The sequence below is a fragment of the Asterias amurensis genome, chromosome 1 (assembly GCF_032118995.1).
Source record: "Asterias amurensis chromosome 1, ASM3211899v1".
In the NCBI taxonomy this organism is placed as follows: domain Eukaryota; kingdom Metazoa; phylum Echinodermata; class Asteroidea; order Forcipulatida; family Asteriidae; genus Asterias; species Asterias amurensis.
In genome coordinates, this window is record NC_092648.1 from 30,018,676 (window position 1) to 30,132,260 (window position 113,585).

The following is a 113,585-nucleotide window of genomic DNA, read 5'->3' on the forward strand; positions in this document are numbered from 1 at the left end:
AGCGTTGCGTCAGAAACGTCGTCACGACGCGTCAGAAACGTCGCTTGGGGAATTATTGAAAGTGGTCAGGGTGGTCAGGTTGTCTCACTATAAAAAGGAAGAGTCGTCAAATCAAAGCCCGGGGGTCAATTTCATAGAGCTGCTTAAGCAGAGCTAAAAATGTTTGTGCTAAGCAGAGAGAGCAGGATACTAGTCCCAATATGTATATGGTAGTTTGGTTGGTAACCTTATTCTGGTGTGCTCGGCTACTTTTTTTTCTGTTACGCAACTCTATGAAAATGGGCCCTGCCAGATGTGGTTGTCATGCGACCTCTCGTGCCCACAGCTCGGTCAGGCCGGGTTCGTACATCAATATTCACGGCATTGTGGCTTTTGCCATTATGGTAGGAGATTCTGTGCCCCTGAGATTCTGTGGTTGCGTTCGTTTAGCTCCCAGGTCAACCCCCCGGTGTGTGGCGTGTTTTTGTTTCCAGGACAAACGTGTGCAGATAATTACCCACGTTCGTCCTGGAAAAAAACCCGCCACACACCGGGGTTGACCTAGGGAAGCTAAACGAACGCACCCTGTGTGTCCCCTATCCAACGAAATAGACATTTCTTCTATAGCGCCCTCTTTTGAATCAAGTTCCTTTTCAGCCCACTAAAGTGCATACAATACCCAACTTCTGTGAAAATTTGACAAAGTCATCGAAGTTGTGCGAAAATAATGAACGAAAAACATCCTCAAGCTTGTTGCATGCACAATGCTGAAGTAGTTTTATTATTTGAGTGAGAAATTACCCCTTATTTCATACTTTCAGAGGGAGACGTTTATCACAATGTTTTATAATACCAAAAGCTCTAGCTCTCCGTAATTAACAAAAACAACAGTGTCAAGTGCCTTTAAATACAAAGCAGTGTGTCTACTACGGTATGATGTCGGCAATGTCAAAACCTGGTATAAAGGCTTGAATAGTAGATGGGACAATAATGTACGGCGCCCCGCCCCCCCCCCCCACACCCCACGGACATGGATCGGTATCTGACTACAGAGGGCGCTGCTTCACAATGAGAGACGAGAAGCTGTCACCCAGCAGCAGGGTGATAATCTAGACGGAAGTACGGACGTTTTCTATAAATAAAGGTAAAGTTACGTAAGCCTAGCTCCTACTTTTCATGACAGAGCTTGGGATGCTACAGGTGTATCTCCTGTAGATTTTTGAGTGTAAATATAAATGTTTGAAAGATTTTACTGAACTGAAGTCATCTGATTCTGAACTCAAACAACAACACCACCAACAAAAAACATACAAACAAAGTCAAAGGGGCGCATTTGACATTTCTTGCCATATTTGATACGGATTTTATTTAGCCATTTGCAACCATCTGCTTTGGTTGTCTGATTGTCCGTGACGTGACCATTCAAAACGCAGGGATTCCCGCCCAACTACAAACCAGCTTTCCCCCTTGTGTCACTGCATGCCCTTTGTTGGGTGCATGTCTTATTTTGTATGTTGTTATTTTTTGGGCCGTGTGAATTGCAGAGATGCCAAGTCCAGAGGCCAGCTATGCGAGAGATTTTTCAAACCCCCCCCCCCCCCCGGAAAAAATTGGCAGTTTTAGAAGGCCTTTCAAAATCGCCGCCCAACTTTTTATTTTATTTTAATAAAATTAAAAATATGTATGCAGAAATGGACAAAAAAGTGTTCCAAAATGCATCAAAAACCTCTTCAGAGTAATTAAAACTCACATGAAGTACACAGGAGATGTTAATGGTTAATGTGGAGGTATGATTGTGTCAGATTATTTCCTTCCAAAATAAAAAAAAATCTACTAAAAATGATGTCCAAAATCCTCCGCTCACTTCTTCTGCCTGTTGTGTAATCGTTAGTGGAGCGCATTTAACGAATTTGCTAAACGAATCAGGAAAAGCTTGTGCGCAATAAGCGTTGTGCGCTCTGCCGAATTTTAGCTGAACCTGCTGGGAGAGCAAAAGCGAATGCAATCTGCAAATTTGCGCTCTGTTTGTACGGCAGCTCAAGTTGATGATTCTGATAAACTGCGTGCAATCTGAAGTTTGTGCAAACATTGTAGATTGCGTTTTTTGTACACACGAGCGCGATTTGGCAATGCATTGTCGTAAATTTTTTATTGTTTTCCCGGTCTGGCCCCAATGCGTGACAAAATGGTTGCTGTGCATGTGAGCGTGAGACAGAGCCCAAATGCGTGAGTCTCACGCCTAATGCGTGAGACTTGGTAGGTCTGGAATTGTGTTGTGCGGCAGGAGATGGAAAATTTTCTGCGCGTCACCACCAATTTATCTGCCCTTAATTAACTCCAAAACCACTGAATTTTTTCTTACCTGAGAAGAAGGGTGACCGCACAATACATCCAGAAAAAAGGTCAGAAATTGGTGGCGAGGTCGTAACATTTTTCCTGACGATCTCTCTAAGAGAGACTAGCGTAGATTGAAATCTGACCTATGAGAACTGTTCCTCTCTTTGTTTTGAGTGGAAGCCATGCTTTATTTTATTGAGGAAACCATCAATCTGTTCTAAAGATCTGTTAACAACTTCTGATTGTACGTCATTCTGTTTTTCTTTCTTTAAGGTGAATGGCAACATTGACAACCAATTGGAACTCTTTTATTGAAAAGAAAACATTCCACCATGGCTTCTTCAGATGATGACAGCCTCCTGAGGGAGTTCTGCGGACCGCCTAACAATGATTCGGTCATCTGGCCACACAGCAAGTATGGCTATTGCAAGGAGCTCCTTGTCTTTGGTTTGACGAGTCACGTAATGCTTGCAGTCACCAGTGGTCTCTACATTGGATACATCCAAAACACTGAACACCAGAACCTAAAGAAATCCCGAGCTCTTAAGTCCAGACAGATTGTGTCTTTTTTAACCAGTCTCATTCCCGTAATACAAATCATATGGAGCTTGTTCAACACACAGAAGTTAACACCGGTGGAGTATTTAACGTACAGTTGCACTTTCTTAGCCTGGGTGGTTCACACAGTGTATCTTGTCAAGCTGCGTAGGGCTGGGATCAAACACATACGCGGCCATGTCCCAGTTCTCTTAATGTGGCCATTGACACTGCTTGCAACAGTTGTTAAGGTGGTTGAAGTTGTTGAGACACTCCAGCATGAAGACACATCAAACTTACAAGAGATAGATAAGATTTTGTCATTTGTAGGAATTGCTCTGCAGTTGCTGTACTTTCTGACAGTTTTACCATCCCCGAGGCATGCCAGGGCCAACTATGAGAAAGGTCAAGGGAGACGCATCTTTCCCAGCATCAACGATGATGATGCAGATGAGGAATCTCCTCTTATTAGGAGAAGCAGGTCATACTCAAGGGATAGGTACGGTGCCCTTGTAGAGCTAGGCGTCGCTGAGGAACATGCAAACATCTTCTCCAAGATGGTTTTGTCGTGGATACAGCCCTTGATGAAACGTGGGGCTCGGGGTGATCTAAGGACGGCTGATGATGTCTTCAGGTTACCCTGGGAATTGCAAACGAGAAATGTTGAAGAATCTTTCAGTGAAGTCTACTTCAAAGGAAGCTCGGCCTACAGTGTCACCGATTACAACACTTCCTACGCTAGCACTCCCCAGGGGAATGTGAACATGCCCCCTGATTCTCTCTTCTCTAATGAGCCGCTTCATGGAGTGAACAGTTACAGCAGTGACTTTGAAGATACAATCACCCATGAAATCAGAAGCCCACAATCATCTACATGTAAGTCTCAGAAAAAGTGTACTCTTCTAGGAGCACTTCTTGGAGTTTTCGGAGTACGCTACTTTGCTCTCGGAGTCGTTAAATTTGTGTATGATCTCTTGAGTTTTTCTGGACCCCTTCTTTTGAATGCTCTTGTTTCTTTCATGGAAAACAAACACAACGAGCCAGTGTTGAATGGTTGGTTGTATGCCGGAGGTCTCTGCTTGTCATCCTTCATTGTGTCTTTCATGTCAATCCACTACAACTACCAGATCTTCAAGATCTTGATTCGTATGCGGGCAGCCATTGTCACGATGACGTACCGTAAAGCATTGGTGGTCAGTAGCACCACGCTATCGAGATTCACGACTGGGGAGATCGTCAACTTTATGAGTGTGGACTCTGAACGAATCATAAACATCTGCCAGAGCTTTCATGAGTTGTGGAGTCTGCCAGTGAAGATTGGTGTGGCGTTGTTTCTCCTGTATCAACAGCTTGGACTGGCCTTCCTTACAGGTAGGTTTAACAATTGAATAAAAACCAAAGATGTGCTACAATGGAGCAGCAGTGTTGGAACTAAAGGCAAAGTCATATTCCCCAATGAAGATTCAGCCATAATACACCAAAAATTAAAGGGAATGTGGCCTTGATGCACCTGTTTGTAATGCATCCTGGTACTGGTGGGGGACATGCTTGGAGATGTAAAATTGGCCTGGCCATGTCCAATACCTGCCCAGGTGCAGGGACTTGCTTTTTTAAATCTGTGGCTAAAATACCCTGGAATCAGAATGCAGGATACTATTTCACAACTCCTGCACATCCCAGACCTCAGCATGCAGAGTATTTATCACAGCCCCAACAAGTGGGGTTTGCATCAATTTGTACAACCTTATGCAAAGTCAACCTTTCACAGTCTTGGCAAAGTCTCTGCTATTGTCTCGGTGTAGCGGTATAAATCTGGATTTTCCTTTTTGCCTGGCTTTGCCTCAAGAAATGGAATAGTCTTGATTGCACTTTGTGATAATATTCTGCGACAATGTACTCGCCTGCATGCATCCAATATTTGTGATTATTATTATTTAAAACTGAGTAAGTTTTAAATATAAAACATGGGGGTCTGTTTGAGGACAAAATTGTGGAATGTCATTAATTGTTGCTTTGTAGTTGAACTTTGTCCTCAACGTGTTTAATATTTCTGTTGTTGTCTTCTTTTCTAAGGTGTTGCTTTTACCCTGCTATTGGTTCTTATGACAAAATGGCTGACGGTTAAAATACAGAAATACTTTGAAGATTTGATGCAGCACAAGGATGGTCGAATAAAGGTAAACAAAATATGAAAAATCTAGGTCTAAATTGAGTGAAGTTCAAGTAATTGGGACCAAAATTAATAGAAATGCTAACAGCATTCGGCAAATGTTTTTGCTAACTTGAGCAGAGAAGTTTACTTTTAAACTGTGTGTATTTAACAAATAAGCAAACAAAGTATGTTGCCATCATGTACTATGGATTTGCATTGTTAAATCAGTCCCTTGCTTTAAAGTAAGAAGTGGAAGGATTAAGCATGCCTTTTTCAGATGCTACGATCGTGACAGCGCTATGAAGCCCAAATTGGGCTGTTAACCAGCTCTTTGAAATAAGGTCTTGACTCTCATCGACTCCCATTACCCAAGTCTTGGGCTTGGGTGCCCCAACTGTCTTCCAAATCTTATGATGGACACGCCCTTTTCTGATGTAATTCCAGACCATGACCAATTTTCATAGAGCTGCTTAAGCAGGAAAAAGTGCTTAAAAGTTTCTGCTGAGCAAAAATGAGTATGATACCATTTGCAGATGGTACATGTGAATGGTAGGCCTACATTAGCTGCCGTCGATTTCACCAAACTCTTCCTAACTTGGGATTAATCTTAGGACTTAGGACGAGTTCAGTTCCGTATCGAAGACATTTGGATGCATTGAACCCATCTTAAGTTAGGACGAGTTACTCGTCCTAATTTCGAGAATGGATTAATCCTAGCGTTTCGTGAAATTCGGCTGCTGGTAACCTTATTCTGGTAAGCATAACTTTGTTGGGCTTAGCTACTTTTTTGTGCCTAAGTAGCTCTATAACATTGGGTCCTGGCCCTAATTTAATGAACTGCTTTAGCAGCAAATATTGCTTAGATATTTTCTGCTGAGCAAAATTAAGCAGAATACCAGTTATAAATGGTACATGAGGAATGCTATTTTGGCTGGTAACCTTATTCTGGTAAGAATATTTTTATTGTGCTTAACTACTTTTGTGCTTAAGCAGCTACAATGTGTCCTGATTGTTTCATTCTACAGGCCATGAATGAGGTCCTGTATGGCATCCGAGTGATCAAATTTTACGCTTGGGAGAAACATTTTACTCGCAAGATCAAACAGCTGAGAGATCTAGAGCTTGGCAGTTTGAAAGGAATCAAGTACCTTGATGCTTTGTGTGTGTACTTCTGGGCCACAACACCGGTACTCATCTCGATCCTATCTTTCACTACATATTCTCTCCTCGGAAACCAGTTGACTGCTGCAAAGGTATGTGTTTTTTTTTCCCAATAGTAAAGCAGTTGCCTGTTTATGTTTACACCACAGCATATGGTGTGTTGGCAAGACATACTTACTGCCAAACATGCAAAGAAACTCAAATGCCAGTTTATAGGACTGCAGATGTGTGTTGCATAAAAGGAAAGGCAAAGCTTGTAAAGGAACCGAGGCCACTGTACTGGAAGAGCTGTGTTTCAAGTTTATGACAAGCACCATGTCTTAAAGACAAGCACCATATGTCTTTAAGACAAGCACCATATCTGTCTTATACAATGTAGACCCCTTGCATAACCTGAAACGCACCAAGGATGCTGAGGTCACTTGTACGTTTTTACACAGACAGAACAGCTATCATCCAATAATTTGCCTTCTTTGGCCACATTTAGGACGCTAAATTTTTGACCTCAGTGAGATGGATTTTTTAGAGTGTGTATGTCACTTGCAAGGGATCGGTTGTAATTGGTTTGTCGCTATTTGGGTTGAAATGGGTGAAGGGAAACAAATAAAAATTTCTCAACACAAATGTATTTGCATTCTTGATACATTTGCAAACTGTTTTCTCCTTCCAGATTTTCACAAGTTTGGCCTTGTTCAACATGCTGATTGGTCCTTTAAACAGCTTTCCATGGGTACTGAATGGTGTCATCCAAGCGTGGGTTTCCCTCAAGAGGGTACAGAGATTTCTGGAACTACAGGAGTTAAACGTTTCAAAGTACTATACCCCAGGTAGGTTCTAGCCCCGGTACATTAGGTCCTAGCCCAGGTAGGTCCTATTCATGGCAGATTCTAGCCCAGGTAGTAGGTCCTACCCCTGGTAGGTTCTAGCCCTGGGAGGTCTTACCTGTGGCAGTTTCTAGTCCAGGTAGGCCCTACCCCGGTAGGTTCTAGGCCAGGTAGGTCCTATCCAAGGCAGATTCTAGCCCAGAAAGTAGTTCCTACCCCTGGTATGTTCTAGCCTGAGGTAGGTCCTACCCCCTGTAGGTTACAGCCCAGGAAGGTCCAACCCCTGGTAGGTTCTAGCCCTGGTAGATCCTACCCCCTGTAGGTTCTAGCCAAGGTAGGTCATACCCCATTTAGGTTCTAGCCCTGGTAGGTCATACCCCATGTAGATTCTAGCCTGAGGTAGGTCCTACCCCCTGTAGGTTCTAGTCCAGGAAGGTCCAACCCCTGGCAGGTTCTAGCCCAGGTAGGTCCTTCCCCCTGTAGGTTCTAGCCCAGGTAGGTAATACCCCCTGTAGGTTCTAGCCTAGGTAGGTCCTACCCCCTGTAGGTTCTAGCCAAGGTAGGTAATACCCTTGGCAGGTTCTAGCCCAGGTAGGTCCTATCCCTGGTAGGTTCTAGCCAGGTAGGTACAGCAAATATTTTGGTGTAAGCTAAAAAATTATAAACTGTGTATGTTTGTACAACCCTTTCAGACGACGCGATGGATCCAAACTGCTACCTTGAAATCAAACATGGCAGCTTTCAGTGGGAGCGGCCATTAAAGAAGAATACATCTAAAGATGGAGGGTCATCTCGGGACGATGAGGAGGAGGATAAACAACGTGGGGAGGATGAGAAAGAGACGGGGACCCTGAGGCTCTCTAATTTGAATCTACGAGTTGGCAGGGTAAGTGTGCTGTAATTTATTGAAGTAGGAGTTTAGTCTATCATTGGTTTTTACCTTTACACTGATGTGTATTAAGCACTGTGTACTCGGTATTTTGTTGAGTTCTACAAAACAAGCCACAGGCAAATCAACCTTTACATTGCTAGAACTTTGTTGTACTACTAGACCACCGAGCTAGCCCGGTGGCCAGAGGAATTTTGAATCTTACTTGTTAACAACAGGTTCTTCAACAATTTAGTAGATGTTTATTCTAAGGTTCACAAGAAATCTGTGTTGACAGTCACATTTGAAGATTTATCCTGAAGACAAGCAGAGTATCCCAGTTGAAATTTTGAGAGCACCATCATGAACCCTGTTATTCTCACAAAAGTCACTTCTTTCTCAAAGAGATACATTTCACACAATTGTTACTTGGTAGCTAGTTGTCTCAAAGTTAAAATTATACGATCTATGTTTGTATACACAACTCCCAAGAGAAATGTGCATGTATTTCTATCATCTTGTCATATAAAAAGCATCTGGAGGCCAATGTTCAAAATCCGGTTCTAGTAAAGTTTTCTTTGCTCAACCTAAAATTGAATTAAAATGTACCAAACCAATTTCCTTTTTGGTTTATTACTTGATATTTGAAATGAATACTCAAATCCCCTTAAGGTGATCCTAGTACTGCTGCTTACCAGGTTGTATGGTAGACTTTGGTGTGAATCCTAGTTGAACGGCAACAAGGGTTAACTGGCACCGCCTAAACAAAATTTTATTGACAAAATAGGAAGACTGTCAACATTAGGGCTAGATGGCTCAGTCCATAGAGCACTGGCTCTATGTTTACCCCAAAAAGCATTTGGAAAATGAAATCTCTCAGTATATTCATTGAATAACCTCCACAGGGTCAGTTGGTTGGAGTCATAGGTTGTGTTGGATCCGGCAAAAGCTCTCTTCTTGCTGCCATCATGGCAGAGATGACCAAGTCTGGTGGCTTCATCAGTGTCTCAAATCTTGGCGATGGTTTTGGTCTGGCGCCTCAAGAGGCTTGGATACAACATGCTACACTGAGGGAGAACATCATGTTTGGGGTGGAGTACATACCAAGACGCTACAGGGCTGTCATGCAAGCATGTGCGCTTCTGGAAGATATCAAGGTGAACAATGAGAATCCAAGATAGTTATCGCTAAATTGCTTAGGAATTTGTTCAGTTAAAAATATTTAAAAAAACTTGAGTTTTTGAATTATGAAACCCATTTATGTGTCACCTTGCAAGGGTGCTGCGGCTCATTCAGCAGCAGCTGCAAGAAACACTGGGGGCAAACCTCTTCTCTTAGTAATAAGCGAACTGGGTTCGTCATCTAGTTTACAAAACACATTGAACCAATGGCTTCATGTTTTATCTGAAGGGTGGGGCAACAACGGTCAAGACAAGGCAAGAGCTGAACTCAAATCCAATTTCTGCCAATTAGGAACGCAAAAGCTTGAGTCCAGTGCGCTTAACCACTCAACCGCGTCACCATATTTGAGAGGCCACATAGTGCAATTAATTTTCAACATTGTGGTTGTGGTTGTCTAAGTATCCCAGCAGGGTGGGGTTGGTAGGGCAAGAATGTTTAAAACTGTTTCTGAATAATGAGATGCATTCTTTTTTCACAGATTTTACCTGCTGGAGACCAAACGGAGATCGGTGAAAATGGAGTGACACTCAGTGGAGGGCAGAAGGCAAGAGTTGCTCTAGCTAGAGCAGTATATCAGGTAAAGGAGTCGAAGCCTATTCATAGGAAATCCCCAAATCCACATTTGAACTGTACTGTCAGAAAACCTTTACTAGAGCTGAAGTTATCAAAAGAAGAATTGAGTTAGTGGCAATTCAATGAGGGGCTCCAAGATCAAATTCACTTTACATTTATAGTTGGGCAGATAACATTTGTGTAATCTTTCTAAGCTCCCTGGGAGTAAACAGCCCCGAGCTGTCGTGGCGCTCAGAAGGTTTTCTCAAACTCAATCTAATCCTCAACCCTCGCAGGTACCCATTTTATATGTGAAGCGAAGCAATTATAGTGAAGTGTTTTGTTCAAGGACACAAGTGTCACGACCGAGATTTAAATCGACACCCCTATGACTAAATCTGACATTCTAATCATTCCAGAAATTCTCCCAAGAGGTTGAGATTGTTTCAGGAAAATCTTGTGACAATGATTAGTATTTTAAGGCCCTTTTAGGGGCCCTGAAAGCTGCATAAAGAATACACATTATTATGATTGCTTTTGATTTCAGGACAAAGATGTCTACCTGATGGATGACCCTCTGGCTGCAGTCGATGCACACGTGGGCGCACACATATTTTCCAAATGTATCATGGGACTGCTTCAAAACAAGACCAGAATCCTTTGCACGCACCACACCAAGTACCTTCAGGAGGCAGACTTGGTTGTGGTGATGGAGCATGGAGAAATAACCAATGCTGGTAAGGATGGGTCGTACCCTGCCTCGGGGCAGTTGGAGTAACAGTAATGATACTAGGGTAATAATAAAGGGGCATAGAATCTCCAATACAATATGTCAGCAATTATGGCGGCCTAACCATCTCTCGTAATCCTTAATTCTGCAGAAAGTACCATGAAAGTAAACATAATTTTTTCCATTAATCTGATGAACAAATTTGAAAATCTCCATGATTATGGAGACTTTGATTATGTGGAATGTGATTTTTAAAATCTCTGTGATTGCAAGCTGTTGGCAAGTGTTGGCAGCTCCAAAAGGCCTGCAACCAGGGATTACATAATAACTACCAGAAAATATGAGATTTTGAGCATGGATTCCATTACCCTCTTTCCCAGTTTGTAAAGAGAAAAGAACAATTTGCATGGTGGGAGATGTGTGTACACCAAGTGGGGTTTACCAAATTTCCGTTTGTTTGGCCATAAAAGTTGTCAAATGCATACATGTTTTTCCACATCAACTTGTTAAAAATATAAACTATTGTTTTTTACTGAGCACTATTGACCCATTTCACCCGACGTCATCATCAGAATAATCTTGGATGCGCCATTTTGGTGGTCAATGTCAATGTGTGTTATTCAGTGAAGTGCGCATTTCTAGGTGACGCGGCGTTTACACTTAAGCCTATTGAACACCAACATGGTGAGCAGGGCATCAGTCGTCGCGCGTGCAAGGGTCAAAATACACAAATAAGCTTGGGCGATATCACGATATTATCGAATATCGCGATATTAATTTGGACACGATTTCGATATCGGATGGATTTGGTTTTAATCGAAATATCGATATATCGCGATATATCGCGATATATCGCGATAATCGCGATATATCGAGATAATCGCGATATATCGATATATCGATTAAATATCGCGATGTATTTGCTAGCTGAGACATGTTGCACCCCATAGGTTTGGAGTAAAACCAGAAGAATAGGTCATTAGAACACCTCTCTTATGCTAGGACTGTCTCTTCTACAACTTTCACTGGGAGTTTGAAGACTGATGATGTCAAATTTCATTAATCGCGATTATATCGAATATCGCGATATATTGTCGGCGATATATCGTGAATAAAATAAATCGATATTGCCCAAGCTTATACACAAACTGACTATACATCTATCTTCATTTATTTGAATGTTCAGGACATCCATCAGTGATCTTAAAGAACAAAGAACTCATGACGACATTACAGTATGAGGATTCCGAGAAAGATGAATCTGCTGAAATAGACCAACCCATGAGAGACAAGAAGGAGGCAGAAGCTCTGGCCGGGGAGGAAGGAGAGGACGGGAAACTGGTGCAAGAGGAAGAGAAGGATGTGGGCGTGGTCAAACTGCATGTGTATAAGGCGTATTGGAATGCCATAGGATGTATACTGGCATCCAGTGTTCTTGTAGCTTTGTTCCTTATGCAAGGTATGAATGCATTCTCATATGTCATCTCATAATCTTAGTATGCAGACAAAGAATTTGATTTTTTTTTTATTTTGTATGTTTTTCAAACCCACAATTGAGATGAAAAGTGAAATCAATTTTCATTGAGTCTTGGGGTTTAGTTTTTTTGACAATGAATTTTTAAAGAAATTTGTCGAACTTTTTTTGGGGTATTCTTGGCTGGGAAGTCTCAGTATTGTTCTCAGAAATGTTTATGATTAATTGCCATCAATGTTAGTAACTCCCAATAAAGCACCGGCACTACAGTTCACTCCGGAGAGGCTGTTTATCCACAGAGCAGTCAACTGAAAAATATCACACTTACAACTCCTTACTGGCACTGGCAGTTTTAGGATCGGTGCTCCCACAAAACACGCAGCAGTTGCTGGGAGTCAACTAAAACTTGTCAACCCTTTGCAATTAACACAGCTGTAAAAACTTCCTGTCCCGGGCACTCTCTATTGAAAATCGTCGGTCTTACAAGGGTTGGCATTTAAGGTTAACAGGGTACAATATCACAAAGAGCTAAGATTGATCTTAAGCTTTGCTTAACTTGAGATTGTTGAGGAAATTGTGATATCACACTACAAGTCATGATAATATTATCGGCAAGTCAACTTAATATAAATCTTGGTTGTTAGTGAAAAGGATCCCAGCTTCATTGATAGCATACTTTTCTTGTAACAACATTTGACAATTTTTTCTTGCTGACCAGCCTCCAGGAATATGACAGACTGGTGGTTATCCTACTGGGTTACTTACTCCCATAGTCAAGTATCCATCAATTCCAGTATGAGCAACAACCTCCTGATAGAAACTCTACAGAGTAGGTGAGCTATAAGACCATGTCACCTTAACAAAAATACATTACACCAGCCCCCGATTTCACGAAGCGCTGCGACGCGTCGCAAGTGCAAGTTGCGACTGGTTACACGTCGTAAGTTGCGAACTCGTCGCAGCCGCTACGTGTCTTAAAGGTCTGCGACGCATCGCAAAACCCTGCGATGCGTCGCTACTTGCGATGAGTTTCGTGAAATCGGGGGCAGGGCAGACAAGATATGAGAAGTGTTGTATATTAGATCATAACTTCCATTTAATATCAATTCATAATATCATTTGGGTTGATCCCTCTGCTGCCCCTTCCCAGGGCCCAATTTGCTTAGCATGAAATTTCATCCTTGATAAAAACAGGATTACCAACCAAAATTTCCATTTCTTTCATGTTGCTTGTTACTGGTATTCAGCTGTTGTTTGCTTGTCCTAAAAATCAAGTGGAAAATTGGTTGGTAATCCTGTATTTATCAAGGGAGAAATTTCATGCTAAGCAAATTATTTTGCTTAGCAGCGCTATGAAATTGGGCCCAGGTTGTATCATAAACTTGGGCATGATCCCTGGCTAAACAGCAGTTACAGGTTAATGTAAGGGGCTTCTGACTGGCACCCCTGAACAAAGATATTGACTGCCAACATTAGGGCTAGATAGCTCAGTTGGTGGAGCGCTGGCGTTAAAGTGCCGCTCATTTAACTTACTTCTTCATTCAACCCAAACTGTTTTAAATTTACCCAGTTAGTTTCCTTTATTTGTTGTTACCAAAATATCAACACAAACAACAGTCAGATGACATGTATTTTTTTGTCTTCTTATCAATGTAAACTTTTGTAACGATGTCTCAGTTCAAAAATAATATTTTTGACATGAGGTTAAATTGAACCAAATTGTTTTATACTGTATTTCATCTTAAAAAATAAAATAAAAATATCTGATTGTTGTTGTTTTTGTTTAGCCGATATACACAAGTGCCCGTAGGAAGTCCATGGTATGTGCGCTGTTTTAAACTAGTGATATTGTGATTCACATTGATCATGAGCAAAGAGTAGTTCTTTTAGTGTTGCATTTTCCTTGTTCATTTTAGAAAATAATTATGAAGTGAGGAGAATTACAACACTCTCCTTGAAAGACGAGGGCAATTGCAAATTGTAACATTTGTGATCATCATTTGGTTGTGAGCACCCTCTGCTCTGCACCCTACCCTCACACACTCCAAAATATCCCTTTTGTACTAATAACTGATTCATATTTTCCATGCAATGATTCTTTTTTTTTGAAACAGAAGCAACAGTGCCGTGTTAGATCCCTCCGTGCCTTCCACCAAGATCAACCTTACAAGCGGTGACAATCTTCGGTTCTATCTTGGAATCTACGGAGGCCTTGTAGGGGCGAACAGTATCTTCACCTTGTTCAGAGCGTTCCTATTTGCTTATGGAGGTTTGTGTGCAGCTAGGACTGTACACAAAAGACTTCTGAGCAGTGTAATGAAGGTATGGTACATATCTCAGGACACTTGTGTCTTAATTCAGATGATCAGGGCCCAATTTCATGGCTCTGCTTTACCCTCCGAATTCTGCTCTTACGATCACTTTGTTCTGCATGTATTCTGTGTAAGCGCCAAATATTTGCGCTAGATGTGTAAGCAAAGACTGCCTAGTAATGTGGAGTACACATGTTCACAAGCGGAAACAATTCCCTGCTAACCCATGAAATAGATACTTGGCATAAACGCTGATTCTTTGTTACGCTAAGCAGTGTTATGAAATTTTAATGTGTTTTTAGTTTGTGTACTGAATCTCCTAATCTAGTAAAGATGGGAGATTTTCAAATGTCATTTTTTCTTACCAATCAACTCTTTGGAAAGGTCATCATAGACACGCACTCATTGGAGCGCTCCTTCTGGTCAGGCTCGGAATTACATCAAGGTAACGGAGACCATGGTCTCTATTGCCCTGGTCCTGGCATTGTTGCCCTTTCAAAAAGTTTCCCAAAGACTTAAAGATCTTTAAGTAGAAGTGCCCTTTGTCCGTAGTATTTGATCAGTTTGTTTTAATTTGCAGTCATTTTAGTATTGAAGGCACTTTTGTTTGTACACAAATATAAAATTTAGGAAAAACTTCTAGGAGCTTATGATTTGGTACTCATGATCATTATTGTTGTGTTTTACTCTACCAGGCGCCTGTTTCCTTCTTTGACGTAACACCCATCGGCCGGATCATTAATCGCTTCTCATCAGACGTGTACACCATCGATGATGGACTCCCGTTTGTCCTGAATATCTTTCTTGCGTCATTGTTCAGCACGGTGGGTGCTCTCATAGTCACCTGCTATGGATTACCATGGTTTGCACTGGTGCTGCTACCTATGGTTCTCATCTACATGTATATACAGGTAGGTCATGGTGTTTATGAAGCGATGTTTTGAGCTTTGCATGGTGTGGAAATATTAGTAATTATATACCTCATGTATAGAATCCTCTAATCTGATTGGTTAAAAATGGAGTCATGGAAATAGCTATGCCCCCTTTTTCTACCAAGATGACGTCATAGTGACTATGCCTGGGGCATAGTCAATTGACTATGCCCGCTCTAAAAAATAACGCAACTTTAATATTTAGAATGTACGACTAGCTTTCCGTGTCACGGAGCGACCTTTCTTCGCAGACGACCTTTCACGGTATAGTTAGAGTGCTGTTGATTAGAAGAATCTTTATTCGGTATATAAAAGAAATATTGACTGCTTAGTAATCGGGGAACAGTTAAAATTATATGCCCTCGGTGATGTCAAAACCAAGGCTATGCCCTCAGCTTCGCTTCAGGCATAATCATGGTTTTGACATCACCTTGGGCCTATAATTTTAACTATGCCCCTCATAGCAGTCAATATTTCCATACTATAAACTACAACCGTTTGTAAATCTCTTTTGAGGCGTGTTGGTTCTGAGAAGTGTGTATTCTGAATATGAGCAGAGTACACTGTTTAAAACGTTGAGATTACACCAGTTCCTTTCAGAGGGCAACAAACCTCCCAAAAGAGATTTGACACATGGTTGTTCCCGCAATTTTACCTTTTGAAGTTGCTTTTTATTGGTCTGTTCCATGGGTGAAGAAAAATATAGCACTTCTGTGTCCTAGATTTAGGGAAAGTATGGTATGCAGACGCAATTTATTTTGCCGCATTCCACGAGTTTGTGTGGGGGATATCTTACTTAACCCTCTCAGCAAGCTTGCAAAATAAAAACAAAAAATGATTCAAAACAGTCTTCTTCGTTTTCTTGTAATTCAGTACGATTGTTTCTTAAGGTTGCACAAACGTTGTAAAACTACTTCAAACAATGTGAATTTCAAAAGATTCTTCAAAAAGTTAAAGTAAATCTTAGGAACTTCTGTGCAATGACATAACTAAGGGGTGGGGCCACTTTCCCCCCTCTCCAAACTGATGTCCGTATCTCATGTTTGACCTTATTGCTTTGACTAAACAGCATGAGTTACAGTATTTTTTTGGATGATAATAGAACTATTACAGAAAGACGTCCCGTGAGCTGAGGAGGATTGAGAGTGTTACTATGTCTCCAATCTATGCCCACTTCTCAGAGACACTGACTGGACTATCAACCATTAGAGCATTGCGCACCGCTAATAGGTAGGAAAAATAACATCATGACTGTAATAATGTTCAGCCTTGTTATAGTAATGATAATAATTTAATGATTTACATTGCACCCATTCCATACACAACCTCATAACAATCCTGAAATAATTAAATAAACATCAACAAAGTAGCGACCTCAAAGTAAGGGCGGGTTAAACTGAAGATGATTGGCTACTCTACTCCTCTTGCATTCAATCTCTTGATGATGGCTAGAGCAAATCAGTCAAATAGTTGATAATGAAGAAAACAAGTATTCTCTAAGCTGGGCCCAATTTCATTGAGCTGCTAAGCACAAAAATTTACTTAGCATGAAATTTCTTTCTTGATAAAAACAGGATTACCAACCAAATTTACATTTGTTGCATATTAATAATAATAATAATAATAATAATAATAACTTTCGATTTATATAGCGCCTAATAACTAACACTTAATTCTCTAAGCGCTTTACATTTGTGCCCTGGTCATAGGGCCACTAACATCCCTTTTTAATGTTTCTCAGCTCCCTTGGGAGTATACAACCTGGGCAACAGTTTATATCGCTCCAAAGGCTTTTTCATTCACAATATCAACCTCTACCCTCATATTGCTTGTTACTGGTATTCAGCTGTTGTTTGCTCATCCTGAAAATCATGTGGATATTTGGTTGGTAATCCTGTTTTTATCGAGGCAGAAATTTCATGCTAAGCAAATTTGTGTGCTTAGCAGCTCTATGAAATTGGGCCCTGCATACTCTTCCTGAAAGAAGACTTACTACGTGATATACAATGTAACTATAAAGAATATGAACAGGAATTGTTGATTTCATACATTTCCTCTTTTAAAGAAGTGGGAAATAGAATGAGCTTTTGTAAACTGCTCACCAACAAAGAGGACCTGTGGTATTAATTAAAAAAATAATGACTAGCCTGACGTTTTGACCCTTGCAGAGTTTTGACCCTTGAAGGCTGAAGAAGTGCCGGATAAATGATCACCTCAATCAGTCAATAATTTCAAGTATCGTTCGTTTTTGTGTGTGACAGATTCCGACTTGAGAATGCCAGCAAGCTGGAGACCAATCAGAGAGCTCGATTCTGCAGTTTTGCTGTGACCTGCTGGTTGTCATTTTGCCTTCAGATGCTGGGTGTAGCAATCATTACAATGGTGGCCATCATAGCAGTCTTAGAACACCGCTTTGATAGCGTTAACCCAGGTATAAAGATTTCTTGTCCCATTCTCTCTCTTCTATTTGCATTGATTTATACATTTTGGTTTTTTTCCCCCGGCAAACCTCCTGATTGAAAGTCTAAGTACTTCTTTGAGTGGGGATTTGATCCCAAGGTGATTTTACCAAGAGCTGTCTCAAATCACTCAAAAACCTTTTTCGATATAACTTTAAACCCATATGTTTGGACTCTTGTAAGATTGGCATACCTGACCTTGTCAATGGTTCTTTTTTTGGCAGGACTGGTTGGGCTTGCTATCTCCTATACGCTCTCAATCAGTGCATTACTTCAGTCTTTGGTGACCACCTTTACGGATACCGAGAAGAACATGGTCAGTATGGAGAGAGCTCAGCAGTATACTGTGGATGTACCATGGGAACAACAAGAAGGAATTCGTAAGGTAAATGAAAATAAAAGTTGTGGCAAATAGCTACGGATCCACAACTGAAACATGGGATTCAAACTGCCTCTAGCTGGTCTAGTGGTGAGACATCTGCTCTAGCAATGCAAAAGTTGTGGGTTTGAATCCAAACCGAATGATTTGCCTTTGTTTTCTGGAGTTCTGAGTATACAGTGCTTTATACACACCAATGAAAGGGTAAAAATAAAGTACACAATAGTGGGGCAGTCAAGGGAAATATTTAGGGGTGCTTTGCATTTGATTATACAAGCATGGAATATGGAACACAGTCAAAATCATGAGAAAGATATTTGGCTATAACAAGCAATTTGTTTTTTTCTACCTTTGGTTTTTCAAAAGACAAATCTGTGATGTACGTTTGGCTAAATATCTTTCTTAAGACCTACTCTGACTCTGTGCCAAATATTATGCTTGTATCATCAAAGTTACAATCCCATCACCTACCTGCCAAACTACAAAACCTTAAAACACTAGCAAATGTTGAATTAGAATCAATGGACAGGAGTGGAGGACTTAATATATTAATCTGATATTTCTTTAGATGAAATGAGTTTCTCCTTATTCTTCTTTTGATTATCTTTAGGCTCCGACATCATGGCCCCAAAATGGCCAAGTATCTTTCCATAACGTCTCCTTTGCCTACCGTGCCAATCTCCCTAACGCACTGAATGGAGTGACCTTTGAACTACACCCTGCAGAGAAGCTTGGCATTGTGGGAAGGACAGGATCAGGAAAGTCATCATTGTTACTTGTGCTGTTTAGGATGGTGGAGATTCAAACCGGCCGTGTGACTATTGATGGGGTTGACACTGCACACCTGTCTTTGGAAGAACTACGGTAATGCAAAGGTTTACGATTCAAGAATGATTGCTGTGATGTACAAAGCTATACAGAAATCAGTGTTTTCACAATGCCTTACAAACAAGTACAGTGCTAAAACTGTTCATCTCATCTCAGGTTCTTCTCTAATAAGAATCACCATTTTAACACTTTAATACTTTGTTGAGCCTAGAATCCATTGGTCTCTTTTGCTGATGGACCATTTTCTGTATACGGACTCAGAGTCTGGAACCAGCTTCCACAATACATCAGAGATACCACATCACTGCATACATTCAAGACATTCCTGAAAGCTCACCTGTTTCAGGAGGTGTATCATCAATAACGTTTCTCATGTTTGTGCCCATACATCAGGACCTTAGAGCAAACGTTTGATTTTGGCGCTTTATAAATGTCTTTTGATTAATTGATTGAGACCCTCACCAAATCTTCTCAAAGATCTTGAGGTAAAATTTTCCTCCAAAAAGTTGAAAATAATCTGCAAATCCCTCTCCTAGATAGTTTGTAAAAAATGAAATCCTTATTCACTTCAACATTGGCTTTGAACTTATTTTTTATACGATCTACCTCAACCTTCTTTTCTCTTCCACCGTTTCTCCGCCAGGTCAAAGCTTGCAATCATTCCACAAGATCCATTCCTATTTTTTGGATCAGTCAGAGAAAACCTGGACCCTACAGGTCAGTTCACAGAGTCCAAGCTGTGGTCAGTCTTAAACAAATGTCATCTTAAATCAGCAGTAGAAGCTCTTGGAGGACTGGAGGCAGAGGCTGGTGAGAAAGGCAGACGTTTCTCAGCTGGCCAGAGGCAGCTAATGTGCTTAGCAAGAGCAATGCTTTCTGGAGCTAAGGTAAGTAATTATGATATACTGGATTTATAGTTTATTACCGTGATCAACATTATCAAAAAATATTGACAATCCGCTGTCATATGTTTAACTTGCTGGAGACCATGCAGGGTACCATCAAATTTTAACAAAATTACACGCAAGAAAATTTTGTGCTTGTGACCAAATAATATAAAATAAACAAGGATAAGTTACAAAGTAGTTGAGTGATTTAATTTTAGTTGATCTTTAAAGGCAGTGGACACTATTGGTAATTACTCAAAATAATTATTAGCATAAACCTTCCGTGGTAACGAGTAACGGGAAGATGTTGATAGTATAAAACATTGTGAGAAACGGCTCCCTCTGAACGTAGTTTTCGAGAAAGAAGTAATTTTCCACGAATTTGGTTTCGAGTCCTCAGATTTAGAATTTGAGGTCTCGAAATCAAGTATCTAAAAGCGCACAACTTTGTGTGACAAGGGTGTTTTTTCTTTCATAATTATCTCGCAACTTCGATGACAGATTGAGCTCAAATTTTCACAGGTTTGTTATTTTATGCCTATGTTGAGATACACCAAGTGAGAAGACTGGTGATTGTCAAATACCAGTAGTGTCCAGTGGCTTTAAAAATGGTATTGTTAATTTTCTTTTGTATTTAGTCATTCTGTTAATTTTCTACTGTAGTCAGAGATAATCTGTAAATTTTCTACTGCAGTCAGTTGTTCTGTTAAATTTGTTACTGTAGTTAGTGTTTTAGTTGATACATAAATGTGTTTTTTGTTGCATGGCACAAAATCAAAATTCACTTTGTATATTTTATCTTTCTAAATGCAGGTTTTGTGCATCGATGAAGCCACTGCTAGTGTTGACATGGAAACAGATCAGTTACTTCAACAAACCATTCGTCAAGAATTTGTAAATAGCACGGTGTTGACCATTGCACATCGTATCAATACTATCTTGGATAGTGACAGGGTGTTGGTCATGAACGGCGGCCAAGTTGCCGAGTTGGCTTCCCCTCAACTACTCCTTGAAGATCAAACTTCAATGTTTTACGGACTTGTCAACAGCGGAGCAACTTCAGCAGTTGTAAACGAGTAAAAGTATGACCCGAGACGTCCCATGCTCCTCGAGAACAGTGAAATTACATTAATTAAGAATATGACTAAAACATCTGCCATGATATTCATGTGATGTGATGCCTTAAACCTCATATTTTATGAACATATTCTTTTTATGTTCTCATTTTGTGTTATTTGCAAACCTCTATTTATCCGTTTGATGAACTAATGGACCCAGTTTTGAGTTTTGGCAGGAAGTGCCCGGGTTAGGCGTGGTGCTTTACAAATAAGTCTCTGTCAGATTTGGTTGTTTGTTGTCAATCCTTCAAAGTTCTGTCTCTGACTTTGAATTCAATCATGCATTCCCAAACCAACCATGCTTTACCATCAGGTGGCAAAGGTTCTGGTTTTCAGCTGTAAGTTTAAGCACTTTGTAGGATTTGGGTAAGGAGGCATAGGAGTGCATGAGAGGCTATTTTTCATGAACTCTTTATCATTTTTGAAAGTCGGTTTATCCAAAGGTATTTGGTGAACACCACGTTTAAGTGGAAAGATTGATTGGGTTTGGGTAGGTTCGGCAATAAATACCAACCAACCAAGTATTATTGTCTGCTATTATGGCACTTTGGCAAAGAATTATGTCTGAAATTTCAGTTCGTTTAAATATTGACAGTCACTTGCCAGTAGTATTGACAAAATAAACACATAAAATAAAAAATATAAAGAGTAAATAAAGTGAATTATAACAGAAACCAACGTGGGTTATAACATGAAGCATATGGTGTACTGTGTACATGTAAACCTTCAATGTCTACACCAAAACATGATGTGAAATGGTGCCCTCCACTTATCATCCATTGTACCTAATGCATGTATGTTTAAACATATATTCATAAATACCTCGGACAGTTTCGCTATTCCTATTGGTGGAGAGCGTCACGTGGGTGTGTATAAACCTTTGTTAATGACCAGTAAAGTGTTAAAAACATGGGCGTGACACGCGAACTTGCACCTGTGCTTATAAGACAGTTTCTTCATTCCTTCATCCACATCACGCAATACGCGCACAGCATTCCCTTATAATGAGTTGTTTGCCCGAGGGCGGCGGAGGGCTTTACTATTTCATAGCTGGAGGGGTGTTGTGTTGAAAGAAATCATTGAACAATTATAGTTTTTGCTTTTATTTTACTTTTTGACCAAAAAGTGTTGATGCTTTTGACCGAAAAGGTATTTATGAATGGGAATCAAAGTGTGTTGAATCGGTTTTCAACTAGTGGTTTAAACCCGCCGAGGCCTGGTTCTTGATAATTTACCTCGATATCGTCTCGGTAAAATTATCAAGAACCAGGCCTCGTTGGGATTAAATCACTAGTTGAAAACCTCTTCACCACACATTGATTCCCTTATTGTGATATTTGGAAATAAACGAACAAACAAACAAACAAACAAACAAACAAACAAACAAACAAACAACCCACCAGACATGGACCTCACATGAACAGTTCAGTTATAGTAGCAGTATAGTCGTACAAGTAGAATCAACCCGAGACGTCCAGCTTTGATTTGAACTTTATTGTACATTCCTGGAACCATTATAAAAATGGTGAGACCAAATTATGCCTTATTACAGTATTTATTGTTCATGTACACATACATTTATGTTTATATGGATCAACATTCCCATGCTTTCAGTTTTTGAACATTTAATGTAATTTACTATCGTATGCGAGAATCTATCAGATTTTATTTTTATTGTACCGGTATATAATAAACACATGCAACTCAATATATAATTCCTTGTTTAGAAAAGGTGAAGACGATTTTTTGACAATTATCAACTGATTTCAAGTGTCAATTATGTATAGAAGACGAGGGGACTAACTTATTTTGTCAGATTAAATAATTTTTAAGAGAATGAACAAGTGTCGACTGGTCCATTTATCTCATAGTTGTGAGGTTCGGGGGGCGAATGTGAAACCGGATGATATTTATTTCATTTCTTTTCTTAATTATTTTGGTTGACATTTACAGGCCGATGGATTGGAAGCTGAAACCAACTCCAAATTCGGCGAAGTTTCGAACACAACATCTACATTAATTTTGCTAAATAATTAGAAGCAGCCCATATCGTTGTGCCGAGTATGACAAAGTTGTTTTTTCCTCTTCCAGTTTGTCTTGGATTCCCCCCCTAAAAAAAATTGCCATCTCAATTTGTGAGGTCTATTTGCCCCCCCCCACCATAGCTCCAATTTTTAATTACTTTAGTTGATTAAGCACAACCAACGCAAAACAAGAAGCCTGATTGGTTACAAGTTTGACCTCTTTTTAGTGCTTTTTACTCCATGATCTACCACAAAGCAAGATCGTCCTCGCTCACAATAAACACTTTACTTTAATTCAACACTCCCTCAAGCTCCGTTGAACCATGGAGCTATTTCTACCCCCATGGTTGAAAATGAAAAATTTGTTTCGTGGAGTTATGCACGAACTGTCTGCTGACAAAGGCATCTTATCAGTTATTATTGGATGATAAAAGGAATTTTATTTCATGACTTATGCCTCAATGCCTTTTGAATTCAATTTGAGGAAGGGCTCATAGTGGCCAGTGTTTTCAGTGAATGGGACCGGAGACATGCTATACTCTCCTGACAAAATCTTTTCCCACCAGATCGAATCAGTTTTAAAATGTTACCGCAGACTTCATTTTGCAACTGAGAAGTTGGAGGGCTAGTGAGAAGATCGTTGAAAGTTGCCACCTTGTTCAAGTTTGTTTGCATACTTCTCCAACAGCACAAGGAAGGTAATTAGGACACCAGTTGACACCAACATTGCGTGTTTACTGCCACCACTTTTTCATTCGCTATGAAATAAATTAGTTTTCAATTTACTCAAGTGGCAAGATATGGAAACTTCTCCTTTATTTGTTCAATTCAATCTCTTTAAAGTTTGACATCATTGGGGAGCCCGACCAGTTCCCCTTTCTGCTTCATCTCGGGTTATATTGCTCTGAATCAAAGACGGGCAGGGTCTTTTTTTCCACAGAAAGTGTTGAACCTACAAAAGGAGCTCTTCCGAATTCCTTCACTTTCCATTAAGCAATATCAGATGGCGTCTGATCTATCCAGTGACAGTCGGCTAGTGTCTCTCTTGTTTAGGGTACGCTTGCACAGGAGCATCTCCACCTGAACAAAACATCGGCTGAGGCACTTGTAGCATATCTTTATTGCTCAAAGTGGAGACCAATCGGCTGACATGGTTGGCTGGTTTTCAGTTCGTTCACCAAGACCAACTCTCGAGTAAGGACCTTCAGTCAATTTTCCTCAAAGGCGTCTACTTCCATCACACTACCCTCATTTTCCTAACTTTCTCTTCTTGACAATGGGCACTTTCATACCACCAGAGAAAAAGGCGCCTGAATTTGGGGCGGCAACAGCACCTGCAGGTTGGCCGGTGTTGCTGTTGACTTGCTGCAGTTGTTGTGGTTGCTGTCCTGGTTCATCTTTAGGCTCTTCCTTAATGATGACGGTATTACTGACGTTCTGCTCGGTTTCCACCGGTACAGGTTTGTCACCAGGTTTGGTCTGTTGGAAAGGCAATATTCTCATTAGTTACTTCAATTAGATCACAAGGAAACTATCTTAACACCACTTCATGTCAGATGACTTTTTCTATGCCAAATTTTTTTTCTGGCCTAGCCATCTGTGGACTTTTTTTAACGGCCACAAATAATTTTGGAGCGTCTTCTGGGAAAACGATCACTCCAGAAGCTCAAAAATAGCAGAAGAATATAACTGCGCATGGAAAAGTAATTTTTTACCTTACAGAAGTGAAGTGGTTATCACTGGTTTTGTTCAAGTTACCACACGTCAACTTCACTAAGCCAACAGAATTCAAGACTCTTTAGAATTTGTACATGTGTTGAAGTCCTTGTCCACAATTGTACCACTTTCTGTTTGTTCTCATTCAGTGATAGGGACTTCCCCCCTTTAAAAGCACTCAACAAATAACAAAAACAAAAATGAAGATGCGAAATTCATGATCTCAGTAAATTGAACATCCATATAAAAGCTCTAGGCCCAATTTCATAAAGCTATTTAGCAGAAAATCAGCTTAGCAAACTTCTTGGTGCAAACAAAATGAGTAGTTACCAAACAACGGTTTTTACCAAATAAACAAGTTTTTGTGCTTACAGACATAACGAAAATTAAAAAGAGCCCTGATTATTTTGTACAGTTTTTCAGTTAAAATTTTGTTTTTCCACACACAATATGTGGTGATCAGAGCTACCAATGTTTGAAAGCAGACATTTTTAGTGCAAAATAAAAACAGAGAGGCAAGAACAACCTGGATGACTTTTGGAGGGAATTTCCGAGCCAGCTCCAGGAGAAGGTCATCCACTCTCTGCCTCTGGAACATCGAGCTAGGAGCATCATCCTTCTTCTTCTTCTTCTTATTCTCTTCTGAAAAAGGCAGAAATGAAATCAACTCTCAGAGTAATTGCAAAGGTTCTTTTAGGGTTGAGCTACATTACAATAAAATATCATTTGATTTTAACCTCACATCAATATGTATTATTACAGGGGTCGAAATTAAGTGTATTTTCATGGTAGTCAGCAGGGCTAGTAACCAAGACTTTTTAGAAGCCCTGATGAGGATTATGGTAGCCCGAACAACACATTATGTCTTGAGTCACGGCACAAACTTTACAATACACCATAGCACAGTTCTTTATTGTTTGTGATGATGATTTTTGCATTATTTTTCCACTGGCCCGCCGGGCTATCAAACTGGAAAAATCAGCAGCCCAGCTATAAATCTGGTAGTCGCGGGCTAGCTGGCTCGTGGCAATTTCGACCCCTGATAAGCACTGCATATAACAGTACTTTCCAGAGTTCTGTGAAAAACGAATCCTCAACCCACAACCTTTGCATTGGTAGAGCAGATTCCTAAACACATGACTGGCTAGAGGCAATTTGAATTCTAAGTTCACATAAAAATGTCGTGGGTTCAAATCCCACCCGAGTGATTTGCCTATGGATTTGTTTTTCACAGAACTCAGGAAAGTACATTGGTGTATAGGTAAAAACAAACCATATTCTTTATCCCTGAACTGAACATCTATTAAATACATTACAATAAATCTCCAGTCTATGTGGGGGAAATGCTATTTTGATAAGGACACTTCAAGTATCATCAGACACTAATCAGAGCAGACACTGTAAGCAACTCTTCACTTCAATGTCTGAAATCTGTTTAAGGGACATGGGCTCCCAGTATTACGTAGTTGCTAAGCAGAAATTATCACAAATTAATTCATTTACTGATCAAATTTGGTTGGAAACCATTCAGAAAATATATATAACAAGCCAGATTGTATCAAAACAGGTGCAGATAGATTAGTTCCTTACCGGATTGTTCTTGGTCTTTATTGTTGAACTCCCACCAGTATCCCTTACTGGGATTATAACGAGAGAATGATTGAGCTTCTTCAAACGCTGACTCAATGTGGTGCACGCCTGTCAACTGAATGATAATTTAGTACTTATAGAAGGAGATTTATGAAGTTGACAATTAGAAGTAAGTTTAGAGTTTTGGAAAACATTTCTTAAGAAAATAAATTTCAAAAAGTTGTAAACTGCTGTGAATTACTCATTAGATGTCTGACATGATACCACTATGACAAATCAAAGCTGACAACTGTGGTGAGACACATTTAACCGAGACTTGGTAAAGACTTATTACCTTCCCCAGTTGTTAAGAATCAATTGCATTAAGTTATAAAAATTACCAATTAGAAGTAATTTGTGATTGAAGTTCCTTACCATTCTAGAGTTGAGCACAGAGCACAGGTCTGGCGCTTGGTAGACTGTGCCTGCAATAATGTAAAAGTTGGCAAGTGGTGTGGTGTGTTCCACCGTGTGACGATGTTGTTTTCGTATGACATAGAGGATGGGTTCTTGCACATGAAGTAACTCATACTCAAGACCGGTCATTGACCTTCAGATTAAAGGAAAAATGCATGGAAGAGTATCAGGATGAGTACATATTATTTAATATTCCCGGTTTTTAAGAATCATATCTTAAGATTGCTTGTGTTTTTGAGAAAAACTACTATTACTATTCTATTATATATTCCTGGTAATGAAACCAAGGATGCCTCATAAGTGAACTTAAAGGCAGTGGACACTATTGGTAATTACTCAAAATAATTATTAACATTAAACCTTACTTGGAATGAGTAATGAGGAGCTGTTACAAAATTAAACACTGTGAGAAACAGCTCCCTCTGAAGTACCGTAGTTTTTGAGAAATAAGTAATTTTCCACAAAAATTTGCTTTTGAGACCTCAGAATTAGATTTTGAAGTCTCAAAATCAAGCATCTGAAAGCACACAACTTCGAGTGACAAGGGTGTTTTTCCTTTCATTATTATCTCGCAACTTCGACGAACAATTGAGCTCAAATTTTCACAGGTTTGTTATTTTATGCATATCTTGAGAAATACCAAGTGAGAAGACTGTTCTTTGACAACTACCAATAGTGTCCAGTGTCTTTAAGTTATTCACTGTAGCTCTCAAGCCTGAGGAAACCAGAAAACTGGGGTGCTTGCTATGTGAACCAGAAACACCACATGCAGTGAAAGTTTTTGTATTATATGATATTGACAGCTTTTCTTCCAAGAGAAATGAGAATACCCCCAAACAGTTTCCTTTGAGATTGTGCTTCAGCCAGAAATATAAATAATGTAACTTTCCAAAAATAGAATTGAGAAGGAGAAATTATTGCAATATAAGACAGACAAAGTGGAGTTGATTTATTTCTTACTTGAGTTGTTCCGGATTGACTCTCTGCATCTTAATAATCTCATTGTTACAGGTGCGGTCATAGAATGGGTTGCTCCGATCTGCGAAGTAGTCCATAATATTGGCTCGATTCAGATGAGGAATCCAGGCACTGTTGTACCATGACATAAACAGGGGATTATCTGCAAACAAATAATAGAGCAACAAATGAACAAAGTTAGCCGCCTCTTCGCATATTTAAAACATACGTGTACCCCTTGACCTCCTGACGATTGTAGAAATTAAAACAGTTCCACTTCAAGAGTAGACCTGCTTCTTGACATTCTTCCCAAGATTTTAAACAAAAGTAGCCTATCACTTCAGAATGAAGTTAAAGGGATCCAGCAGAACACTAAATTCAAACTCTAATTAACCCTTTTCAATGCTTCCTTTTTAACCTCTGCTCCGGACGTAATTTCTGTCAATTTATTTATGTTATGAAAAGTGGTTGGAATTATGGTTTAACGACAAAGTTTGCCCCCCAAGCTAACCTACATACATTTTAGATGACTTTCCGTATGTCGCGCCTGGCACCACCACTTTTTCACAAATTTTTCCAAAAAGGGATATCTCATTGAGGTAAATTAGATACATTATTACTGAATATAATATATTTCATATCAAATATCAAAAGAGGTGGCGCCATACAGAAACTTTTCCCAAATTTTAAAATCAGGCAAGGAAACAAAGTTTGCACCGTCACAAAATGGCTAACAACCGCGTGAATTTTAAAAAGTAACAACTCAACTGCGATAAGATTGCGCACAAAACCATTTTATAAAAATGATAACAAATGGATTTGAATGATACCAAAACAGAAAACTACACTAATCAACACAAAAATAGCAAAAACGTGATTCTTATTCTTATTCTTTATTTGGCCATTTAACAATTACAAATACAAGCAGACAGTATGTAAAATAAAGGAATAATATAAATACAAAAGCAAGACAAACAGTAAGAGCACAGGAAATTACAAAACAACCCTAAACAAAAAAATGGCTAGGATCAACAAAAGTATATATTAATTTAAAACACTGTAGCTCGAAAGCCTGTTAGTCCAGTCACATAGGGAGGCAAACACACTATATTAAATAGGTAACATTAGAATTAAAGAATTACAAAGATATGAAATAAGCACTGGCTCCTCTTGTTGGTGTAGAGCCTCTAAAGATCGATCTACAAGTCAAGAGAAAATAAATTTTACCTCTTTCTGGAGCGGCCATCTTTTGCATTTAATGTGAAACAAAAGAGGGCGCTATAACAAATTTAACAAGAGTTCGCAGATGATAGAACCCTGCAGTGAATTGGCATGGGGGAACGAGCGAATGTACAAATTTGGGATTGTGCATCACACACAACGTGTAACCTCCGCTACTTCGTGCTGTGAGGCAAGGGTAAACCCCTTTCAATCCATGCAATATCCTGATAGATGGTCTACCATCCAACATAAGTGCAAGAATTTAATAGGGGTATACTTATAAGTAAGTATTGCTGTATTAGTTATGTATTACCATGTTTATTAATTATGGGTAATGATATTACGAAACTTCAATTCAATCCCCGCGCAAACTTCAGCCCTGGCTGAGCGCGCAAACTTGATGGCCCTTTTGTGCATGCAGGTTAAAGCTTGCGCACCAGATGTTCCACGCAAATTTCAATCCTGCGCAAATTTGGTGCTGTCAAAAAAAAAAGTTTTTCAAAAATCAAACCGGCTTTTGAAGTGTCGAATCGACGAATCATAAGTCATTCCTGCAACTTTATATTCCATATCATACTATCCTTGGCATTTACATCCTGACTGAAGGACTATATGCCAAGTACCAAAGTAGAAGTAGAACTAAGTACTTTTTTCAAAAGAATCCTTTTGAGAATAATTAAAAGGGTTCTTTTCACACCCGCGGGGCCCCTGTTAAGAAGGACCGAAACTAAAGTCCACAAAGAGGCGATGTCCAGGGAACTGGGCAAGCAAGCAAGCGTGCATTACGCGCCACACTATGGGTCATTTTAATTTTATGCAGTTCATGTCGTGCTTGGCGAAATGTAGCGTGCAAACTTCATCAGCAAGTTCAAGTCACTACCAAAAGCTTGAAGTTTGCACGGCCCATCTTGAAGATGGCAGCTACTTTGCGCCCAACATTAACAAATAAAAGTAAAACCACAACAACACTTCTTCTTAGTCCATTAGGGCGTCAGCCGTCCTGTGGTGATCCGAGAAGTGAACTCCTTCCAAGCGTCCCTGTCCAGTGCGGTCTTCCTCAGGCCATACAGTCTGCCCCCATTAAGTGCACAAATGTTATCTGTCCACCTCAATTTTTTTTTAAAGGAATACAGCACCCCAGTATCTGTTTCTAATTAATAACAGGACAATTTTGTTGCTGCATTCCACCAATTTGATTTATCCTCTCAATTAAGGTCAAACTACACCGAGTTATTTTCTTACATTATCAACATGATCAACAATGCATCCAGCCACAAAACTAAAGTGCAAATTTAACTCTTGTGCACTCATGCCCAAAGGAATTGAATATGGAAAAATTGCAGGCCTATATCCACAATAACAAAATAGCTTTTTTACTGATTACATCAAAATCATTGGATCTGCGACTCTATCAAGTACAAACAATTGTAATAAAATTCCAGCTCTTTTTAAGCTATTTTGACCAACAGCAAACAAAATGTTTGGAATTGATTTGTTTTATAAGAAAATCTTAAAATCTTAAAATCTTGGTATAATCCTTCAAACCCCACAGAAGTCAGCTAAATACAGGCATGAGAAACCTGACATAATTATACAGGAAGTCACGATGGACAACCCTGTCAGAAAGAAAGGAGGCCCCAACAAAGGAGGTGGGCGAGGAAATAAAAGCAGAGGAGGTCAAGGTGGCGGAGGTCGTGGTGGAGGTCGTGGTGGAAGTCGTGGCAGAGGTCAGGGTTCAACTGGAGGAGGAGGAGGAAAGAGTCAAAAGCCAGCAGGATTTGCGTCGGAGACTGGAGCGAGGAAGGGAAAATATGATTACTTAGACGATGATGTTTGTTTTATGCCGAGGGAACACTCACGTGGCAGTAACACCAACAGTAACAGGTACTTGTGTTGTTGAAGGATCTGTAGCTTTTAAGAAGAGCATGTAATTAAATTTCTTTTCCCCTTCTCCTCTCAGACCTCCCCCTCTCAGACCTCCCCCTCTCAGACCTTCTCCTCTCAGACCTTCTCCTCTCAGACCTTCTCCTCTCAGACTCTCAGACTCAAATACAAAAAAAACAGTTTAAGCTGCTTAGAGTTGATTTGATTAATTACTATATGCATTATGAGACATTGCATGGCAATAATGTGTATAAATTTGAAAACACTAAAACAAATAAAATAATATTTGTCTTTTAAAATGAATGTTTCTTTTTGCCAAATAAATAAAGCCCAAAATATGCAAAACCAATTTTATGAAATCCATAAAAGCTGCACTAATGACCTTCAGGCCTGAGCAATAGAGTAGTCCAACTCCCATGCCCGAGGAATGTCTCTATTGAGATAGATAATTGTTTTGCAGAGGTGGGGGCTCTTCAAAAGGGGGCTATTCTTCAGGAAAACCACTGAGTTCCTCACAGGGCCCATCTTCATCAGGACGAGGATCGTCATCATCAGGACAAGGGTCTTCATCGTCAGGGCGGGGATCATCTGGAGGACCTGGGAACGATGGATATCGAGGACGGGGTGGTGGCAACGGGTCAAGAGGGCGTGGCAGGGGCGAGTCCAGGAAGGTTCAGATGCAGCAACTTCATATGACTACTGATAATCAAGAATTAGTGCGTGACGTCCTGAGAGAACTGAAGGGGGCAGAGCCCACTGAGTTCAGGTAGGAGTAACTTGCTTTCTAACAGTCTGTCAGACTTCAAACATCTTTGGGCAAGCCTGATTCTTTACAGAGGCAATGGAGGTGATTGCCTCCATGCATCTGTTTATTTCCTTGGTATTTTCAATAGAAATTTAGACTTCCCTCATGGAGGTACCCAGGGTACTTAAATCACACAGTTTTAAAGAATATAGAAGGAGGCCTTTTTTGTAACGCTGTTGCTCTTGGCTTAAAAGCAACTAAAGCCAAGCATCAGCGCGTGAATTGGTTTTTGTCATAATTTTATCTATGGCCACAATCCAGGCCAATATGCTTAGTCCACCCATTCTCAACGTTTCAATAAACATTCCCTGTCCACTTCCCAGAAGACCTCGCAAGCCAACATTGAAAGGGGGCGGAGGGGGGGGGGGTGCAATGAGATATGGCCGGGGTTGGATACACACAGTAGTTTCTGTGGCCAGAGTTGAGCTTTGCATCCCTAAACCCAGTGTTCTGTTCCCTTCCTTTATTATTCCATGCTTTAAAGGCAGTGGACACTATTGGTAATTACTCAAAATAATTAGTAGCATTAACCCTTACTTGGTAACGAGTAATGGGGAGAGGTTGATGGTATAGAACATTGTGAGAAACAGCTCCCTCTGAAGTGACATAGTTTTCGAGAAAGAAGTAATTTTCCATGAATTTGATTTCGAGACCTCAAGTGTAGAATTTGAGGTCTCGAATTCTCAAGCATCTGAAAGCACACAACTTCTTGTGACAAGAGTGTTTTTTCTTTTCAATATTATCTCGCAACTTCCACGACCGATTGAGCTCAAATTTCCTTTAAATGGTCTCTGAGGATTACACAGCCAAAACAAGTCTCTAACCTGGCGTTAAAATTTTGTAAAAAATCACTGTGTTTAATACCCTTTCAAGTGCACTCTAAAAAGACATTTGATTTTCTGTTGTTTTCGACACAGTGAGCAAGGCTACGAGGAATTGGATTATCATAGCGACAATCGCTACTGGACTGAGGATAAAACAATGATGGTTGAGGGCGCTTCTTTCTTCCAAGTGGATGAGGAGGACGATGACCTGCAAGAAAAGCTTGTCAATAAATACGCTGTGCTCAAACTACTTAAGTGAGTGTCCGCCGTTTTGGTCGTTCAAAGTTAAAAGTAAAACTTTTCCTTCTTTTAACAACAATAATAATAATAATGGCTTCTTATACACCACTCATAAATGTCAACCAGTGACACTCAATGCGCTTCAACATTCAGTTTTTTCGTGCGAGGTATGTGGGACTACGTTTGAATTATGAGATCTACTCCTTTAAGAGCACAATGTAACGGTTTACAAGGTGCTTTGGTGCAGTATACTACCAATCAATAAATGATCTTAGAAGGATCTTTTTTTCCACCCCAGTTTAAGGTTGATCACCAGTTTCTTTTTTATAGTTTGTCAAATTTGAATTCAGTTTTAATGCATTCTAAGAGGAAATAGTCATATTCTCTTTAAGTGGCTGATAAATGAAACAATAAGGTTTGTGTTAGCACTGTAGAAATGTCTCCTAAGATTTTTGTTGCTAACTAATTTACTCTGATGGGTTCCTAAGTTCCCCGAGGGTTTGCCCTTAACTTTTTCAGTGACTAGCCATCCAGACCTGTATTGGTCCGCCAGCCCTTTCGATTGTTTAAATTTCAAATTAATATGGCTTTTTTTCAACACTGAACTAACCAGCCACACCACTTTGATTTAAATTTGACTGGTTCCTTAAGTATTTAGCATTTGGCCAGCAGACCATTGTTAGGAGAGAATGCAGGTTCTTACTGTGGACTTTAGTTTCTAGATTTTATTTAAACCGTGCAAAGTTTCAAACTCTTTTGTAAAATTTTATGTCAGATATGGCTTCCATCGTGACCACTGCAAGGAAGCCTTGGAAGAGACAGACGGCGATGTCGGCAAGGCAGTAGAACATCTTCTCAAAACTTGCTTTGAGACTTCTTCAAAGAAGAGCAAAAAGAAACGGACTAAGAGTCAGGGAGAGCAGGACAACGAGGCGCTGATGAAGGAGGCCTTTCTCCAGAGGGAAGAGGAAGCTCTGGCCCTCAGCTCCATCTACAGAGACGACTTTGAGGAAAGAATACCCAACCAAATATGGGTCATGACCTTTGACCTGCCTCATGTCACAGATCATTTTCAGGTTAAGGCGAGGCAACTGCACGACAGAAAACAGCAGATGGTTGAACAATCCCTCTCAAATGTCAATATCTGCAGATTCTACCAGCAGGGTCATTGTCGATTTGGCTCGTCGTGCAAGTTCCGGCATAAAGTAACCCCTGGAAAGACATACCAGGAGATCTGTGATAACTCCAACGCACAGGTTTATCAGTTAGAGATCCGGTTCCCGAAGGGAAACTTGTATCCCATGGAACCTCCACTTGTTGCCTTCCTGACGGCCAGTCCAGAATTTCCAATCGTTAAATGCCTCAATGTCTCTAAACTGCTGTTTGATGAAGCGAAGGTTGTCGCCGAAAGTGCCTCTCCTGTTGTGTTCTCCCTGGTCGCCCTTCTGGAAGATCCTGACCAGATGATTACGGCCCTTGAAGAGAAACCTTTGCCAATGGGTCTTGCGCCTTCCTTAAAAAAGGACGATTCTGCAACGAAGCATGGTGCCGGACGTGGTAGACCTCAGAGTGCTTCTGCTGGCATACCTCGAGGCACAAGAACTAAAAGTTCTGTGAATTCATCAAAAACAAATTTGAAGAAGGAGGATCTTGATGAAAGCAGTGAGAGTGAATATGATGATGAAGAGGAGGAGGAGGAGGAAGTCGAACAGCTTCCAGTTAGAACTAATAAGAACATACCTCCAAGAAGAGACAAGAGAGAAATTGAACGGCTTAACAGAACCCTCAAAGAGACCTTTAAGAGGCAACAGCATTCTCATGCATACAAGAACTTCTTGGCTGACAGACGGAAGCTGCCTGCATGGAAGGAGCAAGAGACCATCTTGGAAGCTCTTGATAAAAACCAAGTTGTGGTTGTGAGTGGCATGACTGGGTAAGATTCCTCAAAACAATTTTAAGTGACGCAGGAATAAATTAACAAATCTTTGAATTTTAAACATGCCTGATTCAATCAAAAGTTCCCTGACCAATCTTTCCGTGTTCTAACAAACAAAATTGAAAAATGTCCCTGATTATGGAAACAGTTTCCCTATGTTGAATGTAATTTAAAATATCACCCTGAGGTTTTTAAAAAATCTCTTTGATTGCAAGATGCAGATGTTGGCAGCTCTGCTGTATAACAACTACTTAAACTGATATTTTAAATTCTTTAAGAGCTGTTTTCATAAGTAAGGGGGGGAAAGTCTGAATTCTTCTTTTTAGAGCGGTGTGTTCAGCCAATGAAGTTATGGCTAAAGCCTGGTTCATACTGCCTGCGAATGCGAAGCAAATTTGACATCACAACCCTCCTGTCGCACCGATAATCGCAAGTGAGTTGAGCAGAGTTGAACTGCTGCAAATTATTCGTTGCGAATTTGTGACGTCAACATTCGTATTCGCAGGAAGTATGAACCGGGCTTAAGTTGTCCCCAGATCTCCATGTCCCTCATGCATTTAGATATTTCTCCAGCTGTCACAAACCCAGTGTCCTAGTAGATCAACATAAGACATGTGATCTCGACCTCTTTGAGCTCGACCTTGAGTAATCCTTAAATTGTATCGCTGTTTTGTTGTCAGGTGCGGAAAGACAACCCAAGTTCCTCAGTTCATCCTAGATGCTTCCCTTGCAAACCATGGGCCTTCATTGTGTAACATCATCTGCACCCAGCCAAGGCGTATTTCAGCTACAGCGGTGGCAGAGAGAGTTGCTAATGAGAGAGCTACAAGGCTGGGAGGTGTGGTTGGGTACCAGATTAGACTGGAGAACAAGCAGGTACGGAATAAAGTCATTGTGATTTAGCTATCAGCCTCAAGGGCTCAACACTAGCTGGGCGTAAATTGTCTATTAAAAAGTGCTACGGGCTAGTAAACACCACTTCTCAACTTGCCCTGTGGACTGATAACAACTGCCACCTACTTGTTTAAAATGCTCATATCTATTCCTTTTTAGATGTGAGTAATAAATTGTTTACATGTGTTAATTTATTAGTGAACATAACTGGTTGTGACCACTACCATTAATACATTAGAAAGGGCTACTTAAAGTACCTGGGGGCATGTAAATTTACAGGTTACTAGCCTGGGGGTGTAATTTACAAAGAGCTTAAGCGCAAGGTCTGGCGTCATTGCAGTTTGACGTTGTCTTCATTATTTTCATCAAATATTGATTTAGTGTGTGTACAACATTGGTAAGAGTGATAACATTGTTAACAGCATTGCACACAAAGCACATGGTCAAAAAAAAGGTCATAGTTTTTTTTACTTCATAGTAGCCTTCGAAAAAAAACTCTGCCAGAGTCGAAACGTTAGGCCACTAACTATTTTTTTCATATTTTGTTTACTGTAAAAAAAATACGCTCAAAAATCCTATCCAAATAACTAAGATCTTTTTTTCTGTTTGCATCTCACCCACACAGTCGTCCTCTACAAGACTTCTCTTTTGCACAACTGGTATCCTTCTGCGTAGATTGGAAGGAGATTTTAACCTTGATGGAGTCAGTCATGTCATTGTTGATGAAGTACATGAGAGAAGTGATGAAAGGTATGGAAGCTGGGCTTGGAGGATGATGGTGATCAGAGGTCATTCAATAATAATAATATTGAACACTTCTAGTGTGCCATGTCAGTCAATGATGACACTATAGTGGTACAAAAACCGAGAACTCTGTTATATACACAAAAGACAACCAAAGTTCGAAATGAAAAGATGAACACAATAAATGTTAAATTTGCATTGGGGATAAAGAATAATATTTGGTTTTACCAATACACTGATGTGTTGTTATATGGTCACTGTTTGTACCTTTAAACCTATAGCCAGAAAGAAACGATGCCAAGTACTTTCCAGAGTCCTGTGAATTTTTGTTAAATATCTAGTAAAGTTTTTGGGTACCCACAGCTAAAATATAGGATTCAAAACTTATGGAGACTGAGAAAAAAAAAAGAGGGGAAACGAAATGTCTCTGTAAGGGAATTCTAAAGACTGGGGTGCTTCAGAAGGTATTTTGTGTACAAAGTCTTAGGGAGGTTCTTATTAACTACTGGGAAAAGGGAAAGAACAAAAGATGTCTCCATAGGGATGCAAACAAAAAATAGAATATGTGTTTGGGTGTGTTTCCACTGGAACTTGATGCTACTTTTTGTAACACAAGACACAACTTCCACAGATTTACACTAAACTTACACCGTTTGAAGATAATGATGGTAGAAAGCGTACCTTAAAATATTAGTTACTGAGTTGCTGTAGTTTTTTTAAGAAATGAGTAAAACAATGTAATGAAAATACGTTTTTACATGCCAAAATAATTTTTGTCTCGTGATCACTGAGACGAAAATTATTTTCATGACATTGTTTTACTCATTTTTCAAAAACTACAGCACCTAAGCAAGTAATACTTTCAGGGAAGCTTTCTACCATCATTATCTTCAAACTGTGTAAGTTTAATGTAAATCTGTTGACATTGTGTTTTTTGTCCTACAAAAAGTACATAGACCCTTTAACATTATAACTGTATGAAACAAAATTTCCTTTTTTTGTGTTCTCATGTTTGCTTGAAGTGATTTTCTGATGATGGTCCTGCGTGATATTCTACCAAAGAGGAAAGATCTTAAGATCATACTGATGAGTGCAACACTCAATGCTGAATTGTTCTCCTCTTACTTCAAAGGCTGTCCAGTCATCCACATCCCAGGTAATGGTTGACTTTCATATGTATCAGTGTGTTGTGTTCATGGATATTGTAATAGCGCCATAATGCGACGGCTGGCTTACACAATGCCATGTTGAGAAGTGTTGAAAGGTGATGAATAAAGAAGTGTTGTGTTGCGTTCAAGGAATGTACTTTCTCCAATACAACACAGTGTTGTTGACGCGAGTTGGTGACTTTGACTTGAGCCAGAGTCGGTTCACCAATTTTATTGACATGTATGTGACTTGACTTGACTTGACTTGGGGAAAAACGACTTGTGACTTGACTTGACTGAGCAAATATAACTTAATAGTTGAGAATTGACTAGATTTTACGACTTTGCAATTATTGTTATAAATAAATGTGGCAAAATCAAGTCTTTGGTGACAACTCCGCTGCCGACGATCAAGATGTTTTCGAGTGCACTTTTCAGAAGGCAGAAATGTTAAATCTGCCAGGATAACACGTTTTTTTATTATTTAAGTTTGTCACAACGCCATGGGTGTTGGCTTATTTTGGGACATTATGTGACTTACGATCTGACTTGCAAAATTTGATTTATTTTGCATCTGGTCAAGTTACTGAGTTTGTTCCTAATCATCTTTACTTACAGGAAAAACCTTCGCTGTTGAACAGTACTTTTTGGAGGATGCCATTGAATGTACAAAGTGAGTACTTTGTTGATCAGTCTTTATTGGTTGATTGATTGATTTGTTCATTCAATACCCTGATGACTGGAAGAGTTGTGCCCATCTGTATGTATATTAGCCATAGAAAACCACATTACAAACTTTTGCTATGCATGGCACTTTCCTCATGATTGTTAAACCACAGTTGCATGCCTGAATTATCTATGTGTAACTGGTCTTTTTGTTGGGAAAAAGAGTTAAATTCTTCGTTCTAACAACAAAAAAATTGTTTGGTATTCCACCAGTGGTGACCAAGTCATATGGTGAACGCAGCTTCGCTCGCACTGCCCAACTTTATGGAACAATCTCCCGGAACATTTAAAAAACATTGACTTCAAAGATGCATTTATTTAACATTTAATTCTTCCAGTTTTGTTTGTTACCCAGTACATCTTGTCTTTGTATTCTGTTGTGTTTTTCTTTAGAGCACTTGGGGACATGTTTAATTACTATTTGTTAAGCGCTATACAGGAATGGTTAATTATTATTATTAAATTGAAATCCATGAAATTTGTACATTTAACACTATCTATGAAATTGTCTCTTCAATGCAAGTTGGGAAGGTAGTGGATGATAGCTATGCCTACTATTTACGGGCTTTGAATGGGGTAACCCTGTTTAGCCCCAGGAGCAGGTGGCAATGTGTTCCTGGTGACGGTTCATTTGGGTCGATATCCCAAATCAGTTAAGTGTAGCTCTTACTCTGAAGTGGCCATCCGGCGATACTTTTATATTTTTAAAAATTAAGATCTAACTATCTAAAGTTCTGAAAATCCAACTCTACCAACTTATCAACAAAATTGTCCATGCAAAAGAATGAACTAATACTATTACTGCAAACAATGTTATAACTGTTGCTGCAAAATAATATTTATACACACCTTTCAGGGATGAGATTGTTCAGACTTTTGTCTGAATTCAGACTGATTATGTCGGTCTGGTGAAGAAAATCAGACAATATTTGTTTCCACAAAAAAATAAATCCTGCTCATTGGTCTACTTCTCTTGTGCTTTGGATACTGTTTCCAAAAGCTCCTTGGAATCTATAACCCCAGGGGTTGCCAAATGGTAGAAATGGCATTATTTCAACATACCTTTGAATGTGTATATAAGTTTCAGACTTTTTCGCTAGTAATGACTCTCTCTCACCCCTGACCTTTTCAAACAGCTATGTGCTTGAGGAGAATTCAACCTATTCCAGACCAATCAAGCGCAGCAATGCTGTACAATCAGAGAGTACGGCCAAACAGTTGAGGGGCTTTACACACGACGGTGGGATAGAGGATGATATAGCGGAAGCGTTATCCTCGTTGAATGTCAGCCCCCCTAAAGATAACGTCAAAGATTGGAATCTAACAATCCCACAGCTAGCTCTCAGATACAGCGGTAAGAAAGTCCTTATTGTATAACACAGATGTTCCTTTTTATTTCAAATAATCATAAAATTTGTGCCTTTATTCGGTACCCAAAAAAACAGAATCACAATCACACGATGCAATAATAATCAATAGCAATGTGAGAAGACAATAGGGCAAGGAAACATTAAAAAAAAAATTAGGTATAAAAAAGGTAAAATCATGATAACAAACATAGACCATCAGTTGTCTGGTCAACCCTCCTACTTAGAGTTTAAATATCATCCACTGCTAAACTTTATTGAGATGAGGAGGATTAAGTGACAAAATGTTTTGACTGATTTCTGACTGTTACCCCTTAATAAAGATATTGTCAAAAAAGGGAAATCTGAAGGTCACAGGTTCAATTCTCGCTCTAGTCTCTTTCGTTGTTCAATGCAAAATTATTTAAAACTTACCTAGTCTGTTTTCCTTGTGGTTTACTTCTTGTTTGACATTCAGTACTTAATCACAAACCTGTTTACTTGTTTCAAACCAACTGATGCCTTGATTCGTGTTCGTCTTCCATAGATTACAGCAAAAGTACCATAAAAACTCTGGGTACAATGGACCCAGATAAGATCAACAATGACCTGATTGAAACACTGGTGTCATGGATCGTATTCGGTGATCATGAGGTAAGAGGGACATCTAGTGACCAAAAACCCCTTCCTTGTATATCGTGCACCTCCCTCCTTCAGATAGTTTGGACCGGGATCAAATTACTCAAAGCGGCGTGTCCTGGCCAAGCAGTCTAGGGCAGTGCACTCAAGTTTTGAAAGTATACACTAATCCGGGCATGCAAGTGCTGGGCGCCGCTCGCGCCACTGCTGCGGTGTACCTGTGCCTAGTTTTGTGCACAAAAGTATGAGGAAATCGAAAGTCTTCCTCGACAATCTATGCAAGTTCCCTGACATGGCTGCATGATATAACGATTAACTACATTCTTGATAAATTTTTTAAATTATAAGCAGAAAGCAAAATACTGAAATTTGAACAAAATACCTTGTCGATGCAAATAACATGTTGTTTCCGTGTCTTTGACCGATAAACTCACCTACATGTAAGACTGCACCGTTTTAAAGATGATTTGATTTAAGTTTGGTTGCAAATATTTGTGGTCGGTGATCTACATTGGTATATCATGATATCATGTCAAAGAAAGTGTGTAAGTTGTAAGGAAAACATCTTATTTCCATAGAGAGTGAAAAGGAACATGATTTTCTCGTGTCTTTGTGCACAAAACTAGGCACAGGTACACCGCAGCAGTGGCGCGCGTTGCTCGGATTGGTGTATAGAATGTGAGTTTGGAATTTGAGCCTGGTCGGTTGTGAGCAAGTTATACTGTTCACTAGTGCTGGGTGAATAGTGAAATTTTGTTATTCGGATACCGTTGGCCAACTATCCGAAATTAACCGGATATTCGAATAGTTTTTTCGCCGCTAGAGGGCGCTACTTTAAAAAAAAAATTAAAAAAAATTAAAAATATTTTTTGTTTGCCGCTAGAGGGCGCTGTTCGTTTGTGAATGAGATCTTATGGGCGGATTGATATTAGTTTTAGACAGTGTCACTCGGTTCATTCATAAAAATGACCGGATCTAATTTAAAGATGGCGATTTGCTTTTTCTTTTGATCGTGATTGACTCTACGTGAAGGAAAACTTTTGTAATCTTTGAACAAATTACGTCAGAAATGTCATTGTTTTAACTCTTCATGGAGGTGAGCATAGTTAAATACTTAATATATGCTGTTTTATGCTGTCTTAATAGAAGTTTCATAAGGATTCAGACAAAACATTCATATCAGTTGTCGCCCGACGTCCGCGGATATTCGGATATTAAAGAATATCCGGTTACTCGGTTGTAATTACAGAATTATCCGGTTTGTAAATAGGTATTCGGGCCCTATGCGGATATCCGGTTAAGAAAAAAAAGGCATTCGCGGTTACGGATAGGAAAACCTATTCGCCATTAACCGGATATTCGAATAATTCGCCCAGGCCTACTGTTCACCCAAATGACAGCAGGGGAGTAACCTGCAATGGACTGGCTCCCTGTGTTTATAGCCACAATCTCACTTACCCCACTTAAGGACCTTACCCAAGGAATATTACTGACTAGCAACTGTAAGTTTTCTACATCTTAAAGGCAGTGGACACTGTTGGTAATTACTCAAAAAAATTATTAGCATAAAACCTTACTTGGTAACGAGTAATGGGGAGAGGTTGATAGTATTAAACATTGTGAGAAACGGCTCCCTGTGAAGTAATGTTGTTTTCGAGAAAGAAGTAATTTTCCATGAATTTGATTTGGAGACCTCAGATTTAGAATTTGAGGTCTCGAAATCAAGCATCTGAAAGCACACAACTTCGTGTGACAAGGGTGTTTTTTTCTTTCCATATTATCTTGCAACTTTGACGACCGATTGAGCTAAAATTTTCACAGGTTTGTTATTTTATGCATATGTTGAGATACACCATCTGTAACGGCTAGTCTTTGACAATCACAAGTAGTGTCTACTGTCTTTAAACAATTTGTTTTATTTTTATTCCCAACAGTACCCTAAAGACGGAGCCATTCTTATCTTCTTGCCAGGGTTAGCGGAGATAATGTCTTGTTATGAACAACTACAGAGCTCTCTTTGTGGACCAAGGGCTAATAAAAAGTAAGGCACCTAGAAACACTCCTAGAATAGAGAAATGGTCTGCTCTGTTACAATCTCTTCAACTGAGTGCTGTGTGTTCTTGTTTGTTATTACTGCTGCATATTATGTATTATTATTATTGGTTTATTAAGAAGATTCAAACTTGGCAGCCAGAGGCTGAATTGCGCTTAAAATTACAGAGCATAAGAAAATATATATTCTTTACTGTACTTTAAAATTACAGAAAAACATTATGAAATATAAAAATAATAATTTAAGTACAATTTCAAAATACAAGATATCCAAAGACTAAAATACAAAAATACTTTCCACTGGGAAGGCATAACATACTTCTTGCTACCTAAACTCTGATAAGTGCTACTATTAATTAACGATTTTAAAAAGATCACGAATACAGGCACGATAAAGATGTAGAACATCTGAAAATTATTTTAAAAAAATTATCTCAAGTGAAGAGATGCCCACGAGAATAACCTGTGATTATAGTATGCATATTTTATAAGTATACGTAGAGGATAGCTTCTAGACCGAAATGTTGTTTCTTTTAGGCAATCCTTCAGGCTCCAGCTGGTTCTCTTTCTGACGCTTTTTGTCCCCCAAAATTGTCATAGATCAAACACATGAATCTAACACAATTGTATGGAGATGACAGCATTTAAAAAAACTATTTCTCTTGTGAACTTTGTTCCAAATGTATTAAAACTTATACTGATTTTTAGGGTTGAACAAAGAGTTGACTAGAGTGGGATTCGAACCAACGACCTCCGGATTAACGTGCCGGGGCTCTACCAACTGAGCTTTCTTGCCCTTTATTGTGCAGTCTCCCTATTTTGTCAACATCTTTACATTGTTCTGTTTATCACTAAATGCCTTCAGTTTTCTGGGCCCAATTTCATAGCGCTGCTTAACGGTAAACAAATTTGCGTGCTTACTGTAGCAGAAAAATTTGCTTAAGCCTTGGCTTATTTCGTAGATTAGCAGAAAAATTGGGCGGCCACATTGTGTGTTTACCGCGGATTTGCATTGTGACGTCATTTATTTTCGTGCGGTAAGCACCGGAAGGTTAGCATGCGTTTTTGTGTGCTTACAGTTAGCAGTGCTATGAAATAGAAATTGCAAAGTAAGCACAAAATCGGCCGCTAAGCAGCGCTATGAAATTGGGCCCTGCTATCTGTGTCTTCCCAGTCATTGAATTGGATTTTTAAAAACCTTTTCCCCAAGGTTCAAGCTTGTCCCTCTGCACTCTTCACTTTCAAGTGAGGAGCAAAACTCTGCTTTCATCAAGCCCAAGGAGGGGGTGACTAAAGTAGTCATTGCGACCAACATCGCCGAGACCTCCATCACAATCGATGATGTTGTGTTTGTTATTGATGTTGGCAAAATGAAGGAGAAAAGGTATGTCCCTTTTGTTTTTGTTTTTGTTTTGTTTTTCTGTCGATGGAGCAAAACCTACCTTGTGCAGTTTCTGGAGCAAAACCTACCTTGTGCAGTTTCTGCTGTTTTGAAATTTTCAAATTGTTAAGCTAATGTACAGTACTGGAAAGGATAAAAAACATCATTTTTTAATTTAGTCTGAAAGCGTACTGACTAAAATATTCAGGGTAGAAACAATGTGTCTGTGAAATATTTTCTTCTGAAATTAAGTGAGATTAAAAAAAAATGTATCTGAAAATAAAGGATAAAAAACAAATTAAGGAAAATGTGTTAAGGTGCTAAAAACTGTGCTTGGGTTTTAACTATTTTCTACTGACTCACATAACGGATTAAGCCCAACTTTGCACAAGTTTGCTATTACATGTACATTTATGTGATTGACACACAAAACATGAACACTGCGACTATTTTGTCAGCTTTTCAAATCCTGTAAAATACCTTTAAAGACTTTTAGAGCTTTTATAATCAGTTTCCTGTGCTGTTTTTAGATATGATTCGTCAAAGGGAATGGAGAGCCTGGAAACGACCTGGGTGTCGAGGGCCAATGCTTTACAGCGCAAAGGAAGGGCGGGGCGTGTCACCCAAGGGGTGTGTTTTCATCTCTACAGTAAACACACCTATGATGAACACCTGAGAGAGCAGCCTATTCCAGGTATCTGTTATTAGCACTGACGCACGTTTCAAGATATTTATTCTAGTCATTGTGAAATCAGCGGGTAGCTTTGGGGATTCGAACCCACAACCTTGTGGTTGCAAGTCATGCAGACTAACCACTTGACCACAGTGACATGGTTTTGTTTATTACCCATGCAACTGCTTCTTTGAACAACATTCACTATTAGACAAATTTGATTTTTTTGGGGGGAGTTTAAATACTATGTCCTGCATTAGTTTTGTCCACCTTTATCAGAACATCACATCCCCTTAAGGTGATCCCAGTCATCAGGGGTAGAACACAAAGCAACTTTTATTTTTATTTTTATGACAACTTTGTAGAGATCCAGAGGATTCCATTGGAGCAGCTGGTACTGAGAATAAAAATTCTGGAGATCTTCAAAAGGCAGTCAGTTCAGGTGAGTTTAAACAGTTATTTGTTAAGTAGGATTTGAAACTTTGCATGGTGGAGATAAGATATAGAAGAGTTTGCGGTAACACCATGTAATAACACAATCTCTAAATGAGTTGGGGGTGGTTCTGAAAAGACGTTTCGATCAGTATGCTCTGATCGTTTTCTGGAGAATGCTGGACTCTGATGCTGCATGCTGCTAAAGTACTAGGCGGTGGATCAAATATGTTCGATTACCCTTGTTTACAGGTTCCCTCAGTCTTTGGGGTTACAGTGATTATGTTTACTTATGAGGCAGGATCCTTGTTTTCATTACCAGAAATATATCATAATCAAAATACTACTACAATGAGCTAAACTGTTTGGAATTTTATTGGTTTGTTATGTCAACAGGATGTGCTATCAAATCTACTGGAACCTCCTCCAGTGTCAAACACTCAAGATTCTATCTTAAGGTTACAGAATCTTGGAGCATTGGACCTTAGTCAGGTAAGATCATCCTAAAAAGAAAATAACATTTTCACATTTCTTATCATCTATTACTCATTCAAAATGAACAAAACAAGATATTCCAAGGCACATTGCAGGGGTCGAAATTAAGTGTATTTCCATGGTAGTCAGCAGGGCTAGTAACCAATAATTTTTAGTAGCCCTGATTAGATTTTGGTAGCCCGAAAGACACATTATGTCTCGCGTCATGGCTCAAACTTTACAATACATCAATAACATAGTTCTTTATTGTTTGTGATAATGATTTTTGCATTATTTTTCCACTAGCCCGTCGGGCTATCAAACTGGAAAAATCAGTAGCCCGGCTGTATATCTGGTAGTCCCGGGCTAGCGGGCTAGTGGCAATTTCGACCCCTGCATTGACTCTGGCATACAGTCCCAATTTATGCACAGAAAAACCTGAAAATGTTTTCAGCTATTTAAGCTAAAAGTGAATGATGTGACACAAGCAAATACCTTACACTCTGTGACTCATGGAAATTCACTTTGCTTTTGCAATTCAAGTATGAACTGGGCTTACTTCTTGTTGATAACAAGTTTTCATTTTGTGTTTTCAGGCCTTAACACCGCTAGGTTTTCACTTAGCCTCCCTACCAGTTGATGTACGCATTGGCAAACTCATGTTGTTTGGTGCAATCTTCCGCTGTTTGGATCCTGTACTTACTATTGCTGCTAGTCTCAGCTTCAAGTCACCATTTGTAAGTGCTTTCAGATTCTCTTTTTATCATCTGGGATTCATTATTAAATTTATTAAATTGCTTCTAGCATGATGATTTTGTTTACCAAAAGTATAGACTATGTGACCTCTGACGTTACTCGAAAACCATAACATGATTCGCGCCCATACCGCCAGGCAAAACCTTTTTGTATTGGCAGCCAGCTAGAAAGTGTATGCGATCTTACCATGACTATGTGTCCTTTTGCGTGGTGAAACATGACTTGTACAGTGATACAGTGTTTTGTCAACAGAGGGCGGTTTGAGTGTAAACATACATGTAGGTCACATGGTCTATACTTTGTTGTATTGATTCTCTGTATCTAGGTTTCTCCATTTGACAAGCGTGATCAAGCAGACAAGAAGAAGTTGGAGTTTGCCATCGGTAACAGCGACCATCTTACACTGCTCAGAGCATACAAGGTACAGCTAAAGTCACGCTTTGATACTGCCATTGCCGCTGGTATGCATAACTGTGATATGTCCAATTATAGGGTTGTAATATATATATCAATATTTGGAAGGTGCTACAAATAGATACGCCAATCTTAAGAATTTTAAGGAATATTTTCTTGTGCGTGTGTGTACTTCATGTTACTAAGCACTTGTTTGCTTGTGAAGCTAGGGTGTAAATTCAGCGCCAACCCAGAAAGTAAAGAAGTTCAGAGCCACTAACTACTGGAGGCCAAACTGAATGAACATTGGTTTTTTTTGTGTATAGGCTAATGATGGCATGACGCATTCATGTTTGTGGGTCTGGCTGTAATCAATTTACCCACCAATAATGTCTGTATGCATGCATGAATGTAATTATCCTTTTTGATGGGAAAGGTTTAATATCAAGAGCTTTAAATTTGGTGTTGTTAATAACTGTCTTTCTTTGCTTTAGGGCTGGACTGCAGTGATAGAGCGCGGCTCGTACAACGGTTATCGTTATTGTCATGAAAACTTCCTCTCGTTCAAAACACTTCAGGTGAGTTTCTCCTTTCTGTAAACAAGAGCAGCTGTTTAAAATTGGCCTAAATCTTCTACAGCAACTTGAATTTCATAAATTTTGTCTTTCATTGAAATTGCTTGTAATGGCCTCTTGTGACGCGGCCCTAATGTTTCCCGATATTATATACATGTCTTGTAGATGATAGCGAGCATGAAGCACCAGTTCGCTGAGCTCTTATCGTCAATCGGTTTTGTCCAAGATGGTCTGAATGCAAAGATGACGGACAGGAAGACGGGAGGGAATGGAGATGCCGTCTTGAAGATGTGTGGACCAGAGGTAAGTGTCTACTCTCCATAGAAGATAACTTTTACCACCATTATCATCATCAAGTTCTGTTGTTATGTACAAGTTAAACTGCAATAAACATCTTTTCTGGACACAAGGCACAGGCCAGTGTAATGCTTGATGTCATTAAATCAATTTGTCACTATTTTGTCCTCATCCTCAGAACAATTCTTTGAGTTTCTGTACCTTTTTAGTGAAAAAATAAATTAGGATTGTTCATAAACTTTCTTTAATTTAAGTTTATTTAAAATGTAGACATACATGAGCAAATGTTGCAATAGTTTGTCACATTCAATTATGCAAATGTTCATAACATGATTTTTTGGTTTTCATTTTGAGTAAATCAAATGGATTTTTTTCTTATCTGAAACACCTTTCATTGATACAGAGCAATGAAGTGATTGTTTGAAAATATATTTTCCTGAGTATACAGTGCTAACACTCATCAGTGTACTGGTAAAAACCAAAATTAATATTCTATATCCCGTTGCAAATTTAACATCTATTATATTTTCCTGATCACTTATCTTCCTTTTAATCTGTAGAGATTTTAAAAAACAATTTAGTAATAATAAAAACAAAGTTTCATGAATTACACAAATCGTCTGCACCAATTGCAGTAAAACTATTTTGTCTTCAAACTTTTCTGTTTCAGGCCAACTCCAACGCAGAAAACTCCCGACTCGTAGTCGCTGTGCTGTGTGCTGCCCTCTACCCTAACGTTGTGCAAGTCATGACACCTGAGTCCAAGTACAGTAAGACGAGCGCAGGGGCAGTCCCTAAGGCTCCAAAACCCACTGATATCAGATTCAAAACAAAGGAAGAGGGATATGTGAGTTTTGTTCATAATATAATATTTGTGAAAATAGTTTGGCACTAGACTCTGCTAGATGTTTATTTTGGTTATTTTACCCATACACCCATGTGTGTTAGCACTGTATACTCGGTACTTTCCCAAGTCCAATGAAACAAATATCACTTGCATGTTACTCGGGTGGGATTCGAACCCACAACCCTTGCAATTCTAGAGCAGTGTCTTACCAACTGGACGACCGAGGTTGCACGGTAGCTAGAGGCAGTTCGAATCCTATGTTTTGGCAGTGGGTACCGCAACGATATAATAGATGTTAAATGCAAATTTAACATCTCTGCTAGATGTGTTTTAAGTTGGATTTGAAACTGGTGGAAATACGATGTAGAAAGGTTTGCGGTAACACCATGTAATGAGTTGGGGTGGTTCTGAAAAGAACCTTGGTTTCAACTCGACTAGATGTGTTTTGCACCATTTTAGGAGCAATCAGATATTGCATATATCTGGTAATGAAACCAAGAATGCTTCGTAAAATGAACTGAATCACTGTAAACAAGGGTGCTTGCTACGTGGACCAGAAACACTGTGGTTAACCCCTACTCTTCCATGATAAGTGTTCTTGGTTCTTTTACGGGCAGTATCAATCCTAGTACATGGGACCTATGGCTTAATGCTCCATCCGAAGGGCAAAGCAATTGTGACCCGCTCTGTGAAAATGAGTCAGATGTTGACAGTTTAAAAAATTTAGTTATATGCATGGCTGGAAAGAACACACTAGCAGCAATTATTTGGGTTATTTCTAAGCAATGGGGTGTATCACGTTGCTGAGTTACTCCCATTTGAAATTAGCCAGTATATCATATTTTGTTAAAAACGAATTACAAGTAAAGTGATGTTTTAAACTACCATTTCGCACAGAAGGATACAAATTCGACTAAAGTAAGATCACAAAATTGTTGTATTCATAGCTTTGTTGTATTCATAGCTTTAAAATAAGTGTTCTAAAGGTTTACCATGCAAATATAAATCTTAAAAAGTAAAACAATAATTAAAAAATTATATTTTCCACATTCAACTGTCCATTAGTCAATAATGCATTGGGCGACATCTTTTGAGAGAGTGGGTCACAATTATGGTAAATTGTCTTGCTCAAGGACACAACACCAGAGGTTGAGTTTGGTGCTCTTAATCGCTCGGCAATGACAAACCACTGTATAATGTATGAAGTTTGTTGTCAATGATGAACAAGAATTTCTCAGAAATGTGAAAGTTCACAACATTACTTGCTCATTTGGATTGATTCAACAGTTAGCAAGGAAGTTACACAACATGTATATAAAAGCCAAAGGTTTTATTAACATTAGAATAAAATGTAGTAATAAATGCAGGGGGCCAATGAAACCAGTTTTAATTTGATCTGCCAGTCAACTCAAATGCTAACAATTATTTTGCTTTCCTTTTCCTAACTAGGTTAACATTCATCCATCATCAGTTAACTTTCAAGTGAGATATTACGAGAGCCCTTATCTGGTGTATCATGAAAAGATCAAAACATCAAAGGTAACCATACATGTATCACTAATAAGTACCTCAATAAGTTGCCATACGCCTCTCAATATTTATGCATGACGTCATAATTCGTACCCAAAATGAGGCTATGGGCGCACGTTCCCCATCACTTGCAGTGGCTGCGCCCATCGCCTCGTTTTGGATTGGCATTGTGACGTACCTCATGCATGAATATTAAGAAAGGCGTATACCTTTTGCAGACCAAGTTTTTGGTCATGACCTGAATCCCTACTTACTGTGAATACATAATTTACCTATAGAGGTTTAAAGGCACTGAAAACGTTTGGTAATTGTCAAAGACCAGTATTCTCACTTGGTGTATCTCAACATAAGCATAAAATAACAAGCCTGTGAAAATTTGGACTTAATTGGTCATTGAAATTGCAAAAAAAAAGATGAAAGAAACAACACCCCTGTTGTAGAAAAAAGTGTGCTTTTAGATAGGAATAAAAGGCTTCTGGTTAGAAGTCTTTTGTTATTTTAGTGAAAAAAAATACCTCTTTATCGAAAACTATGTTACTTTAGAGGAAGCCTTTTCTCACAATGTTTTATACTATTGACAGCTCCCCGTTGCTTGTTACCAAGTAAGATTTTATGCTGATGTATATTTTGAGTAATTACCAAACGTGTACAGTGCCTTTAAGCTTTATTATTGAAATTTCAAATGAATATATATGGTACTCTGTGGCATATGCAATACCAGTGTAAAGTATGCGTTTTAAAGGCAGTGGACACTATTGGTACTTACCCCCAAAAATTGTTAGCATAAAACCTTTCTTGGTGACGAGTAATGGGGAGAGGTTGATGGTATGAAACATTGTGAGAAACGGCTCCCTCTGAAGTGACGTAGTTTTTGAGAAAGAAGTAATTTTCCATGAATTTGATTTCGAGACCTCAAATTTAGAATTTGAGGTCTCAAAATCAACCATCTAAACGCACACAACTTCGTATGACAAGGCTGTTTTTCTTTCATTATTATCTTGTAACTTCGACGACCAATTGAGCTCAAATTTTCACAGGTTTGTTATTTTATGCATATGTTGAAATACACCAAGTGAGAAGAATGGTCGTTGACAATTACCAATAGTGTTCACAGCCTTTAATAACAAAAATTCCCTTGTTATTCATCAGGTGTACATACGTGACTGCAGCATGGTGTCCATATACCCACTGCTGTTGTTTGGTGGCTGTGATCTGTCGATTGATCTCGATAAGGGACGCTTCATCATCTCATTGGATGAGGGTTGGATTCGATTCAGCGTTGCATCCGTTCAGGTAAATGGGGTCAGGTTACTTTCCTAATACAAGAGCTTGTTTTTTAAGCAACAATTTTGGGAGGCCAAGTGAAAAAGATTGTCAGATATCTTGATTTTTTTAAATGGATGACAAATGGAATAAAAGTGCTGAAAATGTGTGAAGTGCTAGTGAGACCATATTCGTGTAAGGCCTTTCTTTAATTTTCATTATTATTTTTTTATGCAAGTTGCCAGACACACAAGGCCACTTCAAGGTGTGGGCTACAATTTTTTTTTCCAGAGGTTGGTTGCCACCTACTCCTATAGCTGAAACAGGGTTACCCCTTTTATAGTTCATGCGGATGTAGGCTTGGGTATATAAGAACTCAACAAACAAACTCTACTTAAATAGTCTTTGCCGTGTATTTACAGGTAGCCGAGCTTGTGAGAGAGTTAAGGGTGGAGCTAGACCAACTCCTAGAGGACAAGATTCAGCAGCCTAACATGGATCTATGTACATGCCCACGAGGCAGTCGAATCATCACAGCTATTGTACAACTCATAAGTACACAGTAAATTGCAGCCATTACATCATTTGTGTGTGAGCAATATTGAGCTGTTAAAGCCATTGGACCCTTTTGGTACAGAAAAAAAAAAAATCACAGATTTACAAATAACTTACAAGGTTTACAGAAGGTAGTAGTGAAAGACTTCTCTTGAAATATTATTCCATGAAATGCTTTACTTTTTGAGAAAACATTAAAACATAAATTCTTGATAGCGAGAGTTACGGATTTATTTTAAACACATGTCATGACACAGCGAAACGTGCGGAAACAAGGGAGGGTTTTCCTGTTATTTTCTCCTGACTCCGATGACTGACTGAGCCCAAATTTGTACAGGTTTGTTACTTTATATATAAGTTGTGATACACAAGGTGTGGGCCTTGGACAACACTGTTTACCAAAAGTGTCCAATGGCTTTAACACAGTTCTACATTTCACATACTTTGTTTCCAGTCATTGGAAGTGTGTGTCAGCATTAATGAGATTGAAAGCTAAATGTTCCTAAATTTGCACATAAATCAATCATGGGGGAAAATATTTTGCTTGAAAATCTTTAGTTTTTGAGAAATGAGTAAAACAATTAGTTATCATTTTGCAAGTCCAAAACCCCTGATTGAAAACTGTGAAAGCAAAACATGTTTTTTCAATTATTTCGCTTGACTCCAGTGACCGATTGTGCTATGTGTTATGTTGGTTGGGTCACACACAAAGTGTGGCTACTGGTCTTTGACACTAATTGTCATCGACCAGTATCCAATGTTGTTCACTAGCTTTAACCAATTTGAAAAATTGGGAACAGAGTTTATTAAAGATACGAGTCTTCCAAAGAGGTTGTTTGAAACAAACTTTTGTCAGTGTGGAACTTGCTGTACAAAAGTGGACTCAACAGCCAACTCTATGCTATTTAATTATGGTGTGCTACTGAATTATTAGTTTGGTACCCATAGCTGTGCACTTAAATGCTCGCCAATTTGGCAGTCAAAATTAAAGGGAAAACAAATTAAAGAGAAACAAATAATACTTTTAACTTTTGTAATTATCTGTTATTTTTCGGATAAATTACTGCAGTCTGCTGTATTTATTAAATTAATTAAGGTCCCAAGACGAATATTATGAATTATCTTTATATTCCTATAGGCCTATGGGAATCGCACTGTGAGGGGTTTGTTTGGCTGGCATTTTATGGAATAATAGGTTGCAAAATTAATTTGACTCTTCAACGTTGTGTGTGGCTATCATTTTATGGATCATTGAACTTGTGTATTTTGCGAATTTTGAAGAAATAAAATGACAGAGTAATACATCTTTTTAAAAGAACTATTTAATTAATATGATCATTATGGTGATTAATAATGTGCAACTACAATGTATTGCTTTAAATTAGTATTTCTGTGGTGTTTTTGTAAAAGGACACATACAACTGAAAATTAAATATTTAATTAAAGTACAGCCAAGCAGAACAAACTTAATTGTTTCATTGAAGCTTTATTTCTTTGCTCAAATTGTAAAGGCATGTTTTTCTAAACACAAACGCTAACAAACTAAAGAGCGATGTACATAAGGGCTTGAATTTTACACTGGACCGCAGGACCTAGGCAAGTGGGTTTATTAATTTGGGGTTTTTACCCATACACTGATGTGTTTTAGCACTGTATATTCAGTACTTTCCCCGAGTCCTGTGAAAAAATATCACAGGCATGTTACTCGGGTGGGATTCGAACCCACAACCCTTGCGATTCTAGAGCAGTGTCTTACCAACTAGACTACTGAGGTTCAAATCTTATATGTTTTGGCAGCGGGTACCGCAACGATATATAATAGATGTTAAATTTGCATCGGGAATAAAGAATATTAATTTTGGTTTTTACTCATACACCTATGTGTGTTTGCACTGTATACTCGGTACTTTCCCGAGTGGTTTTAGTGATGGGCCCAGAAAAACATGACAAGTTTGACAGTCAATTGAACTCGTTGAACTCAACATTCCTCACTGTGAATATCTTGAACAGAAACAAACTATGTTCAATTGACTTTGAGTCTTAACGAGTAATGAAATACACTTAATAATTATTTCAGTTGTCCTAGTGCATATAAATGCATGTTATTGGAACTCGGGAATTGTTTCTCTCATTTAGATTCTGGTGTTGTACAAACAGTTAAGGGGTGGATTTCACAAAGAGTTAAGACTAGTCTTATCTCTAGTTAGGACGAGTTACTCGTCCTAACTTAGGACTAGCCATACGTTTTTAATATCTCCTAGGACTAGTCCTAACTCTTTGTGAAATTGACCCCTGGTCCAGTAAACATTTTGTACTACAAGCCCTGTGGTCTTTTTGATTTTTCTCCGAAATTCGAGCCCTGTACAAGGTAAACCCTTAATAAAGGTGAGGCGTTGGTTTAATTCCTGCTGGATTTTGTAGATTTCACTATTGTACTAGCTCTTTACCACAAGCAGTTTTTATCAGCATACAGTATTGGTGTCACGATTTTCCCTTGTTGAGTTTGAGAGTCGCTTCCTTTGCATCTAATCTATCTGGTTGGTTCTTCATCAGGGCTTGCACCCCTCCCAGTATGGTCTCATTTTTGACCCAGAAACACATAGGTTAACCCCTACTCTTCCCCGCCAAGTGTTCTGGGTTCTTTTACATGCACTACCAATCCTAAAGTGCATAATTAGTAGACCCTCCAGGTGAGGCTTTGGTTCAATTCCTGCTGGATTTTGTAGATTCCACTATTGTACTCTTCACCACAAGCAGTTTGTAAGCCATTTGTAAATCTCATTTGCAAACCAGAAACACAGGTTAACCCCTTCTCTTCCACACCAAGTGTTCTGGGTTCTTATTATTACTGCAAGGGTAGACCTTCCAGGTGAGGCTTTGTAGATTTGTGGATTTTGTAGATTTCACTATTGTACTCTTTACCACACAAGCAGTTTTTTAAACAGCCATACAGTAATGGAGTCTGCTTGGTGTCATGTTCCTTCCTCATTGAGAGTCACTTCCTTTGTATCTAATCTTTCTGGTTTGTTCTTCATCAGGGCCTGCACCCTACCCAATATAATCTCATTTGCACTGATGCAGTTGTCTAGACCGTAGGGGGGTTCTATGTACAATGCCTCAGCAATATTCAGAAGCTCTCCTTTATCACCCGTGATCGTCACTGGAATATGGTGCTGCTCCAACCACTGTTTCAATTCAGTCTTACGTCTGGCCGTCTCCTCTTCAGATAAATTCTTGTGTGGATCATTTAGTCTAAATAACTGACTCAGTCGATGCTCAGTCTGTGATGTGATTGCTTCAGTTCCTACAGTAATACTTTCGACCGCATGGCCCATGATGATTTTAGTGATCATTGATTGCTCATCTGGGAACTGTACCAGGACTATACTGTAGTGGAAAAACAGAAGAAATCAATCAACAGTTACAAAAATAACCATAGTTAGAAATATATTTTGAAATCACAATGCCCATCACAATCACAGCACCGCAGTGGCTAGTCTAATTTAGCTTATTTTAGTGTCTAGAGTCTAGACTCTAGGCAAGGGAAGAAGTAGCCCTGGCACTTGTGTGGCCAAGGCTAGCTGAATCCTTAGCCACACATCCATACCATTTCCAATGCAGCTAAGAAATAACCAAAATGTCAAAATATTCTGGCGCCTCCCCTACGAGCCACTCAGCAGTATAAACAAGCTGAATGTGCTGAATGTGGTATATTCCAAGATGGCTGCGCCATGTACAAATCGAGGAAATTAGAGTCGGAGAAAGGTAGCAAAGTTATAGTTAAAAATTTCTTTTTAAAATTGTATTTGTTTGAGTTTGACTATTCATTTGGATTCCATTCATTCAATACACACAATCAAAGCAAGGTAAGAGTAATACTAAGACTAGAGTTAGGTGAACACATTCAGCCGGTTTATAAACTGCCGAGTGGCTCGTATCGTAGGGGAGGCGCCAGAATTTGACATGTATGGTTATTTCTTAGCTGCATAACTTAACTTAGGAAATGTCTTATTATTATATTATTATGGTATGGACGTGTGGCTACTATAATAATATTAATAAATAAGGATTCAGCTAGCCTTGGCCACACAAGAACTTGAAGTGGGGCTAGGGGAAGAAGAGACCCACCTTTTTGAAACAGGGTCCACCGTAAATACCAATCCAGCTTGTGTCTTGCCATCAGTACATATTACGACAACCCGCTGGGAAACTAAGAGACGTAAATCGCTGGGAGAAAGACTCAAAAACACCTTGCCTGTCAGGACCTTCGCACAATCTCGATTCACCATGGGCGCAGACATCTTGTTTTCTGAGCGCCTTAAAAGTTTTGGTCGACAGTAGAGGGCGCTGTTCAAAAACATACGGGACGAAACCTTGACGCTTGTATACTGTATTTACTAGTTAGAACAGTAGTCGGTGCTAAGCAAAAACAAAGTTCAGCTGCAGTCAGTCTGCAGTGTGCCATGCAGAGCAGAGGAAGGAATGTGATGTTCGAATGTGTGATAAATGCGTAGAAAGTTAGGTAATAAAAGGCAGCAAAACACATGTTTCAGAGGGGCAACATTCCTTGCTTTGTTGTAACGAATAAACATGAGTCGGGTTACTTCTGAAGTGTCGTTCGAGCACATCGACGACTGGTTCAAAATTGGGTTGAAAAACCCACGCATGCCTGAGACCGTTTTATGCAGTACGGGGGGCCGAGGAGGAACCGGGGGCAGGTGGCCCAACAAGCAGAGGGACGAGACCGAAGAAGCAGACGCCGCACAGGTTCCTACCTATCGTCGGTATGTACTCCTTTGCTCCTTTGAGATACTGTCAGTATCCTGCCACCTATTTTTCACTCGGTTTTACAAAAATAAATACTCCCTCTTTTTTAATCATGTTAATAAGTTTTTATTTATTTCATCACGAATGAAAGTGGTGGCAGGATACTGAAACCTTTCCCTTTCTTCATATTGGGTGCGTTCGTTTAGCTGCCCTGGGTTTACCCCGGTGTGTGGTGTTTTTTTTTCCAGGACGAACGTGGGGAATTATGTGCACACGTCTGTCCTGGAAAGAAAAAACCCCACACGACGGGGTCGACCCAGGGAAGCTAAATGAACGCACTCATTAAAACAAATCTGATACAAATTAGATAACATATCAGAGTTAATGTTTTTAAGCCGTTTTAAGTTTTAATTAATGTGTACAAATTGTGCCTGGCTGAAAGGAAGACCAGGGCCCAATTTCATTGAGCTGCTTAGCACAAAAGTTTGCTTAGCACAAAATTTCTTCCTTGATAAAAACAGGATTACATGTACCAACCAAATTTTCACATGATTTTCAGGATTTAACAGCTAAATATCAGTAACAAGCAATATGCACACATGGAAAGTTGGTTGGTAATCTTATTTTATCAAGGAATAAATTTCATGCTAAGCAAATGTTGATGATGAGCAGCTCTATGAAATTTGGCCCAGGATCTGTTTGCCTCACGAGTCACTTGTGATAATCCGTACTTACTTTTTTTTCAGAATACAAGTATAATAAAACTGACAGAACAAATTATATTTAAATTTCTGGCAAATGAAAACCAGGAAACAATTCAGAACTAGAAAAACAACTATTGAAGTAAATTTTGTTGTAAGGAAAAAATTATACCAAGCTTATTATAGATGGTATTGAAAAAGAAAATGTTTTTTTAAAAAAATCTTTCATGATGTTTAGAGATCCCCAAGATCACCAGCTTCAGTATGCGGAAAAGTACCAGAAGCAATGGGAAGAAGAGAGGCTTCAAGACGCCAGTGAAAGTGATGTTGCAAGAAGCATTCACACAAGTCTCTCTGGTGAGTTCTACAGAGCCTAATTTTATAACGAGAGTTTCAGTTTAGGTTTAGTCCAAGCTCCAGCCTTAACGCTTCAGCCTTAGACTTCACTGAGCTAAGCCCGGCTTATCCAGCTCCTGTTCCCACCTACGCCCATCACCGAGCCAAGCCCAACTACCAGTTAATCTGTTTAGCAGACGATACTGATCAGAAAATTTCTTTGCTCAGCTAACAATGAGTTCAGTACCAGTTGCACTAATGTAAACTTCACAGCATTTTGATTGGTAATATGGTTCAGCTTAGCATTTTTCCTGTCCTTAGCTAGTTTTTTGTTCCAACATGCTTTATGAAATTGTGACATGGGGGGGGGGGAGAGGGTTTACTATAATAACACAGTTGTTATAATGCCACATCATTGTGGCCATTTTGGAATGTGTGACTTTCACTTCCTTTTTTTTTTAATGAAAAGATATTTTGTCAAATTCTTCAAACTAGGGTCCATGAGAAAATTAAGAAACAATCACAGTTTTGAATTATTCTCTTAGATTTGGAGAGTATGACTGAGAGTGATGTCTTCAGTATGCCGTACGATCAGCCAGCAGAACTCGCTGCTCAGGTCTACCATAACTATAACTTTGATCACACATACAACCCAGCTCTGCCAATCACTGAGTATGCTGAACAGGTTGGTGGAGAAGAGAAACAAGATAATATTTTTGCCAAGTGCATTTTTGTATCATGTATACAAGTCTTTCTGCTTTAAATTGATTTCTTTGTTTTTTTTTACCCCTCGAAAAAATCAGCCTGCATTGTTTTGTTGTTTCTTTAATGGCCAGTAAAGACTATGTTTGTTTGTTTGTTTGGGTGTTTGGTTGTTTGTTTGTTTGTTTTTTTGTTTTTTTGTTTATTTGTTGTTTAGATGATCTTCCCTTTGGGAAACACCAAACACCCACAAGGAGATATAAGCACCGAGCTAGCCACAGCCAATCTCTCTCATACAAACACAAACATTGGTTTATTGAAACCAGAAGACAATACTTATTCTAGGTATTCTAAAAGCAGTGATAGGCTTTGTGGTATTTGAACCCACAACATTGTGATTGCAATTCCTGCAGTCTAACCACTGTCATTGTATCAAGGGGCTTTAAAGAACAATTTCAGGTAACATTTTTTTCTGTCATGACAGATTGTCAACACAATCGAGGCCCAACAAGTGGCGATAATCCAGGGTATGACTGGAAGCGGGAAGACAACTCAAGTTCCCCAATTCCTCTTGAACCATTACGCAACGCACAACAAACACTGCAACATCATCGTGACTCAGCCCAGGAGGATTGCCGCCATCAGCATTGCCAAGCGAGTGTGCGAGGAACGGCGCTGGCAACTTGGGAGTCTTGTCGGTTACCAGGTGAGTTCTATTGGGTCAGAAGTACAGGGCCTAGTTTCATGGCTCTGCTTAGTGTAAGCAAAGAATCAGTGCTTACAGAAGCAGGGAATTCCGTGCTTATGTCAGCTTATTTCTGGGGTTACTCCACATTACTAGGCATTCTACGCTTACACAGCTAGCGCAGAAAGCGGTGATCGTAATAAGCTTGGGCGGTCCCTTCGGTTACCCGGTTCTACCCGGTTCCAAATTGAAAACCGGACTTGCGGTTCCACTCTTCTGTGGAACCGGGTACCCGCTTTTGTCGGTTCCGATTTTAAAAGACCGAGTCCCAATTATAAAAGGCTCTGTGGAGCCGATCCTGCGACGAACCGGCTCTAGAAATTGAGGCTTGATGTTGAAAGCGGTGACCGCAGATACAGTGTGCAAAGGCTTCAAGCCGACATGAGTATCAACTATCACATGTGGCTGCATACACAGTGCACACACATAGGCATCTTGTACAACCGCCACATGTATGCATGTACATGTCATGCATATACATGTCATGCATATACATGTACATGTACATGTACGTGTATAGACAGCACGTTGTGATTGGCTGCCGATATATCCATATTCATAAAAGCTTGCCCCATGCACAAAACACACAGTGCTGTATGTATGTATGTATGTATGTATGTATGAACAGGCATTTACAGGCATAGTGCACTGGTATGTACAGAGACGACACACTGCATGCACTACGGATGTACTGCACTACTGATGTACTGCACTACGGATGTACTGCACTACGGATGTACTACACTACGGACATACTGCTAGCTACACAACGATCGTACTGCCGGCTAAATCAAAGACTTGTTTAAATGCAGGGAAAATAGGTGCTCGGTGGCACGATGTCTGATCATTGGGGTGGGTATTCTGGTATTTTCTTTAAAAATAGATCGGCTCCAATTGTGTGTGTGTGAGCTCGGAACCGATGTCTAATTAACTTGGTTATTTTCAGTTAAAATAGATCGGCTCAATTGTGTGTGTGTGAGCTCGGGACGGGCGGCTTATGTTTTATATTGAATTGGAACCGGGTATGTCTCAGAACCGAGCTTTTTTTCGGAACCGGAACCGAGCCCCAAATTTCTGGAACCGCCCAAGCTTAGATCGTAAGCGCAGAATTTGGTGCCGAGGCGGGATGAAAATGAGTTAATTAGTGTTAATGGCGAGCATGCTCTGTGAAAGAGTTGAGTTTCTACATTATAAAGTTGAAGGAGGATTCAACAAGGCACTTAACCACAACTGCTTCATAATAAGTTGTGAAAGTAGTGCATTCTGCTCTACCAGCCAGGCTCCTAGTGGATGATACCCATGCATACATCCTTACGAACTGTGAAGGGGGTAACCCTGTCCAGCCCCATGAGTAGGTGGCATTGTGCCCCTGATGTCATAAGGTCTATTTTAATACTCTGGTCAAAATATCTCCTCCCCATAATGCAGGTTGGTATGGATAATAAAACGTCGGAGGATACACGCCTTACTTTTTGCACTACTGGGATTCTCTTGAATCAACTGATCCGGGATAGAACCATGATCAAGTACACACACATTATTCTAGACGAGGTAAGTAAACAGGTTCATCTTAAAGTCACCTGGAAATATCATTTGTTTTCTTTCAAACATAAGAGTATATGCTTATGAAAGGTAAAACAATTTTTTAAATAATTGTTTGTCACGATTTATATGTTTAAAAACTAGATAAAGTTGTTATGGGGGGTGACTCCGCCTAACCTTTTGTGACGTCAATCGAGACAGATTTTGCCTGCAATGCGTAGAGTAGACACACATAATGATTGTTGATTTCTTCTGATTAAATGCAATTACTTGTTCCAATAGATAATGCTGGTTGTCCTCTTCATTATTGACGTCTTTAGGTTCAGATTTACTAATTTATGTGCGTAATGTGTTCTCTTCAGGTACATGAAAGGGACCAAGATATGGACTTCACCCTTCTAGTAGCCAGGAAGCTACAGAGATCAAACTCAAGACATGTCAAGGTAAATTCCCATTGATTGTAACAGCCAATATCAGCTGTTGCATTTTTTCTATGTTTTCAGATAGAGTTTTCTGGAATATGGAATATGACTTCATTTCAATAAAAGGTGTTTGTTTAGTATTCACCTCCACCTGTGGCCTCATGATATTGTTCCATCCCTCCATTGTTTTGAACGAATGGCTAACTTTTAACAATATCACCTCATTTCTGCAAAATAAACAGGTGCTGGAACAATGTATCATGAACTCACAGGTGGAGGTTAAGTCCAATAATGCCCGCCGTGTACTCGCCATTCGTGGGATACGAATGGCCCTCAGGCAATTCTTACCTTTGAATGGCACGCACCTCGGCATTATCCTATACTTAATTTCATAAGCTTCATAGCTTTCAGGCAACAATTTAAACAGTGATGTTTGTTTTGGATACTTAACCAATCCTGTATTATACCTTTAACTTATTGCAGATCATCCTCATGTCAGCGACCTTTGACACCTCCATGTTTGCCAACTACTTTGCCATGCCCATAGCCGGGAAACTGGAGAACGCTCCTGTTGTGAACATCGAGGGGAAAGTATACGATGTGCAGGAAATCTACGCACCAGATATCAGCCACCTCGGACAGGTAAGAATGCTGTTCCTTTACTTCAACTATTATTGGCTCAGCCTTACAAATAATCAAACTACATTGTATGTTGTGTCCCACTTGCCCGTTTTTAGTTGGTTTAGCACTAGGAGTTAAAAACTCAAATTATCTGACATGTTGCGTCCCACATGCCCCTTTGCAGTTGGTTCAGCACTAAAAGTTCACAACTAAAGTTGTCTAACCATGCTGTGGCCCCTTGCCGATTTTCAGTTGGATTAGCACTATGAGTTCAAAACTCAAATTATCTAACCAGGTTGTGTCCCACATCACCCTTTGCAGTTGGTTCAGCACTACAAGTTCATAATTCAAATTATTCAACCATTATGTGTCCCACTTGCCCATTTGCAGTTCAAGTTCATAACTCCTGTTATCCAACCATACTGTTTTCCACATGGGCCCAATTTCGTAGAGCTGCTAAGCACAACAATTTGCCAAGCATGAAATTTCTTCCTTGATAAAAACAGGAAAACCAGCCAAATTTCCATGTGATTTTCAGGATAAGCAAACAGTAATGTACGTCTTTCTGAGCATGGGATGAAAAAATGCACCTTCTTAAAAATATTGTCTTTTTCTGTCCACAGTTTATAGAAAGTGAAAATGGTGAGCCGACGATCAACCCTGAGACTTATGAACTTGCCAAGAACCTGATCATTCACTTTGACGAACTGGAAGTGGCTGAACAAGGGTGAGAATCCTGACCAATTTCTTCAATCTCATCCTAGGGAAATAAACAAATCTTTGCATGGTAGACTATTCATTGTCTGATTTTTGTTGGCTTAATTGCTGTGTTGTAAGGGAATGACAATAATTATTCACATTTCATGGAACATTCTGGAGTTGGTGATAAATTTTTGATATTGATAACAAGTCCTCAAAGTATTTGTTGGAGCAAACAAAGTCATCACCTCCTGTCTTTTTATTACGTTGACCTACATATGTTTCATTTCCCCCTCCCCCCAACTACAGTAAGTGCCAAAACTGTCTTAATGCTAAACACCTTTGATTTTACACACAGGGACAGTGACAAGAGTGGTCGTGCTAAGCACAGGGGAACAGTCTTGGTGTTTTTGCCAGGTAAGTTGGTTCATGAGAGAAATGGCGTGTGTTGATTTATCATTACTGACAGATTTGTAGTTTCATTTAATGTGCAGCCAAGGACTTTCAAAAAGCAAACTTAGTCACCACACTAGCTAAGAAATGCATGGAGAGAAGACGAGAAAGGAAGTTCCATTTTTAGTTTAGGGAGGAAAACCCCAGAGAAATCAATCTGGGACTGAAATCTCAATCAACATTGTGGCCCCGACGGGATACCAATCGGGGCCCTTAGAGGTTGAAGGCAAGATAACACTATGCCTACCCAACCACCAGGGCCCAGTTTCATAGCGCTGCTTAGCGGTCGATTTTGTGCTTACTGTGCAATTTCTATTTCATAGCGCTGCTAACCATAAGCACACGAAAAGGCATGCTAACCCTCTGGTGCTTACCGCACGCAAATAAAGGACATCACAGTGCAAATCCACGGTAAACACGCAATATGGCCGCCCAATTTTTCTGCTAACCTGTGAAATACGCTAAGGCTCAAGCAAGTTTTTCTGCTACAGTAGGCACACAAATTTTCTTACCGTTAAGCAGAGCTATGAAATTTGGCCCTGGTAGTTACAATATCTTGAAACAGTTCCTTGTAAGATTGGGAGAAGGGGTTAAGAAACCACTTTTCCTACCCCTGAAGCTTGTTTCCCCAATATACCAGACTGACATACAGAGATTGTTGATTTTTTATTTCAGGATTGGCTGAGATTAACAGACTTGATGAAATGCTCGTCAGTGTGGTTGCTTCTCACAGGTAAATCTTCAGTTTTTAACTCTGTATTCAAAGGAAAGCTGCATGATCATGTGTACTTCTGTAGTAGTCAGAAGCTTAACGTGTGTAAAATCGATACAAACACAAATGCTCTCCTTGTATGTATCCTAACTTTTGTAAATAACACAACTCAAGTCCGGCTCATACTTTATAGGAATGCAAAGTGAAATTGAGGTTACAAATTTGCGACAAGCAATTCGCCCAATTCACTCAAGTTGCAATTCCCTACAGTTGTTGCTGTTTTCTCAAAAGCATGAGTGCTAAAAAAATAAACCTTTGCAAAAAATGGTTAGTGGCCTGACGTTTTGACCATAGCAGAGTCTATCTCACAGGCTAAATCTCTAGGGCCTATAATGATAAAAATTTAGGATCGAAACGTCTGGCCTATTACTATTTTTTTGTATTGTACCATAGGTCCTTTTGGTTGGTAAGCAGTTTGCAACAGCTACACCTTTATGAGAAGATAGACTTGTTAAAGGATTCGGGAACTTTTTCAAAATGTCCACAGATTTACATTAAACTTACAGGGTTTGGATAGTGATGGTGGAAAGCTTCCCTTCAAATGTTACAAACTGAGGTTCTGTTTTTTTTTTTAAAAGTCACAAATTAATTTTCGTAAAATCCCATTAACCAGTTATGATATAATACCATAACCATAGCCTATTGTTTAACACGTTTTTACATGCTAAAATTGAGACTAAAATTATTTTGACAAAATAGGGATACCGCCAATATAGGGCTAGATAGCTCAGTTGGTAGAGCGCCGGCACGTTAATCCGGAGGTCGTTGGTTCGAATTCCACTCTAGTCAATTCTTTGTTCAACCACAAAAATAAAATTGTTTTACTCACTTCTCAAAAACTGCAGCACCTCAGTAGGTAAAATTTCAAGGGAAGCTTGCTACTATCATAAACTTCAAACTGTGTAAGTTTAATGTTAACTGGTGGACATTGTATTTTGTGTTAGAAAAAAGTACATAGTTCCTTTAACATTCCTAATCTAATATCTATTTGACCTTGATGTGTTTAGGTTGTGGGTCTTGCCTCTTCATTCTACCATCACATCCCAGGAGCAAGCCAGAGCCTTTACCAAGGCCCAGGATGGCTTCCGGAAAGTCATCCTAGCAACCAACATTGCGGAGAGCTCCATCACGGTTCCTGATATCAAATACGGTAAAGACAGTCTTGGGTTTCTGTAAATCAATTTTGTGTGGTACTCAGTTATTGGGTCAGTACACTATTCTGAGGTTTGGTCATAGAGTTATACATAAGAACTAGAGGGCGCACTGGCCTATATACGCAGCGAGGCATGCGCGCATGTGGCTATTCGTTAAATTGACAACACAGCATTGCACAGCCTGTGTTTGTGTGGCCATTTTGTAAGTTGACAAAACAGCATAAGACAAACGTGTACTTCAAATTCAACGCGCATACAGAATGGCGCAGTTTGCAGTTCCGTCGCGTTTGTGCAACAGCATCACCAGTGCGACCTTTAGTTCTTATATATAACTCTATGGGTTTGTTAGATCTCTTTCCACTGTTTCAGTGCCCGCTTTTTTGCAAGTTTTGAACCCGAAATGCCAACCTTTATGAGGTTTTTTCAAAAAGGAAGGCTTAAACCATTTTGTGAGTCAAGAGAAAATAGTAAAATACCGTGCATAATTTTCAGGATGTAAACACATTGTTCTTAGTTTGAGTCATACCAAAAGGGAAATCAGCTGTTAAAGACACTATGGACACCTTCGGTAATTGTCAAAGACCAGTCTTCTCACTTGGTGTATCTTAACATATACATAAAATAATAAACCTGTGAAAATATGAGCTTAATTGGTTGTCAAAGTTGCGAGATTAAAGAGAAACACCCCGGTCACATGAAGTTGTTTGCTTTCATATGCTTGATTACGGGACCTTCAGATACAGTTCTCTCGAACATAATTTCATTTCAGGGGGAAATCTTTCACAAACAAAAAGTTTCTTGTATGAACTTCATAATCAGTAACAAAAGACTAAAGTTGGTCATTTTTTTCTTCATCTTAACCAATCCTGTATAATACTGTTAACATGGTATTCATAAAATGATTTGGGGGCAGTCTTGGTTTACAGTATGAGTCGCTGATTATGCACAACACACTTTTTATTTCAGTTATTGACTTCATGTTGACTAAGTGCATGATATGTGATCCAGAGACCAACTTTCAGAGTCTTAAAGTGCAGTGGGCATCCAAAGCCAATGCCACCCAAAGAAAAGGTAAGAATCTAGTTTCATCTAGCTTCCCAAAATATCCCTCAAAAACTGACCCAAGAGCTTGGACCTGTGTAGCACAAAAAACAAATGGTGGTCCTAAATTGTGTATTGAAATGTTATTTTATGGTACATTGAAAGGGTAAAAGTCAGTTTTTAAATCAATGTGATTCATTCCTTTTTTAATAGTTATATTGTTTTTTGGGGGAGTGGGGTTCTGATAACGCATTTCAATGGGTCAGATCACGCATTACATTTTGTAAATCTTATACCAGTGTGGTATCTAGAAACAATATTAGTAATGTGTTATTATTGTAGGGTGTCAAGGCCGAGTGGTTAAGAGCATCAAATTCAAGTTCTGGTGCTAATTCACCGGAGTGTGGGTTCAAATCCCGGTCGTGACATTTGTGTCCTTGAGCAAGATACTTTACTAAAATTGCTTCTCTTCACTCAGGGGTATAAATGGGTACCTGCGAGGGTAGAGGTTGATATTGTGAATGAGAAGCTTTCAGAACGCCAAGGCAGCTCGGGGCTGTATACTCCCTAAGGGGAGCTGAGAAAGATTAAAGGGATGTTTGTTGGCCCAATGACCAGGGGACTAATGTAAAGTGCATTGATACAGTTTATTGTGAAATGCGCTATATAAGAATTTATTACTATTATCCAATTTTCAAACCAAGTAGGCCCTTCAAGGTGCCTCTGCAGACCAAAACGCCCTCCAATCCTTAGGAGTATGCAGCACCAGTAGCCAAATGGCTACAAAGGATGGTGGTCGTCATTTGGATCTATAGTTTTTACCCATTTATGCCTGAGTGATGAGAAGCAGTTTATAGTAATGTATCTTGCTGAGTGAGAACAGGTGACAAGACCAGGGGTACGTTTCACTCCGGCGAACAACACAAACATTTGGCATTTTATGTGCACGTTTTCAAACTACAACATGGATGCACTAGAAAGCATACACAACGTGTGCGAAATTTGTCAAATTATTCAAATCCACACTCCGATAATTCATCCATCAAATCTAAAGTTCGATGCACCAGACTGCTCAGCCACAACACGCCAGTAATTGTGGAATTGCTTTTTTTGTAATGATAACTGTGGAGTGGTTTCTGTTTTCTGGCGTTTAAATTTATTTTATTTTTGTAACAGGAAGAGCCGGTCGTGTTTCGTCTGGTCGGGTTTACAGACTTGTCTCAAAAAGGTTCTACGAGGATTACATGAATGATTATGGAATTCCTGAGATGAGGGTTTGTTTTTACTTTCATTATTCTGAATTTTGACATTTTGTGGAAACAGAACATTTATGAAGACTTCAGATCTTACATGTATTTGATCATGAAAGGCAAACAGAAAACTAAAATAATTATAGTGTATTTTTCCACCTAATTTAGCCTCTTAGAAAAACTTTGCTGGGGTCTGATTGTCAGGCCATTTATTGTCTTGCATTCTGTTAATTCAGTGGGCTTCATCTTTACACCAAGAGGGAGCGGATTTTCAGGAATGTTCATACCATCTTACATCTGAGTACTGCTACGAATTGTTTTGTTTTGTGTTCCGAAACCCCATTAATAATTAACAAAAAGTAAATCAGTTGTGAAAGATATGGGATTTAACATAGAACAAGAAACATGAAGTGAATAAAAAGATATATTTCGCAACACTTGATAATAGGTTCATCGGAATGGTCCATCGAAAATCTAAATCTATCGTCCCTACGAAGGAAATCAAATTCTTCATATATAATTAATAAGATCTTACAAAATATATTTGGCAATTTTGCCGAAAAAGGATTTCTAATAATAGAATGTGTCAAACTTTTTATGAAAGGGTTTGGCTACTTTTTTTAACACAAAACACAATGTCCACAGATTAACATTAAACTTACACAGTTTGAATACAATGATGGTAGAAAGCTTCCCCTAAAATATTACTTGCTGAGGTGCTGAAGTTTTTTGAGAAATGAGTAAAACAAGTCACAAATATAATAATAATAATAACCTTACTTATACAGCACTTTTTACAAAGTGACTAAATTTTCATCTCAGGAGAGGCAAATTATTTTAGCATGTAAAAGGTACTTTCGTGACATTGTACCCAGACCCTTTAAAGACACTGGACACTATTGGTAACTGTCAAAGACCAGTGTTCTAACTTGGTCAATCTCAACATATGCATAAAATAACAAACCTGTGAAAATTTGAGCTCAATTGGTCGTCGAAGTTGCAAGATAGTAATGAAATAAAAAACACCCTTGTCACACGAAGTTGTGTGCTTTTAGAAGCTTGATTTTGAGACCTCAAATTCTAAACTTGAGGTCTCAAAACCAAATTCGTGGAAAGTTACTTCTTTCTCAAAAACTAAGTCACTACGGAGGGAGACACTTCTCATAGTGTTTTTTACTATCAACCTCTCCCCATTACTCGTTACCAAGTAAGGTTTTTGTTAATAACTATTTTGAGTAATTACCAATAGTGTCCACTGCCTTTATTAAGAGACATGATTACTGTCAATAATAAATCATATGGCTCTGTCTAATTTCTTCTCCCTCAGCGTTGCCCCTTGGAGCACCTGATTCTCAAAGTCAAGCGCCTAGACCTTGGTGAACCAAAGGCCCTGCTTGCTCTGGCTCTAGAACCACCCAACCTGGATAACATCATGAGGACAGTACTCCTTCTCAAGGAGGTCAGTAAGAATTATAAGAAGAGTGTCTAAGCTGAGCGGTTAAGAGCATCAATGTTCTAGTTCTGGTGATTAAGTCATGGAAATGTGGGTTTGAATCCCGGTACTGCTTAAGTGTCTTGCTTAAGGACACAATTGATGATTAGAAACATCTGAGCTTGAGTCCGATCAACTTATTTGTTTGGCCATGACATGCCACACTAGTAGGTTGCCAATCATTAACTTTTGCCTTATATACAAGGCTGAAAGAAGAATTTTTTTAATGTTTTAAAGGAGTTTGCGCTTTGTCACTGAATTGAATCATTAAGTTTTTATTCTTTACAGGTTGGCGCTTTGTCTACAACCACAGGGGGTGTCATCTCGCCTAATGACAGCGATGGTGATCTAACATTCCTTGGTCAGGTGCTCTCTGAGCTCCCTGTTGACATACGTGTAGGGAAACTCTTGGTACTAGGCCATGTGTTTGACTGTCTCAGGGAATGCCTCATCATTGGTAAGTAGATGTGGACTTCATTTGGAAAGAAATCCTTGAAGTTAGTTTGTAACTGCAGCTCTGTTTACCAAGTTCAAATAATACTACTTGGTTCTTATATAAAGCACGTTTCCAAGTAGCAAGATCAAGGCGCTTTACAACACTATATCCTTGTTCTCCTTGTTCATCAGGAATACTTTAAGACCTTTCCTTCAACTTTCTCAACTCCCTTGGGAGTTTATTTTTGTCTTAATAAACACATTTTTTTAAACTTATATCCTCAGGTGCTGGACTCTCTGTGAAGAGTTTCTTTGCAAGACCATATAAGGATCAACTCAAATCCTATGGGTGAGTTAGACCAAATCCGAATAAGCGGCTACATATAATGGGTGTGGCTGTTGCCTGGTGTCTTGCTAAGGGCATCTTAGACTTCAGTGCATGTAGAAAGTAAGAAATACATGACAATACAAGGTCTGAACAACAGAAAAATATTGTTGCAAAAATTGTTATTAATCCCTGGAATGCTGGATTATATTAAGAATACAAACTTTCACGAAAGACGGAAATATATTGTAATTCACTGCATACATGTACAAGACACAGCTTATTTGACTTTCAAAGGTCGCAAAAATTACTGCGTTTATACAACGATGCTCCTTATCTGATTTTGATTGAGTTCATTGTTTTGATCTCTGTGTGAAATCTTACGTTTATACTGTACCTTAAACAATACCTTTATTTCGTCCAGGGCAATTTTACTCGTTATCATTTTTCTTTAAAACAACATTTGCACCGTTTATGTTGTGTAGTTGGTACAAGCTTGGTGAAACATACAGACCAAAGAAGAAAGCCACTGGCCATGCTGCTGCACGCAATAATAATAAAACCAAATTCTGATGTAGATTGACTGTTCTGATGCTGATTGTTTTGTCATGATTATAGGTCCAAGTTGAAATGGGCAGGCAAGTCCTTCAGCGACTGCATAGCCATCCTGAATGCATACACTGAATGGGAACATCTCAAGGACACAAGTGGATTCCTAAGACCGGGAATGGTGAGTCAAAGTCATTAATGAGAAAATGAGAATTTTTCATTTTTTATTTCTTTTTTTTCTTCTCCAGAAGTCGATCAGAGCATACTGATCGAAACATTGGGTTGAAACCAGCGATTATTTTCATAACCACCCCATTTCATTAAGTGATTATCATTACATGGTGTTAATGCAAACCTTTCTATATCAGGGTTCCATTTTGCAACGTTTCCAATCCTACTTAACTTACCAGCCAAAAGGACCTATAATATCAATGCAAAAAAAGTTAATGACCTGATGTTTCCACCCTAGCGGAGTCTTATTTCAAAGGCTAAATGACAACAAGCATGAATAGTTCACCGCTCGATTTATACGTGTCTCAGATTTTCGATCCATGTTGGGTTTTTTTCTATCTGTTTATCGTGGCATGTTATGCGGTCTAGTTCATCGGACCCAAGCTCTGGTGTTTTCAGCAGCAGAGTGTGGGTTCGAATCATGAAACGTGTGACCTTGAGCAAGGTTATTTAACCATATCTGCTTTGTCAAAAGTTGGTAGTGCATTTCGCTCTACCAGCCATGCTCCTCCTGGTTGATGATACCCACGTCTACATCCTTACATACTGTAAATGGGTAATTTGGTTGCAGCCCAAGTAGTAAGTTGACAAGCGATTTGGTTAGTGGTCAAAATTATTTAAGTGTAGCCCTCCTCTAGCTGCGGGGCAGTCTCGGTAGTCTAGTTGGTAAGACACTGCTCTAGAATTGCAAGGGTCGTGGGTGTTCGAAACCCACCCGAGTAATATACCTGTGGTTTTTTCACAGGACTCGGGGAATGTACTGAGCGCTGACACACATCGGTGTATGGGTTAAAACCAAATTAAAATTAATGTCGCCCTCGCGTTGATTGAGAAGCCGTCCGGCCTTATGATGTTAGGTGATATCTCATAGATTGTACACAAATGTACACGTATGGTTACCTTTTACTGGTTGGCTAAATTTTGTATGTTTTGAATGTGATTTGTTGTTTACAACAGAACGAGAGAAGGTGGGGTGAGAAGAACATGATCCAAATCAACAGAATCCGAGAGGTAAGACATGATTGTTTGAATTGATCAACTTTAAATTCTCCTTACCAAAATTCAAATCCCTGCGGTTTAAATGACTACTCGTACAAAACTTTAAAAAGCTTCAGCGAAATCAGAGCTTCTAACCCTCCCTGATTTTTGTTCAACATCGATAAACCAATTTATCCATGTTCCCTATTACGTTGACTGTAAGAAGATACAATTATATGTTGGTTTGCGGTAACACCATGTGTGTATCTACTTGCCAGATAGAGTTTGTTCTTGGAGAACTGTCTTGCTTAAATTCTACTACCGCGGAGTAGATTGTTCGGGTGCTCGGGAGACTTCTCAGTTCTGAAATGACTAGAGCAAGCTAGTCGAAACGTTGAGACCAATGCAGAACTGACTCCGCGCGGGCAGTACAGTTAATTACGATCCTATAAGCTAAAGTAGTAGTCCCAGCCTATTTCTTTTCAGAACTGAGAAGTCTCCCGAACACCCGAACAATCTACTCAGCGGTAGTAGAATTTAAGCAAGACAGTTCTCTAAGAACAAACTCTACCTGGCAAGTAGATACACACATTGTGTTACCGCAAACTAAATATATGTTGATACCTCACCATGCAATGCCTCAAATCCTTTATAAGATACAATTACTTCTGTAATGGAGTCTGAAGATTGCCGTTCAATTTATTCAGAACGATGTTACCTTTGATCACCCAATTTTACCAGGTGTCTGAAGTGGCCAAGGAGCTGTGTGATCGATTGTTCAAGTTTAATATCAAAGTGCCAAGAGACAGCCACAGGAGGAGACAGCAGGAAGATCACGTACAGGACTTGCTGGTCCTCAAGGTACAGTATGGTTAGACGGGTTTAAATTGTTATTATTTTTATTATTTATTCGTCTAAGATACAAGACAATAACGTTCACAAAAATACAGTACGATACTACAAAGTAAACAGAATCAGGAAAACTAGCAAATACATAATGTACAATACAAAACCCTTAAAGCAAAATAAATAGTTGACGAGGGGAGAAAAACAAAATAGAGACAACAACAATAGGAACAACAACAAGAATAGGGACAACAACAAGAGGGAAAAAAACAGCAACAGGGACAACATCAATAACAACAACCCAAAGAAACAACAAAGGAAAAAAAAATGAAAACAACAACAACAACAACAACCCAAAGATACAACAACGACAACGATCAACGATTTCATTTGATCAACGTGCTGTGACATGGATCAACGTGCTGCGACCTAAGATTTCCATATCTTTGTTTTGATTGGTTCGAGGTGATGAAGTGTCAACTTGTTCACTTCTATAATGTGGTTATTGAAAAAGATCCAAGTTTTCATCCCCAAAAATTTGAATATGAAAAAACGTTACCTTCAGAAACAGTTCTCAGATTTTGTACTTCAGCTTCAAATTATTCTTCCTGCATGGTCTTGTTGTTGTTGCAAAAACGCTACAAACTTTTGAAATAAAAAATTTCAGATGTTAGTTACAGAGTATTCAAACAATTGGACGATTCTAAACACCAAAGGTGTACATTTCCTCTAAGCAGCAGTATGACTGTAGATCCCTTCTTCCTCTTGTCTTTTTAGCTTGTTCTCGCTGGAGCCTTCTACCCTAATTACTTCATGTGTGAGGAACCAAATGAAGCTGATGCTCTGAAACAGCTCTCAGGAAAGGACCCCTGCACTACTGTCATGGTGAGTGGTTATTACACTTCAGGGGCCAATTTCATAGAACTGCTTATGCAAAAAAAATTGCTTAAGCACGAAAATTGCTCGCTTATTTTTCACATATTACTGACACAAATTTCATGCCATATACATTGCTTGTGACTGGTATTTAGCTGTTGTTTACTTAGCATAACACATTAGTGGAGTCTTGGCCGGTAATCTGATTTTACTAAGCAAGGATGTTTTTGCTTAAGTAAAATTTTGTGCTTAAGCAGCTCTATGAAATTGGGCCCAGGTGATTGCATAATTGGTCACAGGTAGCACCCTCTGTATCAACATACTCTGGTAATGATCCTGAAAGGTGTAATTTCTTTCTCAAAAAGCTAACTTGTTAAAATGACGGTAATGGTGTGGACGCTATTGGTAATTACTCAAAATAATTATTAACAAAAAACTTTACTTGGTACGAGTAGTGGGGAGAGGTTGATATTATAAAACACTGTGAGAAGCCGCTCCCTCTGAAGTGACTATATTTTTGAGAAAGAAGTAAGTTTCCATGAATTTGGTTTCGAGACCTCAGATTTAGAATTTGAGGTATCAAAAACAAGCATCTAAAAGCACACAACTTCGTGTGACAAGTGTTTTTGTTTGTTTCATTATTATCTTGCAACTTCAATTACCGACTGAGCTCAAATTTTCATTTGTTATTTTATGCATATGTTGAGATACACTAAGTGAGAAGACTGGTCTTTGACAATTACCAATAGTGTCCATTGTCTTTAAGCATCAATTTTACAAAATTTTGTCTGGAATGCCTCTGTTGATTAAAAATCAAGTATGTAAAAAACAAATCTAAAACTTACCCAAATCATTCATGTCTAAATAAGTTTGAAACTCACCTCAAGGTGAGTTTCAAGGTGAGTTTCTGAGATTCATATTTCATTGGTATCCATTTGTGAAAGCTGCAGTTGGTACCCGATGTCACCTTACTTAACATTATCAATTTTACGTTCATGATGTTTTTTGCTGTTTTATCAACATGTAGACACTGCATCCAGCTGAAACTTTCACATGTGACTTTATCATATATTTCTTGATGCCTTGACCTATAACTCAGCATTACGTTGACAAAAACCAATCTATGACCTTACCGTTAATCAGTCTGCTTGTATCTCTTTTTAAGATATCCAATCTCCCAAGCCACGGCTACCTGTATAAGACGGCCATCGCGAGTCTCTTTGAGCAGTGCGGTAAAGGAAAGCACCTCTACTTTGAACAATCCAAGTAAGTGTTACTCGGTCACAGTTTCAGTCATGGACCCGATGTCCTGGAGCTGCTTAGTTTAAGCACAAAGAGTAGCTGAGCACAACAACATCACGCTTTAGAAGAAGATAACTAACCAAAATACAATTTCAAATGCACAACTTTGTGACGGATTTCCTTTCTTATTTGTGCTTAGTAGGAAAGTGTTTAACAATGTTCTCTGTGGTAGCAGCTCTATCAAATTGGGCCCTGAAAATTTGCCAGGTTCCTGTACAATGATAGATAGATAGATAGATAGACAGATAGATAGATAGATAGATAGATAGATAGATAGATAGATAGATAGATAGATAGATAGATAGATAGATAAAAGATTTATTGACAATAGCCATCACAGCATAAAAAACTGAATTGCAACTATGATACAATGTTTTAAAAAGATTAAAAGGACATCATTAAGAGAACAACAATTTATATATACAAAATGCAAAGATCATATGTTTTTGCCGCAATACTAAACATGAGGACCAGTGCAGCTATTTATATATAACAACAAATAAGTAATAAAAAAACATTCAGAAATGTAAAATTTTGTACAAACCAAGAAATTGCTTTGCGTTACTTTGGAACCTCACCTTAGACCTTGAGTTCAATAGGAAACCTTTTCTTTTCCTTGAAAGAAACTCAGAGTAGATTAGTGAGTTTATTCCATAGAGTTATATATAAGAACTAGAGGGCGCACGAGTGATGCTTCGTGCACAAACGCTATGGGACGGCAAGATGACAAGCGCGTCATTCTGCACGCGCATTGAATATGAAATACACCTTTGAGGTTTTTTTTATTGAACGCTCACGCGATGCTGTTTGTTCAACTTACGAATTGGCCGCACAAACACATGCTGTGAGATGCCAGTTTTGTCAACTTAGAAAATGGCCGCCTGCTCGCATACCGGGGCAAGTATATAGGCCAGTGCACTCTCTAGTTCTTATATATAACTGTATGGTTTATTCAAAATTTTGTGGTGATATTTGTTTCAGAGCACTGATTGAGTTTGAGCGTCCCCACTCCATGGCCGACACAGAGTCTAGCCCCATCCTAACGGCAGTGTACATGGCTGTCAAGATGAGGTAGGTTATAGATCGATCACTGTTGAGCGAGCGTGTGATTGGGGTAACTTGGGTTGATTAAATATTGAGAAATTGATTGGTTGGTTGGTCTGTGGGTTGATTGGTTGGTTGGTTCATTGATTGATTGACTGATTGATTGAACGGTTTACTATGTGATCGATTAAATGATTGAATGATTGAATAATTGATTGTCAATGTAACCTAGTTGTTAGAAGGCTACTGTACAGGCAGTGACAAACAGACGGATGTTGAAGTTCATAGGGTATTTTATTCGTGTTTATTTACACTTGAAGTGTTATGTTCATACATACAAAAAATGATAGTCAGAACGGTTCTGGGATCTTGTTTTTCCTCTCACTCTTGCCTCCAGTAAAGTTGGGGTTATCTACCCAAGGCTCAAGAATATAAAATTGCTTAGCAGCCCGGCGACAATTATAGGTGTGGCACCAATCGTACCAAAATGAGAAAGTGTTGCCGCTAAACCACTTGCTATCCCCCATGTACATTGTTGGCCATTTGTTTTTAGCTTCCAGGCCTAGAAAAGCATGGAGGCAACGGCCTCCGTTGCCCCTGGTCTTGGCCTTGGTACCTTTTGACTTCAAGATTTTCAAATGGAATTGCCTTTTGCAAAAATGAAAATGGCCTTGCCCTTTTTGAAGATTAAATTCCAGGCTTGATCTTCAAGCAAACGTTAATCTCATTTGATATGGGATGCAGAATCGCATTATTTTTTTTGTCTGTATTCCACTCACGCTATTGTGTTTACTTGTGTTGTCGTTCCTCCCAAAACATGTCATGGAAGTAGACAAACTTTGTGCAACATATTTTGACATTTGTTCAAAAGTTTGTTGATTTTTCCCCAACTCTTGAAGTTCACACAGCTATGAGTGTGCCTACCCACTTCTCACACACACATCTTCGTACACAATAGCTTTGTATAGAACCAAACTTTTGGTAAAGTAGCTTTGTGATTGTTGACGTTTACGTTTACGTTGGTTTACTCAGCAGAATCCACAAGTTTGGACGTAAAGCTAAGGGTTGATTACATTCTTTGCCATGATGAATCCATTGATTTGTTATTCTCCAGGTTACTTCGTCTGCCCATGACCATTGACCTTTATGAGGTCAACGAGTCACAGATGAAGTCCCTTGAAGACGATAGGGAGAACTTGTCTCAGAGTGGGAGGCAGCTGAAAACCGAGAGGTAAGTAGCACTGACATGGGCCGAGTTCAAATGGCAATAATAACTAAAGCTTTATTTAAGGGCACTGGATCCTATTGGTAATTGCTCAAATTAGTTGTAGGATAAAAACTGTCTTGTTAGCGAGCGATGTTGATAGTATAAAACATTGTGGGCAACTGCTCCCTCTGAAGTAACGTCGTTTTTAGGAAAGAAGTTCTTTCTCACTAAAATATTTGAATTAATTGTGAGACCTCCCTCAGCTGAGGTATCGAAATCAAGTGTCTGAAGCACACAACTTGTGTGTCAAGAGTGTTTTTTCTTCCATTATTCTCTCGCAGCTTCAACGACCAATTGAGTTCAAATTTTCACAGGTTTGTTATTTTATTCATATGTTGAGATACACCAAGTGATCAGAGAAGACTGGTCCAGGGCCTTTAATCTGAATGATTAGCGTTGATATTCTGGGAGCTCAAGCATATTTTGTACTTGATTATGTAGTTATGGATATTGCTTTATTTTGAAACTGTTTGTAGATTGTCCGTGTCTGTGGACAGTGATGCCCCAAGACAGGTTGCCTTGCCGCCCCCTAACAGGAACTGGGTGGACATTATGGTCACTGAGGTAGGTTCTTGCTTAACTACTTGACTCCTTGTATAAACATGACTATTACATAAGCACACTCTTCTCTTACCTCTTCAGTCTCCTGACGATGACTAGAGCAAGCTAGTCGAAACGTTGAGACCAATTCAGAACTGACTCCGCAGCAGCACAGTTAATTATGATCCTATAAGCTAAGCTAAAGGAGTAGTCTAGTCTATTTTCTGTACCATACGCCCTGGTAAAAGTTAAAAAGCAGGGCAGTTTTTTTTAGAACTGAGAAGTCTCCCGAACCTCCGATTATCTACTTCGCGGCAGTAGAATAAAGCAAGACAGTTCTCTACGAACAAACTCTACCTGGCAAGTAGATACACACATGTTGTTACCGCAAACCAAATATACATTGATACCTCACCATGCAATGCCTCAAATCCTATATGTGACTAATACACCTTTCTATCTCAACGTCACAGCCCGAGATTTTGCCCACCAAGGTTTAAAAACTATGGAAAGCCATAAAAGCAAAACAAAAACAAATGGTGACAGTTTGTAACTATGTTGCACAACTATTAAAAAATAGAGTTGAAATTATTGGAAATAAAGCAACCAATCTTGTGACAATTTTTATTAGAAATTGAACATTCGAAAACATGTCGAATTTGGTCAGAACATCTGTTAACACGATTGGATATTTTGCTAACATTCTGCACTCAATGTCAGTCCATCTATACATCCTCCATCTTACAATCAAATCAAAATGCATCTTGGAGAACCAAGAACGATTGTATAAAAGACAAATCAAGCTGCCAACATGGATGCCTTGCTTTAGTTTACTATGTAACTATTCCAAGTTTTATTGTGGTGTACTGCATAGCGGCAAAATAATTTTTTGAGAAATGTCTGTTGACGCGATGTTGTGTGATTATGTTTCTCCATATCTGTTTTATGTTTTATTGTTTCTCTTTTGTTTCTCTTATTGAATTTGTGGAGAGATATAAAATAATATTGATAATAAGACATTTATAATAATAATTTTGCTAATATTAATGTTGGTTTTTACCCATACACCGATGTGCGTTAGCACTGTGTATTCAGTACTTTCCCCCCGAGTCCTTTTTTCACAGGAATCGGGGGAAAGTACTGGGTATACAGTGCTAACGCACATCAGTGTATGGGTAAAAACCAAAATTAATATTCTTTTTCCCTGATGCAAATTTAACATCTAATATTACTAGCAATGTCTTTTGGAGAAATTTCTTTTCGCATAAAGTTGTGATTTAGCTCTGATGTGCTGATACAGGTTGTTGATGGTAATCGCTTCTGGGCTCATTATGCGGATCCCGAGACCTTCAAACTGCTTTCACACATCATGAGAGAAATCAATTGTCAGAGTGCCTTTGATATGCCAGTAAGTTTTGCCGGACAGATTGTCTGTCTGTCTGTCTGTCTGTCTGTCTGTCTGTCGGTCGGGTTGTCTGTTTGTTTAGGCTAACACATGTAACAAGAGCTACACTGTCAGGTGTGTGTTGTCAAGGGTGTGTGTTGTCAAGAACTTTTTTGTGTGTTTTTGTTTTTGGTTTTACATCTATAGAAATAAATTGGAACATTTCCACATTGACGCTCAAAATTGTTTGTGGTTTGTTTTTTCCTCAGTTTTAATAGAACTGAAACTTGGACTGTAAAGCTTCTTCAGTCTCAGCAATAAAAGATGAAAAAAATGAACTGAATAATTCTTTTCCTAAGCTGTCATTCCATTTGGGCAGAAATTATATTAAAATTTGTTAGAACCCTCTCCCCTGTCTCGCACCTTTCCAAATAAACAATCAAATAAAACCCGCACTTGAAGGCGAGCGCAAAAACAATGTTGTTGCCATTTCACCTGACTGTATGTGAGGGTTATAAAAATTTCCCTAATGTTTGTGTTTTTTTCTGCTTGTAGAAACTTGCTGTAGCGTTACGGCCAGGTGTGTATTGCCTAGCTCCGTTTACTGATCAGGATGAGCGGAACTATTACAGAGCTCGTATTGAAGATGTACATCCAGACAAAAGTCTGGTTCAGGTAAGTTATTTTGTCTGTAGTTAGGTCAATTAAAACCGATATTATTCTGCTGCCTAAAGAAAGATAAAGTGTAGCACAGCTGTGCAAATGACAAACCATAATTGACCGTGCTGTTTTTGAAGGTTTAGGTATTTAATAATGAATGATCCCTGGCTACACAGCAGCTATTGGTTGTACGGCCTCTGACTGGCACTCCTGAAAAAAACAAAGATATTGATAAGATAGGGAGACCACCAGCCGTGGATTTCACCAAACTCTTTCTAACTTTGGATTAATCATAGTGCTTAGGACGAGTTAAGTTCCTTAACGACAGCAATACGACGCGTTGAACCCATCCTAAGTTATGTTGGGCTACTTGTCATAACTCGAGATAGGATTAATCCTAGCGCTTTATGAAATTGGCGGCAGTACCATTGTAGGACTAGATTGCTCAGTTGGTAAAGTGCCGGCACTCCACACCTGAGGTCACTGGTTCAAATCCAGCTCTTGTCAAAATTTCATTTTTGAATCCTAAATCATTTAGTAATAATGACAATAACAATTCTAATGCACCTTTTCCAATGGTTACAAAATGAACCGATACTCATAGTATTCTCCCCAAATATTGGAAAATGAATTTATCACAAATTTAATATTGGAGCCCCTTTGTTTCTACCAAAGCTCTGTAGGCCTCACTTTGCCAACGTATAACAACATCTTTTTGGAACATGCAAAATCTAAGGTTCATATGATTTTATCAGATCCAACACGCCCCCTTTTTTGCCACTTTGTTTTTATCAGATCCGGTCTTAGACTTTGCGTTCCTCGTACAAACCCTACTCGATACCGGCTTTTTTTATATGCCAGTGGAAGTTAAATTTCTGTTTATTCATAGTGCGTACAATAAAACAATCAAATTCAAATAAATTAAAAAAATATTTGTTTCTTGCCAGGTGTTTTTTCTGGACTATGGCAACATGGAGCAGGTTGAGAGACAAGAGTTGAGGCAGATGCCCAGAAGTCTGCTACAGATACCTTTCCAGGTGAGATCAAAAGTTTCCGCAGATCCGCAAAGGAGTATTAAAAAGTCTTGGATTGAACTAATCAAATTTAAGGTCTTTAAGTTTAGTTATTTGAGGTCTTAAAGAAATTGGATGAAGCGTGCAATGAATTTTCTTATCAGCTGGTAAGGAACCAAATTACGCTGTGCGTTAAAGAAAGTATCAAAGTTTGAGTGGGTATAGCTGTTCTCCACTGCTTATTTAACTTACTTTTGGTCTTAAAACCATTATACACTTTCGGAACAGAAAAAAATAAGAAAAGTTCACAGATTTACAAATACAGGGTTTACAGATGGTAATGGTGAAAGACTTCTCTTGAAATATCATTCCATGAAATGATTTACATTTTGAGAAAACAATTATCAATTCTTGATATCGAGAATTTCAGAGTTATTTTAAACACATGTCATGACACAGCGAAGCGTCTGGAAACAAGGACGGGTTTTCCTCCCGTTATTTTCTCGCGACTCCGATGACCAATTGAGCCTAAATTTTCACAGGATTGTAAGTTTACATGAGTTGTGATACACGAAGTGTGGGCCTTTGGACAATGTTGTTACCGAAAGTGTCCAATGGCTTTGTCTTAAATTTTGTGACTGGTCACTTTAAAAATGGTTTTAAAAAGTCTTAAATTTGACTTTTTATATTTTGCAGATACCCTAATATACATATCTAGGCCTGTTATGTTTTCAGGCATGCATGAAATATCCCAGGAATATTTCCTAAGTTGTAAAGATACAAACTTACGTTGCAGACATTTGCCACTTGAAAGATGAAATAATGCTGAATTATTTATCTTTGATTGCAGTCCTTAGAATGTGTTTTGTGTGAGACCAAACCATTATATGCTCTAGCCCACGCCGACTCAAATCCAAGACAACACCTGTCAACACCAAAACAGCGTCTGAATGAGCTGGCTTCCAATAGAATCATGACTGCCAAGGTAAGATGTGATTAATAAATAAGTAATAATAAAGACTTGTAAGGCGCACATATCCACCCTGCTGGGTGTTCAAGGTACGGTAACAAAAAACTTTAAAGATGCTATGTCAGATTGTTGGCCCCGAACATTAAAAAATAGATTTTTTTGAGTGAATGGTATTTCAAAGAGTATCACCCGCTCTCACAAAAAAAAGTTTAACTTTTACTTTTAATGGTCAGGAACCATGACAAAAATTTAAAACATTTCTTATAAAACACATAAGAATTGGTCACTTGATATATTTTCGGGATCCCGACAAAGCACTTTATTTCACTGCTACTAATAATTGGCGGACTTTTTCGAGCAATGGCTCGAATGAAAGCTTGTAACTTTCTTGACCCCTGTCAAAACACCTATCAAATTTGAAATCAAAACTTTGAGGTAAAATCGGCCAAAAATCGGACATAGCATCTTTAAAGGCAGAGGACACTAATTGGCAATTGTTAAAGACTACTCTTCACAGTTGGTGTATCTCAACATATGCATAAAATATCTTACCTCGGTCATCGAAGTTGCAAGATAATAATAAAAGAAAAAAACACCCTTGTCACATGAAGTTGTGTGCGTTTAGATGGTTGATTTCAAGACCTCAAGTTCTAAATCTGAGGTCTCGAAATCAAACTCCTGGAAAATTGCTTCTTTCTCGAAAACTATGGCACTTTAGCGGAAGCCGTTTCTTACAATGTTTTAAACCATCAACCTCTCCAAGAAAGGTTTTATGCTAATAATTATTTTGAGTAATTACCAATAGTGTCCACTGCCATTAAGATAAGAAAAGAAAACAAACATAACAAATTAGTCCCGGAAAACCTGTGACACAAGATAAGTTTTGAGAAGAGATTTGAATTTTGTGGTACAAAGACAAGATCTAAGATTGAGTGGTAGAGAGTTCCAGATGCGTGGCGCTGCTGAAGAAAAAGACCTGTCACCCCATCAGGAGTGGCGAGACTTTGATTCAATGAGGATGAAAACTTGCATGAAACTTGATCGAAGATTTCTTGACGAAGTGTAAACTTGAAGTAGTTAAGTGCTTTTGGTCTCTAACTTTTTTAAATAATACTTCGTGCAAATTTCAAGCATATTCAAACATTTTGGAGACCACTTTGGGCCCTCGTACATTGCTTTAACCTGTGAAGGAAACAAACTGTCGCACTTTAAAGGGACACATTACCTTTGCATTTGGCGCAAATTTTCTTTTCTTTGACTCCCGGTCGTGACACTTGGGTCCTTGAGCAAGACGGTTAAACTATATTTGTTTCTAATAAACCAGGGGTGAATGGGTACCTGTGAGGGTAGAGATTGTTCTTGTGATTGGTTAAGCTTTAGTTCGCTACATACTTGGCATTACAAGCTGTATATTCCCCAGGGAGCTGAGATGGTTTAAAAAATGAGATGGCCCAATTAATTAGTGTTTGAAGTGCAATGATCATTCTCTGGATTTGTCCTAGATATAAGAGTCCATATTATTATTATTATGATTATTATAGAAACTGCCTCTTTGTGAGCTACCAAAGTGTTCCTCATTATACATTGTCATACAGTGCTGTTGGTTGCCTCCAAGTTGCCTGAAAATGTGCCTTCTATGCTAATGCTATTAACTGTCAAATTTTATGATCATTCATGTCAAAGGGAGTTCCCTGTATAGTTACGATCTGATTATGCGCAAATTTATGAGTTTTATGATCATTCCCTTTATAATTATTATCTGACATCTCATTAACATGAGCATATTTATGAGTCTGATAATGATTTGACTTCTCATAAATTTGCGTAGTTGTAATTCCTTGTGTCCTTAAAGTATCAAATACAACAGGGTGTCGGCCGTTTTCTAACAAAAACATGGGTGACTGTTTAGTATGTAGACTAGACTGATTTAACTTATCATGGACTAGAGAGTGAGCTTGAGCCGTCTAACCGGACATACCATACCATACCATACCATACCAGGTGGTTAGTTGTTGGATGTGGCGAGCGATGCGTAAGGATCGTTTTGGGTATCGCTGACTAAGACATAGTGTCCTCATTGATTACCTAGCAGTTCACATCACCTGGTTCCAGGGGTTGAATCAATAAGTTTCCTCTGAAAAGTTGACTCAGGAAGGAGTTCAACGCTCTTAGGTCTATACTTCATCTATTTAGGGAAGATTGCGTTAATGCAGCCTCAATGGCTGGAAACTAGTGTGACATGTTTTGTCTGGATGTGGAAATCAGTGTCGGAAAGGTTGTTGTCTTTATGAGCTGTACATGTAGAGAGCGACCTTTTAGAGGTGATAATCACTGAGATATGGAGTTAAATGCACAGATAGTTTTAGTTTTTTACAATTTACTAGATAGAATTAAACATCAACTAAACTGATCTCTTCTAAGTTCATGTACAAAGCCAAGAAAAGAAAGACATCAACTATGAAATCTTCCATAGAATTTTAAGGAAAAGTTAAAATTAATAATGATGTAAGGTGTTTTTCACCTGCATACTGTACATGCAAATTGATATAAAATTTGTCAAATTTAACTATTAACAATAAAAACAAAACAATAAAATAAAATGGATAATAACAGAAAGTCACTATCATACTACATGTATCACTATCAATGCGCAACATAATTTGTTTCACCTTATATAAAAGATACCAGCTAAAACTGATCGCTTAGAGACTGTCTTTTGAAGGTGCTAGGCTTTATTGACCATATTCACCTGACGTCATGATCAGAATAATCTTGGATGCGCCATTTTGGTGGGCAATGTCACTGTCCGTTATTTAGTGAAGTGTGTACTTTAGGCGATGCGTCCTTTACACGTAAACCTATTGTCCACCAACACGGTGAGCGTGGCACAGTCGCTGGGTGTGACTTGCATGCAAGGGGTCAATAGAAATGCTGTTATTATAAAAAATAAGAAAATGATTTAAAACTTTTGTAATCAGATATACAAAAACTTCATTAAACAGATTATATGGTTTTCCCCATTTTATTTGATTTCTGACTATTTCGTTAAATGGGCTTAAAAAGCCTGTCAAAGCCTGTAGTGTACCAGTATCAACCCTAGTGCTAAATTAAAATTCCCCGTTTTTCTCCAAGGTTTCAATTTTTAACCTGTAAAAACCTGGACCACTCACTAACAGCTTTAATTTAACAACTTCTCTACCATCAGAAAAACTTATCTTATCGCTTGGGTCAACGGACTAGTTTTCTGGGTTTAATTTGCCTGATTAAATCAGAGTGAGGAAATTGTGACAAATTGCCTGGCAAAGGTCTTTCACTTGTGTGGTTCCTTCAATGAACTTTTGGTATCAATTTACTTGGCTGGCATGGTGATCCATTCAACATGTGTGCCTAAAAAAAATAATGCCATGACAACAGTGGTTTCAATGACGAGTAAATTGCGTCTACATTTCAGGTTGCAATTTTGCTTGTTCCCTCTTAGGTTTTCAGAAACGGATTGAAGTACTTGATAGTGACGACGTCTGAGCAACTTCATATAAACAATTTCAGTTTATTAAATTGTTGGGATTTATTGTAAATTATTGTGAGTGTGGGGCTCAAACACGTTCGTTAGTGTATACAAATTCCAATTTTTGTTTTACTTTCTAAGGAATCAAGTTATATAAACTTCAAAGTAGGGTCATAAACGATGGTTGTTTTTAGTTTTTTTTTGCGTTGCTGAATTTGATAAGCCAAATAACATTGAAACCGACACTAATTTGACTAACAGTCATTGGAAAGTCTTAGCTAACTACAGTATCTGCTTGCTACAAAAAAAAAACACACACAAAAAAAAGAGCGTCAAATCCATTCACGTTTAGCAAGCTGACAGCGAGCATCTCTTTCCACTGCAATCTTGAAGAGACAGCAGCCCCGCGAATGAATCGTCTCTCAGAGTCGAATGTTTTGGGTCAAACAAACTTGGAATGGAATCTCTTCTCCAAGGTTTATACTGGCAAGTTTTCCTGCACTCGATCCGTTCTGAAATGAGAGGTGTGCACAACATTGTAAGATTGAAAATATAAATGACAAAGATGATCATCCCTTGAATTGTGTTTACGTGAAATGCTTGAAAGGTGTTTACAGAAATGAATGATAACAATTAGTTTTGTTCTGTTGAGTTAAAAACCTGAAGATTGAAAACTCATTTGTTTATTTCTCTATTTGTTTTGTGACTTCTTAGTTTAAAGCCATTGGACCCTTTCGGTAAACAGTGTTGTCCAATGCCCACACTTTGTGTACCACAACTTCTACATCAAATAACAAACCTGTGAAAATTTAGGCTCAATCGGTCATCGGAGTGGGGGAGAAAACAACACAAAAACCCACCCTTGTTTCCGCGCATTTCGCCGTGTAATGACATGTGTTTAAAATAAAACTGTAATTCTCGTTAACAAGAATTTATATTGATTTGCTGTTTTCTCAAAAAGTAAAGCATTTCATGGAATAATATTTCAAGAGAAGTCTTTCACCATTGCCTTCTGTAAACCCTGTAAGTTATGTGTATATCTGTGAACTTTTATTTTTTTTCTGAACCGAAAGGGTCCAATGGCTTTAAAGCCAGTAGACACTATTGGTAATTGTCAAAGTCTAGCCTTCAAAGTTGGTGTATCTCAACATAAATGCATAAAACAACAAACCTGTAAAAATTTGAGCTCAATCGGTCATCAAACTTGCGAGATAATAATGAAAGGAAAAACACTATTGTCACACGAAGATCTGTGAGTTTAGATGGTTGATTTCAAGACCTCAAGTTCTAAACTTGAGGTCTTGAAATCAAATTCGTGGAAAATTACTTCTTTCCCAAAAACTATGGCACTTCGGAGGGAGCTGTTTCTCACAATGTTTTTTAACATCAACCTCTCCCCATTACTCGTAATCAAGAAAGGTTTTATGCTAATAATTGTTTTGAGTAATTACCAATAGTGTCCACTGCCTTTAAACATTTCACAGGTGTGTTTTATCACGTATATATGCTGGGTCACATACAGTGCAGATAGAAGAAGTGTATTTTGTTAACTACAACCTGAAACCTTGTTTGACTTTTGGTCTTTGGTTGAGCGATTTCGCGTATTCAGGTTGAACTGCGGTGACGAGGCTGTTTCGATCAAACCATAAAAGACTTGTTGGCTCTGTTAGGTTTAAAATACACTGAAGCGTAACATGTTGATAAAATTGCAAAGACTAAGTTCTAATAATCAAACAGTGGAGGCTGTATATTTTAAGAACACAATTTTCATGTAGTATATCTACGTTTTTGGTTTCCAACTCGTTTTTAGTGTAGCTAACAGAATGTTTTTTCGGTCAGTGAATTTTACATTCATTAAACTTGTTTCTGGTCATGGTTACCAAAACACGATGGGTTGGTCTTTAATAATTACCAATGTTGTCTGCATGCTTTAACCACAATGTCTGACATTCCGGTCTTCTGAATCTGCCTTATTGATCTAAGAAATATTGCGTTCACAGAAAAAGTGTTTGGATGAATGACCATGATAGTGGTTGTTATTTTCTGATGTCGGTATCCATGGTGGGGTGACATGTAGTGTTGAGATGGCTATTTCAGGTGACTATTTCTCCCATCGCACAATGGCATGACTCACAATGGGAGGTTACGGAGAAAAGCACTTTAAATATAACATTTCAGTTTTTCAATTCTCCCGAGGCCAATTTTACCGGCAGACTTTTACTGCTTATGGTCCCAAGCATAGTGTCTGTGGTGTGTAACATTGTGGAATGGCCAAGTAGTTAAGAGTACTGGGGTGGATTTCACAAAGAGTTAGGATTAGTCTTATCTCGAGTTAGGACGAGTTACTAGTCCTAACTTAGGACTAGCTGTACGTTTTTGATATCTCTTAGGACTGGTCCTAAGTTAGAACCAGTCCTAACTCTTTGTGATATCGACCCCAGGACTCACTATCTTGTGTTTCTGATCAGCCGAGTGTGATTTCATGACACTTGTGTTCTCGAGCAAGATATTTAATTATTATATTTTTTTCCTCCGGATGGGACATTCATTCAGAGGTCTTGTGTACTCGGATTATTTGCGCACATAAAAGAACCAAGACTTGGGGTTAACCCATAGAGTTTAATATATAAGAACTATAGAGGGCGCACTGATGATGCTTCTGGCACAAACACGACGGGACCGCAAGGAGACACGCACGCGCCATTTGCATTGAATATGAAACACACATTGAAGTTTGTGATTATTGAGCGCTACGCGATGCTGTTTTTTCAACTTACAAAATGGCTGCACAAACACACGCTAAGCAATGCCTGTTTTGTCGACTTAGAAAATGGCCGCCTGCGCTCACACTGTATATAGGCCAGTGTGCCCTCTGTAATAATTCAGGAGGCCGGATGGCTGAAGATTCAACTTGAATTTGCTTTTATTGCTGTATCTCATTTACTAAGACAGTTAAGTGTGTATCCCCTTAAAACATGGCCACCTGCATACAACATTTACTTGTTACACACGGCCTCGTGAGGGCGCTCTTCTAATAACAAGCTGTATTACAACACCCTCTAGTTCTTATATATAACTGTATGAGTTAACCCCAGTGTTTTAGGTTCACATAGCTAGCACCCTTGTTATTAAGTTTCCCAAGCCTTGTGAGCTAGAATGTTTAAGTTCACTTGAGGCATCCTTTGTTTCATTACCAGAAATATATAATACTGAAAACATGAACCGCTGACTGAGTATCATAAGCAAATCAAAATGCATGCTTAGTTGCTCTTGGTTCTGGTATAAGCAGATGAGTGATGCATCATTTCAAAACCCAGTGGCGTTTTCAAGTCATCTCGATGGTTTGTCAAATACACTTAACTCTCATACAAATTTGTTTCTTCTGCCATAGCAAGCTCAAAGAATTGCTTACCGCTAAACAGCTTCCGTAGAATTGGCCCCTGATGTAATTTGCAAAAGATATGATGGACGTGGCTTCGGCCGATGATCCATAGTTTAATAACCCCTGGGCTTTTTGGCTCTGATTTCCGGCCATCAATAATGAAACGTGATGCTGCATTTCTCAGGATTCATCATACTGTTTATGTCATCTCCAGTATCCATGTATTACCTGAACCTCAGCTCAGGAGGATCAGCTTTACGGAATCTCTCAATGAGGAATGATAATATTACAGTGTTTTTTAGATGCCAGGGTGTATGTAGATCACGCAGTTATAACACCTAATCGTGTTAGTTTATGTCTTACACAATTGGTAATTTCTCAAAATATGTATTGGCATAAAACCTTACTTGCAAACGGGCAATGGAAAGCTGTTGATATATCATTGTGAGAAACGACTTCCTCTGAAGTAACACAGTTTTTGAGAAAGAGGTGAACAATAAAATACTTCTGGTCTTGCAGCTTCAATGACCAATTGGGTCCAAATTTTCACAGGCTCGTTATTTTATGCATATGTTGGGACACAAAATGTTAGAACACTGGTCTTTGACAATTACCAAACGTGTTCAGTGCCTTTAAATTAACACAACTGTTACATGTAGTAAACACAACAGTTTTTAGCGTAAAGATGTGTAGTAAGGTACTGTCAAACTGTTTGCCAAAACAGAGACATCAGGGGCCTGATTTTTTAAAAAGGTTGAAATAAAAGCTGAGCATTGATCAGGCATGACATTCTTCCTACTTTAGTCTGGTTTTCCATTTCCTTTTGCCCTGGGAAAATCAGAAAAATTGATGTCTACACAGTGTGCAAATGTAGTCAGCCCATGTAGTAATATTGATAATTGTAACCAAATTTATAAAGCGCCTTTTCCAAAGGATGCAAAGCGCTAGGGATAATGCAACCAAAAACCCCAAAAGAGAATAAAGACTAGTATTAAGCAAAAACACAAAAAGTGACAGAATCAAAAAAACATTAGACAGTACGATTAAACAGACGTGTTTTTAAAAGTCCTTTAAACTGTTGCACTCAATAAAATGTTCCAGACTTTCTCATCAGTAACCTTGAGTACTTAAAATTGCCTTGAGACTTGAGCTCTTGGACTGTCTTTCCTGGAATTCCAAAAGTTTGTGGGTTCAAAATCCATCTACCAGCCAGGCTTTGGACTGATGATACCCAAGGCTACATCCGTGTTGACTGTTAAAGGAGTAACCCTGTTTCAGCCCTTTAAGTAGGTGGCATTGGCCTCTGGAAAAAAACAGCGGGAGACTTTGAGGCGCTAGGTGGCAGCAGACTTACCAGGTAAATTTCCATTGTTGACGTAGTTCTGAGCGTGCACACATGACCGAGAACAATGGATTTTACTTGGTAAGTCTGCTGCCACCAAGCGTCCCAAAAGTCCCCCATTGTAGCCCACACCTTGGAGTGGCCTTCATGCCATGGTATCTGGCGACTTGCATATAATAATAATAATAATAATAATAATAATAATAATAATAATAATAATAATAATAATAATAATAATAATAATAATAATAATAATAATAATAATAATAATAATAATAATAATAATAATAATAATAATAATAATAATAATAATAATAATAATAATAATAATAATAATAATAATAATAATAATAATAATAATAATAATAATAATAATAATAATAATAATAATAATAAATAAAAAACAGTAAGATGCCTTTGGATATTTTGTATTTATTTATAAATAAAAAAATTCACAGGACTCAAGAAAGTATACAGTGTATGGGTCAAACCAAAAAAAAAATAGTTTTATCTAGAATGCATTTTGAAATCTATAAAAATTAGGATTCTTGTTGTACTCGGTAACATCTGGACAATTCCATTTTATGAAGCAAAGCGATTCAAACGGAACAGTCCATGTTATTTTAGGGACAAAGAATACACTCAAAATTGTTTCAAATGACACACAGATTTTTAGGCATTTGTGTGATGAAAAAAAAACACCCTTCATCAGTGCCTTACGCTGTCCCCCAGTTTACTATTAGATTAATATTTAGGTTGATTTTTCTCGCAGTATGCTTGTCCTATCAATAAACTGACTAGGTTCCTGTGCGAGTCGTATTATAATAAATCTCTACACCCCTTAAAGTGCATTGCCATTAAAAAGCCACAACCACATTAATAATTGTTGGCATGTCTATATGAAAATGGTTGTCACATCTTCATACGTTTTGAACATATTTTAATATCTGTGGCAGTATGTTGCTATCGGACGCCATAAATCATTGCCCTAAACAATCGGCGCTAACGTGTGTCTTCATTAGATTTGACGTCACATTGTCTTGACTACTGATTCAACCGTGGTGGGACATTTAATCTAGGTCACAGAATTTGATGTTACATCTCTTGAAATCTTATTATTAATCTTGTTATTAAACATAATTCCTGTTATACATGTATATACTAGCAGTTTTTTGCGAGTGTGGGTGTGTGTTTAATGCTACATGTATATAAAGTAAGCACCTTAGAAACAAAAGAAGTAGGATCTTGAAACTTGTAAGAGAATGAATTTGGGTTGAACAAAAACTAAAATACTAGAGCGACATTTGAACCACAGACCTCCTGTAAGGTTTTGTATGTATCTGAACAAATGTTTTATTGGGCAGATAACTCTGTTGTATTATGGTTTTCGTTAATTTTTATGGTTTTCATTTATGCAAATTTTTAATGGTTTGTGGATAAATGAAAAAAGCAATTAATGAACTGGAATAAAAGACTTTTCAACCCAGTTGTAAACGTCTGTTTTACACTTCGAGGGTTATGGATGGTTGATAGACGACCTCGTTTTTGGTGCGTTCCTTTATCACACGGGCCATGACCCTACCTGTTTCAAAACAAATGTTTCAGAACTCGATGCCATTCTTTTATTCGCTGATTCTAACCTATGCAAGACCGTGCTAATAAACCACTCCATTATGTTGTTGAAATCTGCAGGTGTTTTCTGTGGTGAGTGGGGCGCTAAGAGTGGATCTTTACGACTGCTGCCAAGAACCGTCCTTGCACATCAATCAAATAATGATACATGAAAACAAGGCCGACAAAGCTGAAGAGCCGTACGTCTCAAAGGTAAAGTTAGTTCAGAACAGATTTTGTATTATGCTTGATTATTGTTGTATTATTTTAACTTTGCATATATGTGTTATTAACAGTGATTTTAGACCATTTACCTTTGTTCTGTACTGTGGTGTCTGCCATTACTGGAGGGATGAGGCTACCTGTGGGCTCACATCTCCTATTACATATATGTGTTATTAACAGTGATTTTAGACCATTTACCTTTGTTCTGTACTGTGGTGTCTGCCATTACTGGGATGTGGTTACACTTGCCTACAGGTAGTGAGCAGGATTAGTATATGTCATGATGGTGCTTGGCATAGTTGTCACCATCACAATTTTCGCTTACTGTGCAAGCGCAAAATTTGTGGCAAGCTTTGTATGCTGAGAACGCTTAGTAACACGGAAGACGTACGCGCACAAGCAAAAATGTCCACACTTGACGCGAGTGCTGAACTACCTGCTTCCCTTATTGTTGATTCTTTGCTTATGATAACAGAGTCATGTATTTGAGCCCAGGTGTATCAAGGAAACTGCCCTATCAGCTATTAGAGGGATGAGGCTACCTGTGGGCTCACATCTCCTCTAATTCATCATTCAGTTTTAACGCGCCCTAAGTTATCGTCTTTTGTTATCAGTCTTTTTTCTTGTCAACTCCACACCTTAACTTCACCTTATTTCTTATGCACTTTGTCTGTGACGTCACCTCTGCACCATCCTAGTGTAGCTATAGATACTTGATAGAGATTCCACCATTGAAGATTGAAGATTGAAGACAGAAGATGAAAAAAACATGCAAACCAATATACATATACCGATAGGGTTCAAAGGCAGCTACCAGCCAACTCAAGGCATTCATTCATACATAAATACATCCCTAACAAGAAGAGTCAAGAACCATGAATGTCTATCTACTCATCTTAAAACCGAAGTCTTTTTCTGGCTTGTTCAGAGCTACAAACGTGATGTAATTACAGGCAGTGTTATTCAGCTACAGCGAGTAATCAGGGACCTTATATGGAGAGCTTCTCATGATCGCATTACAGTCTTGTCAATGTTGTCAATCTCTGCAGTAAAGTACATGAACTTAGCTCCTGAAGGTACATAGCAATTTTTCTCTGGTTAGGGGGCACTAATGTATGAGGAAAATGTCAATTTGTTTTGGAGCTTTGCAAAGGGGAAGTACAGCAAAAACTCAGAGCACCACGGCAATTGCTGTACGTGTGGAGTGTTGTTTTGAGGCCAGGGCCCAATTTCATAGAGCTGCTGAGCACAAAAAAATTTGCTTAGCATAATATTTCTTCCTCGACTAAAACAGCATTACGAATCAAATTCAGTGTGATTTTCAGGATAAGCAAACAACAGCTGAATACCAGTAACACTAGACTACTTTGTCAGCTCAACCAATCCTGTGTATTACCTTTAAGCTGATGGCAGCCTTGTAAACTGAAGGAGATTGGGGGAGGGGGGGGGGGGTTAACGAAAGGTTACAATTGCGTTATTGATAATTTGAGACCAAGTTAATGGACTCTAGGTAGTCGCTGTATTTATTGAGGACGGCAACCTGGCTTTTAATGTAATCAGACGATAAGTGCTTATTTATCTGCCATAAATTGTTTTAACTTTTTTGCCGAGGATTGAGAAGAGGTATTGATTATTCCTTGCCAGTTGAAGCGATAACAGATTAAACAGTTGATTTAATAGCGCGGTTCCTAAAGCTTTCTTCAGTTGGGAATCATGTTTGAAAGGCATTTTGGACAGCTTGTTTTGGTTAATTCCTCTTACTGACGCTCGGGCATTTCAACAAACTCAATTGAGTTTACACAAAAATTCAACAGCTTTTGATTTATCCATTCGTTAACTACTTAAAGCAATGGTGCGACAGCGGCAATAATCCTACATGTAAGTTCTGAAGCCTACTTGATGTTTCGTCAGATGTATGTTTGAATCCTCTTTTCAATTAATAGGTACTTTATTCAGGCATGTTATTCCTCAGATTTTAGATTGTTCTCTTGTTTTTTGTTTCCTTGGGAAAAAAATTAAACAATAACAATAAATGCTTGTAATGCGCACACATCCACCCTGCTGGGTGTTCAAGGCGCAGAACTTAAAGCCAAACTAATTTTTTTATTTTATGTAAGAGCTTTTGTAGCAACAAAATCTTGTTGGTGTAAGAGCTCTTCAGTTTGTATGAAATTAGTTAGCCATTAAAGCCATTGGACCCTAACAATACAGAAAAAAAACAAAAAATCACAGATTTACAAATAACTTTCAGGGTTAACATAAGGTTGTGGTGAAAGACTTCTCTTGAAATATTAGTCCATGAAATGCTTTACTTTTTGAGAAAACAGTAAAACAATCAATTCTCGATAGCGAGAATTATGGATTTAGCTTTAAAAACACATTTCATGACACGGCGAAACGTGCGGATACAAGGATGAGTTTTCCCATTATTTTCTCCCGACTCCGATGACCGATTGAGCCTAAATTTCCACACGTTTGTTATTTTATATAGAAGTTGTGGTACACGAAGTGTGGGCCTTGGAAAATACTGTTTCCCGAAAGGGTCCAATGGCTTTAAAGGCAGTGGACACTATTGGTAATTAATTACTCAAAATAATTGTTAGCATAAAACCTTTTTAGTAACAAGTAATGGGGAGAGGTTGATAGTATAAAACATTGTGAGAAACGGCTCTCTCCGAAGTAATATAGTTTTCAAGAAAGAAGTAATATTCCTCGAATTCGATTTTGAGACCTCAGATTTAGAATATGAGGTCTCGAAATCAAACATCTGAAAGCACACAGCTTCGTGTGACAAGGGTGTTTTTTCTGTCATTATCATCTCGCAACTGCGACGACCGATTGAGCTCAAATTTCCACAGGTTTGTAACTGTATGCATACGTTGAGATACACCAAGTTAGAAGCCTAGTCTTTGACAATGACCAATAGTGTCCAGTGTCTTTTTAGTGCTACAGCAATCGCTATCCTCGCCCACACCATGGGTACATGTAGGCCAGCCGTTGACTCGATAACATATTTCTACTTTTTTTCCAAGGACTAATATCATAACATTTTTAGTTTTCTTGTGATACTGACTCAGTATTTGTAAATTGTTTATACTTGTCACTTTGCACAGCGTTGATTTCCAAAGTTCTGTGTGCGTTTGATAGGTCAGGCTTGTCCAATTTAATGTTTTTGTAGATAAAAAGTGAGAGAATCACACAAGTATTTAGGAGCAATACCATGTATGCACTTGTGTATCATCACGAGAATTTACAGCCATTATTCACTTTCAGAGCAGAAAAAGAAGAAAAAAGTTCACAGATTTAGAATTAACTTACAGGGTTTACAGAAGGAAATGGTGAAAGACTTCTCTAGAAATATTATTCCATGAAATGCTCTACTTTTTGAGAAAACATTAAATCAATTCTCGATATCGAGAATTACGGATTTATTTTAAACACATGTCATGACATGGCAAAACATGCGGAAACAAGGGTGACTTTTCCCACCATTTTCTCCCAACTCCGATGACGGATTGAGCCTTAATTTTCTCAGGTTTGTTATTTTATATATAAGTTGTGATACACGAAGTGTGGGCCTTCGGACAATACTGTTTACCGAAAGTGTCCAATGGGTTTAACATGAAATAAACTGCTGGATGGGTAGCCAGTGAAGATTTGTGATAAGTTAATAAGAAGCATCGACAGAGTAGTTAGCTTCAATTAAATGAGTCAAGCAGCACAGATTGTTTGCTAAAATGTTTCTGCTGAGTGTTTATTTCCTGTCTTATTTCTTTTCATCAGATGAACAATCTACAAAGACAAGAGGAGGTTGCCTATAAGTACATTGACCCTGGCTGGACGGAGGTTTCCAATTCCTCGGAAGGGTTTGGATCTCTGACGTCCAGAAAGAAAGGACGGGTAAGGCAGTATTTCTTAAATACACTACGGGATGTAGCCCTTGTACTCAATACAAAATTATCTTTTTATGTTTTTTTCATATTTTATAGGTCAGATAACATGCCTGGATTTTAAACAACGCTTTTTTATTTATCTCAGTTTAATTCAAATTCAATGCCTTTTGTATGTCACAAAATTATAACAGCTCAAGAAAGTCATAAATGTTTGTGTGTTTTTTTGCTTTTAGGCGTTTCTCCGTGGTCCAATTAGTCCGTTTGAGGTGAGGTTCAGCAGTATGACTCGCGTCGGAAGAATGAAGTAAGTAAATTTTAGAATTTACATGATGAAAATTAACAATTACACACAAATGTGTGTATTCATTCGTTATGGTTTGCTCTGATGGAAGTAGAGTATGGGTTTGAGTCTCATTTCCTGCTAACCTGTGAAATATGCTTGACGAAAGAATTGAACTCCCTGCTTCCAAAAGCATTGTTTCATTAGTAAGCAGTCCCATAAATGCAGTTATATAATTTCAATCCATTGAATCTCCTTATATCGTTGCATACCCGCTGCCAAAACAAAGGATTCAAACTGCCTCTAGCTACCGGGCGATAGTCTAGTTGGTAAGACACTGCTCTAGAATTGCAAGTGTCGTGGGTTCGAATCCAGCCGAGTAACAGTACTTGGGGAAAGTACCGAGTATACAGTGCTAACACACATCGGTGTATGGGTAAAAACCAAAATTAATATGAATCTCCTTCTGTTATACATGTAATTTTGTTTCTTATTTGTACTTTCTTAGTTTTTTACTATTGGGACCCAGAGCATTTCAACATGATCTAGGTGCTATATAAGTGTTGGTATTATTATTATTATTATAATAATAAAATTTGCCCCAGCTTCCTTGAATTAAAAATAGATCAAAAGGTATATGAAGCTTTTTTAAATTTCCGAAATTGTATTTATGAATTTCTGTTCTTCCCAGGGCAACCAGAGTAGAGCGAGACAGCATCAACTCAGTTGCCCTGAGCAACGCCCCGGAGGAGAAGTTTACCAAGATGATGGTATCCGCTAACGTCGGCCTCAATCATTCGGGCAACACGCTGCTTAGCAGGGATACAACAATGATGCCCAACATACCGGACCTACCCAGTCTTGTCTGCATGCTGTTTGCACCAGCCATTGAGCTCAGGTATGGACTAAGCTTGGGTGATATCACGATATTATCGAATATCGCGATATTAATTTGGAAACGATTTCGATATCGAATGGATTTGGTTATAATCGAAATATCGATATATTGCGATATATCGCGATATATCGCGATATATCGTGATATATCGCGATAATCGCAATATATCGATATATCAATTAAATATCAAGATGTATTTGCTAGCTGAGACATCTTGCACCCCATAGGTTTGGAGTGAAACCAGACGAATAGGTCATTAGAACACCTCTCTTGTGCTATGACTGTCTCTCTACAACTTTCACTTGGAGTTTTAAGACTGTTGATGTCAAATTTCTTTAATCACAATTATATCGAATATCCCGCTATATTGTCGGCGATATATCATGAATAAAATAAATCGATATCGCCCATGCTTAGTATGGACAAAAGAAAGAGACATATGTAATAACAATTATTTACAGGGAAAACCACGTGGTGTACTCAAACGAAAAAAAAAAACTATGGTGAACAGAATTTTTTTTTTAAAAGAACCAACAATTGAAACATTGATAATTCGGAATGGATTCTAAGCTTATGAGTGGCCGTCTTTCCTTGTATTGTGTTTTTTTCACCGAGCACACTAGTGGGACGTTGATAATAGTATTCCCCCGCTGTCTCATTGTTGACACACTGTGAAATTCAAAATTCATTTTACTAGTGTCAAGTTTGACACCACTCACAGAGTTGGCTCAGCTTGCTTCTACCGTTATTAATTCACTTAGGAATATATTTACGGTTCGAGCAGGGGTGGCCGTCATCTCTTCACTGTTTTTTTATGATGAATGCTATGTATTGCATGATATCAGCTGTTGGTGCTCTGGCTTACTTACCCTTCTGTGTTGTTGGTTCAGGTTTATTTTGGCTACGCCTTTGGCTTTGGCTGGAATGGCAATGCTGAAGACTAATTAAATTTGTCGCCATTTTGGATGCATTGTTGAAGTTATGATTTCAGGGCTTTAAAGGCTTGTCAATATTGGTAGTTACTCAAAATAATTATCAGCAAAAAACCTTACTTGGTAACGAGTAATGGAGAGCTCTTGATAGTATTAAACATTGCTTAAAAAGCGGCTCCCTCTAAAACTAATTTGATTTCGAGACCTCAGATTTTGATTTTGAGGTCTCAAAGTCAAGCATCTGAAAACACTCAACTACAAGTGACGAGGGTGTTTTTTTCTTTCATAGTTATCTCGCAGCTTCGATGACCAATTGAGTTCAAATTTTCACAGGTTTGTTATTTAATGCATATCTTGGGATACTCCAAGTGAGACGACTGTCTCTTTAAATTGGCTTCAGGCCTGTGGTTTTAGCGAAGGGCTAGTAAACTCACAATTGGACAAGCCTGGTGGTCTTTTGGTTTTCATTTGAATAAAATACATTGTGTTAATATCTTAACAAAAAAACGTTGACGATACAACCTGGGAAGAGGCATTGTAAGGATCACCTTTTCAGAGGGGGTCCAAATTAATATTGTTCAAATCAATTAAAATTAGAGACAACATAAGAGTGGGACTGTTATTTTTGGAATTGAAGTTGCCATTTGGTAGACTGGTGAAATAGTATTTGAAGAAATTGTGAGGATCGAAATATGATAAAATGTTTTAGAACCACAAATGGTGTTACCGCAAACCTTACTATCTCGTATTTCCACCATGCAAAGTTTCAAATCCTACTTGGAACCAAATTGCCTGTAATTTCTGTCCCTTCCTAAAACTTTGACAGTTTCCTTTTTCTTTACACTGCAGGACTGACAAGGATAACACCAGACTGACAGGAGCTCTGTGTGGTCTGGGTTATGATCCTGAATCCAAAGGAGCCGTGTTACCAGACCATGACATCGAGGTGACCTTTGACTCGGTCATTGTGAATCAGGACATTGCAGATGTAGGTTATTATAAAATACAAATATATATTATTCTCTGCCTTGTAAAATAGCCTTGTTCATCGGTCACTTCTTTATAAATAACTGTTAAGCTTTGTGCTGTTTTCTGGAAGTATGTAAATATGTGAGTTTTGAATTGAATTGAATTGAATTGAATGTTATTTAGTTATAGCATCAGCCGCAGCCAATGCCGTGTCATGGCCGAGCGGTTCAGAGCACCAGATTCAATTTCTGGTGTTTCTGATCAGTAGAGTGTGGGCTCAAGTCCCAGTCATGACACCTGTGTCCTTAAGCAATACACTTAACAAAGATGTTTTGTCCTTGATTGATCTTACTACAGATTAATGGTATCCGAACGGCCATAAATATTGCCATTGGATCTGAAGAGGCAATGAAAGGATGGGGACCAACTGCTATAATGAAGATCCAGCAGGCGGCTAAAGACGAGATGCTGCAGTAAGTTCTTGTTTCATCTCTACTCAATATAACACCACTGTCATTCAAGTTGCAAATCACTTCTATGTTGTGTTGCGTGTCATGGCCAAGTGGTCAAGTTCACCGGAACAAAGCTGTGGTGCTGTCAGCAGCAGAGTGTGGATCTGGTCATGAAACTTACACCCTTGTGCAATGCACTGAACCACAATAGCTTCTTGGAGTTCTAAAAGGGTCTTGTTTAATCAATTTTTTTACAAATTTATTATGGTAGTATTTTCTAACGTTTTACCAATCAATGTCTTATTGTGATTTTCTATGTTTTTGACATTGTATTATCGTACGTTATCATCGTTCTGTATTTCATTATTTCATGATTGTTATGACTTGTCTACATTGAATTGAATGGGCACAATATAAACAGTGAACCATTATTGTTATGGTTTTTATCATATTACAAGTTGACGAAATACAACGTGTCTTTTTTATGATAGATTGATTGCGAGGCAGTCTTTGTTGTTGACTGAATGAACAAAAGGAAAATGAGCATTTTAAAGGGCAACATTTGAGAGATTTTAAGGGCCTTGTGTCCCTTTAAAGTTAGCAGTTAAAAATCTGTGTTTCAAAGATTAGGGGTATAGCATGTTCCAGGCCTGATACTTCACGGAGGCAACGCCTTGGTGCCCTTGATATGCTCCAGTAGAATTTTAACTATTCCCTAATAGGATGCCCTTTACCAAACAGGAAATGCCTGAGTTCCCTTGGCCTTTAAAAGAACGAAGCATACAAGCCTATACTATTGCATGATGCTGTAGTGTAGTTTGGAATCATTTCTCTTGTGTAAAGCTGCCATCGATTTATTAGATTAAATGAAAGCTTCAATTTGAAAAACAGACTCACAAGGCTTGGAAGTATGGAAACAAATTGTCTGCTTATTTGATATTCAGGAAAGGAAAAGAGTGTGGAGAGCCTTCGTGTTTCGTATAAACATCAATATTAGTACGGGTCTCAGGGGGCAATCATAACAAAGTTACCTGCCTCGAGACCTAAGAGCTTAAAAATCATCCGCTTACAAGATTAGCCGCAGGGAATTCTCATCTTGTACTCTTTCACTATTGAGCATCGAAGTAAATGGATGCTCTTGGGCTGTGAGATCTTGGGAGAAGTTACCAGATTTCTACCTGACTTCACTGTAATCTATAAGAAAAAGACGATACTCTTCTATTTAGTTGTGTGTGTTTGTTGAAACTCACCGTATAAAAAGATCCAGTACAGCCGATCTAAGATGTACCTTTTAATGATAATCAACTAATATTTTCTCCCTGATGATACAGATTGTGCATCTATTGAAACCTGTGAAGTACCCGCTGCTGCTAAAATGTAGTACTCAAATTGCCTCTTGTCTTGGTTGTCTAGTGGTCTGTGTGTCATTTAATGTGTAATGATTTGCACACTTTATGATGTGTATCTATGTATTCTATAATTCTCTGTTGTTGCTTATTATGTGTCTTATGTGCCGCACCTCTGAATAGGGTCTTGTACATAAACTAGATAGGGGATTGTAAATGTTGATATTATTAGTAGTAGTAGTTGTAGTAGTAGTAGTAGTAGTAGAATTATTAATTATTAATGGTATGATTAATATTATTATTATGAGTGATAAGGTATCTGCTCTAGAATAGCAACGGTTGTTATATTATAGTATAGAAATAGTATTCTTTATCCTTGATGATCAATATTTTGATTGATTGATTGATTGATTGATTTTTTGTTGACAGGTTATTCCTGAAGAGGAGAGTGGCAGCTGAGCCAGTTCATTTTGGCCGAGCGTATCTATGGCAACAGGTAAGTCTCTTCAAACTCTCACATCTTCCCAGATTACTTTTATTTTTATAATTACCATTATATATTTTTGGTAATGACACTAAGGTATATTATTTCAGACAGAGATAGTTCCCTGGAGGATCGGTCTTCATATGATATCATTTAGATTTCAGATTTGAAGCTAGTCAATTTTCCGTAATCTCCAATTCTTTTCTTTGTATTTCAAATGAGAGTATCATAAGCGTAAATGTTAACATACATTTTATTGCATATTTTTCTGTATTATTTGTTAAGTTGCCTTTGCATTGAGTTTGCTTTGGGCTGAAAGTGTCTTCGAGGATTGTACAAAGCTTGGTCAATTTTTACCTCAGTGTTTTTTTTTTTACATTCATTTTGTGTGATGTGTGTGTGGGTTTTTGTTATTTTTTTAATAACCATTGGGACTTTTAGATTAATATTTTCAACCTTCTCATTCCATCAATGGTATTCCATTGGGAACAAATTGACAGTTATTCTGAGAGATATATAGTTTCTGATTGTCTGCGTTTGAATGGGAGACTTTTGGGACGCTTGGTGGCAACAGACTTACCAGGTAAAATCCAATGGTCTTGGTAATGTGCGCACGCTCAGAACTACGTAAACAATAGAAATTTACCTGGTAAGTCTGCTGCCACCTAGCGTCCAAAAGTCTCCCATTGGACTGACTGTTACAGAGCACCTTTTGTCATTGGTAGATTATAACTTCAGAATTTTAACTTTTTGAAACAACACCATATGTGATTCATGTTTTCTCTGAATACCACCTATAGCCACCTAAAAGAAAGATGAAAAAGGTAATCATATTTATTTTGCTGTGGAAGATGCTGTGAGTTTGTTTACCCATGGTAGTAAGAACACTCACAAAGGCCCAATTTCATGGCTCTGCATACCATTAGCACAGAATCGGCGCTTATGGAAGCAAGGAGTTCTGTGATTACAGCAAGCGTATTTCACAAATAGTGGCAAATTTTGGCTTCTGCAAGTGCGTACTCCATGTTACTAGGCATTCTACGCTTACAAGGCTAGCGCAGAAATTCGGCGCTTGCACGTAAGCGGGGAATCGTGATCGTAAGGGCAGAATTCGGCGGTAAGCAGAGCCATGAAATTGGGTCCAGGTTTTCGTTGTTCTATTTAACAAGGCAAACAGACAACAATTCTGTTGCAACAATGCAATTTCGAAGGAAATCAAGAAGCATAGGAGCATGGTTTACAAAGTGCTTTTCACAAATTCCACAATCAAAATCTTAGTGTCTAGGCAGCCAATTCTACTAGACACTGTCTACAGGATGCTCCGCTGTCTAGCACTAGCATTACCGCCACCCTTATAAAGTGCTCATGATACTATTCTGGCATCATGGTAGAGCATTCACTTTGAAAAGTGAGGCGGATTCATCAATTGGGAGATTAGTGGATGTTTGTTGAGAAAACACCTCAGAATGCACTGGGGCGAGATGTACATGCAAAATAACGGAGTGGAACCCCAAGGGCCCTGTTTCAAAACGAGCAAGAGATTCAAAGTAGAAATTAGGAGATGACATATTGGAACACTGGTAGAGATGGGTCAAAGACTGGTGGAGAGGTTTTCCATGTGCAGTGGAGACATGAAGAGATTCCATAGGGGATATTATAGCTCTACACAGGACCACAGGTAAAGAGATGGAGGGTTGGTCAAGGCGCCTTCTTTCAGTAGTAAAGAGAAAAGGGCCAGACAGAAAGAAAAAAAAGAACACACAATGTATTCCTTCTCCATGGGAGCATGTAGGAGGCTGAGAGAGGGGTTAAAGGCGGGTGAAGAGGCTTTCCATGTGCAGTGGAGACTTTGAGAGTAGTGAAATAAAGAGGTTCCATAGGGATATTATAGCTCTACTCAGGACCACAAACAAGAGGTAAAGAGATTGGGGGTTGGTGAAGGCGCCTTCTTTCATAAGTAAAGAAAAAAGGGCCAGAGAGAAAGAAAAACAAGAACACACAATGTATTCCTTCTCCATGGGAGCATGTAGGAGGCAGAGAGTGGGGTCAAAGAATGGTGAAGAGGCTTCCCATGTGCAGTGGAGACTTGAAGTGTGTACATGTAGTGAAATAAAGAGGTTCCATAGGGAAATTGTAGCTCTACACGGGAGCACAGACCAGAGGATAATGAGATTGAGGGTTGGTGAAGGCGCCTTCTTCTAGTAGTAAAGAGAAAAGAGCGAGACCGAAAGAAAAACAAGAATACACAATTTAATCTGTATGTATTCATTAGAGAATTTGATTACGGCGCCTTCTTTCAAATTCAAGAGAAAAGAAGAGCGAGACAGAAAGAAAAACAAGAACACACAATTTAATCTACATGTATTTAATAGATAAATTAAGGGTTGGTGAAGGCGCCTTCTTTCAGTCGTAAAGAGAAAAGAGCCAGACAGAAAGACAGACATAGGAACATACTATAAATAAATAAGTACACTTGCGGGTACAACCATGTGTAAATCTCTTTTGTGGGAGTGTTGGCTGTGAAAACACAAGTACCCTTTTTTCAGGTATATTATTCATGAATACACATTTTAATCTGCATGTATTCCTTCTCTCCCCCCCTCCCCTTCCTCGACCCCCCCCCCCCTTTATTGAGTACGCTCTTCAGCCGTTAAGTGTTCCAAAGTGTATGGGAAAATCTGAAGGGTTTGAGAGACGCGCCCTAAGTAATTACAAACTTAATCTTCAGCGCGGACACAGTGTATTGAAACAGCTGGCGTGTACAGCACACATACACACAGCAGTTTCCAAGGGACACCTTCGTCGTCATCAATGTACTGAAGGTTAAAATGGCCATGGGGGTTTTATCACCATCTACTTGCATCTGGACGCATTTACACCTTGATGAATGTAGCTCTAAATGCGGAGTCGTTATTGTGAATAATGCAAAATCCATTTAGTGCGACCGCGTTTCTCAAAATGATGCCCCAAGGTTCTAGTTGTTGCTTTATTTCAATCTCAGACTGTGAATGTGTAGAGGAATAATGGCTCAGAGTGGCGGGTAATGGAGCGGTTTTATCTTTAAAGGCACACGGTCACGAAATGATTTATGTAATCATCCATGTTTTACTGATCTTTTCCATGATTAAATTAATGTTCTTTAAATTAGTTTCATGCCCGTACATTGGTATTGGGTCTTGCCATGGATGGAATTAATGCGCTTTATAAGAATTATTTATTATTATTATGGTATGGGTCCTATTTAAATCGGATTTCGGATTTGTTTGCTCGCAGAAAAGTCTGCAAACCTTTATTGAACCATCATGGTACACCAGGTGAGAAGACTGGTTTTTGACAATAACCAGTAGTGTCCAGTGTCTTTAAGCACTGCATGTTGCTCAATAACTTTCTGCTCAGTAAAAACTTAGCATGATACCAGTCGTAGATGGTACATGTGAATGGTATTTTGGCCGGTAACCTGATTCTGGTATAGATTAATTTTTGTTGTGCTTAGCTACTTATTGTTGTTGAGCAGCTCCATGAAATTTGGCCCGGATCTAGATTATATATGCTCCAATTAGTAGTGAAGTAATTTCCCAAGTTATTATTGCCGATTGACATCTTCTGTTGCAAACAGCACTTTATGCTCCGGCTCATTCACATAATGTGCATGTTAAATGGAGCAGATCAATTTGTTGCACCTCACAATGATTTCATTTGACTCGTAGTCAACAAAGATGACAATTAATTTCACGATAGTTTGTTATATAATTTCCCGAGGGGGCATTACTCTCAACTTGTAGTTGAAACATCGATGTCCGTTTTTTTGTTTTTTTTGTTTTTTAACAACTGTTTTTTATATCATCATTCAGGCCTGATACTTATCTTCCCTGGCTATTAATGCCTTGGTGCTCTCCAAATGCTCCAGTAGAATTTAGCAAGACCCTCATAGGGTGCCCTCTAACAAAAAGGAAATGCCTTGGTCCCCTTGCCCTTTCAAAACACGAAGCATCCAGGCCTGTACTATTAACCCTCATAAGGTGCCCTTAGTGCCTTGGTGCCCTTACCCTTTCAAAAACAAAGCATATAGGCCTGATAACTTCACATTAACATCAGATGCAGAAGCATTTATCAGAACAACTTCAACTTGTTCAATTTGTTGTGTGGTTGCATCGTTGTAGATGAAGTCCATCGCTGAACAGATAATAAAACAGTCTGAAATGATGATCAAAGTGGAGGATGAGTTCCTCAATCTGTGTACAGTTGTAAGGGTAGTTATTAGTAAAGGAGTTGGATGTGCAGTCATCAATTAACGTTACTTTGCATGATTCGCCAGACAAAAATGTTTTATTCGTTATTTTTTTCTGACTGATTTTGAAATTTTTTACTGATGAAGCATCAAAAATACAAAAACTTTGGCAGATGGAACGGATAATACAGAATTGTTTATGCATGGCTAATGGAAATGAGAGAAAGTTGGGATCCTGACAATAATCCATTCATTGTTAGTTTTAAATTAACTAGCACTAATCAATGGCATATTTTTGTCATGTCATGCAACACCTTAAACGAAGGCTTGTAAAATATAATTTTATTGGAATGTATTCCAATACGTATATACAACTAAATATTTGTCAAGCGCTTTTACATCAAGATTAACGCGCTATTCCAATGGCAACTGAAACAAAAAATCCCCGAACAACTCTTACGAAAACAACCACTGTAGGCCGAATAACCCTAACAATATAATACCAATATACAGAAAAGACAACAAGACGTACAAATTTCTCACATCTTTCACCATAGGTAGTGATTTTTGGTTAAACGAGCTTAAAATCAGACTTTTCATCTTTAAGTGTATGCCTTTGCTTCATCTAAATGGAAACTTGTGCTGACGCATGACCCACTTGAACAAGTTTTTTTTATATTAAATTTTCAATATTTTTATTAAAATTGTTTTCCCTTTAGAAGGCTGAAGACTGATCAGTGTGGCATTGGCGGCAGACACAAGATCAGTCAAAGTATTGTTGTCATAATAATAAAATCAGGGAGAAGTAATTTAAGTTCATAAAAGCCCTCATTCTTTAAATGTCATGTTAAGGAAATCACTGCAATGATGGAAATATTTTGTGTGTATTTCCACTTCCAGCAAATTTCTGATTAAATTTAAAATATGTTTTGTTGTTTCTACCAATCCTGCCTCCACGGTTCTCCACTTTCCTTTCTCCCTCTTGTATTTTTAAAAAAACACATACCGGTATATCATTTAAAAAAGAACATGCATTTTCTGTATGAAAATGCTAATGGGTCTGACATTCAATGATGGAAGTTGGACAAAGGTAAAATTTGGGTTAATACGGTTAACTTCAATGTGAATGATGAATGCGCTCTGGGAGCAGGGAATAGTGTCTCCATGGTAGGCAGCCGTGATGTACAAAATTAGTAGTTTTATAAAAGTCTAATGGGCACTGACAATGGAGGTAGGTCTTTTGAAACGAGAAGAACAGTTGAGGCTCATTGGCATGTAGTGACTTTTAGTTATTCCTCGGAATGGTAGGGTAATCAGTTTGTAATTATTATATTTGTTTATTTATTTATTTATTTATTTACTCTGTTTACAAATTGACCAGGGAAGCTTCACTTAACAATGTTGAAAATATAAGTACATGTCAAAAACAAAATATTAAAAAATTAAAGCAATAGAGTAACAATTACAATATAACAAAACCCTGCTTAAAACCATTAACATTTTTGCAGTTGTGGAATGATAGATTTCCTGCAACTCAGTGGTACAATGGCAAAATGTAAGAGCATGTAAAAATACAAACAATATCAATATCAGTATTCAGCTCTTAAAGGAACACGTTGCCTTGGATCGGTCGAGTTGGTCCTTGAAAAGCGTCCTGTAACAGTTTTTTATAAAATCGGTATGGTTAGAAAGATGTTGCAAAAGTAGAATACAATGATCTACACAAATATCCCTCGAAATTGCTTGGTTTTCTTTTTACCTCGTACAGTAACACGATTGGCCATTTATGGGAGTCAAATTTTTGACTCCCATGAATGGCCGACCGTTTTAATATATTCGACCGTTTTAAATATATTCACCAATTTGTCTAGATTATTTATGTTATTATTTATTTATATATTTCATGCTGCATCCACAGTGAAAGTGTCAGATATGGAGGGATACAAATTTTAGTTATTAATATTAAAATTTCATAAAGCCTGCAAGCACAAAAGCATGCTAAGCACAGAGAAGTATTTCCTAGATGAAATATAGGTTACTAGCTAAAATTACATGAAGTATGCATTGTTGCGACGATTGCCCCACTCAATTTTTGCTTAGCAAAAAAATTAGTCAAGCAGTATTTTTCCGCTTAAAAGCTTTATGCAGTTGGGTCCATGACAGTACACCTACATTAAAGGCAAAATGTGGGACTCAATAAAGTACATCAGGGCTTGATTTCATTAAGCTCTAAGATTCATCTTAATCAAGAGACCTCTACTACAGTTAATAGATGTCTTGCCAATCGTACTATGAACCCCCCTCCCCCTTTTTTTCACATCAGTATATAAATCATTATGAAGATTGATTCACAGTTAAGATCATCTTCACTATTTTGTGAAATGGAACCCTGATGGATGATTTTCAAACTGAAAACATGACTGGCTAAAAAATTAAATGCTTGGATTGGATACACCTATTTAATTTTCGGTTGACGTCATTATACAGTTCCATTTCTAACTCAATTTGTGGGGGGGGGGGGGGGGTTCTGGGGGGGGGGCGGAGAAAATCACTTGAGAGATCATAATAAATGAGTTTTGCCAAATCTATTAATCTATTTAGGTATTGAAGGATGAATGTTTTATTATGATTGATTAGCATTCTCTTTAGGGCCATTTGTTTTTAATACCATTTTAGAACACTCTTTAATCATAGCCTTTCTGGATTGCCAGTCATTCTGGCTGTACATGTGTGGCTACTCCCTGCCCTGTACGGTGTGTGGGGGGGGGGACACTGGGTTTTATTTTTTGGTCATTGGGCATGCTCATTGACCTAGAATGGCCAGGGGTCGTAGGTTCGCATCCCACACGAGTAGTGTGCCTGTGGATTTATTTTTGTCTGTGGGACTTGGAAAGGCACAGAGTTTACAAAGTTTGTTTTGTGTATTGTGAAAAACAAAATGTCAGACAAATTATGTTTTGTATGTAATTTTTAATTGTCCATTTTGTAAGGTTTTTTTCTCTACGATGGCAATGAAAAAAAATGTTCTGCAGGTCATTGCAGGATTTAGATTCAGGTTTCTTAAGTATGGCTGATCTTTACATAGGCATAAACTGAGTGATTTGTTGGGTTATCTGAAAAACGGTATGTATTCTTTACAAATTTGTTTTAAGTTGTCTAAAAAAGTGTGGCTTTCTTAGGTATATGTTATATCACATAGCCTCCACTGTAGGAAGTTTAATAGACTCACATAATATCCATGTTTCAAATGTAGTATCACTAAATTTTACTATTTACATCCACCAGTTTGATCCCAATGACTTGCTGGAACATGGTAAAGAAGATGAGTACCACTTCCCAAAATTATTTCAACTTCACGACAGCATCGTGCTGCAGGAATCAGAAGAGGACACAGAGAGAAACCTCATCAACTACCAGCACAATAAGAGGCATCTAGATGGCATGCATGCTAAGGCAAACAGGTATGTCACCTTACCCCCCCCCCCCTCGCCTCCCCCTCCCAAATCTAAGATCTAAAGATCTTCCCTCCTCCCCAAATCTTCCCATCCCCCCAATCTTTCCCTCACCCCCTCCAATTTATCCCCTTACCCCCTACAATCTTCCTCTCACCACCTCCTATCTTCATCACACCCCCTCTCCAGTCTTTCCCTCGCCGCTTCCAATCTTCCTCCAACCTCTCCCCTCTTCCCCACACGCCAGTCTCAAATCTCCCCCCTTCCCTCATCCCCAAAACTCCTTTCCCCTCTTCTCTCGCCTCCACCCCTCTCCCCTGTTCCTCCTCACCCAATCACTCTCACCCTTACCCCTTATTAAACAGTAGCCTCATCCCATGCTTGTTTACCAAATCAAATGGGTATGGCATTGACATTGACAAACTGTAGTAAAAATACTTTATCTGGGTCATCAGCGCCCTGCATGTGATGCTGAGTTAGTAGCTCACACAACAACGCAGCTGTCTCTACATGTATCGAGTGCCCCATGGGTTCCATGGTTGCAGGAGAAAAGCAGTTAGGATTGAGCTATAGGAGTTAAACTGAGGCAGCATAAAAAACTCTGCATATTGTTCAGCTGTTCTCCCTAGTGTTCCCCCGTCCCCCCTGTGCCAACTGTTGTATAAATTACTAGACAGAATAACCACCTTACAACCTCTCATGTACAAAATACTCCCCATTTGGGGGGACAACAAGTTAAATGCAGGCCAGATTCTGTGCCAGTAGGGATTTCATAGAGAGCAGATCACAAACATTGCTTGGCAAACTAAACACAGTGGCAATTTCTATTATTGGTTTATTGTAATAATAACAAAAAAAAACGTTTTTCATTGGGGCCTTTTAAGGGACAAAAATCACCATTTATAGAGGGAAACATTAAAAAGATTTAGTTACAATAAATTTTGCATTGTTTTAACGTTGCATTTCTGCATTTTTTTAACGTCAGGTTAGAGACTTTTATATTTCCCCCCATTTTTATAAGGTCATTTCGAAAACATTGGAAATCAAGTGGATCACAAAACTGAACGTGACCTTTGAGCCACTCTTTAAATTAATTTAAATAGAAGGAGTCATTATGATTGAATAATCCATTCCAACATGTCTGAGGAGGTTTTTTTTCTTTTCTTTTTCTGAATAGATCCACTGTCCCCTTCGAGAAGCCGGTCCAATGTTGGCTTTGTGAATGTGTCTGCTACACCCCGAGAGATCTTCTCTTCCATCTTGGAACGCAATCTCACATGCAAGAAGAGCGCAAACTGGACGAAGAACACCAGATGTATTTTCAGTAGGCCGCCTGTAGCTGGGTAGAAGAAAGAGAGAAGAAATCACTCCTACTTCTCAGCTCATGATAGGAAGATTGTATTGGCAAACCTTTACGTCATGTCACACACGGTGATTTGTTTGTTGTCAGCTCAGAAATATAAGCAAGAAAGGATGGAAAGCGGGGGACTGCTTATCTGAAAACATTAGTTTGTATTAAGTTTGTATTCAAGAGAATAGGGTTAAACGAAACAACCAACAACGATGACTTTCTATGACAAATTGATCTATCTCGAATGGGATTTGACAACTGCCTCGGGCAATCTCCGAGTCCGAGTGTAGTTATATAGTGTAGGATAGCTTTAGGGCCTTGTCACACGAGGCAACTTTTGCAGGCAACTTGGAGGCAACCAACTGCAGTGCATACTACAGGACCACTTTGGTAGCACATGAGTCAATTTTCAAACATTGTCTTACGATCCACAAGAGAAGTATGTGAACATTCAAATGTGAATGCCGTTTCTTCATGGAGATTGCCTGGAACTGGTTGCCCGTAAATTGCCTCGTGTGACATGGCCCTTACTGCACTGCTTGCTGAAGAAACACCTCGGAAGCACATTAGATATGTGATGCGATCAAGCAAAATGAGTCGTTTGTCGGTAATCTCAGAATAAAGAAACAAGCCAAAACAAGCCAAAGAGGAGTGAAATACAAAATTAAATAAGAAAATTTATGCCAAAATATATTTTAATTTACATTAGCAACTTTTTTTCTGATAAATAGTAACATCAAGGGGTTAAAATTAGCATTGAAATAATGTATTTTCAATGAACAACTCAACTTTAAATCCCTCTTTCTCAATTTTATTCTCTCGTTATCTTGGTGTTTCTACTTTCTTGACTTTTGAACTAAATGTCGAATCAACATTGGGTTTTAACAGTTTTTAAAACATAGATTATGTTTTTTTTCTTCAAATGTATAGAAAAATTACGTGGGTCGACTAACGACTCATTTTGCTTGATCACATTACATATTCGGCGAGCTGTAAGTTTAACTCACAAGAAAACTGGAAATGTGATCGTTTGGAGATTGCCTAGAGCTTGATGCCCGATGAGCCTCATGTGACACGACCTTTAGTACCTAAACACAATTCCAATATGATAGGTTTGTTCCTTGTTCTCTCTGACCTTTAGTACCTGAACCTGATTATAAATTGCAAGGTTTGGACCTTGTGAGAAAATTGATTGGTCTGCACGCAAGTTCAATTCGGCGATAACCATTTTCTACTTACATTGTTATCCCAGAACTATTGTTTCTAACTGAAACAATTAATACTTAGCTGCACACAGGAACATATTCCATAACAACCCATGTGATATATGCTTATGAGTTTTTCTACTTTGAGCAGAGCTGTGAAGTTGAGCCCAGGATGAGTTGGGCACCCGAAACAGGCCAGGATTCCAGACTTTATAATTTTGCCAAAGTTAATATACTTCATTTCTATGTCTGGAAGACACCAGAAGGGTTTTTGAGGGCCTTTGTTTTGTGTCCAAATGGCTGTTTACATAGAACAGCCTCAGAGGGTGTTTTTTTCCCCAGAGGGTGTTTTTCCCGAGCGGGAAATTACTTTAATGTTATCAAATTATGATTGTTTTCCCAAAGTGGGAGCACCTCCAGCAGTAGGAATTTCATTAATAATAATCATGTCTTTATTATATCGTGATATTGATTTTGCCATCCTATGGTCTCCTGATTACCAGTGAGAGAGAACACATAGTGATAATAGCTACCCTTCACCTCATCAAAGTAATATTCACAACATAGACGTCGTCTGGGTGAACTCTAGCTGCCCCCCCCCCGAAAACCCACCCTGAAACTCCTATGAAAACATAGTAATTGATCAACGTTTAAGTTTCTCTCTGTTAGCAGTTTTTTTTTAAATATAGTTCATTTAAATAGTCAGAATGTAAAGACATTTAAAGAAGAAAAACGTTTGATTTATTTTTTTAATAAACCTGCATAAAAGAGATGACTATTTTCGTTACTATTGTTCTCAGATTGTTTTTGTAACCAGAACTGTTAATGCTTCATTAATTACTAGTTACGTCTTTGTGGGTTTTTTCTGAGGTCGACTCTGGATGTTGAAAAGAGGCTAGGCAGCCCGTTGTTATTAAACTTGTACCAAGTTGTACCTGAAGATGGTTATAGTAAAGTAATTTATTTTCATATTTTTACCTCTTATAAAGTTTGATTCAATAAAGAAACCTCGGTCAAATTTTGGACCCAGAAAAGTTAAGCCATTAAGATTCTTTGTCTGTGTTTATGTTCCACTTTTCAGTTTCTATTTACAAGTGTGTACTTTTGTGTTTTTTTCAAAAACAACTGCTGATATCGGTTGTTGCAACCGAAATTAAGAACTATGTGTTTATAGTACAGCTTAACATTAAAATAGACTAGAAATTTAATATAATTTATTAAAGTTGGTGAGCAAAACTGCTCAAACGTGTTCATGCACATTTACAGTGAAGATTATCTTGTTGATGGAGTCGGGTGAATAAGGTCATTGCTTCAGTATCGTCTCGGGACTGTTGAAAGTAAAAATTCAGCCTCTCCCAAAAGTCCTGTCTGCGTCATTAACGAAGATTGCACATTTCCCACAGGTAGCGCACCTTTTTCATCTGTAAACTCAAAATTATTCCCAAACCGTTACTCCATTGTGGGGGAATGTGCGTGATTGGCAAATTTCTAGGACATGTTGCCATGGAGAGTAGATGCATTTTCCCTTCATCAAAAACATTGATCAATTTCAGAACGATGCGATGAAACAGATACACTATTTATCAGTACTTTTTTTCAGGGCCATCATTGGAGTTTTTTCTTTCTTCTTTCTAAAGGCATTCGAATGGATGCATTCAGTTTCAACAGTTGTCATTGTAATCTCCACAAACAAATGACGCACGTTGCAATTAATGCATTTATGGACAACTCGTAAATGATGCATTTCCTGGACATCTGTAATGATGCGAAAAGAGCAAACCCATTGTTTCTGTGTTCAGACAATAGAACAAAAGAAGACTAAAGGTATTAATATTTCCCATTATATATGCTGAATAAATAATTTAACCGTGCTGCGATGTCGCCGGGTTTTTCGCTCGTTTAGTTATTGTATACAGTTTTAAAACAAACCCCCGAGTCAGAATTGACAAGTTAAAATGAAATGTTTCACAGTTTGATCCATTGATGTTTTATTTTGACACAGATTACGGGTCATACTGACCCCAAAATGAGTCTACTGACCCAGAAATGGGTCAGGCCCCATGGGACGTGCAATCAACAAAATTTGGGTTCATTTCCTTCCCATCTTAAAGGGAATGGGCGCAATATAGATGTTGAGTATAAGAAATTTATTTATATTATGCCAAGTGGATTCCGATATATTTAGCTTTGTTTGCAATCATGTTAGAAAGCCGTTTAAACTATTTCTTCCAGTATAGGTCTACCCACACTGGTGGGTATAGGAAATAGATTTTTGTACACGAATGGGTTTTTTTTTAATACCAAAAAACAACTCTTGGACCTGTAAGAATTGAAAATAAGTTTTGATATCAGACTAACATTTTTTAGAGTTCAAAATAAGTTTTGGATTACACAACTGGCTTTTTTTATATCAAATTATAGCTCGATGTCATAGTTTTTCCATCAACAAATCATAAACGTTTCGATAGCAGAAGTACACATCAGAACAACGTATTGGATATCCTAATAACTGTGGATGTTATAATAACGTATATAAGATACTATATAACATATAGTTCGAATACCAGGTGCACTGTGTGGATTTTCACAATAACGTAATAATCTAACAACGTCTGGGTATAAGAGTCACTTTGGATATCAGAATATTGTTAGATGAGATTGGTGAATGTTTGGATATCAGAAAAACACTTTGATATCTGAATGGCTTTGTGATAAACAAAAATGCTGGATACCATAAGTGTTGATATCAGAATAACGTTTGGATATAACTTTGGATGTTAAAACAATTTTGGATTACAGAGCAACCTTTTTACGTTTACAGGCATACATCGAACAATGGTACTGTCCATCACTTGAAATGCTCCCGCCTTTGAACATCTTGAAAGCTGATATATGACATCATGGATTAAGCGCAAACTTTTTAGCTATACACAGTCGGTGACCGACTTGACACGTGTTCGAAACGTGAACTCACATGCCTGTGTTATAATGAAATTAGAAAACTCATTAAAGACATTTGATAATAAATCATGGTAGAACAAAATGGTGTAGGTTTTCTGAAATAGTATATTTAGCCCGAGGTGACCAAATCAAAGTTTATTGCCTCCATTTGTTTTCGCCTAGCATGAAATGTCACGTGTGGTCTTGTTTTCTTCACCGAGAGTATGTTGAAACTTGTTGTTCTCGCGGATTCATTTTGGCACATTTTGCATTTGCAGCGAACATCATATTGTTTGCCGGTGAAATACCATCATTACCATTTATCAGTACACAAGTCAGGGTGATATAAAAAATGTTCTTCGTTGAATTAAAACGAAGCTGAGGAACAGTTCAATCACGCTGTAGGCCTGCCATGTATTGGAAAGAAGGACAGAATTTTACGCATTTTCTGAAGATGACTTTATTTCAGTACGTAGTTCTCGAAGGTGGTTCGTGTAGTGTACGGTGATTCCCTAAAGCTGCACCACATCTTGGTCGAGACATAAAACAACAGGTTTTTCGTTACAATTGGATGCGACAAAAAGTCCATAAAAGCGAACCTGCTTGCGTGTTTGCTTACGTGTATAAACGATACTTCAGTGCCGATAATATGTAAGGTAACATTTTAATTTTGGTGAGGTTCGCACGAGGGTGCACCATCCCGGTATCACTTCCGAAGCCAATTAAAAACTGTAGTTTTCGTCTGCATTTCCCCCAAACAAACCCCCTGTTGGCCCACTCTTTATGTCATTAATTACCCGGTTATTTTGTGTGAGATAATCTTAGAGTAATATGTAATTTCAAAAGTCCAGATTTAAAAAGGAGTGACCCTGAGCCATGCACAT

The 113,585-nt window shown here is 38.6% G+C and overlaps 5 protein-coding genes across 5 annotated transcripts; 3 read left to right on the forward strand and 2 right to left on the reverse strand.

Moving 5' to 3' along the window:
* The first annotated feature begins 991 nt into the window (after window positions 1-991).
* On the forward strand, window positions 992-21,798 carry LOC139936251 (ATP-binding cassette sub-family C member 10-like). Its single transcript, XM_071931040.1, has 19 exons — window positions 992-1,123; window positions 2,590-4,224; window positions 4,927-5,030; window positions 6,031-6,258; window positions 6,837-6,993; window positions 7,683-7,876; window positions 8,764-9,015; window positions 9,519-9,617; window positions 10,140-10,329; window positions 11,509-11,781; window positions 12,515-12,629; window positions 13,911-14,118; window positions 14,804-15,019; window positions 16,143-16,270; window positions 17,302-17,471; window positions 17,724-17,884; window positions 18,489-18,742; window positions 19,350-19,593; window positions 20,407-21,798. Exons 2-19 carry the CDS (start codon window positions 2,649-2,651, stop codon window positions 20,671-20,673), a joined length of 4,836 nt encoding a protein of 1,611 aa, XP_071787141.1. The 5' UTR covers window positions 992-1,123; window positions 2,590-2,648; the 3' UTR covers window positions 20,674-21,798.
* Window positions 21,799-21,983: 185 nt separating this feature from the next.
* LOC139936259 (mediator of RNA polymerase II transcription subunit 6-like) lies at window positions 21,984-28,709 on the reverse strand. Its single transcript, XM_071931053.1, has 6 exons — window positions 28,682-28,709; window positions 27,458-27,617; window positions 26,456-26,630; window positions 26,042-26,156; window positions 24,978-25,093; window positions 21,984-24,214 (listed from the first exon to the last, which is right to left on the reverse strand). Exons 1-6 carry the CDS (start codon window positions 28,707-28,709, stop codon window positions 23,984-23,986), a joined length of 825 nt encoding a protein of 274 aa, XP_071787154.1. The 3' UTR covers window positions 21,984-23,983.
* Window positions 28,710-28,828: 119 nt separating this feature from the next.
* On the forward strand, window positions 28,829-51,103 carry LOC139936270 (putative ATP-dependent RNA helicase DHX57). Its single transcript, XM_071931062.1, has 24 exons — window positions 28,829-28,958; window positions 30,228-30,559; window positions 31,020-31,325; window positions 32,282-32,443; window positions 33,204-34,361; window positions 35,045-35,240; window positions 35,884-36,008; window positions 37,025-37,158; window positions 37,769-37,823; window positions 39,013-39,230; window positions 39,770-39,876; window positions 41,796-41,902; window positions 43,124-43,297; window positions 43,825-43,988; window positions 44,333-44,409; window positions 44,796-44,891; window positions 45,470-45,610; window positions 45,955-46,050; window positions 46,517-46,600; window positions 46,763-46,900; window positions 47,565-47,741; window positions 49,191-49,280; window positions 50,421-50,564; window positions 50,957-51,103. Exons 2-24 carry the CDS (start codon window positions 30,282-30,284, stop codon window positions 51,098-51,100), a joined length of 4,371 nt encoding a protein of 1,456 aa, XP_071787163.1. The 5' UTR covers window positions 28,829-28,958; window positions 30,228-30,281; the 3' UTR covers window positions 51,101-51,103.
* Window positions 51,104-54,061: 2,958 nt separating this feature from the next.
* LOC139936279 (gem-associated protein 6-like) lies at window positions 54,062-55,391 on the reverse strand. The gene is made up of 2 exons (XM_071931073.1): window positions 55,218-55,391; window positions 54,062-54,476 (listed from the first exon to the last, which is right to left on the reverse strand). The coding sequence occupies exons 1-2, from the start codon at window positions 55,388-55,390 to the stop codon at window positions 54,062-54,064; spliced, it is 588 nt and encodes a 195-aa protein (XP_071787174.1). The 5' UTR covers window position 55,391.
* Window positions 55,392-55,544: 153 nt separating this feature from the next.
* Window positions 55,545-110,785, forward strand: LOC139936292 (ATP-dependent RNA helicase TDRD9-like). Its single transcript, XM_071931082.1, has 37 exons — window positions 55,545-55,873; window positions 56,796-56,914; window positions 57,439-57,578; window positions 58,080-58,301; window positions 59,769-59,891; window positions 60,245-60,325; window positions 60,788-60,946; window positions 61,549-61,652; window positions 61,983-62,041; window positions 62,753-62,810; window positions 63,857-63,999; window positions 64,970-65,074; window positions 66,221-66,318; window positions 67,622-67,753; window positions 68,075-68,243; window positions 68,507-68,570; window positions 69,165-69,276; window positions 70,284-70,337; window positions 71,046-71,165; window positions 71,928-72,035; window positions 73,192-73,292; window positions 74,310-74,399; window positions 75,487-75,603; window positions 76,116-76,203; window positions 77,480-77,587; window positions 78,119-78,238; window positions 79,171-79,260; window positions 80,087-80,221; window positions 90,128-90,259; window positions 94,055-94,171; window positions 94,398-94,468; window positions 95,136-95,342; window positions 97,124-97,262; window positions 97,601-97,716; window positions 99,471-99,537; window positions 107,039-107,214; window positions 108,383-110,785. The coding sequence occupies exons 1-37, from the start codon at window positions 55,680-55,682 to the stop codon at window positions 108,531-108,533; spliced, it is 4,389 nt and encodes a 1,462-aa protein (XP_071787183.1). The 5' UTR covers window positions 55,545-55,679; the 3' UTR covers window positions 108,534-110,785.
* The last annotated feature ends 2,800 nt before the right edge of the window (window positions 110,786-113,585 follow it).

What these genes read in the sequence shown, in the direction of transcription:
- LOC139936259 (XM_071931053.1), bottom strand. Translation starts at nt 28,709, where the DNA reads ATGCAAAAGATGGCCGCTCCAGAAAGAG. An exon ending in CTGTGCTCAACTCTAGAATG is followed by an intron (nt 26,157 to 26,455) that starts GTAAGGAACTTC and finishes ATTATCATTCAG; the next exon opens with TTGACAGGCGTGCACCACAT. An exon ending in TCCCTCCAAAAGTCATCCAG is followed by an intron (nt 24,215 to 24,977) that starts GTTGTTCTTGCC and finishes CCTTTCCAACAG; the next exon opens with ACCAAACCTGGTGACAAACC.
- LOC139936279 (XM_071931073.1), bottom strand. Translation starts at nt 55,390, where the DNA reads ATGTCTGCGCCCATGGTGAATCGAGATTGTGCGAAGGTCCTGACAGGC. An exon ending in GTGGACCCTGTTTCAAAAAG is followed by an intron (nt 54,477 to 55,217) that starts GTGGGTCTCTTC and finishes TTTCCACTACAG; the next exon opens with TATAGTCCTGGTACAGTTCC.
- LOC139936292 (XM_071931082.1), top strand. Translation starts at nt 55,680, where the DNA reads ATGAGTCGGGTTACTTCTGAAGTGTCGTTCGAGCACATCGACGACTGG. An exon ending in CAGACAAAAGTCTGGTTCAG is followed by an intron (nt 78,239 to 79,170) that starts GTAAGTTATTTT and finishes GTTTCTTGCCAG; the next exon opens with GTGTTTTTTCTGGACTATGG. An exon ending in ATGCATGCTAAGGCAAACAG is followed by an intron (nt 107,215 to 108,382) that starts GTATGTCACCTT and finishes TTTTCTGAATAG; the next exon opens with ATCCACTGTCCCCTTCGAGA.
- LOC139936270 (XM_071931062.1), top strand. Translation starts at nt 30,282, where the DNA reads ATGGACAACCCTGTCAGAAAGAAAGGAGGCCCCAACAAAGGAGGTGGG. An exon ending in GCTAGCTCTCAGATACAGCG is followed by an intron (nt 39,231 to 39,769) that starts GTAAGAAAGTCC and finishes CGTCTTCCATAG; the next exon opens with ATTACAGCAAAAGTACCATA. An exon ending in GGCAAAATGAAGGAGAAAAG is followed by an intron (nt 43,298 to 43,824) that starts GTATGTCCCTTT and finishes TGCTGTTTTTAG; the next exon opens with ATATGATTCGTCAAAGGGAA.
- LOC139936251 (XM_071931040.1), top strand. Translation starts at nt 2,649, where the DNA reads ATGGCTTCTTCAGATGATGACAGCCTCCTGAGGGAGTTCTGCGGACCG. An exon ending in TAGCTAGAGCAGTATATCAG is followed by an intron (nt 9,618 to 10,139) that starts GTAAAGGAGTCG and finishes TTTTGATTTCAG; the next exon opens with GACAAAGATGTCTACCTGAT. An exon ending in AACAAGAAGGAATTCGTAAG is followed by an intron (nt 17,885 to 18,488) that starts GTAAATGAAAAT and finishes GATTATCTTTAG; the next exon opens with GCTCCGACATCATGGCCCCA.